This window comes from Diceros bicornis, chromosome X (genome assembly GCF_020826845.1).
Source record: "Diceros bicornis minor isolate mBicDic1 chromosome X, mDicBic1.mat.cur, whole genome shotgun sequence".
Taxonomy (NCBI): Eukaryota; Metazoa; Chordata; class Mammalia; order Perissodactyla; family Rhinocerotidae; genus Diceros; species Diceros bicornis.
In genome coordinates, this window is record NC_080781.1 from 40,956,400 (window position 1) to 41,077,627 (window position 121,228).

The window sequence follows — 121,228 nt, forward strand, 5'->3', positions numbered from 1 at the left end:
AACAGACAGCTGAATACGTGCCCTCATGGAGCTTACATCCTGGTGGGGGTGGGTGGGGTGATGTGTTCTCTGGGCCAATGGTGAGGCATGGCTGCAACAGGCTGAGGTTTATTACAGGGAGTAGTACCTCAATATGCTCAGGAACTTGGTGGCTGGGACAACATGCCTGTCACTTCCACAGTCCCAGTAACCGCAGGCTGGAGGGTGGAGAGCGCTCCCTTTACACATTAGTATTCTCTGCTTTGGGGCCTATCCTGAGTTGGGAGACTGGCCCCACAAGGAAGCACTCAGGGAGTGACACCGCTCACTTCCAGGAAGGTTCATGTGGACATCGCACCCACCTTAGTCACATACAAATAGACTCAGGAGCTAGGGGTAGGGGCATCACCTCTGCTGGTGGGTCCAGCAGGGAGAAGGCAGAGATGCCAGGGGCATGAAGGGGAGCCCAGGCATCTGGATTTAACAGGGATCTAAGAGAGGCTCCCTGGAAAAAAAAAGACAGCCAGCCCCAGACCAAGTCCCTACTCCATCTGCCAGATCCAGATCCAGATCCAGATGCAGATCGAGAGAGAGGCTTAAAGAGTGAGCCCCGGATGCAAGCAAACAGCCTATTCCCAGAGAGAAGTGAGGGGGTGTGTGGGGAGAGACCTCCTGCTTGAGAGAAAGACACAGAAAGACAGAGAGGAGGGGGCAGAGAGAGAAACACACACGCGCACACACACACACAGGTGTGCATCTTGAGTTAGAGACCACCCAGATTTAGGGCAGAAGGAAAGAGAGGAGCATCCAGACTCACCAAGACACAGAGGCAGAAACCTCCAAGCCCAGAGAGAAACAGAAGTCAGGGAGGGAGACAAACACTCATCCTCAGCAATAGAAAGCCCTGCTCTGACCCACCACCCTCAATCCCTGGGCGCTCTGGCCTTTCTGCCAACGTAGGAGGTTCCAGTGTGGTAGCTTTTCCCTAAAGACGGCTGCTATTTCTTTTTTTTTTTTTTCATTAATAATTTTGTTTATTTTTTTTTTTGGTGAGGAAGATTGGCCTTGAGCTAACATCTGTTGCCTATCTTCCTCTTTTTGCTTGAAGAAGATTGTCCCTGAGCTAACATCTGTGCCAGTCTTCCTCTAGTTCTTTTGTACATGGGATGCTGCCACAGCGTGGCTTGATGAGCAGTGTGCAGGTCGGCACCTGGGATCCGACCCGTGAACCCCGGGCCGCTGAAGTGGAGCACATGAACTTAACCGCTACGCCACCGGGCTGGCCCCCGTCATCAATTTCTTCCTATATGCTACACCCCCATCCAGAAGAGCCCTGAACCACCATATAAAAAGCCCAAGCTATTCTGCTGGGGAGAGGGCCCTGTAGAAAACTGAAGGGCCAGACAAGTGAGTGAAGAAGCCATCTTGGACATCCAACCCAGTGGAGCCTTCAGATAACTCCGGCCCCAGCCACCATCTGACTGCAACCAGCCAAGACCCCAAGAAGAACCTAGCCAAGCCCAGTCAACCACAGGACCATGAAAGATAATACTAAATTGTTGTTTTAAGCCACTAAGTGTTAGGGTGTTTGTTGCACAGCAATAATCAGAAGACCCAGAAAAGGCTGCAGTGGCCCTTCTAAGGCCTGACACTCCCACTCCCACATCTCCCTCACAACAAAATCAACACCAGCCAGGTTTTCAATCTCTTTAATTAGGTGCTCTGAGGAGAGGGCAGAATGGTGGGCAGGGGCTGGAGAAGGTGGTGCTCCTTGAGCCCCACTAGGCAACCGGTCAGTCCTCATCCTCCGGCAGCTCGATCTTGCTGGGGTCAAAGCAGTTGGATTCCATGATGGGGAGGCCATTGGCTTCTCGGTATTTCACAAGCCTCTCAGCTTCCCGGCGGGCCCACTCCTGCATCCTGGAGGCAGCAGCGTGGGGCAGATGTGAGGGAGCCTCACTGGACACCAATCCCCATCTTAGCTCCCCATTCCCCAATGGTGCAGGAACAGGATTCCTGGCAGAGTCCCCTTCGATCTCTACCCCTGCCTCTGTTCCCACCCATCCCACTCTCTTGGATACCCCATGCACCTGTAGTCAGGCAGATAAGCCACAAAGGTGCTCCCAAGGACCAAGACAACAGAGAAGCCAAAGAAGAAGACAACCCGCATGTTCCAGAGGTCCACAGCAGGGTCCTTGTCATAACCGTGGGTGTCTGGGTTCTGTGGCAAGGAGAAGAAGAAGTCGATGAGGGCTTCTTGCTGCTCCACAAAGCCTTATGCTGGCCCTGCATAAGCTGGTCTCCAGTTTCATCTTGGACCAATCTCCCCTCCCTCCCTAAATTCCTCTCTTTCTATTCTTAGCACTTGTCAAGCTCCTTCCCACCACAGGGCCTTTGCACATGCTGTTTCCTCTGCCTGGAAAGCCTTTCCCCCAGATCTTGTCATGGCTGGATCTGTCGCCTCCATCAAAGTCTTGGCTTCATCATCACTTCCCTTAGGAGGCATTCCCTTCCTAGTCACATTGTTTATTAATTTGAACTACAGGAAACTGGTTTTCATAGGTTGAATAGGTCAAAATGGTTGAATATTGGCAATTTCCTATGGTTCAACCTAATAAAATAGCCCCCTACCCCCAAGTCACTCTCCGTGGACTTATCCTGCTTCATTTTCTTTCTAGCATTTATTAGTTTACCAAAGAAGCATCCCCTCAGATCCTGTATCATATTAACCTTATATTATTATCAATTACATACTCTATGTTACTGTTGCCAAATATTGTACTTGTTTATTTTCTGTGTTCTCCACTATAATATAAGCTATGAGAGCAAGGGCTTTATCTGATTTCCACACTGTTGAACCCCTAGGGCCCCGAACTGCACCTGGCATATACAGGCCCTCCATACTATTTACGGAATGAATGAACAAGTGAACAAGCATCCTGTACGTCCAAGCTCCTCCAGCAGAAGTTAGTATTGATGAAATACCTATTATGTGCCAGGCCTTTCACATACGCAAACTTCACAATATCTCAGTGAGGTGGAAAGTGGCAACAATAATTAACACCTTCTAATGCTGAGTACTTACTAAGTGCCAATGCTGAGCATTTTGACTCATTTAATTACATGAGGTGGTGTAATATTTTATTTTTTAGAAGCTGTCCTAATACTTTCCCCATTTTATAAAGAAACTGAGGCACCAAGAGGGTAAGCTACTTGTCCAAGTCACATAGGTGAGCAACTGTCAGTGCCTGTTTTCCAACCTAGGCCTTCTGATTTCAGAGGCTCTGCTATCAATACAGCACAGCAGACCTGGTTCCGCCACACATTCAGTTATGTGAGCTTAGGCAAGTCACTTAACATCTTTATGCTTCAGTTTTCTCATCTGTAGAATGAGTATACCAATAGCACCTACTTCGAAATAAGGTTGTTTTGAGGATTAGAAAGTTAACGTAAGTAAAGCGTTTAGAACACAGGCACTGAGCAAGCTCCATATCAATGTTTAGTATTATTGTCGTTACGCTATATTGCTTCTAATGTGTTTTGAGCACTGCCCACTTCAAGTTTGACATCTGTCTGCAAAATAAGGCCAATCTCGCCTCTGGCCCTGAACTGAAGATTATCAGGGGACAAAAGAGGAAAACAAGGTAGGCAAAATTCCCAAGTCTTTGAGGATTTCGCCAGCTGCGCAATCCTCAGCCACCTAAGAACGTCCTCTACCGCTCCCCGTCCGCTGGCCCCTGATTGACCCTTCCGGCGTCCCCTTTCCTCTCCCTCTCACCTTCTCATAGAGGTTTTCGTCCTCGAGATCTGGGTCTTCCTGCCAGCGTATAGTGGGTTCCCGCGCCCGCTTTCCCGCCACAGCGGACGGGGCGATCACAGCCCTAGAGGAGCTTGAGTCCCAGCGAACACGGGCAGCCGGGAACCCTCGCGTCGCCGCTGCTGCCAAAAGGCGGCGAGCGCACAAACCCAACAGCCCGGCCGCCATGTCAGATTGTTCTGCAGGCTCTCAGGGGCGGGGACGGAAATGCAACTCTGCGCAGCTGCAGTTGGCCCGAGCGCGATAACTGTCGCTCCGCCCCGGCCGCACTAAATATGTCCCGAGTCTGGATTTCGTTTTCAAATGAGTGAGGCGCTAAGTAGCCCTCTTTCCCTCCCTCTGTCATGGCTTCATGGTAGCAACCATTTTCTTATCCTCTCAGTCAGGCTGTGGAATTTCGGACTGAGAGGTCTGCTCATTTCCTTGCTGAGAAGAAAGCGGTGACATTTGGGTGGATTCAGTTCCCAGCCAATCGCAGAGACATTTCCCTTGCCCTCTGGGGAAAGGGGCGGGGCTTCCGCTTGTCTTTCATCTTCTAAGGAAGCCAAGCTTCTAAAAAGCGGGCCTTGCCGGATTGGCCAATAGCTGCTCCTTTTCTCGACTTCGGGCGTTCGCACCGGGAGTGGGGAGGTGGCAGACGCTTGCCAATCAGAGCAGGAAGGGGCTGGCCGACGGCGGACGGCGACCAATAGATGAGGCCGGCCAGAGCGCGCTCCCTTAGTAGGTGGATGGTGGTCGAAGCGCCGGCTCGCTTCTCGTCGTCGCCATTTTGTGCTGGTGATCGCGGCCGGCTGGGAGTTGGCGGCAGTGGGTTTCCCGGGGAGGGTAGCGCTCTTGGCGCTTCTCCCCTCCCCCCTCCTCCGCCCTTCCGCCTCCAGCCTCGAACTTGGCTGTTGCCCGGACCGGCTCCGGCTGAGCTGAGAGAGTTGGAGGAGGTGGCGGCGGGCCGAGGTGATGTCTGGGAGCCCTCCCTTGACAGCCCGGGCCGAGAAGGTGAGCGTCGACGCTGGTCGTGGGGGCGGAGGTAAGGGGCCGGGGGCGGGGGTGGGTGTAGAGGAGGTGGGAGGGCGGACTGCGGGCCCGGGCCTGGGCTACGCGTGGAACCGAGGGATGCATGCACAGTCTGAGCCCGGGAGGGGGTCTTTTTTTTTTTTCCTTTTGGGAGCAGAGGCGCGTGCGCGATCGGGACACAGGAAGGGTGCACGCGGGTTGGGGGAAGGGAGGGACGGATGGGAGTGGGCCGCTGTGGTTTACGCCGCGACACCGAACTTTATCCGTGGGGAAGCGGGTGTCTGCGACTTTGCTTTTTATCCATAGGAGAGGGGGTGTGCAGTCTGTTCTGTGTGACTTTGGTACTTATCTATCCATGGGGAAGTGTTTTGTGGCTCTGGTCCTTATTCTTGGGTGGGGGAGGAGGGAGAACGTCTGTATGACTCTAGTCTTTATCCTTGTGTCTGTAACTCTGGTCCTTATCCACGGGGAGGAGTCCTTAACCATAGGGAGTCTTCTTACGACTGGCCCTAACCCACCTACTGGGTGGGGAGGGAGTGCAAGGAATGTATGTATGACTTACTGCCCCTTCTTTTGGGGGGTTGTATCTTTGACTCTGACACTCATCCATTGAAAGAGGGTCTCAGTGTATGATTATGGCCCGGATTTATTGTGGGTTCCTGTCTGTGATTTGGGGCCGCGGTTATTCCGGGCCTGTGTATGTGACTTTGGTCCCTATCTGTTGTGGATAGCAATGTGTGACTCTGGCCCCTTTGCCGGAGTCTACTGAGGGTTTTGTATCTGGCTCTCATCCACTGGGGCCCCTGGTTGTGATTCTAACTTTTTCCCATCTGGGAGCAGGTAACTTTGGTTCCCTGTGGCTTGAGGAGGAAGAGAAAATTCGTGTGTGTGTGTGTGTGTGTGTGTGTGTGTGTTGTACATGGAGGAAAGGTGTGGTGGCAACCTAGTGTTGGGCAGGTGCTGTTACTGCCTGGATTTGCCTGATTCTTGTTCAGAGGGCGGGGCCTGAAGATTCTGGGATATTTCGTGATGACCCTGGGCGGGTCACGTGGCTCTCAGGACTTCCTAGTTCTCACCGCAGCCCTCAGGGTTGGGTGAAGTGACTGCCCTTCCATCCTAGCAGAATAGCACAGTGGTTTGGAACAGCCTCCGAAAGGACTCCTTTTTCCTCTGAATAACTTGGGCTTAGAGCCCCGGGGAGAGAGCCGCCTTGGGACCTGGCTGCACATAAGAGACGGGGCTCAGGGCTGAGCCAGTTGCCGCGTGAGGGCCAAAGCTGTGTTGGCCAGGAGCCCAGGGAGGCAGCAGCTATCTTGTTGCCAAGTTAGCCCCTTCACCCACTAAGCCTTGCAGCTATCTTGTTGCCAAGTTAGCCCCTTCACCCACTAAGCCTTTCATGCTCTCCCACCGTCTTGTAAGGGGCAGCCAGCATCTTGTTGGGAGGATGAAATACCTGAGGGCCCATGGAAGGAGCCTGGAGACTGGGACTCCCGTTGTGAAGTCTTGCCTGCATGACTAATGTGCCTGATCTCGGACAAATCATGCAGCACCAAGAGCCCCCCCGGGGGGCAGGTAGCTCCGGGCTTGAACTCATCTACCAGTCTCAAACAGCAAAGCCCTGGTCACAGAATGGGTGGCACCATGAAGTCTGTTCCCTCTCTGCTGAAGACCTTGCTGTTTCTAGGGTAGTGAGCTCTAGCCTCACATTTGTGGGGAAAGGAAGGAGCAGGTCAAGTAGGGGCTGCCTTCCCAATCTGGTCCACAGGAGCACTAGGAGTTGGAAAACAACATCCCTGGGCTAAAGGACAGTAGAGAGCCTTGACAACGAGGGTTTCTCAAGGAGGCCCTCTCTGCCCCAACTGCCTTGACCCCTTTCTTCCTTCTATTCTCCCCAGAGTCCCTGCAGGAGACATCACCCAGGCTGGCAGATCATGGTGGCAGCAGCGGGGGCAGCTGGGAAGTGAAACGGAGCCAGCGGCTGAGGAGGGGCCCCAACAGTCCCCGCAGGCCCTATCAGGACATGGAGTATGAAAGACGGTGAGTTACCCGCTCCCACCACTACCAAGCTTGTCCCCATGTGAGAATTGATCCAAGAAGGTGCTAGGAGGGGGCTTCCAGGCAGAGGAAACAGCACAGCAGATGATTGGTGTTTTCTCAGCAGACATTTATTTGGCATCTGTTGTGAGCCAGGAGCTGTGCTAGGCTCTGGGAGTGCAGTGGTGAATGAGATCGATAAGACTGCAGCCTTCTTACTCAGGGTCTCACAAGGGAGACCACACAGTTTCCAGGTGGTTCAAAACAGCTTGACGGGTGCCATGGTGCCGTGGTTGGTTGTGAGGGTGGGAATGGATCAAGAGAAAGGGAGGAATGGAGGCTAGTACCCAGGTTTCCAGTTAGGTTGACCCAGAGAGGTGTGTGGTGCCATTCACCAAGGTGTGGACAGCCACTGCAGGAGGACAGGCAGAGGTGGAGGGCAGATGGGTGGGGGGTTGTAAGTGCCCGTGGATTCTCAGGGGAGAGCTGTGGGCTGTAGCTTTGGGTTTGAGGGGTAGATGGGACTGGTGCCTTCAGAGTCAGGAATTTGTCCAAGACAAGTGTGGGGCAAGCCAGGTCAGATAGCGGGAGACTTCAGGGACAGGGTGGGCTGAAGTTGGTATGATACTTCTCTTGGAAAGGACACTCTCGTACAGTTATTTTTAAACTCTGGTACAAATGAGAAACAGTTGGGACACTTGGTAAAATACAGAGATCCTGGGCCATACCCTCACTATGCTGGTGGATCACCCCAGTTGAGTCCAATGCAGATGATCTATTTTTGACGTTTTAAGATTGCATAGGAAAGCAGACATAACTCGCCCTGAAAGCCTGTATTCAAAGTCAGTAGATTTATAAAAAGTCAGGGAGGAAATAATTTTTTAATGTCTTACAAAGAGTTTCTTCTACTGCCGCCCCTTTGAAAAATGCAGAATTATAATATTTTGTTTTCTGAAAAGTAAGCCCAAGTTTGAGATGTGGTCATCATCTGGTGTTATTCAGTCTTGACTTTGTTTAAAAACGTCTTTTGAAAGGCACTCCATTTTGGGTGGTATTCACTGGAAGTGTTCTCTGGCAGTTTCTGAGTTTGAGTAGGTGACACACTTGCTTCAGACTTGATTTACCAAATAAAGCCACTGGCTGTCTTTTGGCCTTTAGAGGACCTCAAGAGCAGAGGTTTGAGTTAATCATACTTTTCCAGTTCAAGGTAGGTTTCTATCATAGGTCACTATAGGACCTTCTCTTGCCATATTTATTTTTTCCTTTTTATTCCCAATTCCCATAGCTGTAGGCAGCTGCTCTGTTGGGTTTGAAATGTATCCTTCTGAAATATGTTGTGTTGTTTTCAGTGTCTGTGTCTTCAATTTACACAAATGGCAGAGTGCTACAGTCTTCATTCTGTTTCCTGAACTTTGTATTTCTCAGCACTGCATTTTAAAGATCTGTCTGTATGGCCCTGTGTATATTAGTGCTTTGCTTCTAATTGGACCTAAGGACACCATAGGTGTGCCTACTGCCTTTTACTTAACGATTCCCCCAAGGCTGGATACCAGTTCTTAATTTTGGTGTGCTAAAATTCATCACTTTTTTGTCTTAGAATCTGTGCTTTCAGAATCTCCTCTGTTCCTACCTCTGGATCACAGAGATTGTTTTCATTCTGTAGTTTTACCTTTTGCATTAAGGTCTTTAAATCCATCTAGAGTCCACTTTTGAATATGGTGTAAGGTAGGTTCTGGTTTTATTTTCCTCCATATAGTGGGCAGTTTTCCCAGTACCACCTCCTAAATAGTCCATTCTTTCTTTGTTGATTTGTGGAGCTCATCTCATTTCAAGTTCCCTCCTGTACCTGGATCTGTCTTGAGTGATCTGATTCGTTTTGTTGGTCTGTTTGCTTCTTCTTACACCAGAATCTTATGTTTTTATTATTATGGCTTTATAGAGTGTCTTAATAGCTCCCACTTTGCTCTTATTTTTCCAAGTTGATTTAGCCATTTGTGGAGCTTTATATAAAAAGTTTATCAAGTCCCTCAAAAACATTCAAGAATTTTGATTGAGATTGCATTGAATTTATATATTAATTTGGGGAGAATTGTCATCTTTGTAAGTAGTCGTCTCATTCAAGACCTCTATAGAGAATATTTTAAAATTCGTTTAAGGGACATAAAAATCTGAATAACTGGGGCCGGCCCCGTGGCTTAGCGGTTAAGTGCACACGCTCCACTGCTGGTGGCCCGGGTTCGGATCCCGGGTACGCACTGACGCATCACTTCTCCGGCCATGCTGAGGCCGTGTCCCACATGCAGCAACTAGAAGGATGTGCAGCTATGACATACAACTATCTACTGGGGCTTTGGGGGGAAAATAAATAAATAAATAAATAAAATAAAATAAAAAATCTCAATAACTGAAAATACAGATCTTGCGTATTCTTTGTTAAAGTGATTCCTAGGTACTTCAGTAGTTTTCATTGACATCTTATTTTCTTTTGTATTTTCCAAGCTGATATTTGCTGGGTAGAGGAAAGCTGTTGCTTTTTCTAAGTTGTCTTATCCTGCTGTAGTCTCTTGTTATTTCTGATTGTTCGTTGTTGATTCTGATGGTCACGTTGTGTGCAAATCAATTCTGTCACTTCTTTTTCCTCACTTACACCATTGTCCAGGACTTTTAGTACCTGTGTATAGGTACTATGTTATGCTGTGTACTAAAGTAAATAGTAGGGCCGGCCCCGTGGCTTAGCGGTTAAGTGCATGCGCTCCGCTGCTGGCGGCCTGGTTCGGGTCCTGGGCGCGCACCGATGGACCGCTTCTCTGGCCATGCTGAGGCCGCGTCCCACATACAGCGACTAGAAGGATGTGCAGCTATAACATACAACTATCTACTGGGGCTTTGGGGGAAAAATAAATAAATAAAAATTTAAAAATAAATAAATAAATAAATAAAAATAAAGTAAATAGTAGAGTAAATGGTTAAATAGTTTCAGTGATGCTGGGTGCACAAATTAAGATTCATTTTGGCAGGTTGTAACAGAAAATCCAAAGAATGATGGCTGAAACAATCTAGTTTATTTTCTTTCCCATAAGGGACATCTGCATATAGGCAGTCAGTCCAGGCCTGAGAGGCAGCCCCTTCTGCTTAGCCATCAAGTATGATGTGTGCTGTAGGCTTTTAGAATGTAGCCCTTAGGGCCGGCCCTGTGGCTTAGCGGTTAAGTACGTGCACTCCGCTACTGGCGGCCCGGGTTTGGATCCCGGGCGCGCACCAATGCACCGCTTCTCCAGCCATGCTGAGGCCGCGTCCCACATGCAGGACCTAGAAGGATGTGCAACTATGACATACAACTATCTACTGGGGCTTTGGGGGGAAAAAAAGGAGGAGGATTGGCAACAGATGTTAGCTCAGAGCCGGTCTTCCTCAGCAAAAAGAGGAGGATTAGCATGGATGTTAGCTCAGGGCTGATCTTCCTCACAAAAAAAAAAAAAATTAGAATGTAGCCCTTAATAAATCAAGAAAATTCTCTAATCTTAGTTTGCTAAGATTGCTCAGAAATGAGTATTGAACTTCATAATTACATGCATTTTTTCTCCTTTTATCCATTAATTTCATAAATTTGCATTAAATTACATCCTTGGCATTCTTGAGATATACCCTCCTTGATCATGGTATGTATGTGTATGTTTATAACTTCTTTTTTTTTTTTTTAAGATTTTATTTATTTATTTTTTCCCCCCAAAGCCCCAGTAGATAGTTGTATGTCATAGCTGCACATCCTTCTAGTTGTTGTATGTGGGACGTGGCCTCAGCATGGCCGGAGAAGTGGTGCGTCGGTGTGCGCCCGGGATCCGAACCCGGGCCGCCAGCAGCGGAGCACGAGCACTTAACCGCTAAGCCACGGGGCTGGCCCCTATAACTTCTTATTTTGAAAAAAAATTAAATTTACAGACAAGTTACAAGTACAATGAACTCCCATATATCCTCTACCCAGAACCACTAATTGTAAATATTTTGCCACATTTGCCTGCCCCTCCTTCCCTCCTCCCCTCCTTCCTCCCCTGCTTCCTCCTTCCCTCCCCCTCCTTCTACCTCTCCCTTTCCCTCTCCCTCTTTTCCTCTTCCCTTCCCCCTTTCCCTTCCTCCCCCCCACCTCTTCCTTTCTCTCTTCCTCTCCCCCTTCTTCCCTTCCCCCTTCTCCTCCTCCCCTCTGCCCCTCCTCCCCATATACATCACATTTTTTTTTCTGAATCATTTGAGTTAGTGGCAGACATGACCCTTAAGTATTAGAGCATATGTGTCCTAAGAACAAGGACTTACTCTTCCATAACCACAGTACACTTACCAATATCAGGGAATTTAACATTTATACAATACTTTTGTCTTATATAACATCCATATTCAGATGTCATCAGTTGTCCCAATAATGTCCTTTATACCTGTTTTTCCCTAATCCAGGATCCAATCCAAGATCATGCGTTGTATTGAGCTACTTTGTATTTTTAGTCTCCTTTAGTCTGGAACAGTTATTTAGTCTTTCTTTGTCTTTTATGACCTTGATATGTTTTAAGAGTACAGGTCAGTTGCTTTGTAGGTGTTTCTAAATTTGGGTTTCTCTAATGTTTACTCATGAATTTTTGGCAGGAAATTTATTTAAGTAATGGTATGTATATTTTTAAAACACTGTTACATGTGATTAGATATTGTATTATTTAGGATATTTGCATCTGTGTTCATTAGTGAAGTGACCCTCTAATTTCCTTTTCTGGTATTTATCTGGCATTGAATCAAGGTAGCCTCATGATATGAATTGGGCAGCTTTTGCTACTTCTCTCTTTATTGGAGAAACTTGTATAAGAATGATCTGCCCCTTGAAGGCTTGGTAAAACTCACCTTTAAAACGGCCTGGGTGGCCTGGTGGTATAGTGGTTAAGTTTGCACGCTCTGCTTCAGTGGCCTGGGGTTCGTGGGTTCGGATCCTGGGCGCGGACATACGCACCACTTATCAGGCCATGCTGTGGCAGGCGTCCCACGTATAAAGTAGAGGAAGATGGGCATGGATGTTAGCCCAGGGCCAATCTTCCTTGGCAAAAAGAGGATTGGCAACAGATGTTAGCTCAGGTCTAATTTGCCTCACACACAAAAAAGGAGGGGCCTGGGTTTTTGATTATTGTTTTGTCTACTTCTGCCAATTTTGGCATTTTATGTTTTCCAGAAATATACTCACTTTGTGGAGGTCCTCATATATTATGATTCAGTCCAGCTTCCTAGAAATGTATTATGAACGGGGTCTGCCTTTGGAAGGTGTTGAGTCAAAGTGCTCTGTGGCCACTGAAACATATCCCTTACTATCCAAATAGTTTCCCCCTGAGTTTAGACCGCAAGAGTTCAATAGCCAAATTTATTTGGTTTAGATGTGAGTATCAGAGAGTTCAGGATTTCATTGGAACATTGATTCAAATCTGTTCAGTTCTTAAATTCTGATGACTAGAGTTCAAATAGTGAGGGATACCTATAGTAAACAAACATGAAAAAACATTGTTCATATCAAAAACCTTAAAAATACTCATACCACTCATTCCAGGCACTTTTTTTTTATAATTTTATTTATTTATTTTTTTCCCCCAAAGCCCCAGTAGATAGTTGTATGTCATAGCTGCACATCCTTCTAGTTGCTCTATGTGGGACACGGCCTCAGCATGGCTGGAGAAGCGGTGCGTTGGTGCGCGCCCGGGATCCAAACCCAGGCTGCCAGCGGCGGAGCGTGCGCACTTAACCACTAAGCCACGGGCCCCCCCCAGCCACTTCTTATCTAGGCATTTATCATCAGGAAACAGTTTGGGTTTCAAGCCAAGCTCACGAGGACAGGGACTTCATTTTGTGCACAGTGGCGTACCCAGCACCTAGAATGATGCCCAGCACATGGCAAATGTTACGTTAATATTTTCTGAATGAAGAAATGAATGAGCAAACAATTATGAAACATTGGAAACCAACCAAAATGTCTGGAAACATTTTGTTTTCCCCATTTTTTTCCATAGCTATTCTTTTTTTTTTTTCAGTAATTTTATTGAGATCAGAATGGTTTATAACATTGTGTAACTTCAGGTGTACATTATTATTTATCAATTTCTGAAAAGACTGCATTGTGCTCACCATCTTAATTTTTGTCCATCACCGTACATGTGTGCCACTCTACCCCTTTCGCCCACCCCCAGCCCTCTTCCTCTCTCGTAACTACTAATCTGTTCTCTTTATCCTTGTATTTGTTTATCTTCCACGTATGAGTGAAATCATGGAGTATTTGTCTTTCTCTGTCTGGCTTATTTTGCTTAACATCATACCCTCAAGGCCCATCCATGTCGTTGCAAATGGGACGATTTCTGTCTTTGTTTATGGCTGAGTAGTATTCCATTGTATATATATACACCACATCTTCTTCATCGATTCATCTGTAGAAGGGCACTTGGGTTGCTTCCATGTCTTGGCTATTGTGAGTAATGCTGCAATGTATATAGGGATGCATAAATCTCTTTGGATCATTGATTTCAAGTTCTTTGGGTAAATACCCAGTAGTGGGGTAGCTGGATTGTACAGTATTTCTATTTTTACTATTTTGAGAAATATCTATACTGTTTTCCATAGTGGCTGCACCAGTTTGCATTACTACCAGCAGTGCATGAGGGTTCCTTTTTCTCCACATCCTCTCCAACGTTTGTTGTTTTTTGTCTTGGTGATTGTCTTTTAGCTTTATAGTGTTTTTCAAATATTTTATTTTAAAGTTTCAAGCATATAACAAAGTTGAAAGAATTTTACAGCAAACACTTCTGTACCCACCCACTGAATTCTGCCATTAATATTTTACCATACTTACTTTATCATGTTTATTTATTTATGGTATTTTTTTACACTCTAGATATTTTTAAACTTTTATGAAGCCAGATTTATCAGTGTTTTTTTTAATTTTATGACTTCTGGGTTTTGTCTTGCTTAGAAAGGCCTTCCCCATTCTTGAGATGATCAATTTTTTTCTTATGTTTTCTTTCTAATATTTTTATGGTTATATTCAGGGATTTATTTATTATTTTTTTTTTGTGAGGAGATCAGCCCTGTGCTAACCTCTGCCAATCCTCCTCTTTTTTTTTTTGCTGAGGAAGACTGGCCCTGGGCTAACATCCGTGCCCATCTTCCTCCACTCTATATGGGATGCCGCCACAGCATGGCTTGCCAAGCAGTGTGTCGGTGCGCACCTGGGATCCGAACCGGTGAACCCTGGGCCGCCGCAGCAGAGCGCCTGCACTTAACCGCTTGCGCCACCAGGTCGGCCCTCAGGAATTTAAATTTTTGATTCATCTAGAATTTACTTGGTGTAAGAAATGAGGTAGATAAACAACTTTATTTTCTTAAAGGTCAACAAACTTTTTCTGTAAAGGACCAGATAGTAAATATTTTTGGCATTGCAGATCACACGGTCTCTGTCACAACTACTCAGCTGAAAGCAGCCACAGACAATATGTAAATGAATGGGTATAGCTATGTTCAAGAAAACTTTATTTAGGTGACTAGATTGGCTGTAGTTTGTGGATCCCTGGGCCAGACAGTTATCACCACTAGTATTTATTAATCCATTTTCCCCCTGATCATTTGAAATACAACCTTTGGCTTATTCTAAATTTCCCTGTGTTTTTGTGTGCTGTGGACCCTATTTGGTTTACTGATCTGTCCATTCGTGTTTCGATTGTTCTACCTTTATAATGTGTTTTTAATATTTGGTGGGCCTCCTCTCCCCCTCATTAGTCTTTTTTTAACAGAATTTTCCTGACTCTTCCAGGTTATTTCTTGTCCTTTGCTGTTATAAACAGTGATACATTGAATAATGTTTTTGTACGTATGCAAGTATATCAGCACATTAAATTCCCAGAAGAAGAATTAGGGGTCAGAGGGTATATAGATTTTTAGTTTTGCCAGCTATTGCCAAATTTCTCTGCACAGGGCCTGTTCCATGTTCACTCCTGCCAGCAATATGAGAGTGCCTATTTCCCGTACAGCCTTGCCAACAGTTTCTTACCAAACATTTGAACTTTTGCAGATCTGTTGAGTTAAAAACGTTCTATCACAAATCTTCCTTATAGAAGAATTCCAAATAATATATGTAAATACTCCCCACTCCAGGGGGTAGAGCTTTATTCCCCTCCTCTTGAGTGTGGGCTGGTCTTAGTGACTTGCTTCTAAAGAATAGAATGTAGAAAGGGAAAAAGAGAAAGTTTACAGCGGAGAAACCTGGCAGACCCCAGCATAACCAGATGATCAAGGTCAACATCACCAGTGATAAGACATTTTGATATCATATGTCCCCTGATACGATGCAATCAGAAGGAAAGCTCACCTCTATTATGTTCTTCTCCCCAAAAAAACATAACCTCCATAACCTCAACTCTAATCACAAGAACACATCAGACAGACCCAAGTTAAGGTACATTTTACAAAATACCTGACCAGCGCTCTTCAAAACTGTCAAGATCATTAAAAAACAAGGCAAGACTGAGGAACTTACAGACCAGAGGAGACAAAGGGGAACATGATGACTAAATGCAATGTGGTATCCTGGATTTGATGCTGGAACAGAAAAAGGATAGTAGTGGAAAAACTGGTGAAATCTTAATAAAGTCTATGGTTAACTTCTTAGTTTCGGCAAATGTAGCATGGTTCTGTTAACATTAGAGGAAGCTGGGTGAAGGGTATATGAGAATTCTGTTATCTTTGAACTTTTCCATAAATCTAAAATTATTTCAAAATAAGTTTGACTTCATGAAGATTAGAAATTTTTGTACATCAAAGAACACTATTCAAGAGAGTGAAAAGACAACCCACAGAATGGGAGAACGTTATTTGCAAATCATATATCTGATAAGGGATTAACACCCAGAATCTGTAAAGAACTCCTACAACAGCAACAGAAAAACCCAATTCAAAAATGGGCAAAAAATTTGAATAGACATTTCTCCAAAGAAGATATACAAATGGCCAATAAGCATATGAAAAGATGCAGAATAACAAGTGTTGGTGAGGATGTGGAAAAATTGGAACCTTTTTGCGTTGCTGGTGGGAATGTAAAATGGTGCAGCCACTGTGGAACACAGCTTGGCAGTTCCTCAAAACATTAAATGTAGAATTACCATATGATCCAGCAATTCTCCGTCTGAGTATATACCCAAAAGAATTGAAAGCAGGGACTCCAGCAGATACTTGTACACCTGTATTCATAGCAGCATTATTCACAATACCCAAAACAACCAGTAGGTGGAAACAACCCAGGTGTCCATCAACAGATGAATGGATAAACAAAATGTGGTATATACCGTACATACATACCTATTCAGCTATAAAAAGGAGTGAAATTCTGATGCATTCTACAACATGAATGAACCTTAAAAACATTATGCTAAGTGAAATAAGCCAGACACAAAGGGACAAATATCATATGATTCCACTTATATGAGCTACCTAGAATAGGCAAATTCATAGAGACAGAAAGTAGAATCGAGGTTGCTGGGTGGGGTGGGGAGTTATTGTTTAATGAGTATGGAGTGTCCGTTTGGGATGATGAAAAGATTCTAGAAATAGACAGTGGTGATGGTTACACAATGTTGTGAGTGTACTTTGTGCTGCTGAATAGTACACTTAAAAATGGTTAAAATGGTAAATTTTTTGTTATTTTACCACAATAAAAATGATTTTTAAAATATACAAAAATAAATTTTAAATGCTTATTTTAAAATGGTCTATCCAGTGTAGTGTTTTTTTGTGAGGAAGATCCTCTCTGAGCTAACATCCGATGGCAGTCCTCCTCTTTTTCCCCGAGGAAGACTGGCCCTGGGCTAACATACATGCTCATCTTCCTCTACTTTATATGGGACGCCGCCACAGCATGGCTTGACAAGCGGTGCGTCGGTGCGTGCCCGGGATCCAAACCTGCGAACCCCGGGCCTCCAAAGCGGAGAGTGCGTGCTTAACCACTGCGCCACTGGGCCAGCCCCTCCAGTGTAGTTTTAATTTTCATCTTTCATTATGAGGGAGAGAGAGCATCTTGTGAAATACAAATCATTTGTTTTTCTTTTCTATGAATTCTGTTCCTTTCCTTTTTCCTTTTCCCATATTTTTTCCTGGTTTCTTTGTCTTGACTTGGCTTATGATGGTTTTTGGTTTTTTCCAAGCAGAAGTGTTTTATTTTTATATAGTGAGATTTAATAATCTTTTCTTCTGTGCCTTCTTGATTTGGGTCGTAGTTTTCTCCATTTCAAGGTTATCAAGAAATTATCTTGTGTTTTCTTCTACTTTGATGGTTTCATTTCTTCCATTTAAATCTTTGACCCATTTCAAATGTATCCTGGTTTGTATATGTGAAGTATAGTCATAAGATCTTGCACATGTCTAGGTGTTTAACCTTTTTGATGCAGTTATACTTGAGATCTTCCTATTTTCTAAACAGTGGCTCTCTGAATACAGGGAAGGTATCTGTTTCTGCATATTAATTTTGTACCCTGCATCCTTACTGATTTATTATTTGTAATCATTTTTCAGTTGACTCTCTTAGGCTTTGCAGGAATATCCTCATATCATTTACAAATAGTGGTAGTTTTACCTTCTCCTTTCCAGCTTTTAACCTCTTTTCTTCATTCTCTTGTTTAATTGTTTTAGCTAGTATCTTAGAATATCGTTAATAATAGTGTCAATAATGGACATTCTAGTGTCGTTCCTGACCAGGATTGGGATCCTGTTAGTAGTAGTCTATTGTGGTGTCTGTTTTTTCTTAAGTAAACATGTATAGGTTGCTTTTAGAATACTTTTTAAATTATTTTATCAAAAAATCATTATTAGGCATCTGCTGAGTATTAGGCACTAAGGTAAGCTTTGGGCAGTGAACCAAACAGGTACGGTCTCCTCATTTCCCGGAACTCGCAGTCTATTGATTTTTTAAATCATCAAAGAAATGCATGTTAAACCAACTTCGAGATAATTATTTTACGGTTATTGCAATAGGAGAGATTTTAACAAAATAGCTGCCAGTGCTAACAAGGTGACCGTGAAATGGGCAGGGTGGCACAGTGCACAATGAGGCGGAGGGAGAGAGGTCAGCAGGGACCTCACCCCACAGGACTCTGCAGACCTTATAGGACGTTGGTGAGCATTTTGCTGTTTTATCTTGGGAATAAGTGGGAGCTGTTGAGGGAAGTGATATGATTGGGCTTGATTGGCTTTGCTTTAGAGAACACTCACTCACATTTGGAGTGTAGAGAATGACTTGGGGGAGGCCTGGGTGGAGGTGAGGAGACCAGTCAGGAGGCCACACTAAGGGCCCAGTAAAGGAAGACAGGCTTGGACTGGAGAGGCGGGGGAGGGAAGGAGAGAAGTGGGAGCCAGCTCACCCCCTGGGGACAGGATTTAAGGACCCTTCTCGGGGAGTGGGACTGAGGGTCTAGAGGCAGGGAGTGAGTGGGGGTCACCCTTACCTCTTGCACCTTTCAGAAAGGGCTGCCCTCTAATCCCTCCCCATCCTTCTTCCCCCAGAGGTGGTCGTGGAGACAGGACTGGCCGCTATGGAGCCACCGACCGTTCGCAGGATGACGGTGGGGAGAACCGCAGCCGAGACCATGACTACCGGGACATGGACTACCGCTCATATCCCCGCGAGTACGGCAGCCAGGAGGGCAAGCACGACTATGACGACTCGTCTGAGGAGCAGAGTGCAGAGGTGAGGGCCAGGCCGGGCCTGGGTGGGCAGGCTCCTACAGGGCCTCTGTCTGGCCGCAGCACCGTGAGCAGGTAGTTCTTAGCTCCCATGCCTTCAGACTGTGCTCGGTGGCTTTGCCTCACCTGGAGGGTCTGTCCCACTCCCCTCTCTGAGGGCACCTCTCCCAAGTTGGGTCTCCCTGACTTCCACGTGCTTGGCTGTGTACTTCGGAAGGCCCCTGGCCACCACCTCTCTCCCTTCTTCCCTGTTGTTCAGTTTGGGTCCGTGGTTCACTGCATGCCCTGTACTGCCTGCTCCCAGACAATTTGGGGCCTTTGAAGAGCCTCTTACATGGGACCCAGTGTCCGGGTTGGGAGGGCAACTGGGAAACTGGATATCACTAAGCAGAGCAGCTCTGGGAGGCCAATGGTGAGCATTCCCAGTGATGGCAGAGCCCCTAGACAGAAGGGAAATACCCCCTCAGGCCTCTCCTTGGAGCTCAGGGGGTAGCCAGTTTCATGTTGGATAGTTAGCCCTAGCCTGAAGGGGGAGGCATGATGCTCGCCAGCAGGGAACCTCCATCTGGGGGAAGAAGCAGCCTTACCTTGGGGAGTCCCAGTTTGAGGGGCAGTCAGGGCCCTGGTCCAAGCAAGCAGATCTCCTCTCCAGTGGGATGGGAAGGGTACTCTTGCACCCCTAGTCCGGGGGGCCAGTGCGAAGACCCCTGTAGTGGGCAGCCTAGCTTCTCCAGCGGCAGCTGTGAACTGTGCCTAGATGTCGCCAGGGCACTAGGTGGGCTCTAGGTGGACCCGTTGGGAAGAGTGGAAGTGGAGCACTGAGTTATCTGGCCCCCGTGTGGGTGGGAAGGGTGTGGACCCAGGCCTGGCCTGCTTAGTCCTGGAAGGATGGTTTGGGCAACACCCAAGTACCCAGAGACCACACCCTCTTAGCAGGGAGCCCAGTGGTGATGGAGGACTGGCCAGGCAGAGGATCAGGGACTAAGGGGCAGTGCTGTGGCCCTTACACCTTCACCAGCCCTTGCTGGCTGGCTGTGGCCGAGATCTCAAGCTATTCCTATACCCACAAATTGGTTGCAGGGCCCAGGCCCAGATGATGTGTGGCCTTCTCCGGTACAAGGAACAATTGTGCATGTACTAGCTGAGCTGGTGAGGGAGGAGGGGGGAGAAACAGAGGGCAGAGTTTAGTGTGCCACCCCCAGACCATCTCTTCCCAAGTCGGTTTAAGCGGTGTCTGGTCACCTGTCTGTGGGAGTTCCTCCCCCACACCAATACTGCCACCGGCCTCACCCCGCTCCCTACCAAGGCAGCCCCTGAAAGTGTCCCGGGGAGAATTTCCAACCCCAGAAGGGTTGCAGTCCAGAGCCTACCCACCCTGCCTGCCCCGAGCCTTTAGCCGGAGCCCGCCCACCCCTGGCTTTCAGAGCCTGCCTGCCTCAGAGAGCCAGCGGCCAGCCCCTAGGCCCGCCCCAGACTGACTGCCCGCCTGGTGTCTCTCATCTCATTCTGTCGGCCAGGATTCCTACGAGGCCTCCCCGGGCTCCGAGACTCAGCGTAGGCGGCGGCGGCGGCACAGGCACAGCCCCACCGGCCCGCCAGGCTTCCCCCGAGACGGCGACTATCGGGACCAGGACTATCGGACCGAGCAAGGGGAGGAGGAGGAGGAGGATGAGGAGGAGGAGGAGGAGGAGAAGGCCAGTAACATCGTCATGCTGAGGATGCTGCCACAGGCAGCCACTGAGGATGACGTACGTGCCCCCTATGGCCCCGGGCAGGCGGCAGAGCAGGAGGCCAGGCTGGGTCTCCTCCAGGGCCCTCAACTTCTCCCTCACCCCCGACCTCAGCACCTTTCATCCCTTTTCCCCACCGGCTCCTATTCCCCAGCACTGATCCGTCCTCTGGGCAGGCCCCCGTCGTCTCCTGATCTGGAAGGGAGAACTGTGGGATAGGCTGGCTTGGCCAAGGGCCTGCGGTGGTGGGTGTGGGAGGGAACAGAGCATTCCTGCTGCACATTCCACTGGTCATCCATCCAATCTGCATGTGTTGATCGAGAGCCAGATACTCACCAGGCCCAGTGCCAGGTATTGCTGGTGGCAGAGATGATGCAGGGGCCCTGCAGCCCTGGGGGTGAGGAGGGTCCCCGTGGGCTTTTCTGAGGTTTTATTCTCATTCCCCACCACCCGCCCTCTTTTGTCAGCAGCATCAGATCTCCTCACTGGCCTGGCCACGTGGCCTTGAGTTCTTCTCAGACTTCCTTCATTACTGCTGACAGCCCCCCCCCGCCGTTTTCCTTTATGACTTTCCTTTCCATCTTTGCCCCTTTTCTCCTGTTTCCTTCTCATACAGACTTCCCCTAACGAGCTCCAGTAAAACACCGAGAGGGCCACTAGAATAGCCTCCTCACTAGCCTCCCTGATTCTCCTCCTCCTCCTCCCACCCCGTGAAGTCTGCTCAGCACTCCCAAAATCTGCTGGCTGCCCATTTTGTCACAAAGAAAATCCCACCTCTGTGTCTGAGAGCTTCTCGAGTCTGGCCCACTGCCTTGTTCAGGGTTAGATAGTGGCTGAGTGCTGACGTTTGTTGAGGATTTATTGCAGGATTGGCCACATGCCAGGACTGATTTAATCCTCACAGCCACCCTGCAGGGAAGGTACTCTTTGTATTTCCACCCTACGGATGAGGAAGCCAGGCCCCTGGCAGTGAAGCAATTTGCCCCAGATTCCACGGCCAGCGAGTGGCAGAGAGGAGTTGGGGTCTGACCCTGGGCAGCTGGACCCCAGAGCCCACGTTCTTGCTATTTTCTGAGCCCTCCCTGAGTATTTGCAGTCCTGATAAGCTCCTCGGTGTGTCTTTCTTTTTCATCCTCGTGTGTGTGCGTGTGTGTGTGTGTGTGTGCGTGTGTGTGTGTTTACTCTCCTTCCTGTTGTTTTACCTGATGAGGAAACTGAGGCCCAGAGGCATTAAGACTACTGCCCAAGAATGCCTGGCACAGGCTTCCAGTCTTCTGCAAGAGATGCCACTGGCCTGGAGACCTTGTCTCACCTGGTCCAAATCCCAAATTACCTCTGCAGCTTCCCTCTGGCTTAACTTCATCCGGGAAGCTTTCCAAACCCCTGTGACCACTGCTTCTTGTCTCCACCCCACGTTACTGCTCCACTCACGGTCTAGGGCACATGGCTGGGGTTTGCTCAGACCCCAATCCTTCCCAGTTTGGTATTTGTGTCATAGGTTTTTTTGATGCAAGCCAGAGGGAAGTCCCTTTGTGAAGGGCCAAAATCGCATCTTAGCTTTCCTCACTTTGTGGCCACACCAAGCCTATTGTCAGACCACCCCTGCCCACCGTTCTCGAGCTGCTGGCTCGCTGCCTCTCTTATTGCTCTCTGCCCCTTAGCGTCATCACACTGCCGTGCTTCACCTTGCCCCATACCCCTGTCTTCATTTGAGTCACTCTCTTGCAAGTCTGGGGCTGAAAGCTCAAAAGCTAAGACTGGGGACTGGACCTGGGTCTGGGGCTGTGGTCACTCGGGGAAGAGCCTTGAGAGAGGGAGAGGAGATAATGTATGCACATCACCCATGACCCCTCGAGGTCCCGGAGGCCTCCAGCCGGCCCCAGATACCCAGCAGCCCCTCTTGTGCTGAGCCTGCCCCAATCTGTATCTCCCCATACAGATCCGTGGCCAGCTGCAGTCCCATGGGGTCCAAGCACGGGAGGTTCGGCTGATGAGGAACAAATCCTCAGGTGAGCTTTTGTTCCCAGTGTCCTCCCCTTCTGCTGGCCAGCCTCAGCCTCCAAGTCTCCCTCCTGCCACTGCCTTCTCCCTCACCCTCCCTACCCTGCCTTCCTGCCACAGCTGGGAATGGGCAGCTTGGGGGTACCCTCTTTTCTTCTCTCCCCCTCATCCTGCTCTCCTCAAAGCTCCGGCCAACAGCCTCTTGCACGGGACTGTCTGGGAGGGGGTGCAGCTCTGAGCTGAGCTGAGTGCTACCCGGGGGCAGGGCCAGGGCCAGGCTCCGGGGAACTTCCTCTTTGGGACTCTGAGTATCTGAGATGGTAACCCCCTCCCAGTATGTTCCCTTCCCTGTCCTTTCTTCTCCTTCCCCTGCCCCTTGCTCTCCCCCATATTTTTCTGGTAACAGCCTCTGACCAGAAAGTAGATCTGACATGGCCCCACCCATGTGTCCCAAGAGGGATGGCAGGGGATGCTCTTCTCCAAGAGTGCATCCCAAGGAGCAGCCAGGATTTCTGGCCTCACTTGTTCCCTCCCTCCCTCTTGCAGGCTGCTTGGAGCTGGCCTGAGGTTAGCAGGGTGGTGGTGGGGGAGTTGTCTCTGCAGGACCTCTGGCCCAGGCTCCCCAAGGCAGGCACAGTGGGGCCTCACTCTGCCTGGGCTTCTCTCTCCATCTCTCAGTCTCTCCTCCCCACACCTCCATCTCTCTCCCTCTCTCCCTCTCTCCCTCGCTCTCGCTCTCTCTCTCTCTCTTGCTCGCTCTCGCTCTCTCTCTCTCTCTCTCTCTTCCCCCTCCCCTCTAATTATACCATTCCATCCTCCTGTACATCCTAACGGTTGTTCTTTTGGAGATCAGGCATGCCCCCTGAAGCCCCGTCATGTCTAAGCCCTCCCTGTGTGTGCACCTCCAAAGGAGGAGCTGCTCTCCTGCGGCCTCAAGCCCTGGATCCCTTTCCCAACCCTAGCCAGGCCTGGAGTCTCTCTTTGTAGCATGTAGGTCTTGCTCTCCTTCACCCCAGCCAAACCACACACTGACAGGATTCTGGTCTCTCTCTCCCCAAGGCGGTGTCCCAGGTGCAGTCCCCTCTGTGGCCCTGGGCACTTCTCCCAGACACCCACTGATTCTTTAAGGTCTGCCTGGCTTATCCTGGCTCCCATTCTCCTGCTGTCTAGGAGGACCTGGACTGTGGGTGGCTGTAAACTTCTCAGCTTGGCCCTGAGGTGGCTCCCTGGTGAGGCCCACCCCCTCTGCACTGTGGTGAGGCTGAGGTGATGTTGTGTCCCTGACTCCCCATTGTTCCTGATGGGCCTAGAGCCCTAGCCTCACCGAGCTGCCTGGCCCAGCTTCTCTTTTGCTCCTTTGATTAAACACCTCTTACAAGGCCCCTCCTGGGCACCCCTGGCCTTGTGCTGGGCCCCACCCTTCGGTTATTTATTCTGGCCCATGTGGAGCCAGCAGTCTGCCCATCTGCCCTCATTCCTTCTCTGGAGACAGACTTCTATTTGTACCCTTTTCCTCCCAGCTCCTTCTCTCCGTCTCTGTCACCCAAGGCTGGCCAGGCAGGTCTGCCTGAGCCCCATCTCTCTGCCTTTCTTCCCAGCTGGTGCGTGTGTATCTCCCCCTCCCCCCACCTCTCACCTGTGTTTTCCTCCCTCGCCCTTCCCTCTTTCCTGCCATCTACCTTGCCTCTCACGCCCTGGTCTTTCTCTCTCTGATTGCTTCTCTCTCTCCCTTTCTTCCTTTCTCCTCTCCCCTCTTCCCTCTCTGCCCCTGGTCCTCTCCCCTCGGGTCCCGCCCCCGGGAACGCCGTGTGTCCAAAGCTGTTGACTAACCCACTGCGTCTGTATCTGAATGCTGTCTCCAGGTCAGAGCCGGGGCTTCGCCTTCGTCGAGTTTAGTCACTTGCAGGACGCTACACGATGGATGGAAGCCAATCAGGTTGCTTTGCCGCACTTGAACCCCCCCCCAAACAAATACTACTTTGTAATCGAGCGCTCCCCATCGCCTGATTCTTATGGACACAGTTCCCTGCCCTGTGGCCCTGTGTCCCATCCCCCCCGCCCCCTCTCTCTCCCCCTTCCTGACCCTCACTATCTCCTCTTCCCATCTTTCGCTACCCACTGGGCTTCCCATCAAGAACCCACACTCACCACTGGTCCCTTCCTGCCGCCAGGCACTAGCTCTGCCCCTCCACCTCTCCCAGCTGAGCTTTCAGAGAAAGGGCTGCCAGGGGGGTTCTTCCACCAGGGTTCCCACTCCCCAGGGGACCGCCGTACTCTGGGGTTAGGCAGAACCAGGACTTCGTTCTCCTCTCAGGCACTGCTGGAAATCCAGCCACTGGGGAACTTAGCTGTTGGCACAGTAACTAGTGAGTCCCGTTTTGCCAGCTCTCTCCCTGCATGTGAGTTTGGCCCTTTGATTTCCACGCAAGAGGCCAGCACTGCTCCGTTGATCTGAAGTACCAGTCGAGTGTGATAGTTTTGTTCACTGGGACTCACTTCAGTTGCCCCACCTCTCCTACTGCACCTATCCCCCATAGGAGTCCCTGCTGTCGGGAAGGGAAGGGAGCCTGCTCCCCCAGACTGGCATGGGCTCCCAACCCAGCAGCTTTGGGACCTTCAGAGACCCGAGGATCTGCTCTGTTCGCCCACCCAGAGCCCAGCTCACTGGTGTGGAGCACTGAAGGAAAGCCTCGGGAGGAAGGGACAGATGGTGGTGGAAGGAGGGCTCAACAGAGGTGGCCCTGGGGCCATCTCTGCCAGTCCATAGGCTAGTGCCTGGGCCCAGGACCCAGCCAGCCACGGGAAGCCAGCCTCACAGCAGGAACTTCCATCTTTTAAATATGGCTCTTCCTTTTTCCCCTTCTCCAGCACTAGCGCGCGTGCGCTTTCTCTCTTTTTCTCTCCCTCCTTTCCCTCCCCTCCCCGTCCCGCATCATCCCAAGGGTAGCCTGTGTAGTGCTGGCCCTGGGTGTGGCCTGGAGTGTCAGGGCCAAGTGGGGAGTTTTCCCCACTGTCTGGCAAGCGTTGGTCAGCCGAACACTGTGTGCCTGGTGGCGTGTGTTCATGTGTGCGTGCCCGAAAAGGCAGCAAACAGCTGCGCCCGAGGGCTGTGGCGCTTTCCCTCCCTCCTTCCCTTCCTTCTTCCCTCGTCCGTTCTCCGACCTCCCTCCGTTCCCTGTCCCTCATCCATCCAGCTGAAGGGCTCGCTCACTCTCTTCTCCTGTGCTGAAACGGTGCGTGGGGCACTGCTGCCTGGGCCTCACGGTGCTCTGCTTTTTCCCACAGCATTCCCTCAACATCCTGGGCCAGAAGGTGTCCATGCACTACAGCGACCCCAAGCCCAAGATCAATGAGGACTGGCTATGTAATAAGGTACAGGGGCGGTGGGCAGTGGTTGCCATGGATAGAGACAGCAGCAGCAGTGGTGGCAACGTCTCTGTCTCCCTGGGGTCTTTGAGGTGGCATGGGCGTTGAGGACTGGCTGAGCTCAAGTAGCCACTGATCCTTGCCATGCCCTCTCAACCCCCACCAATGTGTACTGAGCTTTCACTCGGCGCCAGGCTCTGCCCTCATGAAGTACAATCTTGCCTGAAGTCCCAGGAGACTTTCAACAAGTATTTACATAAGACTAACTAGTGACAGTGGAGGCATAATGTGGTGTGTAAAATGTGGACTTCAGAGCCAGACTGGCTGAAATTAGACTCTCTTAGATCTGCCTTGATTTTGGTCAGGGGGCTTAACCTCTCTTTGCCTCACTTGCCCCATCTCTAAAGTGCAAATAGTAATGCCACCTCTTCCCAAAGGTGGTTGGGAGGATTAAAATCTGGTGACAAGAGAGTAACACTTGAAACAACACCTGGCCCACTGTTAGCACCATTTAATGTCAACCGTTATCCTGAAGGAAAGCACAGGGCGTTCTGAGAGCCTGTGTCAGGTGACCCAACCTTGAATGCCACTCTGACAAAGCCACCTGAGGCTGAGGGCACAAGCACTAGGTTTTGCAGTCATATTCCCTAAGAGGAACCTGAGGCTCAGAGAGATGGAACCGTGGGTGGGCCTTGAGCCATTGTGGATGCCACTGTGGGTTCAGGTCTCCCCTGGGGCCAGCCTCACAAGGAGCCCTGAGGCAGGCTTGTGACTCCACAGCCCCACCTCTCGCAGCTGGCTGGCAGTCCTGAGAGTTTGTGGAGGCCCCAACCCTCTCCCCAAGAAGGATGCTGCCTAGTGAGGGGAGTGGCGCCTGTTTGTTTAAAAAAAAAATTAATATCAGAAGGTGGGTGTCAAATGTCTCTGGAAAGATAGGGACAAAGTGACAGTGGAACTCCATCCCTCCTATATTTTCAGATATTCCTTGAAACCAAGGAATTCTCTTCTTTCCCCTCCTTTATCCCCCACATCCTGTAGGTCACCAGGACCTGTCACTTCCATCACAAAGTCCCCTCCCTTGCCATTCCCACTGCCCAGGACAGTCCTCCCTCCCTCCCCTAGACGGTCGCCACAAACCCCTCTCTGGTGTACTGGCCTCTTGCCTCTTTCTCCCTCCCTCACCTGTAACATTCCTCAAAACCACCTCTGACCACGTCCCTCCTTCTCTACTTAAAACCCCTACGACTCTGAGCTTAAGCATGACGGTCCTCCATAATCTAGCATCACCTTCCCTCTCCAGCCTCGGCTTTTGCCTTTCTCCTCACCCTCCTATACCAGCTACGGAAAACCTCTTATTCTCTCTGCTAGCAGTCACTTCCCAACAAAACCAAACCAAACCAAACTTCTGGGCCTCCCAGATCAAACATCCCTGCTAACTCTCCCCAGCCCAGTGAGCCGTGCCTGTCTTGGCCCGTTCCCCTCCCTGAGCCCCTGTTGGTGACTGTCCCTACAGACTAACCTGCCTGTCTGTGCTACATCTGCTCCCTGCTTTTAGGCCATGAGGGCAGAGGCCACATCCTGGGCATGCGGGGCAGAGCCTGGCACAGGAGCAGTGCTCGGTACCTGACTGTGGAACAGAGCTAGAAATGTGGTGGAAGCTGGGGTCTCTGGAGGCTGGACTGTCCAAGGCAGATTTCTCAAAAGTGGCAGGATCCGACCCAGCCCTCAAGATAAAGGAGGGGTGGGAGTCTGGCAAGAGAGGGGCTACTGCCTTTTAGGGATAGAAATGTTGAAGGTTTCTGAACAGGAAAGCAAGTTTTGGGAAGAGGAACCTACTAAAAGGACGTGGTGGTGGGGACAGTCCTAGGAGTTGGTACCTCAGAGGAGATGGCAGTTCTAACAGGAGGGAGGGAGTTGTTGATTCCTGAGTTGAGGGGGTGGCACTGAGGACAAATTTGAGACCATGTAAAGGGAAGATTCACAGAACTGAGAATGACAGCCAGAGCCCTAGAGCCCCCTGCCACCCTCACCCTGGGACCTTCCTTCCTGGGGCATTGCGGGGTTCCCTGGGGAATTTCCGGATCCAAGTTTGGAGGGCGCAATGGAAAACTCCACCCCCTCTGACGGCCTGGCCTGTGCCTCACAGTGTGGTGTCCAGAACTTCAAACGCCGCGAGAAGTGCTTCAAATGTGGCGTTCCCAAGTCAGGTGAGGCCCTCCTACTACCCTCTCCCTGGGACACTGGTGGCTATGGGGAGAAGGGTGAGGGGCCAGTGCTCTGGGAGGAGGGTGACCAGCCTTGGAGCCTCCCCCTTTGTCACCAGCCTGTCTTCTGCCACCCCTGACAGAGGCAGAACAGAAGCTGCCCCTGGGCGCAAGGCTGGATCAGCAGACGCTGCCACTGGGTGGACGGGAGCTAAGCCAGGGCCTGCTCCCCCTGCCACAGCCCTACCAGGCCCAGGGAGTGCTGGCCTCCCAAGCCCTGTCACAGGGCTCGGAACCAAGCTCGGAGAACGCCAACGACAGTGAGTCAGTTGTTCCTTCCTTCTTCCTCCCTGCCCTAGGGTGTCTGGGCTGGGCTCTCCAAGGCCAGAGAGGTGGTGATGACCAGGACTTATTACTCCCAGGGGTCTCCACCTGGTGGGGAGACAAACATGTAATAAGGAGAGCAGGGGAGGATCATTGCCCGACTCGACTTTAGGGGTGTGTTAGGAAGGTTCTCGGCAGGTAAGTGACCGAGCTGGGACTTGGACTGACAAGCAGAGTTTATCCAGGAGGAAGAGGAGAGAGGAAGCAGCAGGTGCAAAGATGTGAGGCCAGAGGAGATGGAGCAGTGGGGAGCCACCAGAGGGTAGGGCTGGAGCAGAATATCAGAGGTGCCTCCTAATGCTAGGCCCCTTCCTGCAGCCATCATTTTGCGCAACCTGAACCCACACAGCACCATGGACTCCATCCTGGGAGCCCTGGCACCCTACGCGGTGCTGTCTTCCTCCAATGTACGCGTCATCAAGGACAAGCAGACCCAACTGAACCGTGGCTTCGCTTTCATCCAGCTCTCCACCATCGTGGTGAGGGCGGCACAGGGGGGGGCCGGGCAGCCAGGGTCCCGGCCCCCGGGGCGGGGAGGAGGGACCCTGACTCTAGCTCCCCATCGCGGCCCCAAGCCTGGAAATGGGGCAATGGAGCCGGGGGCCTCCCCGGGCCTGACCCTTCTGCCCCTGCCTCCCCTCCTCCCCCAGGAGGCAGCCCAGCTACTGCAGATCCTGCAGGCCCTGCACCCGCCGCTCACCATTGACGGCAAGACCATCAACGTTGAGTTTGCCAAGGGCTCCAAGAGGTCAGGGCCCCACCTGTGTCCCTTCCTAGCTTGCCCCCCAGCTTGGGGCCTCCCATCTCACTCCCAGTCTCTGACATCCTCCCCAGGGACATGGCCTCCAACGAAGGCAGTCGCATCAATGCTGCCTCTGTGGCCAGCACTGCCATTGCCGCGGCCCAGTGGGCCATCTCGCAGGTACTCAAAGACCCCCCTACGCCCCAGCGTCCCGATACTTGGGCTGCCACGACCCTCCCGTGCCCTCTCTGCCAACAGGGGGTCTGGCTTGCTGTTTTGGCTCTCTGTGGAACCAAACCCTCTCTCAGTGGCTGCTACGGGCTTTGGGGGCCTTGCTGCAGCTCCCTTCCCACTTACCTCCTCCCAGGCTTTCATTGTGGCTGCTTTTCTCTTCTTTTTTTGTGGTTATTTTATCATCCTGAATTATTACAACTTTTTTAATAAAAAGGAATTTGTAAGTGGCTGAAAGAAAATTGGGAGATGAGAATAAAGAAGGGGAGGATGGTATTTTTCTTGGTCTAACACCTGGCACACATACCACACACACACATACCAGCGTCAGCCCTGGGAGCGTTTGGGCACGCGTCTTTGTTCCCGGTCTGGTTTTTGCCACTGCCCCTGCTCTGCGTGGGCGGCTCTCGAGTTTCGCTTGTCTGAGGGCTGCATGCTTTCTGTCAGCAGGCAGGCACTAGCCTCACCTGTGGGTAGATGCTTCTTAGCAGAGTCTTTTCGCCCTGTACCCCCTCCTCTGCTAATGAGCCCCTCCCACCTGCCCCTTAGGCCTCCCAGGGTGGGGAGGGTGCCTGGGCCACCCCCGAGGAGCCGCCGGTCGACTACGGCTACTACCAACAGGATGAGGGCTATGGCAGCAGCCAGGGCACAGAGTCCACCCTCTATGCCCATGGCTACCTCAAAGGCACCAAGGGCCCCGGCATGACTGGAACCAAAGGGGACCCAGCCGGAGCAGGTGAGCCCCAGCATCTCTCCCTGAGCCCAGGGTGGAGGCCAGCAGGCATAGGGTCCTGGGCCTTGCCATTCACACGCATTCTCCTCCCTCCCTGTCTCTCTTTATAGGTCCCGAGGCCTCCCTGGAGCCTGGGGCAGACTCTGTGTCGCTGCAGGCTTTCTCCCGTGCCCAGCCTGGTGCCGCCCCTGGTATCTACCAGCAGTCAGCAGCCGAGGCGAGCGGCAGCCAGGGTGCTGCTGCCAACAGCCAGGTGAGGGAGCTCAGGGGGGATCCTGCAGGGGACAGGTGGAGGGATCCTAGGGGGCACAGGAGGCATTGACAGACACTGAGCCCTGTTCCCCTGTCTGGCCCCATGACCAGTCATACACCATCATGTCACCCGCTGTGCTCAAATCTGAGCTCCAGAGCCCCACCCATCCCAGCTCTGCTCTGCCACCGGCCGCCAGCCCCACTGCCCAGGAGTCCTACAGCCAGTACCGTGAGTAGCCACAGCCTGTGGGTGGGTTTTGGGCAGTTCCTTAACAAAGCAGAGAGGAGTGTGACGCCCCCCTCCTCTCCCCCTAGCTGTTCCTGACGTCTCTACCTACCAGTACGATGAGACATCTGGCTACTACTATGACCCCCAGACCGGCCTCTACTATGACCCCAACTCCCAGGTGATAGAGCAGCCCAGGGAGTGGGTGAGTTCTGCAGTTCCTCTTCTCGAAGTCTTCCCTCATGTCCCTTCTCCCCTCCCCCTCCGCCAGTATTACTACAACGCTCAGAGCCAGCAGTACCTGTACTGGGATGGGGAAAGGCGCACCTATGTTCCTGCTCTAGAGCAGTCGGCTGATGGGCATAAGGAGACGGGGGCACCCTCAAAGGAGGGCAAAGAGAAGAAGGAGAAGCACAAGACCAAGACGGCCCAACAGGTGAACACTGGGGTCCAGCAGTCGCTGGCTGGCTGTTTGGTGTCTCCCGATGAATGCATTTCTGTCATTTGTTACCCTCCACTGCTGAGGGAGGGGTGTAGGGGTGGATGTATACATGGGCAGTAATTGTGCTGAAGCGAGACCAGGCTCCTGATTCAGCTCTGCCCTTTGCTATGTGACTTTGAGCCAGAGCGGTCTCCTCGGTATGTGGCAGGGCTACCCACGTCCCTGAGGTGGCCAGTGCCATCCAAGTGAGCCCTGTCAGCTCTCCTGTCCCCTGGTTGGAACCCTCACACTGCTGATGGGAGGATGAGCTGGTATGGGCATCCTGAAGCCAGGCTGGCCCTGTGTGTGGAAACGAACGGGTGTACATACTCCTCTGGGCCCCGAACCCCACTCATGGGTGTGTGTCTATGTCTGTATGTGTATATGTCCCAGAGAACTGCACACAGGCTCTTCAGGGTGGGCAGGAAAACAGCCATTGCAGTGTTGAGGAGCAGTGGGCAGTTGGAGGGAACCTCAGTGTCTGTGGAGGAAGAGTATGACAGTCTGGGTGCAGCACTTAGAAGCAAGAACTAAGTGTTCCCTTGGCAACCTGGTACATTCTAAAAAGGGTGTTGTGCCGAGGGAAAAGCAGAACATGGAATGTGGCGTAGTATCACACATGTAAAGAAAAATCATGCAGAGAGAAAGCTGTTGTATGCATTTTAGAATGGTAAAATAAGAATACACATAATAGTGTGGGTGCCTATCAGGAGCATCGGGGCACAGCTGGAGAGGGGCTTGATGAGGAGCACCGATGACAGAGAAATGGGAGCTCTCACTGCTGCCTCTGTCACCATCTGCCGGAGGCTGCAGGGCAGGGAGGGGTGAGCTGCTGCAGGGGCAGTGGATGGAGTTGGTGGCCCAGCAGTTGGAGGGTTCCTGAGAGCCTCACCCCCATCCTTGCCTCTAGATTGCCAAGGACATGGAACGCTGGGCCCGCAGCCTCAACAAGCAAAAAGAAAACTTCAAAAACAGCTTCCAGCCCATCAGCTCCCTGCGAGATGACGAAAGGCGAGAGTCTGCCACCGCAGATGCGGGCTATGCCATCCTGGAGAAGAAGGTGTGTTGTGGCCACCCGTCCGCATGACCCCCCCCCCAATTCTTGTCATCCCTCCAGTCCTTCTGTGGAGTCCCTGAATTTCTGTGTCTCTCTACCCCAGGGAGCACTAGCTGAGCGACAGCACACCAGCATGGACCTCCCGAAACTGGCCAGTGATGACCGCCCAGTGAGTGCCCAGGGCTGAAAAGGGGGCATGAGGCTCTGACCTAGCCAAGCCTGATCTCCCACCCTCACCATCACCTTCTGCAGAGCCCACCACGGGGTCTGGTGGCAGCCTACAGCGGGGAGAGTGACAGTGAGGAGGAGCAGGAACGTGGGGGCCCCGAGCGGGAGGAGAAGCTCACTGACTGGCAGAAGCTGGCCTGTCTGCTCTGCCGGCGCCAGTTCCCCAGCAAGGAGGCACTCATCCGGCATCAGCAGCTCTCTGGGCTCCACAAGGTGATTGAGGGAGGCTTGACAGGGAACCCTGGTCCCTGGCCCAGCCCCGCCCAGCCAGCCACTTCATTCCTCCTCCTGTCTCCCTTGCAGCAAAACCTGGAGATTCACCGGCGAGCCCACCTGTCAGAAAATGAGCTGGAAGCCCTTGAGAAGAACGACATGGAGGTGAGGCGTGACCCACTCCCGGGCTCCATCCCTTCTGTCCCTTGCCAAGTCCCTGTCCCCTCAGGTAGCTGGCACTCAAGTTCCTCAGCTGGCTACAGCCTGGCTGCCATCAGCGATCTCACATCCTGTTCCTGCAAGGCTTCTTCCCAACTCCCCTGCACTGGTTGCTCGCATCCACGCTGTCCTGCCCGCAGGACCTCAAATCTGTTAGCCAGATCCAGCTCCCCGTGGGGCCCCCCAGACCTGTGCCCATGTTTCCTGCAAATACTGACCAGCTCCCCTACTCTCATATACACACACTTTCAGCAAATGAAGTACCGGGACCGCGCAGCTGAACGCAGAGAGAAGTATGGCATCCCGGAGCCGCCGGAGCCCAAGAGGAGGAAGTACGGCGGCATGTCTGCGGCCTCCGTGTGAGTGCCCAGGGCCAGGTGAGGGGGCCCGGGGCCGGCAGGCTGGTCATTCATGCTGTACCACTGTCCCCTGCAGGGACTTTGAGCAGCCCACGCGGGACGGGCTGGGCAGTGACAACATTGGCAGTCGCATGCTCCAGGCCATGGGCTGGAAAGAGGGCAGTGGCCTGGGCCGCAAGAAGCAAGGCATTGTCACGCCCATTGAGGTGAGTCTCCTGTGATCCCTTCCCTGCCCTCCAGTCCTGTCTGCTGTAGCCCCGCCTCGCCCCCATCCCCCAGCCTCTCTGACAGAGCCTGCCTCCCTTACACAGGCCCAGACACGGGTGCGGGGCTCTGGCTTGGGCGCCCGAGGCAGCTCCTATGGGGTCACCTCCACCGAGTCCTACAAGGAGACACTGCACAAGACAATGGTGACCCGCTTCAACGAGGCCCAGTGAGCAGCTACGAGAGCTACTTCTATATATGTTGGGTGTCCAGCCCAGGGCAGGGGAGGATGAAGTGTTGAGTGGCCTGAGCAGAGCCCTGCACCTGTCTACCAGCCCACTCCCCAGCCAGAGAGGCCCTGACCAAGTCAGACTTTGAGTTGGTGACTTTTGTTGGCGAACTGGGCTTGGGATCACGTTCTTCTTTTTGTAATAAAAGCTGAAAAGTCCGCAGCTTGCATGTCTCTTTCTTGTGTCTCAGTATGGTTTGTGGCCCACAGACACAGAAACATAAACACAGATGGGCAAGGGGCCTCATGAGGCCAAGGTGGGTGGCAGTGGTGGCATTCAAAGTGTCTGGTGCATGGCGGCTACCAGCTTACTGGGGCGGGGGGTGGTGCAGAACATAGGGTTTTGGCTGTACCCCAACCCAAAAGATCCTGGTCACAGCCCCTCACCATTGTCTGGCCAAGCAGGTCATGCTGTACCAGGAAATCCAGCACCACCAGGGCACTGTCGGGCTTGAAGTCCCCCTTGTTCAGAGCCAGGACTGGGAATTCCGCATTCCTGGCCTCGCCACCCCACAGCTGCAGTTGCTCTACAGTCACAAGGCTAAACTGTACTTGGGCCTCCCTGGGTCTGGAGACAATGCCCAAGGGCATCTCCAAGTAGACAACGATGGGCACTCTGGCGCCTGTCAGCCTTGTTGCCTAAATGGCCTGATGACCCCAGAAGGGTGGAGATAGAGAAGCTCGGCCTGCCAATCTCAGGTCCCAAGGCTGCCCCACCAGGACCATTTGGGTCCACCCTTGTCCCCATCCTCTCCACGGCTGTTAGCACCCCACCCCACCGGTCACTGCCAACCAGTCTACATCCTGTGATTCCCAAGTATGTGTGTGTGTTGTGAGTGCTGGGGCTGCCCTCTCCGGGCCAGGAACTCCCCCTCCCCAGACAGACAGGCATGCCTCGCTTCATTGCGCTTCTATTTATTATGCTTTGCAGATACTGCATTTTTTGCAAAACCCTCCACCAGCAAAAAGATTGGGGACTCATTGAAGGCTCAGATGATGGTTAGCATTTTTTAGCAATAAAGTATTTTTAATTAAGGTATGTACATTGCTTTTTTAGACATAATGCTATGGCACATTTAATAGACTGCAGTATGTTGTCAACATAACTTTTATGTGCACTGGGAAACCAAAACATTTGTGTGACTCGCTTTATTGCGGCGGTCTGGAACCAAACCCACAGTATCTCCGAGGTATGCCTGTACGTGTTTATGCAACAAGAAGGTGGAAGGGAGGTGGTGTAGGAAGAGCAATTGTCGCAAAGCCTTGTCCCTCATTTACTAGTTTGCATTGTGACATTGCCCTGAACCAGTTGTAGGAGGCGAGGTTAGAAAGAAGGGGGCCTCTAGAGGTGGAATGGTGCTGATCTGGGGTTTGGGGTGTTGCCCAGTGAGAGAGGGAGGGGATGTAGGAGAGGAATAGAAAGAGACCACGTGAAAGAACCTCAGTGAGGATGGGTGGCCTTTAGTGTGCGGGCACCCCTGCATTCCCTTCCTTCTTCCCATTCCCCAGAGGATGGTTCCTGGAACCCCACAACAAGGAGCCCTCACACATGGCTGGCACTAGTAAATGGTATAGCCACTCCGGAAAACTCTTTGGCTGTTTCATATAAAGCTTATGCTTACCCTGTAACCCAATAATTCCATTCTTAGCTATTTACCCCAAATAAATGCAAACATATGTCTACCAGAAGACATATGTATATTCATAGAAGCTGTATTCATAAAAGCCAAAAACTGGGAACAACCCAAACGTTCAAGAGGAGAATGGATAAATTATAGTAGATTTGTACAATGGAATACAACTCAGCAATAAAAAGGAACAAAATACTTATACAAACATCAACATGAATGACTCTCACAAACGTTGAGTGAAGCAAGTCAGACACAAAAGAGTATATACTGTATGATTCCATTTATGTGAAGTTCTCAGGCGAAACATATTTAGTAGAGTGCGGTGGAGGGGGGGAGGGTGTTATTCACAGGAAAGGGTTGCAAGGTAGCTTTCTGGAATAATGAAAATGTTCTATATCTTGACTAGGATGCTGGTCACACAGGTGTATACTTAGCTAAAAATTCAACAAGCTGAATAATTAAAATCTGAGCATTTTATTATATGTAAATTATACAAGAAATTGGAAAAAGATCACCAGAGCAAACCTCAATAAGAAGGAAGGAAATAATGAAGAGAACAGAAATAGATGAAATAGGGAGGGAAAAACAACAGATTAACAAAATCAAAAGCAGAATCTTAATTTTTGTTAAGAGGAAAATTAAGAGGAAAAACAGATCTCTAGCAAGACTGATCAGTTAAAGATAGAAGATGCAAACAAATCAAATACAAAATTAAATTTGTAGTTTAATTTTGTAGTAAATCTAGTACAGATGCGGGCCGGCCCCGTGGCTTAGCGGTTAAGTGCGCGCGCTCCGCCGCTGGCAGCCCAGGTTCGGATCCCGGGCGCGCACCAACACACCGCTTCTCCGGCCATGCTGAGGCCACATCCCACATACATCAACTAGAAGGATGTGCAACTACGACATACAACTATCTACTGGGGCTTTGGGGGGGAAAAAAGGAGGATTGGCAACAGATGTTAGCTCAGAGCTGGTCTTCCTCAGCAAAAAGAGGAGGATTAGCATGGATGTTAGCTCAGGGCTGATCTTCCTCACAAAAAAAAAAATCTTAGCTAAATGTAGCCACTAGTATATTTAGCAAATATATTTTGATCAGATAGAGTTTGTCCCAGGAATGCAAAATTGGGTCAACAGAAAAGCAATGTATGTAGTTCCCTACTAACAGACCAAAAGTAAACAATCTCAACCACAGAAAAAGCATTTGATAAGGTTCAAGAATCTGTGAATTCATACTTATATATATAAATTAATGGATAAAAGAATAAATGGAGGAGAAAAGAAATATCTACTTTACAATAGAATGTCAACTAACTACGGAACAGTGATAGAGTTAGAAAATCTATGGATGCTAAAACTAGTGGTGACACTTTGATGAGGAACAGGATATTTACATAGATCCAAAGTATCTCTCCACGAAATGCATGTTAGTTAATTCGAAAAGGAAAAACATTAATGTGGAGAAACCTGGCAGACACCATCCTAATGAAGGGAACAAAGTGAAAATTATCCATATTAAAATCATGAGCCCCCTGATAGGATGAAACAAAGAGACAGCATATCCAAGATGCAGAACCTGAAGCTAACCATGAAGAAACATCAGACAATGCCAAACTGAGGGACAGTCTACAAAATTCCAGGCTTATATTCTTCAAAAGCATCAAGGTCATAAAGGTCAAGGGAAGATTGAAGAACTGTTCCAGACTGAAGGAGACATGCCATTTGAGTGTTCAGATGTCACCTCCTTAATGAAGCCTGCCCCAGCTACCCCGTTTAAAATTCCAAACCCTCCCCCACCACCTTGTGACCCCTTCCTTGCATTACTTTTCTCCATAACACTTCTCAACGTCTAACGTACTATATATTTTCTTACTTTTCTATATTGTTTGTCTCCTTCACTAGAATGAAAGCTCCACGAGGGAAGGGACGTCTGTCTGCCTTGCTCACCACTGTGTCACCAATGCCTAGAATAGGGTTTGGCGCGTAGCAGACCTTGCAAGCATGAATAAATACACACACCACAGCTGTTCAAATTACTCTCATCCTCAAGACTCCATTTTTAAAAAAGGCTAATATATAAAGAGTTCCTAAAAATCCATAAGAAATACAACAACCCATTAGATAATGGATAAAGGACACGAACAGAAAATCCCCAGAAAGCAAGAACTGTAATACCTTTAACTCTATGAAGAGATGCCCAAGCTTACTCCTAATAAGAGAAACGCAAATTATAATTACACCGGATTGGCAAACAACCTAAGTCTTGACAATCTGCTCATTGAGGCTGTGAACCAGCAAGCACTCTCATACATGGCTGGAAGCAATGCAAAATGGTACAACTCTTGCCCCCACCGTCCACCTCCCTCCGCTTTTCCTGCTTCCCTACCTCCACAGGCTTTTGCTCAAGCTGTTTCCTCCAACTGGAATGCCCTTCCCTCTCACTCAGTAAAGTCCAAAGCCGGCCTCAATTACTCCCAATGATCCATTTGAAGGCAACCAATTCTTCAGAGAAGAACTTGGCCACACCTATGGCTTCAGTTGTCACCTCTGATGGTCCCCAAATCTGTATCTCCAGCCCAGACCTCCCTCCACCTCCTGAATTTTAGACCCAGTCCCCAACTGTTTACTCAACTGACACATACCAGACCTTGGACATCTAACAGGCATCTCAAATGTAATACATCCAAAACCAAATTCCCGATTTTGCCCCACATCTGCTCCTCCTGAAGTATTTCCCATGTCAGTGGATGACAACTCCATTCTTCCAGGTGCTCAGGCTAAAAATCTGGGGGTCAACTAGGACTACTCTCTATTTTTCATGCCCCATATCTGATCTCTTGGCAAATCCTGGCTTCTTTACCTTCAAAATCAACCCAAAGTCTAAACCCCCCGTCACCACTTCCACTTTCACCACCTGGGTCTGATCCTCTCATCATTTCCTGGACTCTTGCAGTGGCCTTTCCACTGGTTTTTCTGCTTCCACCTTTCCCCTTACAGTTTGTTCTCTCTCCACACAGAGCAGCCAGATTGTTCATTCTAAAATATAATTTAAGAAGGAGGGGGATAAACCCAGCACCACCGTCCATACCAGCCGCACCATGTCCTCAGCCTGCACAGCCACGGAGGCCGCAGCAGCGGGAGTTCCAGGGTCTCCCTTCCCCGCTCTAGTAAGCTGGGTCCGGGGCCTCGGTGGTGCTCCCGATGTCCCTCACCCACCCCTGAAGATCCCAGGTGGGCGAGGGAATAGTCAGAGAGATCACAATCTTTCAGCTAATTTATTTTACTCTGATAATTGGCTGAATGTAACAGAGGAACTAACGTCTAACGACAAGACGAGAATCTTGAATGTCCAGACCAGGCTCAAGGCCGCCAAGCACATCAGCTGGAGAGTGGTGCTGCAGGGGGCTCCCTCGACGTTGAGATCCGGGGCGGGGCGCTGCCCGAGGGCAGCGAGGACAGCTTCGAGGTTCTTCCCGAGTTTGCCGAGGAGCAGCCCACGCTGACCGCGTCTTCATTTGCTTCCACAAGAGCCGTGATGACAGAGCCGCCTTGCTCCGTACCTTCAGCTTTCTGGGCTTTGAGATTGTGAGGCCAGGGCATCCCCTTGTCCCCAAGAGACCCGAAGCTTGCTTCATGGCCTACACCTTCGACAGAGTCCTCCGGCGCGGAGTAGTGGAGACCTGCGTCCTCGCACCTCACCGCCCGGAGCTCGATCAACCACAGTGCCCCCTGTCGCGCTGTGCCGCTCTGTGCCACACTGTGCGGGTGGCGTGACCAGCGCTGCGCTGGGTCGGGTGTGAGGCCTGCTCCTCTGCTGGGTGTGTCTGCGTGTTGTAATTGTGCAAATAAACGCTCACTCCAAATTAGCATATATTTCTTGAAGTTTAATGTTCTGTTTGTGATACTGAAGTATTTGCTTTAATTCTAAATAAAAGTTTATATTTTACTTTTTTATTGCTGGTTTAAGATGATTCAGATTACCCTCGTCTTTTGAGGGGGAGTTTCTTATCTGAAGTCTTTTGGAAACAGTCTTAGATCTCTTAACTTGGAAAGATAGGTAATAATCGGCCCTTCTAGTGCTCTCAAAAATCCGAATAAAAGCGATTACACCGCCAAAAAAATATATATATATAATATAATTTACATAATGTGACTCCCCTGCTTAAAATCCTTTTACGGCTTCCCACAGATCTTAGAATGAAAACCAAACGTCTCAGCCTGGCTTACAATGCCTTACTTGACATGGCCTCAGATCTCATCTCCCAGTGCTCTCCCTTCCTCACTCCTCTCCAACTACACAGACTTCTGTGCTCTTCCTCAAACCTGCCAAGAACTTCCAACCTCAAGGCTTTGCACCTGATGTTCCCTCTGTCTGGAATGCTTTCCCCACTCCACGCGTGGCTCGCTTCCTCACTTTTCACATGCCTCCTCCTCAGAGAGGCATTCGCTGACTACTTTACATGGGGAATCAGGAGAGGTCTCTCTGAGGTGAGGCAAAGGATACAGAAGAAGGAAAAGACCTGAGGGAAGAGTGTTCTAGAGTACTGCAAGGATAGTTTCCTTGCTATGTTCTTTGCTATGCTCCCAGTCCCCTGCACTTAGTAGACACTCAATAAATCTTTTTCAAATGAACAGCTTTGGAGGTTGTTGACAGGATATGAGATACAGAATTTGGGATAAGGTGACAAAGGCATTTTGTGTTAAACACCTTTGCTCAAACATCACCTTCTCAGCGAGGCCTTCCTTGACCACACTATCTAAAAATGCAACCTGTCCCCACAGATTTCCCCTTACCTTGTTCTATTTTTCTCCATAGCGTTTGACAGTTATCGCATATATACAATACATATTTACGTATATATTTAATCATATATTCACATATGAATATAGAATATACACAGTGTATTTAATAAGACATTTATTATATACAGATGTAAATTATTTACATATTGACACTAGCTATCATGTTATGTAAACTATGTAGTGTTTATATGTACATTTTGTTTTATATAATTTATATTATAGAGTCACATATATTATAATACATATGTATATGTGAAACTACAATCTTTAGTTATTTGTTGTATTTATGGTCTGTCTCTCTCGCTAGAATGTCAGCTCCGTGAGGGAAAGGAAGAATCCCTAGCACCGGTCCCACAGCTTGAGCTCCACAAATGTCAAATAAATGAACTCCTTTGGCCTTCTAAGCCTCAGCCTTGCCATCTGTAGGATGGGTGTGCCTTTCCATCTGGAGGTACCCACCATGTTCCGCTCCCTTTTCCTATCCCTCCAGAGCTCAGCTCCTGGAATTCCACAGTCCAGGTTTACATTTTCCTATACCCTGGGCGCTGATGCCCACCACGTGCACCAGGCACTGGTCAGACAGGACTACCGCCCCCAGCATGCCTCGCGCGTTTGGGAAGTACCACAACCTGTAGGGGTGTCTGGGTCTGACATGGGCGCTGACGGCGCGGGAGCAGGGGCGGGCTCCCCTCTAGCTTAGCATCTGTGGTACATCCCAAACCGGGGCCCTCCAAGGCCCCGCGCTTCCGAGCTCCGCGCAAACTCTGGCGCTTCTTGTACGACGGAGGTGGTTTTCTCTTCCGTTGCCCCGTGGCTTCGGCTCATCTCCAGCAGGAAGGCGAGGCTTCCGCCCGGCGCAGGGGGTGAGCTGGAGCGCGGTGCCCCCAAACCCCTGGACAGCATTTGAGGGAGGGGGCTCAATTTCGGGGATTCCCTAATGGCCATATTTGGAGGCTCTGGGCCTGGGGTGGCATTTAGGGGTGGCTATTTTTGAGGGTACCCTTAGGAAGTGGTGTTTGGGGTCTCTGGGGTGGGATTTGGGAATCTGTTTTAGGAGATACCTCGGAGGCAGCGTTTATATACCCCTCGGAAGCAGAGTTTATACCCCTAGGAGACAGGGTTTAGGGGGATGTTCGGAGAGACCCTTAGGGTCCGTGTGTGAGTACTTTGTCCATGGGGCAGGATTCGAGATGCTCCCCAAGGGGAGAGGTGAAGTTTGGGGTTCCTGAAGCCAAGATGGAATTTTGAGAGCGCTTGTTTCATGAAAGGTCCTGGTGACAGTGGGAACGTTCAGGACCGACGTGGCATTGTGGAGGTATCTGTGGCCTTTGTGACCTCAGGTTCAGTGACGAGGTCCCCCCGCGCTTGGGTACTTGGGGCGGGAAGACTGGACACGTCTGGGCCCACACGTTTCTAGGGAGAGGAGCCGCCGGCCCAGGCTGTGGAAGGGACGCCGGAGCCCAATGTGCTAGGCTCGTCCCTAGGGGACCGGGTGCCACCCGGCCTTCTTGGGCCGCGGCTTTATTCATTATTCATGAGGAGGTGGGGCTGTTGAGGAAGCCTATTTTTGCCTCTTTCGCACCTGGTCCGCTGGAAGTGTCGGCTTGTGAATTATTCACGAGGGGGCGGATCAGCATGCTGAAAGGGTGTGCTGAGGGGCGTTCTGCATTCTGCCAGGCAAACTAGAGCTCACTGATTAATCGTAAAGGTGAGTAGCGCCCCGAGCTTTCTGTGGCTTTTCCAGGGGTGTTGTGCGTAATTCATGAGAGGTGTAGCTTTTACAGCTTCATCTGCGTGATCCGCTGTTAGTCTTCCCCTGTGGGTTCCAGGATTTAAGCCTTGCGTCTAGCAAAGGATTGAGGCCTCGTGTATTGTTCATTCCTTATGGCCCAGTAATCCCAGATTATCAACAAAGGCTCTAGATTCAAATCCCATTTATCCTTCCCAGCTGCGTGATCTTTGGCAAATCCTTCTGTGAGCCTTAAAAATGGGTATGGGCATAATGATAATCAGATTAGTTTTCACTCATTTAGCACTTTATTAGCCCATTTAATCCCCACAACAATCCTAGGAGGTAGGTTATTATTACCCATTTTATAGATGAGGAAACTGGGACACCAGGCGGCTAAATAATTTGCCTAAGGTTACTCACAGTCAGTGAGTCAGTCTAGTTCCAGAGTCTGTAGTCTTTTTAATTTTTTAATTTATTTTTGCTGAGGAAGATTCGCCCTGAGCTAACTCGGTGCCAGTCTTCCTCTGTTTTTTTATTTATGAGTCGCTGCCACAGCGTGGCTGAGGAGTGGTGTAGGTCCGTGCTGGTGATCCCAACCCGAGAACCAGGCCGCCGAAGCCGAATGCGCGGAATTTAAGCGCTACACCACAGGGCCCGCCCCCAGAGTCTGTAGTCTTAATCAAATGCCATAATGCCCCCTCCTCCCAATTTAATGGTACTACTACTAAAGTTAGTCATATAGCACTATTAGAACAGGCACTGTTCTAAGCCCTTTCTACATATTTACTCGTTTAAACTCCATCACAAGGTAAGTTACTATTGTTCTCAATTTATGGGTGGGGAAACAGTGGCCCAGAGAAGTGAAATGTCTGGCTCCAGGTCACACAGCTAGTCATCCGTGGATGGAAATGATTTTTGTGAGGGTTTAAGAACTCTCTAAGGAGATCACCTTTGAGCTGAGACCTGAAGGAAAAGAAGGAACCCATTTCCTGTTCTGCATTCCTGAGGTCAGTGGCACAATGCATGTAAAGGACACACTACAGGAGCCACGACATAGTGGTGTTAGCGATCTATTAATGTGATCTATTATTATTATTCGACAGAAATGTATTGGGCGCTTACTGTGTGCCTTGGGCTTTGATATACAGTTGTATCTCTGGTGACATGGTAGTCTACCCTACCTGTTTAATGGCCATTGGTGGCCTTAGCATTCTGTTTTCCAGTATCCTTCTGGGATGGTGTTTCAAGGCATTACTTTTAAAATAATGCCCCAAGTTGGGGGTTTCTCTAGGGGCTGGGTATACCCGCACCTATAACTAATTTTATATTAATATAAATATATATTTACATATTACCTTTATAGTAATATATAATACTTAAAAAATTTAACAGTGCCTTGTGCCAGCACTGCTCTGAGCTCATTCCATAATTCACATTCTCTGATTTTCATAACACATTTTGCCTTTACAAGGTGGATGAGTTCAATTACTATACCCATTTTACGGTTGTGGAAACAGAGGCACCTGCCAAAGGCATGTAGTGAGTCTGGATTTGGTTGGACCAAGGCAGCCTTGGTTCATGTGCAGTTAGTCAGAGGTGGGGAGGAGGCAGCTGCACTTCCCCTGGGTTTCCCCTGTGGCTCTGCAGCATCGTCTTTCATTTTTCATGAACAGGAAGGCGTGGCCATGTTGCCTTGGCTGGAGTACCATAATCCCTACTTGCTGGGCAGGGCTGCCTTGAGTGTTTCTGTCCATCCAGCCTGGTGCATAATTCATATTAACTGGGTGGGACCTTGCTTAACCTCTTTGAGTTTCCAGGTTGAGCTGCGGCAACAGTATTATTCATTATTCATGAGCCAGGGGAGTATTTTCCCTGTAGTAGCCCTATTTCCCTGCTTAGAGGGTATGAGATGCAGCAATAGGTGGACCTATCCCTTTTTTTCCAGCCCACCGAGACTTATGCATTATTCATGATAAGTGGCCTTGGTCTCCTTGGCTTCCCTGCTGCTGCAAGATTATTCATTATTTATGAGCAGTTGGGCGTGGCTTCTATGTTTTAACCTTGGCTTTCTGGTTTCGGGGTGTTAGTCTAGCAACCACCCGGCCTCATGCATAATTCATGATTAGGAATTGTGGTCTTGATGTCCTTTCTTGGTTTCCATGGCAGCTTGGCTGCAACAGTGTATTCATTATTCACGTTCCATGGGGCGTGGCCTTACGTTGTTTTATCTGTTTTCCTAGTTGCCGCTGTAGTAGCCACCAGGTGGAGCTATTCTTCTTTGAATGAGTCACAGACAGGGAGGGACCATCATACATGATTCATGAATGGGCGCGGCCTGCCTGCATCCGGGTTTCTGGGGGTGGGGCCCAAGGTTTTGTTCCGGCCCCGGGCTCAGCGGCCGCCATCTTGTGTGGCGGTGGAGGTGAAGGAGGTGGCAGGGACGAGCGCAGCCACTACGGTCGGGGGAGGAGAAGGCGGCGGAGGCGGAGGCGGCGGAGGCGGCGGAGATTCTAGGCAGCCCAGGAGGCGGGGAGGAGGAGAAGGAGGAGGGTGGCGGCCGGGCTTGGCTTCGGCTCCTAGAGGAGTTGGCGGCGGCGCGACCCGGGGAACCGGCATTGGTAACAAATGGCCTTTCTTAACGCCTTGGCCAGGGCAGGGATTTCGGGAAGCTTTGGAGGGTCCTGGGCCGGCGCTGGACCAGGCTGATGTTGGGGCGGGCCGTGGTGACTTGGACTAGGGGATCGGTGGGGGGGTGGGGAGGCAGATCTTGGGGCGGGGCCGACACTTCCCATCCGGGACCAACCTAGTCTCTCGGAAATCTGACCTTGTGGTCAGACCCCCCAGGGTCTGCTTTCAGAGACTCAGGCCCAATATCCCTAGTCAGGGACCTGACCCTGTCCTGAACCTTATATTGCAGATCAGTACTTTCCCCAGTCACTGATAGAGACTTATGGGATCGACATTTCTGGTCAAAGCCCCCCACCAATGTATGCCGTTAAAGACCTTCCCCAGACTCTCCCTTCAGACACCCCCAGTCCTTCAGTAGTTGCCCTCGCAGCTTCCAAGCGGGGCCAGACCCCCGGGAGAGTCCATGCTGTCTTCATTTCTGAAAGAGAGTCTATTCTGGCATCTTTTTTCACACACACTATCTGCCCTCAGAGCGTCCAAGGGGAGTAAACCCTGTGAAAGGCCATTTGGGCCTGGCCTCCTTGTCAGAGACCCCTTCTCCACATTTCTGAGGTCTCCCAGCCCCACCCTGGTCCTAGCATCTTCCATCAAAAATGCCTCTGGGCCCAGCGTTTCTATATAGAGGGCCTCCTCAGCATTTACCTTTAGAGACGCCTTTAATTCCTAGAATCTGTCCTTAGAGACTTCTTCTGTTTTAAGGGAATGCCCCCTTTTTCATGGTCCCAGTATTCTCTTCAGAGACTACCTTTTGCAGGTCTCAGTATCTTCCCCATCAGATACCCCTAACCCCCAGTATCTCCCCTCAGAGCCTCCCAGGGGACCAGATACCAGGGAGGAACAGTTTGGACACATAATACTCCATCAGAGATCCCCCTGCCAGCATCTGCCCTTGCAGACTCTGTTGGCTCCTAGCCTCCTCCATCAGAGACTCACCTCTCAAACCCCACCCTTCACTCAATGTCTGCCTTCAAAAGCCAGCCATGGTTCCAGCTTCTCTCACAGATCCCTTAACCTCATATCAAGTCTCAGAATCTGCCCTCAGAGCCTTTCAAGGTCCCAGCATCTTCAGTCAGAGGCCCTCAGCTTCTGTTTTCACCTTTGTAGGACTCCAACATTGTTGTCAGATGTCCCCTCCCCAAACAGGCCCTGTTGTCTTCCATCAGAGTAGAAAATCCCTCTTGTAGCATCTACTCTCAGAGCCTCCATGGGATCCCACATAATTGGTTAGAGAAATCCAACCCCAGTTGGGGACCTAGCCAGTATCTGCTTACTCAACTTTTTAGGGCCAGAACTGTCTGGGCTCAGCCTCCCCTTTCCACTCCCTCAGAGCAGGTGCGGTACCTAGCATGTACCAATCAGAGATCAACACAAGGCCTTTGTGCTCCAATAGAAATCCCTTCCCAACCCCACCCTGGGCCTCAGCATCCACTCTCATAGCCTCCTAGGACTCTGGCATCAATGTCAGAGACACCTCTCCCCCTGCAAGTCCCTATTTTTAGTCAAAGATTTCTCTCTGCCACCAGCATCTGCCCCGAGAGACCCCCAGGGCCTCAGCATCCTCCTGAGGGAGAACACTCCTCCCCCCCAGACCCCAGCATCTTCTTGCAGCCCCCTTGGTCCCCAGAATCCCCCACGCATTCTCTGTGCAGCTTCCATGGGGCCCAGCAACTGGCCTCCTACCTCTTTACAGCCTCTGGGGGCCTCTAGTATACTTTCCCTGCCCTTCCCTAAAAAATCCTTTTCCAAAGACCCAGATTTGAGTCTTAAGAACCTTTCCCGCGCCCCCCCTGGGGCTTCTGACATCCCCTTTCCCATCTCCCGCTGAACCTCCACGGGCTCAGGCAACTGCGTCTTGACTCTTCTCTTTTATGTTCTCAGGGACTTCTCAATTAATCCCTCCCAGGAGGCTTGACAGGCCCCAGCATCCTGTGCCCTAGCTTCTCCATCCTGATAACCTGGCCCTGTGCTGCCCCCTCTCAAACCTGCTCCAGGACTCCTACCTCAAACCTGCTTCTCTGGTTTGGGTGGGAGGGAATGCTCAGGCTTCAAAATCACCAGTTTGGAGACCTCAGGCAAGTTCTGAAACTCTTTCAGCCCCAGTTCAGCTTTGCTGAACAGTTGCTAGTATATGCGTCCTAATTGGGGCCTGAGCATATGTTGAGGGAGAAAGGGTATTGATTTTTGCTAGGGATGGGGAATCTTTAGCTCCTTTCTGGAGTTTCTGCCCTAGACCCCTTCTTTTTGCCTTGAGACTGGCCTGTACCAAATCTCTGCAGTTGAAATCCACTTTTGAACAATCAGCCAAGACCTGCTTAGACCCTTGCTGCCAGCACTAGGGGTCTAGAGATAAAAAGTCCAGATAGTAAAGATCTCTCTGGCCCCGGATCATCTCTGATTTAGGGAATGGGGAGACGGTGTGTCCCAAACAAGCAAATTAGTGACAAGGCAAGGAGATAACTAAGTAATGGAGGACACTGCAGGTGCCAGGGAGGAGCTTATTTACATCCTCAGGGTACTGAGTTCTGAACACAGACCTTGACTTTTTTAACCTTCCCAGCAGCCCCTTGAGGATAGTCTGTTTGTTCCTGCTTTTGGAGAAAATGGAGCTCAGAGGAAATAAGATGCCCAGAACAGAGAGTCAGTAAATGGAAAAATATGATTTGCCTTTGTCTCCCTACCAACTCACCAAGTCTTCTACCTGGGTTGGTTCTTAGCATTCCCAGCAATTCAGGGGCCCTAGCCAGCTTCCTGCCTCTTGAGTCCTCCTCCCTCACCCCTTAGTCCAGTGGGCTGGGGTCCTGAGCTGGGTCCTGACTCTTATTCCCCCAGGAAGCATTTGCCAAACAGTCCCACACCAGCTGCGTGACTCTGGGCAAGTGATTGGAGTTCTCTGAGCTGCTGTTTTCTGATTTGTGACATGGGCATAAGGTTATCTGGTTCGTGGGCATTGTTAGGATTAGACAAAGCCATTTATCCTGTGATTGATGAGCGGTAAGCTCTTGGTAGATGGTAGGGAGCGCCTTTCATCTTTCTTGGTTCTAGAGTGTAACAGGTGCCAAGATGAAATCTTAGGTACAGGGGGGATACTCAGTGTGATTGGGTGTCAGAAAAGGCTCGGGGTAGGAAAACAGAGGCTTAGAGGAGCGTTGGGGGCGAGGGGAAATGATTCAGGGTCCTGGAGTCTCCAGCATCTGGATCCAGTCACCCCAGCCCCAGATTTGACTTCCACAGCAGGCTGTATTATTCTGTCTCTGGGACCTAGTGTGTGACCCTCGGCTAGTTAACTTGACCTCGTGAGCCCAGGTTTTCCCATTTGTCTGGCAAGGCCGCTCAACCCTGCCTTGCAGGGACAGGACCATTGAGGGGATGAAATGTGATCACACCGGGAGGCAGCCTGGGCTTTGGGCTCAGCAGATCCTGGTCTGGGCCCAGCCTGGCCACTCTCTGTGGGAACCTCCGTCAAGTCAGCATACGTCCCTGAGTGAGTTTTCTTACTCCAGTGTGAGTTGGGGGATGTTATGGATAGTAGTCCGAACCCCACGGGGGTGCCCTGAGGATGAAATGAGGCAAGGCTCATAAAGGGCTTAGTCCGACCTCTGGCACAGAGAGGACTGCTAATAAATATTCATTTATGATTACTGTTAACCTGTTTAAGTGACTCCACATGCAAACAAGGCTTTGGGAAGTGTGTGTTTTCTCTTTCCCTGTGACCTCTCTTTTTGCCCTGGTTGTTTTCCCTCCCAGTGCTAGGGGGAGGGGTGAGGCTTTGTAAAACTCTCCTCCCTGACCCCCTCTGGGGACTGGCTTCTTGGCAAGGTCTCTCCTGCCATAATGCCACCCTGATGGGTGTCCAAGCTGCATTTTCCTCCTGTACCCCTCGGGGGGTCAGGGGAGAGGAGAAGGGCTGCTTGTTGTTGCCTCCCTGCCCTGGTGCCAGGCTCTATGGTCTGTGTTCTGTCTCATCACTTCAACAACTCCATGAGGTACATAAGTGGTATTGTCGCCCCCATTTTACAGGTGAGGGAACTGAACCCTTGGGGGTTAAATTATATCTGTCAAGGAGTGGCAGGGTCTGACCTGAATCTCCATCCTCCTCTGACTTCCCTGCAAGTACATGCGTCTTGTCATTCCTTTCACCCCGTGGGATTGGAGTGTCTCTCTCATTATGCTGGGCTGGGGAGAAAGGCGAATAGCCTAGTGGTCAGCAGCGTGGATCGCAAGCCAGACCACCTGGGTTCAGGTTTTAGCTCTGCCAGCTGTGTGACCCTGGGCAAGTCACCTCACCTCTCTGTACCTGTCTCCTCTTCTGTAAAATGGAGATACTAGCCCTTAAGTCTTCCCTTCCCCCACAGTTGCCACTAACCAGCAGAAACACTTACCCATGTGCCATGTACTCATGTCTGACCCTCCTTTTTCCCTCCAGATGTCCAGCTCGCCGCTGTCCAAGAAACGTCGCGTGTCCGGGCCTGATCCTAAGCCGGGTTCTAACTGTTCCCCTGCCCACTCCGTGTTGTCCGAAGTGCCCTCGGTGCCAACCAACGTGAGTGTCTTCTTCCTGGAGATTGGCAGGCAGGGTGGTGGGGGTGGTGGGTGGTAAGTCTTTTGTATCACTGGCTGTCTGTCCATGCCCTACTCCTGCAGATCTCCCTGAATCTGTTCTTCCCCTCTATCCTTAGGGAATGGCGAAGAACGGCAGTGAAGCAGACATAGATGAGGGCCTTTACTCCCGGCAGCTGTAAGTGGGGGCTGAGGTCGGGCTGAGAGGTAGGATGGGGGCACTGAGAGGATAGGGGCATGAAGGCCAGGCCCTGACCTGGAATGCCCCCTTAACCTGCCAGGTACGTGTTGGGCCATGAGGCAATGAAGCGGCTCCAGACATCCAGTGTACTGGTATCAGGCCTGCGGGGCCTGGGCGTGGAGATTGCCAAGAACATCATCCTTGGCGGGGTCAAGGCTGTCACCCTACATGACCAGGGCACTGCCCAGTGGGCTGACCTCTCCTCCCAGGTACGTCTTCCCAGCCCCCTTCTCCCTTGCTGAGGCACCAGCCCCCCTGGGCTCTGAAGCCACTTCACTTCTTCCCCTACTGCCCTTTGCAGTTCTACCTGCGGGAGGAGGACATCGGCAAAAACCGGGCTGAGGTCTCACAGCCCCGCCTCGCTGAGCTCAATAGCTACGTGCCTGTCAGCGCCTACACTGGGCCCCTGGTCGAGGACTTCCTTAGTGGCTTCCAGGTACCTTGGGCACCCCCCAGCCTCCTGCCCAATTCTCTCGGGGCTCATCTCTGGTTTGTTCATTTATTCAATATTTGATAGGCTGGCCTGTGTGCCAGGTTTCATGCTGGGGATGCGGCTAGGGGATGCAGGCAGGAGTTAGACCCTGGACCTGCCTTTTCAGGGGGGAAGATGTGAACGGACAGACAGTGCAGCATAGTGCTTATGAGTTCTACTCATATGACGCCGAGCAGGTCACTTCATCTCCTGAGCCTTACATTTTCCTGTTTGTAGACTTGGGAATGATAGTAATACTGACTTCATAGAGTGTTTGTGAGGGCTAAACACTCGGAACAGCAGCTGCCACATAAGGGCCATCTGGTTGTTTGTTAAATAAAAGCTCTGGGCCAGAAAGTGGAGCGGTGGGAACTGAGATTCTGCCCTGAGGTATCTCAGCCAGCCAAGGCATTGCTGCTGAACCCTGATGAAGGAGTAGGAGCCCACCCTGGTGGGGAAGGGTGGGCATTCAGGCAGAGAGCAAAGTTCCAAGGATCATGGCTGAGCAGGTGTTGTCTTGAGAATTGGGAGTAAGTGGGTGTGGTAGGAGTGAGCTCAGACTTTGGCTGGGGAGAGAGTTTTACTTCTCCTGTGTCTCGCAGGGCATGGCAGGGTTGTAGGCAGGCAGCAGTGGGTGGTGGCAAATAAGTGAATCAGGTGTTCTCCAAACTCTGTCCTCCCAGCTGCCTCTTTACCTTGCTTGCCTGCCTTGGTCTAGGGATTCACGTTTCCCTTTGCTGAGTGTCACGCTTGCTGAATCTGATACTGTGTATCAGAGTCTATGCTTTGTGTTTGTGAAAGAGAGCTGAACCAGCAAAGCCTTAAGGAGTCCCGGAGCCTTGGCACTAGCCTTCCTCCGTTATTCTCTCCCTTTGCCTGAGTGCTGGGCCCTGACCCTGAGCCTCCACCTCTCCACAGGTGGTGGTCCTCACCAACACCCCCCTGGAGGACCAGCTGCGGGTGGGTGAGTTCTGTCATAGCCATGGCATCAAGCTGGTGGTGGCAGACACGCGGGGCCTTTTTGGGTGAGTGCCCCCACCCTTTTCCCCCAACCCCTACCAGGACCTGACTAAGATCCCCAAACTCTCACTGTTCTCAGCCCCCCTCAGCGCCCCCCGGGTTTTGGATTCTGTGTGTTCACCTCTCCCCTTGTGGCATGAGCACCGTCTGATTCCCAGAAGTGATGGGCTGAATTGGCTCAGCAAGTATTCAGTGCATCTTGAGGGACACATGGGTCCCTGTGTGCATGGGACTCGGGCATCAGCCCTGTTGCCTCCCTCTACAGGCAGCTCTTCTGTGACTTTGGAGAGGAAATGATCCTCACAGATTCCAATGGGGAGCAGCCACTCAGTGCTATGGTTTCTATGGTCACCAAGGTGAGGAGACCAGCCTCAGGGGTCCTGGCAGGCAGATGGGCAGCAGCAGGCCTTCTTGTCTGCTCCTGATACCCTGAGCCTGCCTCTGAGGCTCACTCCTCCTTTAACCAGGACAGCCCCGGTGTGGTTACCTGCCTGGATGAGGCTCGACATGGGTTTGAGAGTGGCGACTTTGTCTCCTTTTCAGAAGTACAGGGCATGATTGAACTCAACGGAAGTCAGCCCATGGAGATCAAAGTCCTGGGTGAGCTAGGGCCATGGGTGAATCAGAGGGGAGATAGGAGGTATGTCCCTGGGCTCTGGCCAGGGGGTTGAAAGGAGGAGACATATCCCTGGGTTCTGAGTGAGGGAAGACACATCCTGGGTGTCTGAGATGAACCAGAGACAGAGGCCCCTGAGGTCCATCCAGAGCTGGTGGGCATGGGGGAGAGGTGCTATCTCATGTTTTAGCTGTTCCTAGAAGAATAGGTCTCTGGTATCTGTGCTGAGGGGGAAAAGGTCTCTGGTGTTTGAACAGAGCAGATCAGAGAATCCACTCATGTCTGAGCTGATTTGGACAGGGAAGAGAGAATGTCTTCCAGTGTAGACTTGGGACCAGGGACACAGGGTCTCATGGGCTCTGAGCTGGTTCTGGAGCAGAGAGGAGATGGTTTCTAATGTCCAAGTGGAACTTGGGGTGGAGAGGAGATGGCTTCTGATGTCTGAGCTGTGTCAGGCATGGATTTTTCCTTATCTTGTGGGTGTCGTGGGTTTTAGTGAGGGTGGGTAGCCTGACAGCTTTCCCATTTATCCTAGGTCCTTACACCTTTAGCATCTGTGACACCTCCAACTTTTCCGACTACATCCGTGGAGGCATTGTCAGTCAGGTCAAAGTACCTAAGAAGATCAGCTTTGTGAGTGTGGGGGTAGTAGGCTGTGTGGGGTGGTTCTGGGCATTTCCAGGTTCTCCATTCCTCTCTTCTGGTTCTGATGTCCTGCCCCCTACAGAAATCCTTGCCGGCCTCGCTGGCAGAGCCGGACTTCGTGATGACGGACTTCGCCAAGTATTCCCGCCCTGCCCAGCTGCACATTGGCTTCCAGGCCCTACACCAGTTCTGTGCTCAGCACGGTCGGCCCCCTCGGCCTCGCAATGAGGTGGGTGGGTGGGTGAGCCAGCCAGGGCAGATGGCCTTGACACTGAAGGCTCACCATGGCCTGTCTACCTGTCCACTCTCCCTCTCCCTCTCCCTCCGTTCTTCTCCCCCTCGCTCCGTATTCCCACAGTGGCCTGACAGGTGTGCTCTTGCTTCCTTCTGCCCCACCAGGAGGATGCAACAGAGCTGGTGACCCTAGCACAGGCTGTGAATGCTCGAGCCCTGCCAGCAGTGCAGCAGGACAACCTGGATGAGGACCTCATCCGGAAGCTGGCATATGTGGCTGCTGGGGATCTGGCGCCCATAAATGCCTTCATTGGGGGCCTGGCTGCCCAGGAGGTCATGAAGGTCAGCATGGGTGGAGAAGGGCAGGGTTGGAGGTGGGCCAGGCACCTCCCTGACTCCATCACTTGCTGTCCATCTGTGTCAGGCCCCAATTAGCCACTGACCACTTCCTCTCTCCTTCTCGATCCCCAGGCCTGCTCTGGGAAGTTCATGCCCATCATGCAGTGGCTGTACTTTGATGCCCTGGAGTGTCTCCCTGAGGACAAAGATGCCCTCACAGAGGACAAGTGTCTCCCGGTGTGTGAGTGGGGCCCATGGGGAAGGCGTCATTGGGGGAATTTTTGGCGAGGCCTCTCTCTGACCCTCCTCCCTTTGCGTTCCTCAGCGTCAGAACCGTTACGATGGGCAGGTGGCTGTATTTGGTTCAGACCTGCAAGAAAAGTTGGGCAAGCAGAAATACTTCCTGGTGAGTGATCCCCTTGGACACCTGCTACCTTCATCTCCCCTGGCCTCTGGCCACTTCTGGGGTCTCTTTCTGCCTCCCAACAGAAGGTATTTTGGTTTTTGTATTTCTGTCGCATGCCTTTTGCCATTTTCTTGATCTTGAGGGAAAGCCTGATGTGTCCTGTTTCCTCCCCTCTGGTACCTCCTCCCTCTGATGACTGGGGATTATTTCTTACAGCCCTGGGACTGGAGGATGTGGCACTAGATCCTCTTCCCCTCTCCTGCTGTCTTCAGAGGGAGTGAGAAGTGATGGGTGGCTTTACACTAACTTGCATCACCCTGACCAACCTCTGTGTCTCTTCTGGGCTGCCTCTTAGGTGGGTGCAGGGGCCATTGGCTGTGAACTGCTCAAGAACTTTGCCATGATTGGGCTGGGCTGCAGGGAGGGTGGAGAAGTTGTCGTCACAGACATGGACACCATTGAGAAGTCAAATCTGAACCGACAGTTTCTGTTCCGGCCCTGGGACGTCACGGTGAGTGGGGTGTGGGGAGGGGCGGGGACTTTGTCACCTCACATTCCTCTTGACGCCTGTTCCCATTCTTTCTGGAAAGGAGGCTTTCTGCCTTTTTCTTTCTTTCAGCTTTTCTCTGACACTCATTCAACAAACATTTATTGAGTACCCTTTTATTGAATCTCATTTTTCGTCTCCTTTTTTTTTTTTTCTTTTTCCTTGATCTCTTAGTAGTGCTGGCTAGGACAGTATGTTGGGGGTTCCCCAAACCACCCCCAAGTTTGATGATTCACTAGGAGGACTCTCAGTCTCAGCATCTAGTCGTACTCACGCAGAGCACAGTCAGTGAAGGGAAAAGGCACACAGGGCGGAGTCCAGGGAGACCAGGCACGAGCTCCCAAGGGTCCTCTTCCAGTAGAGTCACACAGGATATGCTCAGTTCCCCCAGTAGCCAGTTGCAACAACACGTGTGAAATGTTGCCAACCAGGGAAGCTTGTTAGAGACTCAGGGCCCAGGGTATTTACTGGGGGTGGGTCACATAGGCACCCTCTGCTGCACATGTCCCCAAATTCCATACTCCCAGAAGGAAAGTGGGAGTTTAGCATAAACCACATCGTTTGCATAAGCAGTCTAGGCACAGTGAGCCACCCTTATCAGGTAAGGAACGGTGAGAACCCTCTTGAAAATCCATGTTCCCAGGTGCCAGCCAAGGGCCAACCTTACAAGCAGGCCTTTCCTAGGAGAGCACTTTAGGCCTGCTAGGTTCACTCTCCTCTGCACAGATGGAACCTGGGTTATATAGGGATCTAGCTGGGAAGCCCTCTGTAGGGGACAGTGTCTTTTTTGCCTGCCCAGGATCTGTTCCCCTTTCATTCATTCATTTATCCACAAAGTAGTTACTGAGGTAGGTACTATTCTAGGCACTTGGGGTACACCAAGGAAATAAAGATGCTAGTGGGGGAGGACAGATAGTAGACAATAAACACAGTACAATAGTGAAGTGAATGGTTAATGTCGATGATAAGTGTTATGCAAAGGAAACGACAAAAACAAGACAAGGGCAGTCAGGCACGCCTGGGAGACTGGTTTGCGGTTTTGGTGACAGTGGTTGAGGAAGGGCTCGTTTCTGTGGACTTGGAAGGTATGAGGGAATAGAGCCTCCTCTTCTGGGGAGGAGTGCTCCAGGCCAAGATCCAGAGGTGGAGGAGATGAGCTGGAGGAAATGGGGGCCAACTCATTTTACTCTTAGTGGAGGTGGGAGCCAGGGGAGGGCTTTGAGCAGAGGAGGGACATGACCTGACTTGGGCTTTGAAAGGATCCTGCTTGTCTGTGTGCTAAGATGCTGTTTTGTTTGGGGGTATGTACCCCAGCCCTGGGTGCTGAAAGAACAATAGATGTTGGGTAGGCAAAGGAACAGATGGCTGGCCTATTTTCTCCAGTCTGTGTCTGTCCACTGCTGCCCTTTCCACTGAGCCCCTGCCACATCCGTCACAGCCCTAGCCATGTGGCAGTGTCATGGACTGTCCCCTGCTAAACCAGGGACCCTTCTGAACTCAGGGCCTGGTTCTTCCCAGTGTTAAATAAATAGCCTTCAGGAGAGCAGCTCTGTAGAGGTTTGTTGGGTGAATGCACGAATAACTGAGCTCGGTTCCCCCATCCCTTCCCTCGCCCCTCTAGAAATTAAAGTCTGACACGGCCGTAGCAGCAGTGCGCCAGATGAATCCGCACATCCGGGTGACAAGCCACCAGAACCGTGTGGGCCCTGACACGGAGCGCATCTATGATGACGATTTTTTCCAAAACCTGGATGGTGTGGCCAATGCCCTAGACAACGTGGATGCCCGTAAGTTTGGAGGCGGGTGAGGAGGTCAAGGGCAAAGTTGTGTGTGCGTGTGTGTTGGGGGTGTCTGTCTTTCCGTCGTCTCCTGATGTTCCTTTCCCACACTCACGTTGTCCCCTCCCCGACAGGCATGTACATGGACCGCCGCTGTGTGTACTACCGTAAGCCACTGCTGGAGTCAGGCACACTGGGCACCAAGGGCAACGTGCAGGTGGTGATCCCCTTCCTGACAGAGTCGTACAGCTCTAGCCAGGACCCGCCTGAGAAGTCTATCCCCATCTGCACGCTGAAGAACTTCCCCAATGCCATCGAGCACACCCTGCAGGTGATCAGCTTTGTGGGGAGAGGGAAGGGAGCAGGCACCCTGCCTCTTGGCCACCGGACCCCTGGCCTTCAGGTGTCACAAGCCTAAGCCCAAGATGTGCTTTTTCTCCACACCTCCTCCCTCACTTCCCATCTAGCAGCCTAGGTTTCCAGAATGAGTCATTCTTGTTTTTTTTCACTTTTATTTTGAAAAATTTTCAGCGTGTAGACAAGTGTAGAGAATAGTATGGTGAACACTCACATGCCGCATACTCACCTAGATTTAACAGTTGTTAACATTTTGCCACATTCTGAAGTATGTCATGGACATCACAACACTTCACTCCCTAATAACTTCAGTATGCTTTCACCGCGAAGGGAGGTTGTGTTCCTGGATGACAGGGTCTCTCAACCTTGCCACTCTTGACATTTGGGGCTGGATATTTGTTTATCAGTGGAGAGGCGTTCTGTGCACTGTAGGATGTTTAGCGCATCCCTGGCTTCTACCCACTAGATGCCAGTAGCACTCCCCCACAGTTGTGACTACTAAAAATGGCTCCAGACATTGCCATATGTCCCCTGGGGGCAAAATCGCTCCCAGGTAAGAACTGCTGCTGTCTAACCAAACATCACTTTCATGCTGAACGAAATTAACAGTAATTTCTTACCAACTCGTCCAGTTATTTGTCTCTAATGGTCCATGTTCAGATTTCCCCACCTGTTGCTCAAAATGGGTTTAACAGCTAGTTTTCCAGAATGATTCTGTTTGTATGGTGCATATACATACAGAATATACAACAGCGCACAAATCATCTGGTTGAGTTTTTACGAAGTGGACACACCTAGGTCACGGGTGCCGGGGCCGTGAACCAGAATCTAAGGATAACCAATGTGCTGTCAGAATGATTCTTAGTGCAGTCTTTTGAGAGCAAACCATTCAGAATGTTTAGTAGGAGTATGAGGGTGGGAATAAAATAGGGAGGGGAATAAACCAGTTTGCTTTGTCACTTTCCCTTCCGACCCTGCAGTTCCAGGGTGGGCATGTTTATATAAATATATAAATATATATATATAGTGAGACCACAGTCTCACTTAGGCCATGTGTGACCTGGGACTTCACCTTTCCATGCCTCTGATTCCTCCTCTGTGTAATGGGGGTGTCAGTAGTATCTACCTCACAGAGCTACTGTAAAGCGCTTAGCATTTACTGTGTATCTGGGGCTGTTTTAAGTAAACTTTAAATACATACATACTTGCTCATTCCTTCATTGCAGCCCCTTGAGGTAGGTATTACTGTTAGAGTGTCTTTTTTAGAAAGGAGGTCGCAGAGGTGTTACCATGTATTCCAGAAGTCATAAGACTAGATACTATGTAGCAGAGCTGGGATTTGAACCTAGATCTCTAACATCTGTATCCTCCAACCCCTGTTGGCAGTGACTGCATTTACTGTCCTAGGAATCCTCAGAGGGCAGAGCCTCTGTCTTGTTTGCTGCTCAGTCCCCAGGGCCTGTAGACGGATCATTTTTGTTTTGGTCTGAATTCTTTTTTTTGTGTGTGGTAAAACATATGTAACTCAATTTTTTCTTTTTTATTGAGGCATAATATATCTCAAGTAGGATACACAGATTTTAAGAATAAATGTTTTCACCGCTTCAGTAGTGTAACCACTGCCCAGTTCAAGTTCACTGGTTTTTAAATTGAGGTGCCAGGAGTTGAGGAGTGGGAAAGATTGGGAGCAGTGGTTGGGGGGCTTCCCTTCTCCCAAAGCAGCTGGGTTCTTCCTGTTTAATTTATTCACGGATTTTTTTTTTTTTTTTTGGTGAGGGAGACTAGCCCTGAGCTAACATCCATGCCAGTCCTCCTCTTTTTACTGAGGAAGATTGGTTCTGGGCTAACATCCGTGCCCATCTTCCTCTACTTTATATGGGACGCCGCCACAGCATGGCTTGACAAGCGGTGTGTCAGTCCACGCCCAGGATCCGAACCCGTGAACCCCGGGCCGCCGCAGTGGAGCACACGCACTTAACGGCTGCACCACCGGGCCGGCCCCCACTGATGGTCTTTTTAATGCCTCTGGAAACCCATTTTGTAAGCCACTGCCCCCTGTAATCCATTTGCTCTGTCTGCAGTGGGCTCGGGATGAGTTTGAAGGTCTCTTCAAGCAGCCAGCAGAAAACGTGAACCAGTACCTCACGTGAGTAACCAAATGCCCCCTCGCCCCATCCCCTACCCGCCAGCCAAGGCGTCCTGTCTGCTTTCCTCACCATTGGAACACTCAGTACCAGGCACACTTTTCAAATGAATCAGTGAATGCTTGGGCCTCATACCGTTGCAGCTCAGGACTAGCTTTCCGTGGAGGAAGTGGGGTTGCCGTGGGGCCCACTCCTGGAGCTGCTGTGTAATCCTGCCCCTTTAACCCCTCCAATTCTTGATAGAGACCCCAAGTTTGTGGAGCGAACCCTGCGGCTGGCGGGCACCCAACCCCTGGAGGTGCTGGAGGCCGTGCAGCGCAGCCTGGTGCTGCAGCGGCCACAGACCTGGGCCGACTGTGTGACCTGGGCCTGCCACCACTGGCACACCCAGTACTCCAACAACATCCGGCAGCTGCTGCACAACTTCCCTCCCGACCAGGTAACACCCACTTGCCAGGTCCATTTGGTGGAATGCATTTTCCTGAAATAGGATCCTACTGGGGGCTCTGTGTGGCTCCTCGCAGTGGGCTCTGCGTGTGTGTGGCTCCTCGCAGTCGTTAGTCCAGCTATGGCAGGTGCCCCGAGGCACGGGGATCTCAGAAGAATGATTAAGCCTGACCTATTCTTCCCATCATTTTTCTTCTCCTTTCTGTTCTCCTTACTTGGGGTGTGGGCTGAGTCAGACCCGACTCCCAGGGCTGTAGGGATTATGGGGGAGACGTTTTTTTTTAAAGATTTTATTTATTTATTTTTCCCCCCCAAAGCCCCAGTAGATAGTTGCATGTCATAGCTGCACATCCTTCTAGTTGCTGTATGTGGGACGCGGCCTCAGCATGGCCGGAGAAGCGGTGCATCGGTGCACGCCCGGGATCCGAACCCAGGCCGCCAGCAGCGGAGCGTGCGCACTTAACCGCTAAGCCACAGGGCCAGCCCTGGGGGAGACATTTTGGAGTTCAGAGCACAGGACTCAGTGTAGGTTCAAATCCCAGCTCCATTTGCACTTGGGCATACATAACTTCTCTCTGCACCTCAGTTTCCTCATTTGTGAAGTAGAGATAACAGTAATCTACCTCACGGGGGTTTTTGTGAGGATTTATTGGTATCTACTAACATTAAGCTAGTGCAGTGCCTGGCAGTCCATAAGAGTTTGTTAAATGGCTGTGTGTGCGCCTCGTACAGTGAGTGTCCAGGAATTGGTAGTTGTTTTCTCAGCAAGGTCTCGGGTTCAACCTGGCATTGGAACTTCCATCTACAGCACCCTAGAGTCTGGGTCTTTCATGATTGACTCCAGCTCCCTGCGCATGCCCAGCCAGGGATAGTGAGTCAGGGCACATCCAGGGCCAGGATGAGGAGTTAGGATTGTTAGAGAGGCCTCCACTCTCAGGTCCTGCTCCTCAAAAATCTCTCTACTCCTTTAGCTCACAAGCTCAGGAGCTCCGTTCTGGTCTGGGCCCAAACGCTGTCCACACCCGCTCACCTTCGATGTCAACAACGTAAGTCTCCTCCCTGGGGTCTGGTGGAGGGTGGGTGGGTGGGAGAGCTGATGTGCTCACCCTTCTGGACCTGCCTTCTCCCAGCCCCTGCACCTGGACTACGTGATGGCTGCTGCCAACCTGTTTGCCCAGACCTACGGGCTGACGGGCTCTCGAGACCGAGCTGCTGTGGCCACGCTCCTACAGTCTGTGCAGGTCCCCGAGTTCACCCCCAAGTCTGGCGTCAAGATCCACGTCTCTGACCAGGAGCTGCAGAGCGCCAATGCCTCTGTTGGTGAGGGTGTTTGGCCAGTTGGCCAGAAGTCACCACCCCTGCTTGTCCCCTGCCCAGTTCAGTCTCCCTACCAGTCCTCTGCCCCTGGCTCTGCTCTGTGACCCAGGCCTGAGGCTTCCCCACACCTTCCTCCCAGCCTCCCTTCCTGTGAAATGAAGAGGTTTGGTTGAGGCAGATTCTCTCCCTCACTCCCTCCTTCTCCTTCCCACTTTCTGGCCCTCAGGAGAAATAGCTGTTTGTTTCTCCTGCTCTGTGTGCCTTTGCCTCGGAAAGAACTTTTCTCTGTTTCTTCTTGATCTGTTTATCTGGGGGGTATGATGTCTACCAGTGGTCTCTCTCCTTTGATATCTGCCCCCGTCTGCCCACCCCCACGTTCCTCTGTACATGTCTTCGCCCTAGTATTGCCCTCTGTATATCTTGCCTCATCTCCCTCTCAACACTCCTTCCTCATCTCCCTCTCAACACTCCTTCCCCATCTCCCTCTCCATATCTCCCTCTCAGCTCCCCCATCTCTCTCCATCTCTTTCCCCCAGCTCATGCTGTATATCAGGGGTGAAAGGGCCATATCGTAATTCTTTTAGGCTTTGCAGGCCACATAGTGTCTGCAGCCAATCACCTCTGCAGGTGAAGCACAAAAGCAACCATATACAACATGTAAATGAATGGATGTGGCTGTTTTCCTATAAAACTTTATTTATAAAAACAGATGGCAGGCTGCAATTTGGCTCATGGGGCCGTAGTTTGCTGACCCCTGGTCTATGTATTTATCCACCCACCTATCTTTCCTTCCATATCTCTCTTCCTCCATAGATAATGCATCTGTAGCTATGTACCTCCCCCTGCATTTACCTTCCATCTCTCTCCCCCCATTTTCCTCTCCCATCTCCCTTGTCATGTCCCCATCTTCCTTCCCAAATATCTACCCCCTCATATTCCTGTCGGTATATTCCTTCCCATCTTCCCTTCCACATCTCCCTTCACTTCATCCTCATGTTCCTGTCTGTATATTCCTTCCCATCTTCCCTTCTACATCTCCCTTCACTTCATCCACATTTCCTCCACTTTTTTCCTTCTATGTATAATTGTATAAGTGTATCTAAAAATGTATCTATAATGTATATAAAATCTCCTACCTGTCTCACCCTTTGTATAGGCCCCATCCTCCCCTTTTCATATCTCCTGTCTCCTTCATATCTTTCCTCTATATCCACGTCTATATATTTCCTCCCAGCTTCCCCTCCTTGTATATCTTTTTCATCCTTCCTGGCTCCCCCGCGTATCCTCTTCCATGTCTCCCCACCTCTTTCTACATCATTCTCCCCAAGATCTACAGCTCTCTCATCTTGATCTCTCCATCTCCACTTGCTCCTAATGTCTTCATTTTGGTTCCTTAGTGTCTCTAGAGACCTCTCTTTTGCTATCCCCCCACCCCTTTCTGTTGTCTTCAGATTTGTACTCTGTTGTCCTGCTCTACCTCCCCACCTTGCCCCGCCTCTCTCCCAGAATGTCTTTCCTTTTCAAATCCTTAATCTACCTGAATACCTTTTACCCCACCCTGGGTTCCTGCTTCCAACTCAGAACCTGGCCTGGGATCTAAAGGCCTGATGGTGTCCCTCTCTTCCTGCAGATGACAGCCGTCTAGAGGAGCTCAAGGCCACATTGCCCAGTCCAGAAAAGCTCCCTGGGTTCAAGATGTACCCCATCGATTTTGAGAAGGTGCTGGTTGGGGGCCCTGGGCAGGCAGGGGAGTGGGCTAAGCACAGACGGGCTAGACAGAACAGGTCTCTGAGGATCTGGAGGCAGCCCCAAGCCTGTGTGGGGATTAGATCATAGGCCTGCCATGTGGCCCTGAACTAATAGATGTTACCTGCCATGCCTTTGTGATCTGAGAGAGCCAGGCAGGTAATGACAGTGGAGGATACTTGTGTCCCCGGAGGCCAGGAATCCTTTTCCTCCTCTGACCCTCTCTGCATTGTCTCCCTACTCTCCCCCTTTATCCCCCTACTCAGGATGATGACAGCAACTTCCATATGGATTTCATTGTGGCTGCATCCAATCTACGGGCAGAGAACTATGACATTCCCCCTGCAGACCGGCACAAGGTGAGGGGAATCTAGACCTGATGTTCCACCCCCTCCCAGGCTTGAGTTCCCCATGTTCCATCCCTTCTGTAGATTCTGAGCCTTTTCCACCTTAACTACCACCTTCCTTGATCCCTTCCTGCCTCACAGAGCAAGCTGATTGCAGGGAAGATCATCCCAGCCATTGCCACAACCACAGCAGCCGTGGTTGGCCTTGTGTGTCTGGAGCTCTACAAGGTGGTGCAGGGGCACCGACAGCTTGACTCCTACAAGAATGGTTTCCTCAACTTGGCCCTGCCCTTTTTCGGCTTCTCTGAACCCCTTGCTGCACCCCGTCACCAGGTGAGGGCCTGCATCAGGGGAGGTGGGTTTGTGGGTGGGGTGTTTTTCCATAGAGCTGGCTCTAATTTGCTTCATAGCCTGTTACCAGGTGAGGGTTTCTGTCAGTGTGTCCCCTACTCCTTTTGTGCATTCCTTGTTCATTTATTCATTTATCATATTTTTCAAGTACATTCTGTGTGCTAAGCACTGGTCTGATTCTGTCTGTGGAAGCCCTCAAAAAAGATGGGATATTTGAATTGTGCCCTAGGAGATTATTAATAACTACACAGTAATAGCAACCAACATTTACTGGGTGCTTACTAGGCTAAGTGCTTTTACTTGCTTCATTCATTAATTCACTCAAATATTTATTGAGCACCCACTGTGTGCCAGGTACTCTTATAGCTGCTAAGCTTATATTCGTGAAATAGATTATATAAATAAAATGATAAATGATTTTGGAATCCAAAAAAGCAGGATAAGGAGGACTTGAGAGTACCAGGTGGCAAGGGGATGGGTTTGGGATTTTAAATGTGGGATGGTCAGGAAAGGCCTTGCTGAAAAGATGACATTTGAGTCCATACTTGGAGGAGGTGAGGAGACAGGCCATGCAGGCTTCTGGGGCGAGGGCAGAGTGAGTGAGAGGATGAGAGGGTAGGAGATGAGGAGAAGAGAATAGGATTGCAATGATGTAGGGCCTTGTCGGTCACCTTAAGGGTTTCAGTGTTTCCTCATGGTGAGACAGAAGCCACGAGAGAGTTTTGGACAAAAGAGGCTTGGGATCTGACTTAGCCCATCTGCATGAGTGGAGGGGGAGACTGATGGAGCTAGCCCCTCGGGTGGCCCCCATCCCACTGGCCTGCTCTTTGTCCCGCAGTACTATAACCAAGAGTGGACGTTGTGGGATCGCTTTGAGGTACAGGGGCTGCAGCCTAACGGTGAGGAGATGACCCTCAAACAGTTCCTTGACTACTTTAAGGTGAGGCCCCTTCCTCACTCCCACTCCTGGGGGCGGAGTGTGCAGGTGACTCGCTGGCCTGTCCACTCCTATGACACTGCTATCCCCTTTCCCTCCTCCAGACAGAGCATAAATTGGAGATCACCATGCTATCCCAGGGTGTGTCTATGCTCTACTCCTTCTTCATGCCAGCCGCCAAGCTCAAGGAACGGTTGGATCAGCCGTGAGTTGGGTGGTGGGGAGCCCCAGCTTGCAGCTGTCCCACTCCTGTTCATTGCCCTTCACCTCCTTGGCCCCCACCTCCCTGCCCTTCCTCTCTCTTGCTTTTTGCCTTCCTGACCCTCTGCTCCCCCTCCCCCAGGATGACAGAGATTGTAAGCCGTGTGTCGAAGCGAAAGCTGGGCCGCCATGTGCGGGCGCTGGTGCTTGAGCTGTGCTGCAACGACGAGAGCGGCGAGGACGTCGAGGTCCCCTATGTACGATACACCATCCGCTGACCACCATCCACTCCTGTAGACTGGCCCCAGCCCCCCCTCCCCACTCCAGACCCCTTCTAGCCCAGGGCTCCCATTTGGCCTCTGGCAGTGGCCCAACTAGCCAAGCCTGGTGTTCCCTCCTCATCCCCTACCTGAACTCCTCTGGCCACTGCTTTCTACCTTGTTTGGAGCCTGAATCCTAATAAAGAATTATTAACCCAGACGTGGCATGCCCTGCTGGTTCCAGAGAAGGAAGGGACTTGCTGGAGCTGTCTAGTTCAGGTGGTAACCCAAAGGGCTCAGCCCCACCCTAGCTGCCAGTTTCCTGGGCAGAGAAAATGTGGAAATTGCCACCTCTTCCTCCTGCCCTCCGTGCTTAGGAAGAAATGGAGGCACCAGTGAGGCCGTAGAGAGCAGGTACCTGGGTCCATGTGACTTACTTTCTTTTTTTTTTTTTTTTTTTAAAGTTTTTTTTTAATTTATTTATTTATCCCCCCAAAGCCCCAGTAGATAGTTGTACGTCATAGTTGCACACCCTTCTAGTTGCTGTATGTGGGACTCGGCCTCAGCATGGCTGGAGAAGTGGTGCGTCGGTGCGCGCCTGGGATCCGAACCCAGGCCGCCAGCATCAGAGCGCGTGCACTTAACCGCTAAGCCACGGGGCCGGCCCCATGTGACTTTCTTTCTTTGAACTGGGTCCAAATTCCATCTTCTCCATCTCCACCTCCTAACTCCCTTCCATATTGATTTTGAGAGGTAGTAAAGAGTAGTGTTTGAGCAAGTCCTTTAACTTCTCTAACCTTGTTCCCCCTCTGTGAAGAGGAAAGTTATGGCGACCAGTCAGTCAGGGCTTGGTCAACGTGGCTTATGTCCTTGGTGCAGATCCCTTCCTACCTGGCTCAAAGAACTCAGACCCTGGACAAGCCTTTACCATCATGGTTCCCAGTGCCAGGAATGCCTGTGGTGCCCTTAGTTCAACTTCTCTGCTGCAGGGGGCCCTAAACGGCTCTGCTGGACTGAGGAATGCCAGTGCCTGTGCATATACTTTGCAGTTTTTGTGAAAAATTTGGATGAGAACATCTGTAGAAGAAAAGCCTCTTTCCCACCCTCACCCTGTCCCCCTCAGGCCTGGTCTGCCTTTCCTGAGGCCTCCTACCTTTGAGAAGAGAGCCGGCTGTGGGGGCTGTGGGTTGTTGACTGGTTAGAGCAGGAGGCTCACAACAGGCCCCACTAGGACTGCAGAGCTGCCCATGCTCCATCCTTGGTCTTGGCTGAGCACTCCAGACAGTTGAAAGCACCAATCTGACTGGCCACGTGGTGCCTGAGAATGACACTCATACCTCTGTCCCTCACCCAGCCAGAGTCCAACTTCTCTCTCCCACTTAGACCCCTCATTCCTTCACTCAAACCTGGGTATTGGGAACAGCACAACCTGTCCCTGACCCTGGCCTGACACCCATCACAGCCTATCTCCATATCTGCTGTCTCCTGGGCCAGCTCCAGAGCCCAGGCACAGTGTACGCTCTTGCCCACCTCCCTTTCATGACTCTTTTTTCTTGGCCTACTCTGTCTGGCTCACCTCATCCTTCCATCCTTTTGATTCCCTACCAGGACATTGGGACTGAAGTGCTTTACCTCTGGCATGTATTTAGTGGTGATGCTAGCTGTCTAGGTCAAGTGGAGAGGTTTTCCCACCACAGGCACTTTTTCCATTATTGCTGCTCTAGAGTACCCCAGGTGCTCCCACCTCTGTCCACTGTCTTCCACGGTTACAGCATTTGAGGCTTGCACACAAACTTTGTTCCTCTGCCCCTTTCTCCACTATCCCAGCTCCTTCATGGGTACTCGAGACACCTTGTTGCTGTATCTCCCCATTACAGCTCCTAATTCTCCAGACACTTCTGTCCCTTTCTTCACCACCACAGCTCCTGGATCCCCTTGCTACCTTTTTGACACCTGACACCCTTCATCAAGAACCCAAGAAACTTGGTTGCATCTTAGTTCCCCCACACATGCTGCTTTACTTCTGTCATGTTTGTCTACCATTATAATACCAGCAAGATAGGAGACCAGGGCTCAGTGGGCAGGGGTTGGGTCACTGCACTGAGCCCCCTGTGCCCAGCATGCACAAAGCACAGGGTGGGACAATGCTGTCTTCTCTTATCTCTGCCTAGAACTATTTGCCATCAGGCATTCAACAAACATTTGTTGAGTGCTTAGTCTGTGCCAGGCACTGTTTTAGGCATTGGAGACAGCAATCGATAAAAAAGATCCCTGTCTTTTTTGGGGGGAGGGGGGCCTTATGTTCTGCTAGGGTGAGACCCAGAATAGACAGTAAACACAATAAATTCTATGTTAGAAGTTGATCGGTGCTATTGGAAAGGTCTATAGAGCCAGGTCTGGGGATCTGGAATGATAGGGGTGCAGGCAGGCATTTTAAAATAGGGTAATCAGGGAAGGCTTCACGAATAAGGTGACACTGAAGCAAGGACTTGGAAGTAGTGAGGGTATCAGGCATGTGGATATCTGGGAGAAAGCATTCTAGGCAAAGGGAACAGCAAGTGCAAACTCCCTGAGGCTGGACTGTGCCTGCTTTATTCAGGAACAGCTAGGAGACGGGAGTGGAGTGAGAGGAGGAAGGGTAGGAGATAAGATCAGAGAAGTGATGGACCTGATCATCTAGCCCGCGGTGGACTTTTCTTTGTCAAATATTTCCATTCCCATCATGGTCCGGTAAATCCTCGCTAGTATGAATCGTACTGAAAACTCTGGTGTGACCAAGGCCTCTATAAAGGGAAGCCCAGAAGAGGCGGGGAAGCTGGCTTTGGACTGGGGTGCAGTGTAAAGATGCCCCCGAATGCTGCCGCCATTTGTGCTGGGCTTGGTGTAAGCAGAGAGGGGTGAAGGATTAGGTCTGCCTGGCAGTGTTGACACACAACAGGCGCCCAATAAATAAAATAGAAAACCGCAGGGCCGGGGGAGCCACGGGCGGGGCTCTGGCGGGCAAGGAAAGGTAGTTGAGAAGTGGCAGGAAAACCCAATTCAGGGTGCTTACGCAAACGCTCGCGTGAGGCGGAGAAAAGCCACCCTCCCAACCCAAAGTCCCAAGCATGCGCAGTAATGCACTCGCCCCTTTAAAGGTCCGCCTTTCCTCTCTTCTCAGCCTAGGCTCTGCCCCGTGAGCCTCGCTGAGGGAGATGGGAGGGGGTTAAAGGCGGGACGAAAGGCGATTGAACGCTCTTTTGACCAATCATCTTGCGGGATATTTGGCCTATAGCGACAGAGGAGCTCAGAACAAAAAGGAGGGCCCGTGCCCCACGACGGTGAAAACCCATGAAAACCCGGCAGAGGCGTGGTAGGGGGCAGCGAAGTCACGCCTCTTCAGCCCAGCCACGCCCTTCATTCTTGCTCTGCCTCACCCAGGGTGCAAATCCGATTGGCTGGGCGACAACCTCAAAGGGCGGGGCCGCACACGTTCACAGTGGGAACCAGCTAGCGGCGGGGGCGGGGGAGAGGCAGCTGGGCGGGGCTAGATTCTGTCCTATCTAAGGTGGTAAAGGCCAATGATTCTCCAGGCCACCTCTCCTAGAAAAGTCATCTTCTCGCGAACCTTTAAAATTCCTGCCTCCCGAGGCACCTCAGGAGACTGGGACTGACTGCCTCATCTGTCTTTTTCCTCCTTGCAAAAGTCCCGTTTGCCACCATGGGGATGTACCAATTGAGACCTAGTAGGGGGAGCGAGTGGTGACTGGCACGCTGGTTCCCGGCTGCTGCCCACTTCGGCGCTAGCAAACTTCTAGCAAGATCGAAACTGAGTAGTAAATAACCTCTACACTCCCTCCTGGTGCCGTTCCAGGGCCAGCGCCACATTCCCGGGTGTGCGCGCAATGGCCGCGCCCCCTCCCGCTGCGGCCGGGTCTTTTGGTACATGCAGTCCGAGGTGAGTCCCCTCCTTCCCACTTCACCCTTTCCAGCGTGTGCGTGCGCATGCGTGGAGCGCGACGCGCGCGGTGGTTGGGCTGTTGGCTGTTCGGCCCTGGGATCCGCCGCGTCTCCGCGAGCAGTCGGCTCTGAGCCGCGAGCCGCCGTGAGCTCTCGGATTCGAGCCGGCGCCAGCGAGCCCGGGGGCATCGACCGCAGCGGCCAAGCTCATGGCCGGCTGAGCGGGACGCCGCCTCCGCCTCAGCCACCGCCGCCGCCGCCGCCGCCTCCTCCTCCTCAGCCGGCGGCGGCCCGGGCCCAGCAGCCATGGCCGAAGACTACTGGGACGGGCGCCTGCGGCGAACAGGAGGAGAAGGAGGTCGCGCGGCCTCAACCCAGGCCGCCGCCCCAGGCGCCGCCGCGCCGGTCTCGCGGCGCTGAGGTTGCTCGCGCGCCCCCGCCGGTGAGCGCGTCCCCGAGACGTGGGGTGGGGGCTGCTTTTCCTCTTACAGAAACAACTCAGACACCGGGCGGTGCCCAGGGCTCTGGACTGCACCGCTGGCATGTGCCCCTTCCTCCAGCGAATTTCCCAGAATGCACTGGGGCGGGGGGTCATTCGGGGCCTCCCTGACCTTGGCCCCGCCCTGGGCCCGGTCTGGGAGCTGGGGATGGGCAGTACCGTGGGAGCTAATGGGGAGCAGGGTGATCGAAGGACCAGAGGGTGTGAAAATGGGTGGCACAGTGGTAAAAGACTCCAGGTTTGCTAATGGGAGTCGGAGCATGTGGTAATAAGTCTTACCGCTGTGTAAGGTTTGAGGCCCAGTGTGTTCTAGTGGGGGTGCAGTGCAGGGCGGTGGAGGGACCCGAGGGAGAGGATGTCAGAGGAGTGCTGAGACATGCAAATGGAGTTATAGCTGTAGAGAGGCCCTGTGTGTGTTAATGGGGGATAGGGTGGTAGAGGTACCAGAAGGTGTGCTACTAGGATCAGAACTCTGAGGCCCTGTGTGTGTGATAATGAGGGTCAGGATGGTGTTAATACTGTGTATTTGTCCATGAGGTACTGCAGCGTGTGAGGGTCCAGAGTGTGTTCACGAAGGGCAGGATAGTGGAAGAACTCATGTGTTGAGAATGTGCTAATGAGGGGTCATAGTTGTAGAGGGTAGGCGCATTTGGTAATAAAGGTCTGGGTAGTATGAGGCCCAGTATATGCGAATGAGGACAGTGGTGGAAGGCCTGAGCCTGTGCTGATGGATATCAGAGTTGTGGATATATTGGGGGACGGGGCAATGGAAGAGAAGTGTCTTAGCACTGTAAGAGGTTCAATGTATTAAGGATCAAGATGGTATGAGATCAGTGTGTGTGTGTGTCCATGAGGACAGAGGATGTGAGATTCAAGAACGCGCTAAGAAGGGGTGGGGTGATATATGTAGTTCTAGTGACTGCTAATGTTGGTTTAGAGCCATGGAGGTGCTTAAGTGTGTGCCAATGGGAGGAGAGTCAGCAGTATGAGACCTGGAATATGCTAATGAGCGTCAGAACATTGTGAAGACGGGTGTGTGTGCTTGTGTCTATGGGGGACTGGGGTGTGTTGAGGTTCCAGGGAGTGTTAATGGGTAGAGCTGTGGAGGGAATCTAGTGTGCAATAAGGAGGATCAGGGCTGGGAAGGGGTCCAAGTGTGAACCAACGGGGGTTATAGCTGTGGAGGAGTTGAAGCAAAGAGAAATGAAAGACAGGAATATGTGAAGGTCTAGGTGTGCTCAGGTGGATTAGAGCCATGGAGGGCTGACGTGTGTGCTAAGGGGAGTCTGGGCTGAATCAAGACCTTTGTTCACTAATGAGGGTCAGGCCATTATAGAACAGTGTGTTTGTGTGTCCCCGGGGAATAGGGCTGAGTAAGGGTTCAGGGTGTGCTAATGGGGAAGGCACTGTGTGAGGCCCAGTGTGTGATAATAGGGGTCAGGGTGAAGTGAAGGTCCAGCTTGTGCTGAGGGGAGGCGGTGTGGGGTGGGGGCAGGAATAGGGTAGTGAGGAGACCAGAATACATGTTAATGATAGTTATAGCTGTGGAGGGGTCTGAGTGTGGGCAAAAAACAGGTCAGGGATCTTCAAGGTTCACTTTGTGTTAATGGGATTCAAGGCAGTGTGAAGGTCCAGTGAGTGCTAATGTGGGTCAGCTGTAGAGGGTCCCAAGTGCATATTAATAGGGGTCAGAATCATGTAGGGGGAACAGTGTGTTGATGGGGGGGTGAGTGCTGTGGAGAAGCTAACAGGCGGCTGGACCTGGGAGGTGCCCACAAATGGTGGTAAGAGTTAACTTAGAGGGGCCTGAGTGTATGCTAATGAGTTGAGTGTTCTGCTGGGGCTTTGTATGCTGATGGATGTTAGAGATAAATAGGGAAATTGCAGGTGCTGATAGCAGTTCAAATGCAGAGAGGACTTCTGAGGGCCCAGTGTGTACTGAAAGAAGCAGAACACTGTGAGGGTCCAGTGTGTGCTTATGGGAGTCCGGACAGGAGGAGGATGGTGTGTTCCTGTGGGAGTTAGTCGAGTGGGATGACTGTGGCCTCAGTGGTGAGTGTGGTGTGAGGTGGTGAGTGTCCTTGGGTGTGAGAGTATTCTAAGGGTGGTTACGTGTCCTCGGGGGTCAGGAAGCATGTGTGCCCTTTTTTGAGTGGAGTTGTATCCAGTTTCTTGCTCCCTCTTTCACTATTCTGAAATCTAAAAAGCTCAGAAAAGTGAAACGATACTATTTAAGTTTTACTGCATGTTAATGTTCAAGTGTCTCTGTTCACAGGGGCTGCCCAGCGCCCCCCTGCTGGGGGTGGTGCATGATACACAGATTTTGTACTCCATCTTCCTAAAATCCCCAAAAAACTGAACTCTGGAACGTGTCCAGCCCTTGGGGTTTCCAGTTAGAGGTCATGGACCCATGGCTCTTTCTGGCACCCTCCTCATCCTCGATCTAGCCCTACTTACAGCCCCCTCCAGATCCCCCATTCCCTGCTACAACAGGCAAAGCGACTGGGTATCCGTGCCATATGGACACAAGACAGTCTTTGGGGGCTGGCCATGTTTCACCTTAGCCTCAGGTCCAGTGTTCAGCCTCCTGGGTCAGGATTTTGTTGTTGTTATCCTGGGTTCTCTGGATGGACCTCATCCTCTTTACTGAGGTCTTGCTAGGCTGGCCCCCTACCCCTCCTGGGGGTGGTGAGGTCAGGCAGGGGGTGTGGGGACCTCTAGGGTAAGCATCTGATTTCAAGGTAACAGATGACCCACTTCTCTCCTCGAATCCAGCCCCAGCCTCATCCTCGACCTCCTATCTAGCTCCACTTCCCTTGGGCCCAGGGCCATCTTAGGCCCTGCTGTGAGTCCAGATGGTTCCTGGGCCAGGTCTTTCCCCCTCCTTGCTGGCTCAGAGCCCAGGAGGAAGCAGAAGAAGGCCGGCCTGAGCCTTTTGGTGGCCGTGTTCCCTCTAGCAGCCCCATCTAGGTCATCTGCTGATGCTAGTGTCCCTGGGCCACCTTGTCTGGGGTTGTTCATGAGTAGCAGGGACTCAACCCTGCTCACTTTGGTAGAGGTTAGTCCTAGGCCTTTAGCCCCCTGATTCATTAATTTCTGCCATAAGCACTTTTTGAGCATCTACTCTGTGTCAGTCACTGTTCCAGGTCCTCAGGATATAACCATGACCTAAACAGAAATCTACCTTGGCGGAGCTGATCTTCTAGTTATGGCGGTGAGGAGACAGTAAAGAATAAAGAAGCCAATAAGTAGATGGTGTTATTTCTGAGGAGGTGATGAGAGCTGGGGGGAAAATTGGCAAGGTGAGGGACCTCAGGATTGTTGAGATTTTAAATAGGGTTATTCATGGAGGGTTATCCATAGAAAAGGTGGTTTTTGAGCAATGACCTGAAAGGGGTGAGAGAGCGAGCTATTTTGAAATCTGGGGGAAGGGTATTCCAAGTACCCGGAATAGCCGGTGCAAAGGCCCTGAGGTGGGACTGCTGGGTGTGCTTGCAGAACAGCAGCTAGCAATGATCGAGGGGGAGGTGACACTAGAGAGGTAATAGGGGTGAACGGGATAAGACCTTATGGGCCACATTGAGGACTGGGATGTTTATTTGGGGTGATAAAGGAGATGTGCATTCTCAAGTAGAGGAGAAATGTGACCTGGCTTATAAAAATCTGGGTGGCCTATGGGTCCCCACCTGATTGAACTCTTCCAGCAGCCCCTCAGGACAGCTGTTGTGCATTGAGATCCCCCCACAACCCCACCCAGTGGTTGGATCTGGGCAGGACCCCCCCTCCCTGCACCCCTCACCTGGGTAGACCAGTGGAGTAGTCCACTAGTCACCGTGACGATGGTTGCTGGGGGAGGCGGGAGAGTCCTTGTGGCTGCAGGGAGCATTCTGCCTTGGCAGTTGAGGGTGACGTGGGGCTGGTGCCAGCGGGACATGCCATTCTATGGGCATGCCCGGGGCCGTGTCTGTGGTCCCTCGGTCCTGGGCGAGCCCCCCGCTCCACCCATGGCTGAGTCCATCGCTGCCGCTGCACCCAAGAATGCCTGCTGTGGAGCCCTCTGCTCCCACAGTGAGGCTGCCCCCATAGAGGCCAACACTCCACCGGTTGGGCCCTTGACCTCAGCCAGCCACCCAAGCCTCAGTACCCAGGTGGGCTACTTAGGAACAGGGTACCCAGGGGCTGGCCATAGGTGAGCAGTTACTGGCGAGGGTCCTCATCCATGCCAGGCTTCCAGGAATCCTGAGTGATTCCAGGGCTCCACAGTGGTTGGGTGGGCATTGACACAAGTTCACGTCAATGTGCCTTACTAGGTTGTCATGGGTTTTAGGAGGCCCGTGGTGGTCAGGCAAATGCTAACATGGGACCCATTCCCATCTGTACTCCCTGCTCAGGTCGCCATGGATCGGATGAAGAAGATCAAACGGCAGCTGTCCATGACACTCCGAGGGGGCCGAGGTGTAGACAAGACCAATGGTGCCCCGGAACAGATAGGCCTGGATGAGAGTGGCGGTGGTGGTGGCAGTGACCTTGGAGAGGCCCCTACACGTGTCGCCCCTGGGGAACCTCGCTCTGCACGGGGCCCGCTCAGCTCTGCACCAGGTGGGTCCACTGACCACTCCCACCCCCAGACTGGTCCCCAGGTGCTGCCTCCCAGCTGAGTTCCTCTTAGACTTGTGTTATTTTCATTTTCCTTTCTCCATTTTCTCCCCCTTCCCTGCCATCCTCTCTCAACACCGTCTCTTTATCTGTCCATCTGTGCCCCTTTCCTTGGCTTTGTGCCCAGGCCTCAGCAGGAGGAAGGGTGCCTTGCCTGCCGCAGCTGCCCCAAGCCTCCCTTTGCCCTTCTCCTGTGCTCTGCGATGGCCCTCTTAGGTCTCCTGGCTCCTGCCTACCCTAGGCCTGCCTTCCCAGGGCCTTTGACTACCTCTGCTGCTGCCTAGCCCCTGGCTCCGGGCCAGCCACAGTCTCAGCTTGCCCCTGGAACAGGGTGCTCCACTAGGTGACTGTTGCTCCCCCCCCATTCAACCTGTCCTGACCTGTCAACCTCTCTGGGCCTTGCCACCCTCTCCCTGAGGGTCTCCAGGCTGCTCCAGGGGCCCTGTGCATACATGTGTGATGAGGGAATGTGTTCTGTGGGAGACGGGGTGTCCTGGGGCTCCTGACCCTGCCTGGCCTGCCCTCCCCCTGTCCCCACTACCAGAGATTGTACACGAGGACTTGAAGATGGGTTCTGACGGGGAAAGTGACCAGGCTTCAGCCACGTCCTCGGATGAGGTGCAGTCGCCAGTGAGGGTGCGCATGCGCAACCATCCCCCACGCAAGATCTCCACTGAGGTGCTTAACCCCCTGTCTGGATGGTGGTGGGGCTGGAAAAGAGTTGGACCTGGGGAGGTGGAGCTCATGGTCCCGTTTCTTCCCCATCTTGCCTGCTAGGACATCAACAAGCGCCTATCTTTACCAGCCGACATCCGGCTGCCCGAGGGCTACCTTGAGAAGTTGACCCTCAATAGCCCCATCTTCGACAAGCCCCTCAGCCGCCGTCTCCGCCGTGTCAGCCTGGTGAGCATCTGTTATTCCTGTCCTCTCCTCCTCCTCCTCCCCACCCCCACCCCCACCCAGTCCCCTCCCCTGAGCCTGCTTCAACCAGCCTCCTTTACCCCACAGTCCGAGATTGGCTTTGGGAAACTGGAGACCTACATCAAGCTGGACAAGCTGGGCGAGGTGAGGAACAGCCAGGAGGCCCATGGTGGGGATGGGGGCCAGGGGGAACTCCCTGTAGCCTCAAGCTCCTCTCCTGTCACTCTTCTTCACACCCCAGGGTACCTATGCCACCGTCTACAAAGGCAAAAGCAAGCTCACAGACAACCTTGTGGCACTGAAAGAGATCAGACTGGAACACGAAGAGGGGGCACCCTGCACCGCCATCCGGGAAGGTACAGACATCCGGGAAAATCTGCCCCAGGCTTCCCAGGCTCTCTCCGTGGCACAAGCACTCACCCCCCATAGTGAGAACAGAGACTCGAGGGTTCTGGGACTTCCCGACACTCTGAGCTTCGTGAGAAAGTGCCCATCACCCACATATGTAGGTAATAATCAAGGTAACCAGGAATCTCTTCCTGTTTGGAGAAGAGGCAGATGAATTGGAAAGCAGTGTGCTTGCTTTGGTTCTAAGAGCACCCCTGAAAGTGCTCACCAATTTACTGACACAACAGTTTCTAGTTAGACTGTCACATGGAGTGAATTTGAATTGCATAAAAATTGAGTGTGCAAACTCAGTTTCACATGAAGCTGCAGGCTTATGTACTGAGGGTTGGAGCAAGGCCCCTTTCCAAAAACCAAAAACGGATTGTGACAATCTAGTGTCACATAAACCTGGGGCTGCAGTCCCAGGTTCTTGCTCTGTACTCTTCTCTGAGCTTTAGTTTTCACATATGGAACATGGGGACACACCTTCCTGGCATTGGGTGGGTTAGAGCTGGTGGCTGTGAGCCGCCACCCCAAACTGCACTGGGAAAGAAGGAAACCCTGGGCTCATCCCTGTCTGGTCCTCGTCCTCGCCTCTATCCTGAGGGTGGGGCGCTGACTCTTCCCCTGTCCCACCCCCATGTTTCCTGCAGTGTCCCTGCTCAAGGACCTCAAACACGCCAACATCGTCACTCTACACGACATTATCCACACAGAGAAGTCACTCACCCTTGTCTTTGAGTACCTGGTAAGGTTGGGTGGCAGTGGGTCCCAGGGGGAGGTGGGGAGATGGCCAGGAGCCACAGGATGTGACCCTCTTTCCTCTACCTGCTCTTCTCTCCTTAGGACAAGGACCTGAAGCAGTACCTGGATGACTGTGGGAATGTCATCAACATGCACAACGTGAAAGTGGGTGTGGGGCAGGAAGCAGGGGCACAAGGGGGCCCCCACTCACCCACTCTACCCCACAAATCTCCCAGAAACGGTCTTTTCCCGTTTGGCTTTTTTGCTGGGAGCCCTTGGAGGGCATTGGGACCCTGCCCTCTTTTGTGAGACAAGGCCCTGGGCTCAGTGTCTGTGTTGGGAGGGGGAGCAGTGCCTGTTGGGTGTCAGGCTGCTGGATACTCTTTGACCTCTGCCTGCATTCCTGGGTCCCCAGCTGTTCCTGTTCCAGCTGCTCCGTGGCCTGGCCTACTGCCACCGGCAGAAGGTGCTACACCGAGACCTCAAGCCCCAGAACCTGCTCATCAATGAGAGAGGAGAGCTCAAGCTGGCCGACTTTGGTACCCCTGGTCTCCCCCTTTCCCATGACCACCTAGTCTAAGTCCCCTTCAGCCTCTCCAGGATTTGCTTAGGACGCCCTCAGTACCAACTGCACTCTCCCCCAGACTTCCCAGGACCTCCTCAATTCCAGCTGCCCCTTCTCTCCACCTACCAGGCCTGGCCCGGGCCAAGTCAATTCCAACAAAGACCTACTCCAATGAGGTGGTGACACTGTGGTACCGGCCCCCTGACATCCTGCTTGGGTCCACGGACTACTCCACCCAGATTGACATGTGGTGAGGACAGGTGGAAGTGTGGCAGGGGCCATGTGGTAAAGGGGGTGGCTCAGTCACAACAGCCAGCCAGCCGACTGCCTCCCTCTTCACTGTGCCCTCCCTGCCCAGGGGTGTGGGCTGCATCTTCTATGAGATGGCCACAGGCCGGCCGCTCTTCCCGGGCTCCACAGTGGAGGAACAGCTGCACTTCATCTTCCGCATATTGGGTGAGGAAACACAAGCCCTAGGAGCTGTGGAGACATGCATGGAGACCCTGTGAGATGCTTAGGGTAACTCCTCTTCCCTTCCAGGAACCCCAACTGAGGAGACATGGCCGGGCATCCTGTCCAATGAAGAGTTCAAGACATACAACTACCCCAAGTACCGAGCCGAGGCCCTTTTGAGCCATGCACCCCGGTGAGGCTGGTGGGTAGGTGGGTGTTAGGGGCCAGAGTGCCCAAACTCAATTTAAAGCAGGTCCCCTTGTTCTTGTGGTAGACTTGACAGCGATGGGGCTGATCTCCTCACCAAGTTGCTGCAGGTGAGACCATCTTCCTGGGCCAGCCTTGGGGGCTAAGGGATTCCAGGTGTAGGGAAACGGAGTTCCAGGGGCAGGGTCTGGAGTGGGGAGGAAGAGAGGCCTACTCATTGGAGGTGTCAGTATTCCACACATACACCCCCGCCCCCCACTCAGTTTGAAGGTCGCAATCGGATCTCCGCAGAGGACGCCATGAAACATCTATTCTTCCTCAGTCTGGGGGAGCGGATCCACAAACTTCCTGACAGTGAGTGGATCTGGGGAATGGAGCTGCCGGTGGGGGGCCTGTGGGAAACAGGACAGCTGCAGACAGCTTGGGCAGGTCGTGTAGGGCTCTGGCTACGCCACCTCTAAGAGGGTACACCCTTGTTCACACGTGTGATGTGTTTATTACAAAAAAAGTTATTTTCGTTTTTAGTTCCTGTCACCTTTCATAGAAATTTTCAAACATACATAAAAAAATAGATGCAACATCACTTTACCTGGTGTGCGTGTGTGTGTGTGTGTGTGTGTGTGTGTGTGTAAGATCGGTCCTGAGCTAACATCTGCCAATCCTCCTCTTTTTTGCTGAGGAAGACTGGCCCTGGGCTAACATCCATGCCCATCTTCCTCCACTTTATATGGGACACCGCCAACAGCATGGCTTGACAAGCGGTGCGTTGGTGCGTGCCCAGGATCCAAACTGGCAAATCCCAGGCCCCGCAGTGGAATGCGCACACTTAACCGCTTGCGCCACCGGGGCGGCCCCTACTTTACCTTTTTTTTTAAGTAAATGTTTCCTTGTAAAATATATACTGAGAAATGCACAGATCGTAAGTATACAGCACAATGAATTTTCACAAACTAGACACACCCATGTAATGGCATCCAGGTCAAAAACCAGGATGGGAGAAGCTCCCCCAGCGTGCCCCCATTTCCTTCACTTACTCCCGGTCCCCTTCCCAAGGGTCACTGCAAATTGGACTTATAACCACATAGATAAGGTTTCCCTGTCTTGTACTTTACAGAAATGGAATCACACGGGGTATTCTCTTTTTATTTTTTTATTTTTATTTTTTTATTTTTATTTTATTTTTTTTGGTGAGGGAGATCAGCCCTGAGATAACATCCGTGCTAATCCTCCTCTTTTTGCTGAGGAAGACCGGCTCTGAGCTAACATCTATTGCCAATCCTCCTCCTTTTTTTTTTTTTTCCCCCAAAGCCCCAGTAGATAGTTGTATGTCGTAGTTGCACATCCTTCTAGTTGCTGTATGTGGGACTCGGCCTCAGCATGGCCGGAGAAGCGGTGCGTTGGTGCGCGCCCGGGATCTGAACCCGGGCCGCCAGTAGTGGAGCGTGAGCACTTAACCGCTAAGCCACGGGGCCGGCCCTGGTATTCTCTTTTTATATCTGACTTGTAAAAACTTTTTAATATGGATATTTTAAAATTAGCTATATTTATATACTAGACCAAATAATAGGTTGAGTCCCCAAGTATTCCAATAGATCATCAACTTGTGGCCAATCTGGTTTTATCTGTATTCCTTCTGATTATTTTGACTCACATCCCAGACATATCGTTCATCTATAAATAATTTCAGCATGTATCTCCAAAATATTCTTTTAAACGTAATGATATTATCACAGCTAAAAAAATTGGCCCACTTCTCATGTCTCCCCACTGGATTAATCTAAATCAAATCCCAGATACCATCCATCACCTAGACTTAACAGGTGGTAATTGTAGTACCATCGTCACACTTGACAGAATTAATAATGATTTCTTGGTGTCATGTAATAGTCTATATTCCACTTCTAGTGTATTTGGTTTGTGTGTGGGATTATTTAACAGACGAAAGTCAGGTCTCTCAAAGAAAAGGCAAATTTTTCTAGTTTGCCCTGTGGGGCCATATGGGAGGTGGTCCTGCATGGCCCCATGGGTCATTCCCCACTTCTGTCTCTCCTCCACGCACAGCTACTTCCATATTTGCACTAAAGGAGATCCAGCTACAAAAGGAGGCCAGCCTTCGATCTTCATCAATGCCTGACTCAGGTAGATGTGGCCCTCGCCCTCTTCCCTGCCTCTTCCACCTACCTGCTTGCCTACCAACAGCCATCCGCTCTGCTTTCCCCCCGCAGGCAGGCCAGCTTTCCGTGTGGTGGACACCGAGTTCTAAGCTGAGTTCTAAGCCACAGATCAAGGCCCCAGCAGGCAGCGGCTGGAGGGATGCCACACCCCTCACAGGGCAGCCCCCCAACTGCATTCTCCCTGCTTGCTGCCTGCCTACCTGCCTGACTCATGCTCGCCTGCCCACGTGTCCCCTGCTGCCTGTCTGGACACCCGACCATTGGCCTGTCAACCCACCTATTGGCCTGTCTGCTGGGTGCTAACAAAGCTCTCATTGCTCCTTCGCCTGGTCTCTCTGTCTGTCTCTCTCTCTGTCTTGGTAGTTGCCAGCGGACAGCATGGCCATGCCAGCCTCCCACACTGAGGCCGGGCCTGTACCCCTCCCCATCAAACCCTCCCCCAGGACCACTACCCCGTGGCCAGCCAAGGGGCCGGAGCTAGCCCAGGCTGGGGATCTCGAGTCAGACAAGATGTGGTGATGCCTTGGGTCTGAGGCTTCCCCTGCCTGCTTTCCTGCCTGCCCCACCTGCCTCATGTTGTGTGGGCTTTTTTTTTTTGTTTCATTCATTGTTGTTTTTTAATTATTTTAAATGAGGTTTTCATTTTTTAAATGCAATATCTCTGTATACAGACTGGCTGGGCTCCACCCCCTGCGTGTGGCCCTCCCACAGTATTTTGTGCAATGAAGCCCCACTCCCAGCCTTTCTAAGGCAGGGACACAGCCCCTATTCGGAACCTTGACCATCACCAGACCCTGGGGTCAGCTAAGGGAAAGCATGCCTCGACCAGTCGCCTTCCTACCCCCGCCTGCCATCCCCAGCCACAGGGGGAACTGGGGACTACCGGAGACTCTCTGGGAGATGGGCGAGGTGGGGGGCCCCCACTCTTTCCCTCCTGCAGTCCCATAGCTGGGGCCTTCTTCCTTCTCAGGGTCTCCCTAGCCCAGCCCTCCTGCCCCCGTCCCACTTGGTGCTGTTGAGTAGGGGCCCTGCCAGGAACTGACCAACTCAATGAGGAGCCATAGTGTGTATATGTGCACAAGCAGGGGCAAAGGGGAGCATGGGGGGTTGTGCCCAGGCATTACCCTCTAACTCCTGGGGAGGGTGAGGCAGGGCAGGGACAGTCTCTGGGGTCAGTCCCAGATGGGTGGTTACCTCCCCTTCCTCCACTCTAAACCCTGGGGCCCTCAGATGGGGTGGGAGGGCAGCAGTGGGGGCCCTCCTAGTGGGGTTTGGGGGGTTGGGTTCCTGAATGCACCATAATTGCTGTATGAAATATTAAAGTCTAAAGTGAAAAACCTGATTGCAAATCCCTGCAGGGGTGGGGGTGGGCTTGACCCAGGGTTAGTACTGGGACCTTGGCGAATTCATACCTGGTCCCCAATGTCTAGGAGAGCACTGAGAGTGGGCCAGGGGCACATCACGACTGTGAAAAAGGCATCTGAGGGGTTGTACACGCAACAGTGGAACATTGAGTTGAAGCAGGTAGGGCAGGCCGAATAGAGGGGCTCAGAAGCAGAGAGAGGAGTTAGATTTACCCAAGAATATGAGGAAGCCAGATAGAGGGTAGAGATAGGTGAGTGTGGAGAGGTTGTTTGAAAGACACTTGGAAGGCCCAATAAAACCAGGAGGTGGGGAGATGAGGCAGAGAGATCCAGTATGACCACTATATGTCTGACCAGGACACCATGAGTTGGGCCAGTTGGAGAGGGAATATGAGAGGAGGGTAGATTTTGGATCACTGAGTAGGTAGGGGAATCCTTTAATACATGGGTCAAATTGAGGAGTTGGGCCATCGATGGAACTGGAAGTTTGGATCATTGGTGTCTAGGAAGTAATGGAAACCATGGGCATGGGTAAGGTGATGCTGGGAAGGATGCAATGGTTTGTGAGAATCCAGAGGTTAAATGGTGCAGCCTGGAACTTGGCCTCAGGTGTGAGGATAGCTGAGGCTTTGGGGGCTGGCATCACAGTAATAAAGACACAATCTTTGCCCCGTGGAGGTTAACTGAAAATAGAGGTAAATTATGAGATTGTGTGTATGGGTGTATGTGTGTGTGGAGGGTGTTAAATTGTGCAGGGAGAGGGTATTCTGGACACTCAAGGCCCAGGGACCTGTGTGCATGGGCCTAGAGGCATGGAAAGGCAAGGTGTGTTCTTGCCTGTGGGAATGGGTGGTGACAGTGAAGGAAGTCACTGAAACATCTGGAATCATGAACCTGTCTTGGGGAATTTGTGGGACGGTCAGGTGAGGACAGCGAATAGGCAGGTAGATGCAGGGAGCCAGAGAGGGAAATGACGTTATCACCAACAGGCAGGGCTGGGAGCCCTAGAAGAGAAAAGGATGGCATAGCCTAGTGCAGTGGTTCTCAACCGGAGAATCCCCACCACCACCACCACCACTAGGGGATGTTTGGCAATGTCTAGAGACACTTTTGGTTGTCCCAATTGGGAGGTGCTACTGGTGTCTTGTGGGTAGAGGCCAGGGATGCAGCTAAACATCCTACAATGCTTCCCACAACAGAAATATCAATGTTGTCTTGGTTGAGAAACCCTGGCCTAGTGCAATAGTTCTCAAACGGTCTCAGGATCCCTTTATATTCTTAAAAATTGAGGACATCCAAAGAGCTTTTGCTTATGTCATGTAGCCCCTGGAAAATTACACCGCACATGCAAGAAAGAATGGCAATGGAAAAGTATTGTGAAAATAGTTTTGACTTTGTAAACCCCCTTAGAGGGTCTCCTGAACCAGTAGAAAGCCTAGGACCACAGTTTGAGAATCCTTGGCCTGGTGTTTAAGATCACAGCTCTAGAACTGGAATTCCTGAGTTCGAACCACAGCTCAGCCATTTACTAGCTGGAGCAAAGTGAATTAATGTTTCTGGACCTCAGCTTGCCTCATTGTTGCCCATGGACCACAGTGATATTATCTGCTGCCTAAGGCTACTATTTACATGCAATAAAGCACTTAAGCAGGGCCGACTATTATTAGTTATTGCTGTAACTCCAACAAATACACAGGGCCTAGGGCTAACTTGCCTTCAACACGTTTGTCTAGAGAATAAATCTGGGCAGGCAGGGAAGCGGCCCGCAGGCCTGGGTGGCGCTTTAGAGGTGGTGACCTTTTTCGCATTGGGTTTTTATGGATCAGAAGGGTAGTGCAATGAAAGAAAGGCATTCTGGTCAGGCTAACAAAGACGCTGCTCGCAGGGTAGAGGCCCCCAGCAGAGCATGGGACCCGTAAGACCAGAACCTGTGTGTGTGTGTCCCTGAGCACTCCTGAATATGTCTTCGTCCACCTCGGGGACCTCTGCCTCCACCTTCCACATTACCGTCTGCCCTGGCTCAACATGGTGTCAGAATCCCACAGGGTACCTTTGTCTTTCTTAGTTCCCAACTGGAGGTTTTACCCCGCCTATTGGTCGCAGTGATCACCGCCCACAGCCCGACGCCTGCCTAGCCCTTCCACGCGTCCAAGCGTGGGGTCCATTTCCAAGATGGAAGTAGCCCCCCGGCGTTTGGGGGGCTCTGTTTCCGCTTCCGGGACCAGAATCCGGAAGTGGCAGTTGAGGGGCCTCTTCCTATCACCAGCTGCGGCGGTTGTGAGAAGAGGGTGAACGGCCATGGCGGCAGTCGCAGCGGATCCGGCGGCTGCGGATGCGGCCGAGGACCGAGAGCCACAGCGCGAAGCCATGCCGGGCCTGGAGAGCCAGCGGCGCCAGATCAAAAACAGCGAGAGTGGGCGAGAGCGTCCACTGCGGACCGGCGAAAGCTGGTGAGGCAGGGCGGCAAGCGGAGCCTCGGCTGAGCGGACGGTGGGGGCGTCGGCTACGGGGCGGCCGTGGTCCACAGGAGAATCGCCGTGGGGGCGGGGGCACTGGCCTGTGGGACGGAGGACGAGAGGGGCGGGGAAGTGCCTGTGAGTGGATCGCCTCCTCTGGGAAAGAGGCGGGGCCTGTGTGGTGGAGCCTGACGCCTGAGAACAAGATGTGGTTTGTTGTGGAAAGGCAGGGGGCAGGGCCTGAGAAGAACGGCCCTGGGGGTGGGGCCAGGCGTGTGTTGGAACTCGGAACCTGGGAAGGAGGCGGTCTCTGCAACAGAGCCCGGGGGCGGGGTCTGTGTGGCGAAACGGGGGCGGTGCCGGGTACCCCGCGGCGCCTGAGCGAGGCCGGGCGGGTGACGTCGGGCAGAAGAGCGGGATCTGAGCCTTACGGCTGTGGGCAGGAGGAGGGAGCTGGCGCCTGGGAACGAGGCTTGTGACGTGGTCCGAGGGGCGTGTCCTGAGCCGGAGGAGAGACTGCAGAGGGGAGGTGGTGTCTGTGAAGCAGAAAATGGCGCCTGCGAATGAGCAAAGTTTGTGACGCGGTGAGGTTTTTGCCTCTGGCCGAGGCCTTCTTCCCGGGACAGGAGAAAGTGCAGGTGATTGGCATGGGAGGGGCCTTCGATGTTACGTTTGTTTTCTGTTTTGGTACTGTTTTGTTTTTGTAATCAGGAAAAAATAGTAATTTAAAAAAAAAGTCCATGCCTATCTTGATAAATCGGCTTGTTCTACTGATTTCTTTGCTAACCAGTGCTTGAAATGAACTGTTTATGGGTTCATTTTATTTCTCGCTAAGTTGCATCCCGTTTTTTAAATTGTGAAATTCGTGAGACCTAAAAAGATGATAGAAAACGTTTACGTAGCGCAGATTGATGGACATTCCATAAAAATAAACGGCCTTTGCTCTTCAAAAATTTCAAGGTCGTGAAAGACAAAGGATGAAGAACTGTTCCAGACTGAAGGAATTAATGGGATTTAACGAGTCATGATAACTAAATGCAACGTGTGATCCTAGATTGGATCCCGGAGGAGAAAAAATAAATTATTTAAAAGTCAGGTTTTTTTCTCATAAAATTAATTTTCTCTCTTTTACTATAAAAGATATTAATGAGAAAATTGGTAAAATTTGACTAAGGTCTGTAGATTAGATATTAATACTGCTAATTTCTTGCTTTTGATAATTGTATTGTGGTTATGAAAGAATATCTTTATTTTTTTGGAAATACATGCTGAAATATTTAGGAGTAAAGAGCCATCGTGTAAGCAGCTTACTCTCAAATGCTTGAAAAAAAAGAGCATATATAAAAATGTATTGAGGGGGCGGGCCCAGTGGTGGCGTAGTGGTTAAGTTCGCGCGCTCTGCTTCGGCGGCCCGGGGTTCGCAGGTTCGGATCCCGGATGCGGACCTCCGTACCGCTCATCGAGCCATGCTGTGGTGGCATCCCATATACAAAATAGAGGAAGATGGGCACAGATGTTGGCTCAGGACTAACCTTCCTCAGCAAATAAGGGGAGGGTTGGCAACGGATGTTAGCTCAGGGCCAGTCTTCCTCACCAAAAAAAAAAAAGTATTTAAAGAAACAACGATGGAGCAAATGGGTTAAATGTTAAATTTGGGGAATTTGGATGAAGGGCATATGGAAATTCGTTGTATTATTTTGCAATTTTTCTGAGTCTATTTCAAGGTAAAAAAAATTAAAGAATAGTAAAACAAAAATTTGTGAGTACACTACCCAGGTTAAAATTCAGACCATTACCTTAGGAAATCCTTCTCTGCCCCTCCCAGGTGAAAATCCCCCTCCCTGCGCCACGGGAAACTATGATCCTGAATTTTTAATTTCTTTAACGTTTTTCCACCACTGTATGCATCCCTAAGTAGTATTTGTGGTCTAAGCTTTCATTTTGTGGAGGATACATATGAAATCATGCTGGATGCATACCGTGTGCCCTTCGCTTCATAATCAGGTGGTACATGGTATCCACGTGATGTCATTTTGGTGACGTTAGTCTTGATCTCTTGGTGAAGGTGGTATCTGCCCGGTTTCTCCACTGTAGAGGTACCACTTTCCTCTTTCTGCACACAGTAATTCTTTTAAAAACATAATTTATGTCCATCCATTCCTCGAAACGTTTTAACAGCTTCCCATTTCATGCAGTGTTAATGCTAAAATTCTTAAAGTGACTAGTGAGGCTTTACGATTGCAAGGCTGGTGCCCGGCTGTGATTTCTTCTCAGATCGCTCTGATTACCCTCACTCTCTCCATCCGGCCATATTGGAGTCTTGCTGTTCCTCACGCGCCTCGAGCATGCTCTCACCTGAGGGCCTTTAGAAGTGCGATTTGCTCATTTTACAGAGTTCTTTCATCAGGTACTAGTGAAATATCTATTCCTGTTCCTGGAGAGACAAGTTGAGATTCCCCAAATCGGGAATACGAAACCAAGCAATTTTTTTTTTTTTACCCTTAGGCTGTAGCTCTCCAGCAAGGAAAAGCCTCAGTCCATCCTGAGAATAAACAACAATAACCAGAAGGTTTTTATAGCCAATTTGGAGGTGTTCAGAAGGGCCTGGGAGCTTTGGTTCCCTCTACAGCCTTGTGACGACAATACCCTTTAAAATTACCCCACTGGTCCCAGGTTTCCTTTTGGGGTGTTGAAAATGTTTTGGAACTAGATAGAGGTTGTGGTTGCTCAACATTGTGAATGTACTAAATGCCATTGAATTGTTCACTTTTAAAATGGTTAATTTTATGTTATGTGAATAAAAAAATTATGTTCTGTCAATAAAAAAAAAATTACCCCATTGATGTTGGTTCAGTATTGAAGCCAGTTTATTTCTGCTATTCTGGGTAATATCCTGAAACATTGTTGCTTAACTCTATTTTTTTAATACTTATCTATTTAGGTAAGAGCAAAGCATCTCAAGGTTCTTTAATTTGCTGTCTGTTTTATAGGAGTTTGCTGCAGTGGTCAGGAAATTTGTGTTTATAAAGCATTTCGAAGTCATGGACTAACCCCAAATCATATACCTAATATTAATATTTGCACCTTCTATCTCTTGTCAGTGGACAGATCTGGGTGAAGGCAATTAAGTAATTTGGCCATCTGAACTGATTTAATTTCTAGGAGAAGCTTGTATTTTAAGAGTAAATTCAGGGCCGGCCCCGTGGCTTAGCGGTTAAGTGTGCGTGCTCTGGAAGCCCAGGTTCGGATCCCGGGCACGCACCAATGCACCGCTTCTCCGGCCATGCTGAGGCCGCGTCCCACATACAGCAACTAGGAGGATGTGCAGCTGTGACATACAACTATCTACTGGGGCTTTGGGGAAAAAGAAAAAAAGGAGGAGGATTGGCAATAGATGTTAGCTCAGGGCTGATCTTCCTCACACACACAAAAAAGAGTAAATTCAAATCTATGATAGTATAGCCTCCATAGCAAATTTTAGTTTTTCTTTTTGAGGATGAACCATCTACAAGCAGAATTAAATCAGGGATAGCCGAGGGAGTCTCTAGAAGGTCTGTGCAGGGTGTGGATAGTTCCCTATCAGAGGTAAGCAAGCAAGGGGTTCTTTGTTCAGGTAAAGGAAGGCAGATGGCCAGAGTTCAGTGTTGCAGCAATGGGTACTGATGTGTGAAGGGAAAGCAACAACGTTTCATTGAAGGTTAAGGACTAGCCTAGAAGTGTTCAGGGTTTTCTGCCAACAGAGAAATCTGCACAGCTTGGGGAACCATTAAGTTTAATGAAGACCCTAGAACTAAATCAACTGAAATTTTCACCTTTGGTTGGCGATTGCTGCTCTAGCCCTCACACAAGGTAGATATGCCTTGGCTACTGGATCTAATGAAAGACTGAAATAAACAATAGGCCTTTGATAACTCTCTTGTAATTGAGTCCGTACACTTAGTGCTTGTTCAGACTTTTCATGAACCAAGAGGGAAAACGTTTGTGGATCTAGAATCATAGGGGGGAATCTTCTGGTATACAGTTATTGTACCAGTTTTTGTTGCTTGACTATGAGTATGCTTTTTAGCTTGAAAAGTATGCAGTTATTGAAAGATGTTAGTATATCTAATTATATATCATTCACTATAATTAACCTAGGAAGATAAACTTTGATTTGTCTATTTTTTTAAATGTTAAGTTTGAAAAATGAAACAGCTTTCATAAACATTTTAAGTTAATTAAAATTTGGAGACTTTTAGATAAACCTGATTATGCCTATTGTCATTCCTTTTATAAAACGAAGGAACAAATCTTGGTATTATTTCCCAGAGACACTTTAGGCATAAAAGAACATTTTAACAGTGTTATTATTCTGAATTCGGGAAAGACAAATCAAGAATAATTGTTAGAAGAGACAAGATGTAAGTTGAAGACAAGAAATATTTATAATAAACTTTGTAAAAAGACAGTGATAAACAGATTATTAGGAGCTTAACTTTTTTAAAGGAGGAATCTGTTCAAAAGTGAGTTAAGATATTTTTTTAAATGGATTAAGAGGATGTCAAAAAGCACCAAGAGTTAATTTGGTGATAAAAAAGGAACTTCTAATCTGGGCATAAATTAATGTGGTCATTTTACAGAAAAAGGCCCAAATTCTAATTTTCCTCCTTTGGTACATTATTCATGTAACAATTTACAGTAAAGGATTTATAAATATGTCTTTATATGTATGTATTTAGGCTTATACAGATACATAAATAACAAATTTAGTAGAACAATGTATGTTACTGTATGTTACATTTACCATCTGAATAAACTAATAACCTTGTAATAAACAGGTAGGAAGTCATATCTCAACTTATATCCATATTTCTATTTCTCTGTAATTGTACCTAGTATAATTAACCAGTTATGTAAATAATTATCTTAACCAGTTTTCTTTTCTCCAGACACACGATAAAACTAGAGGACAGAAAATATTGTTTAATAAGTTTTTTCCATAAGCACATATTTCATATCATTTTAACAAATTTGAGGAAGCACAAATAAACATAAGTGACTTTAGCAGATCAATTGTATTTCTATACACTAGCAGCAAGAAATTAGAAAATTAAATTTTAAAAGATACCATTTATGATAGCACCCCAAAAAATTGAATACCTAAGAGTAAATATAACAGTATGGGTGCTTTTTGTTCAGACAGTGACAACTCTGTCATGACTGCCACCTGGGCTGACAGATTATGAGACATTCTGATTTCAGAGATGTTAATTTTTTTGTGTGTGTGTGAGAAAGATTAGCCCTGAGCCAACATCTCCTCTTTTTGCTGAGGAAGATCGGCCCTGGGCTAATATCCGTGCCCATCTTCCTCTACTTTATATGGAATGCCGCCACAGCTTGGCCTGATAAGCTGTGCGTTGGTGTGTGCCTGGGATCCGAACCTGCGAACCCCAGGCTGCCGCAGTGCAGCACGTGAACCTAACTACCATGCCACCAGGCCGGCCCCCCAAAGTTTTTTTTTTTTTTTTTTTTTTTTTGTGAGGAGGACCAGCCCTGAGCTAACATCCAATGCCAATCCTCCTCTTTTTTTGCTGAGGAAGACTGGCCCTGGGCTAACATCCATGCCCATCCTCCTCCACTTTATATGGGACGCTGCCACAGCATGGCTTAACAAGCGGTGCGTCGGTTCACACCCGGGATCCGAACCGGCGAACCCCGGGCCGCCACAGTGGAACGTGTGCACTCAACCGCTTGCGCCACCGGGCCGCCCCCCCCCCCAAAGTTTTTTAATGTCTTTGAATTGAAGAAATATGGTAGTAATATTTTGTGAAAATTTGTGTAAAACTTTAGTTTTCTATGAGGCCTTTAGAAATTCAGGTTGTAGCCAGGTTTGGAGGTTTTGCTTACCACTATAAAGAGTGATTTTAATGTTAATTTTCCGTAAAAATCAGCTTTTAAAAAAAAGTTGAGGGGCCGGCCCTGTGGCTTAGTGGTTGAGTGCACGCGCTCTGCTGCGGGCAGCCCGGGTTCGGACCCCGGGTGCGCACCAGCACACCGCTTCTCCGGCCATGCTGAGGCCGCGTCCCACATACAGCAACTAGAAGGATGTGTACCTATGACATACAACCATCTGCTGGGCAAAAGATAGTTGGGGGAAAAAAAATAAATAAAATTATTAAAAAAAAAAAAGTTGAGCAGTGCCTCCCTTTTCATTGAAGGTCTCATTAATGATAAATTTGCTTTACTGAATAAATTAACCTCAGACAGTCAGTGGAGGCAGTTTTAAAGCCTTGAAGGTGGGGGTGAAGGTGTATGTGGTGGAGGGTAGGGTCGGTGATGGGGTCTTCTAGATGAGTGATAAGTCTGTGGCATGAGCCACCAGGGCGGGAAGGGTGTGTGTCCCTGGCATGACTGAAGTGCAGGGTCTGTGGGGGTCAGTGCAGCCACAAAACCCCATAGAAACGTTTGCCTATTCAGGTGACTTGTGACTATTCAGAGTTTTTCTATCCTTCCATCTCCCCACCTCTCTGATCCTTTTTTTTTTTTGTGAGGAGATTAGCCCTGTGCTAACATCTGCCAATCCTCCTCTTTTTTTGCTGAGGAAGACTGGCCCTGGGCTAACATCTGTGCCCATCTTCCTCCACTTTATATGGGACGCCGCCACAGCATGGCTTGCCAAGCAGTGCGTCGGTGTGCACCCGGGATCCGAACGAGTGAACCCCAGCCTGCTGCAGCGGAACGCGCGCACTTACCCACTTGCGCCACCGGGCTGGCCCCTCTCTGTTCCTTTATGAACAAAGGAAAGTTGCCATTTTAAAGAATCCTGTATATAGGGTTAAACTGCTGGAAAAGTAACCGATACAATGTTACATATTTTTCATCAATTTGGTAATTTTTAAACAAGTATTTATTTGAGGCTGTTAAGTATTTGCACAGCCTTTTATGTGTCAAAAACTCCATAGCAGAGCAGGTTTGTGTGTGGGGGGAGGACGGCTTGTGTGTCTGTGTCTGTGTGTACGTGAACTTTTATGTCTGAGCCCTGGGATCAGAACCAGAACAGCTGACATTCATTTAGCACTTACTATATGTCAAGGGTTTTCCAGATTTGAGAGTTTCTCATGACATTTTACAAAGGCAGATTTCAATAGTCTTAAATGTTTGTCCTAGTAGTGCATATAAAAGTTTCTCCTTTGGAAGAGAGCTGGTCGAGCTGTACGCTTAAAAATGGTTCCGATGGTAAATTTTGTATGTGTTTTTTTACCACAATTTTTTTTAAAAAAGAGCGAGCTAGTCACCATAAGCTCAGAAATTTATTATAAAGCTGAAATAAATCCTAAATACAAAAATGGTGAAAAATGGCAATGTGCAATGAAGGAAAGCGTTGATTCTTTTAGCATTTTGAGTTCTTTTCAGTTTCTGAGATTTTCAGAATTTAATAATCCATTTCTTAGCTGAAGATTTTTGCCTCCAATTATACATCCTTTACAAACACTGCACACTGAACAAACGGCTAAAGCCTTATAGCATTAGCTGCAAATAACAGATATTTTGAGCCTAATTATTTATTCTATAATAAAACCTCATGTTTCCCAGCACTATGGGTGTGGGTTTTTTCTTTGTTTTTTGCTGTTATTGAGCACATTTTCTATTTTTAATCAAATCTCTTTTAGTATCCTGAGAAGTTAGGTAATTTATCCAAATCTGAGTTTCACTGAATAAATTTTGCTTCTAATTTATTTTTATATGATGCTGAAACTTTTTTTAATGTTGAATTCTGGGAGGAATTTCTCTTTTTTTATTGAGATGTAATTGACATGTAACATTGTATTAGTTTTAGGTGTCCATGAAACTTGACATCTTGATTTACAGTGTGTTGATACTTTTCGTCTAATGACCATGGGAAGTGGTACCACTAACCCCCAGATAACCATGAGATACCCTTGTTGCCTGTCTGGTCCAGGTTCCTCGTGGAGCAGCACTGGTACAAACAGTGGGAATTGTACGTGCAGGGAGGAGACCAGGACTCTAGCACCTTCCCTGGCTGCATCAACAATGCTAAGCTCTTTGAAGGTACCAGGCCTCTGCCTTCCCACATCAGCCTAGCCCTGGAGTTCTTGTCCCCACAGATGATCATAAGCCCCTTCTCTGTGCTAGGTCATTGATGAGATGGCCAGAGTGGCTCATCACTTTCCTCCCCTGATTCTTCCTCTGCCACCTCCCCCCGCCCCCTGCAGACCAGGTAAACTGGCGCCTCAAGAAGGGACTGGTGGAAGGTGAGGATTATGTGCTGCTCCCAGAGGCTGCTTGGCATTACCTGGTCAGCTGGTATGGTCTAGAGCATGGCCAGCCACCAATTGAGCGCAAGGTATAGTGGGCCGGGAGGGTGCTGGGGGGTGGGGTAGGGGGAAGGCCTTGTAGGCCCAGGATGGGTCCAGACTTGTGTGTACGTGTGTCTCCATGTATGCTGTGTATATACACCTGTGTGTGCTCTCCTCTCCCCTCATAGGTCATCATACAGGGGTCTTGGTATGTTCACATGTGTGTGCTCCCCTTGCAGATCCTTGTGCATGTGTCTGTGTGTGGGTACACCATGTGTGTTCACTCCTCGGATCTCAGGTGGTTGTGCCTGCGTCTGTGTGTGGGTACACTTGTGTATGGACCCTTCCAGGTCGTGGAGCTGCCCGGCATCCAGAAGGTCGAAGTATACCCAGTAGAACTGCTGCTTGTCCAGCACAGTGATATGGACACACCCTTCACTGCTCAATTCAGCCACACAGCTTCTATTGGTGAGTCTAAGGGTCATGGAATGAGTTGGCGTCCCAGCTCGGTGACCTAAGAATGGACGAGGTTAGGCTGTGGCAGACTGAGAGCGCACTGGTCAGACTTGGAGGACCCAAGAAGGTGTTGGTCAAGTTGGGCAGAGGCCCTGAGGGCGTCCCCTAGAGTCCCGAGGGCATGTGAGCTGCATTCCAGTGGCTTAGCTGCTGTGGCAGAGGATATTTGCTGGGGCTCTCAAGTCCTGAGTGTGGATCAGTCATTTGGAGATTGATCAGGGACACAAGGTATTGACCAAGTGTGCAAAGTCCGTGGGGATGAGTCAGGGGTCTGATGCTGAGATGGGTCAGTCATTCAGGGTCCCAGGAAGACCTTGAGTGTGCCCCATCACCCTGTACAGACCTAGTTTTGCGTACTGCTCGAGAGCAGTTTCTGGTGAGCCCCCAGGAAGAGGCACGGCTGTGGATCAAGAACGCGAAGGGCTCTTTTGAGAGATTGTGCAACACACGCGTCACGGTGTTCGACGCCGCCCTCAAGACTGGGCAGGTGAGGGTGGGGGTCTTTTCTGCTCACCGGCCGTGCTCAGGGTGGGGGATGTGAGGGCTAGGTGCCCAGGGGCCCTCCATGAATGCCTTTCTTACTTTTCTTTCTCTTCCTCCAACCCAGCTGATCATCATGGAGACCCGAAACAAGGATGGCACTTGGCCCAGTGCACAGCCGCACGCCACGTAAGCCGTTAGGGAGTCTGGTCCAGAGTGGGGTCTCACAGTTGGCACAGCAGCTGAGCCCATGAGCTCATTTCACCCACATGTAGTAGGCCCTCAGCTGATCGAGTTTCTCATCCACCCCAGGAAAAGTGCATCGGAGGAGGATAAGAACTTCCAGGGCCAGCCAGGCATCTGTGGTCTCACCAACCTGGGCAACACGTGCTTCATGAACTCGGCCCTGCAGGTTGGGCCCTTAGGGCTACGTCTGGCACAGCCACAGGGGTGGGCTTCAAGCAAGGGGGATTGGGGACAGGGCTAGGGGGTTCTGCAGGGCAAGGGGTCACTTGGAAGCTAGGGCCCCATAAGTCCGACTTGACACGCCCATGTTCCTTCTTGAAACATCAGTACCTTCTCCTTCGCTCACCTCCTGCTTTCCCTTTTCTTCTGTCCTTGGTTGCCACATTCTTCCTTCTCCTGAAATGCTGCTGTCTTCTCTCCCCCATCCCCCTGCTCCTTCTCTCTTCGTTCCCCCCTCCTCCTCGCTTCCTTTTCTCCGTCCTCACCTTGATCACCCTCTCTCCTCTTCTCTGTTTCATTCACCTGCCCCTGACAGTGCCTCAGCAATGTGCCACAGCTCACCGAGTACTTCCTCAAAAACCGCTACCTGGAGGAGCTCAACTTCTGCAACCCACTGGGCATGAAGGGTGAGATCGCAGAGGCCTATGCAGACCTGGTGAAGCAGGCATGGTCTGGCCACCACCGCTCCATCGTGCCCCATATGTTCAAGGTGTGACTCAGCCCTGGGCTGCCCCCTACTCTGCCCCCACCACTTCTCTTGACTCTCCTAACTCCCTCTTGCACTGACGGCCTTGCCCATCTTCTCAGACCAAGGTCGGCCACTTTGCGTCCCAGTTTCTGGGCTTCCAGCAACATGACTCGCAGGAGCTGCTGTCGTTCCTCCTGGATGGGCTGCATGAGGACCTCAATCGTGTCAAGAAGAAGGAATATGTGGAGCTGTGCGATGCGGCTGGGCGACCAGATCAAGTAGGCGCTCCTGAAAGACCCCCACCCCAAGGGCCCCATTAAAGTCACTCAGGCCTCTACCTCAGGGATGACCTGACCTCAGCTCCAACCTCAGTCCCAGCTTTGGCTCCAACACCACATCTGCCCCCACACCCAACCCAGAGTTAACCCTCACCCAGTCTCCTACCCAAAAATAACCCCCAGCCCTGAGTGAACACAGACTCCAGATAGCCCTAGCTGTAACTCTACCTCTGGACTTCACCAGTGGCCGCAACCTTAACTTTAACTCCATGCTCATCCACCCTCAACCATGGTTTCCCCCTGCCCTGGGCAAGCCCCGCCACCTACCGTGACACTGTCAACAGGAGGTCGCTCAGGAGGCCTGGCAGAACCACAAACGGCGGAACGATTCTGTGATTGTGGACACTTTTCACGGCCTCTTCAAGTCCACGCTGGTGTGCCCCGGTTGTGGCAACGTGTCTGTGACCTTTGACCCCTTCTGCTACCTCAGTGTCCCACTGCCTGTCAGCTACAAGAGGGTCATGGAGGTCTTCTTTGTCTCCATGGACCCCCGCCGCAAGCCAGAGCAGGTATGGGGAAATGGGGACGGAATGAGGGACATGTAGTCAGAGTTTGTTAGATTATTTTGCCGTACCTCAAGGCTTCCTGCACTAACTCACCACACGCCCTTCTGCTCTTTTGTGGCTACCGTTTCTCCCTCAGCACCGCCTCGTGGTCCCCAAGAAAGGCAAGATCTCGGATCTGTGTGTGGCTTTGGCCAAACACACTGGTGTCTCGCCAGAAAGGGTGAGGCTCTGCAGACAGGGGGAGGGTGGGGTTTAGGGGCAGGGAGGCAGAAGGGCCTGGGGAGATCTGGCAGACTGACCAGCCCCCTCTCGCCACCCTATTCCCAGATGATGGTGGCCGATGTCTTCAGTCACCGCTTCTATAAGATCTACCAGCTGGAAGAGTCTCTGAGCAGCATCTTGGACCGAGATGATATCTTCATGTGAGTGAGCAGACCAGGGGAGATGGGGGTTCCTCAGGAGCCTCCTCCACTTAACCACCTTCCCTCTCCCCTCCTTGGCCTGATTCACAGGGCTTTGGCCGTGTGCCTTAGCAGGGCAGGGGGCTTGGCGCTGTCAGTGGGGTGGGGCGACAGATCCTCATACAGGGCATCCTTGCGTGTTTTCTTGTTATGTGAGGGAGGCTCCTGTTTCTTCTTTATTTTATTCAGCACTCACTGACCGCCTCCTGTGTACCAGATGCTGACCTGCACTCCTTACTCATATTGCAGTCCTCAGAAACTAAAAGTGATCTTTGAAATAGGGAACACTAAGACGCTTTCTGTATACATAAGCATTCAGAACAAATTTGAAATGTTTGGGTAACTAGAATAGTGCTTCATGAGTGGAAAAGTTCTTTGTAAACTAAGCAATGTTTTCCAAAAAGAAAATGGTTTTAAATCCCTTTGTTACTAAAAATTTTTGTTAACCCCCTCAGCGCTCTGATCACACCAAAGTACTTTATAAAACCTCCCATAAACAAAGTGCTGTGTAAATCATGGAACACTGTACAAAGCACAAAACACTGGGTGACTCTTCAGACCCTTTTAAAAATATTTTCAGGCTGTGAGAAGTGAATGGGTGGAGCAACTAGGGCAGAGTTCGAGAGTTCCTCTTGGGTGTCCTGATCAGGCATGACCGGATGTCCACCCCCACAGATATGAGGTGTCAGGCAGGTCTGCTATTGGCGAGAACTCCAGAGAGGATGTTGTGCTTCCTATCTACCTGCGGGAGCGCACCCCAGCCCGGGACTACAACAACTCCTACTATGGCCTCATGCTCTTTGGGCACCCGCTGCTGGTGTCAGTGCCCCGGGACCGGCTCTCCTGGGATGCCCTGTATCACATCCTCCTGTACCGCCTCTCGTGAGTCTATCCTTCGGGGGGGGAAGGGGGAAGATGAGGTCTGAACTCAGAGCTGGCTGTCTAGCTGCTTAGTTGCTACCTCCCTTCCACGTACAGAAGACAGCTCAAACTTAACATGGCCGGAGACGAACTTGTAGGATTTTTCTTTCTCTAAACCTCTGGCTTCACCACTGCCTCTCCTAGGTACTGGGGAAACAGAGGTGAACAAAACGGACAAAATACAAACAGCTTCGTCTTGTACTTAATTGTCTCCTCAGAGAGACTTGGTGATTTGTGTTTTTACTGATAGATTTTCATTGTGCTTAAAATCCAGAGTCCTTACTGAGGCACATAGAGCAATGCGCTCTCTGCCGTCACCTCTGCCTCATGGTGCACTTACAGGTCTGCTCCCCAGAGGCCTTCCCTAACCGAAACTGACAGCGACTGTGTGTATATGTATCAGGGGCTTACCATACTTCAGATCCACACTCCGTAATTGTGGCACACAAGGTCCTACATTGTCAGGCCACCTCTTCATGCGTTTCTGTGTCATCTCCTGAGACCTTCCGGGCTCATCATTAACAACTGTTGTGGGTTTACCAGTGGCCTCCCATCATAAGCAAAGTAGAATCCCAGGGTCTGCACCCCCTGCCCTTGTGCCCCTCCTCAAGAGTCTCCTCTGCTCTCTTTCCACAGACGCTATGTGACCAGACCCAACTCAGATGACGAGGATGATGGGGATGAGAAAGGTGAGGAAGAGGAAGGATGAGGGTCTGTACAAGCAGTCCCATGGCCTGAAGGGGAGTCAGTGGGTCGGGGGGTCTGGGGTAGGTCTGACCCACACAGGGTCCACCTGGATGTGCGCTGCAGCTCGGCCCCCTGGGGCTCACACAGACCCATCTCTGACATCCTCTCCTGTCCTAGCAGACATGGAGGATAAGGACAACATCCCCAAGCCTGGACACGTGGCTGTGGGCAGCTCCCAAGACTCTGGGCCAGAGCAGGCTGGGCCCAGCTCTGGAGTTGCAGGCAGGAGCCGGGCCCCCGTGGACAACTCCCCTGGCCCATCTCACTGGCCACAGAGGGCGCGGCGCAAGCACCTGTTCACCCTGCAGACCGTGAATTCCAATGGGACCAGTGACCGCTCAACCTTCAACGAGGATACCCATGGTGTCTCCTTCAGCTGTGAGCCAGGGTTGGGGAGGCGGGAGGGGGGTTTCCTTGGCAGCAGGGCCCATGACCACCTCCCCTCGCCCCCAGCCCAGCCGTACATTGCCATCGACTGGGAGCCAGAGATGAAGAAACGTTACTATGACGAGGTGGAGGCTGAGGTAAACAAGATCCCAGGGATGGGGGGCACTTTCAGCTTGCGCCCCTTCAGCTCTTCACACATCCCTTCCCCAGCTCCTCCAAGCCTTGACCACAGAGCTCCCAGGGCCTCAGATTCCTAGCTTCAAAGTCTGTGCTCTTAACCACTCGGTGTGTGTCTTCTACCCCCATTCCCTTTTATCCACCTGTCCTCACATCTGGCCATCCGCTCCCCTGACCTAGGGCTACGTGAAGCATGACTGTGTCGGGTATGTGCTGAAGAAGGCTCCGGTGCGGCTGCAGGAGTGCATTGAGCTCTTCACCACTGTTGAAACTCTGGAGAAGGAAAACCCCTGGTGAGGGACCAGAATGGGGCCTTTGGGAGTGTAGTTGAGTGGGACCACCTGTCCAGGTCCCTGTTACCACTAAATATACCTCCTCTCCCCCACTCATTCAAACCCTCCACTGACCACGAGCACTCTGAACCTATCCCCACCTCAGAGCCTTTGCCCGGGTTGTTCCTTCTCTCAGGAGCGCTCTTGCTCCAGCTATCTGTAATATGGAACTCCTTCATTTTGCTCAGGTCTCCCATCACATGTCACCTTATCAGAGAGACCTTCTCTTACTAGCCTGTTAAAAGCCACTCCTCCCCCAGCCATCAGCTCTCCATTCCCTCCTCATGCTCTTTACTCCCTAGCTGAGCATTACTTTCTAACTCAGTGACACCACTGGGTGTCACGTCCTAGATCCCCTTTTGTATCATTATTTGCCTTCTCCATTAGAGTAAGCCCCTTGAGGGTGAAGACTTTTCACTGTGTGTCTCTTCTCACTGATCATAATGGTGTGGGGTGTGCAGGAGACGCTCAATAGATCCTTGCAGAATAAACAAACAAAACGTGAAGAGAGAACCAAAAAGATAAGCCAGTCTCAAAAATAAGAGCAGCATCTCCATGGAGCAGAAAAGGAGAAGACATAACAAGTAGTGCCCAAGGATTCAGCAGTAGGCAGGCGGTAAATACTTGGTGAGCGTGCGAATGACTGAGTGAATCAAATAGGAAGAGAGAAAACTAGAGGGACAGAGGCAGGCTCTACAGACTAGCGTCTCATTGACCAGAAACCAAACAAAAGTACACACTGGTACAGAAGCAAATACAAAAGGCAATCAGTAAGTCCTTGATGAATGAATGACAGGATTTTCACATGTGAAGAGAGCAAACTAGAGTAACAGGCGGTAGAAGTAAGAGCAGCGTCTCTGGACCAGACATGAAGGCCACATGGTACAAAGAGCATGAGGTAGGTGCTCAGAAAGTGTCTGTGTACTGACTCAGGCTCTGTCTGTAGGTACTGCCCCTCCTGCAAGCAGCACCAGCTGGCCACCAAGAAGCTGGACCTGTGGATGCTGCCTGAGACGCTCATTATCCACCTGAAGCGCTTCTCCTACACCAAGTTCTCCCGCGAGAAGCTGGACACCCTTGTGGAGTTTCCTATCCGGTCCGGGGCCGGGGGAGGCCGGCTGGGGGGGAGGGAGGGAGTGGTGAGGGGTGCACCCATGTTAACCCTCTCCGCATCCACAGAGACCTGGACTTCTCCGAGTTCGTCATCAAGCCGCAGAGCGAGTCGGCCCCAGAGCTGTACAAATACGATCTCATCGCCGTTTCCAACCATTATGGGGGCCTGCGTGATGGACACTGTATGTGCCAGGCTGTGGCAGGGGCATGCCCCGGGGGATCAGGCTGTCCCCAGTGGGTGACTCGATATGTGAGCCAGTGGCGAGGCCGTCAGGGGGGGAGGAGTGAGAGAGTGAACCTGGACCCCTCTTAGGGGCAGGAGGGTGAGTGAGGACAGCTCCCCTTCTCTTACAGACACAACATTTGCTTGCAACAAGGACAGTGGCCAGTGGCACTACTTTGATGACAGCAGTGTCTCGCCTGTGACTGAGAATCAGATTGAGGTATGACTTCTGTCCTCCTTTCTCCCCTTCCCCCAACCCCCCTCCCTAATGCACGCTGACTCCTATCCTCTCCCTGCAGTCCAAGGCAGCCTATGTCCTCTTCTACCAACGCCAGGACGTGGCGCGTCGCCTGCAGCCCCAGACTGGCTCATCTGACCCCCCGGCAACCCCTGGCTGCAGTTCCCCACCCAACTCTGAGTTCATGGATGTAAACTGACGAGCCCTGGCTCTGCCGCAGGGGAGCAAGCCATCTCTGCTCTCCCCGCCCTCCCGCCCCGCCGTATCCACCCCTGTCCTCTTACCGCGTTAGGTTCCTCGTGCAGGCATCACAGGCTTAGTTGTGGCTACTGTTCTCCTGTGCTGCTATATTGCTCCCTCCTGGAGAAGAACAGGTTGTGTCTCCTCCCGGCAGTGTGTTCCCTGCCTGTGTTTGCCCCTTAGAGCTTTCACCTTCCCTTCTATTCTCTATTTATGGTTGTCCCCTTCCCTCTGTCCTCAACCTGGGGTGTTCTGAGCAGGGTGTGGTGGGTGCACCTGAACACAGAGTGTATTTTCTTATCAAGACCTGTACCTTCTGCTGTGTATATATAAAGTGCCAGTGTGTTCCTTGGCAGTGTGGGGTATGTTTTCACATACTTAGTAAGCACCAGTTTTCTGCCTGTGTGCTTATTGAATGCCAGGTGTGTGATGGATGCTGCTCTGAGTGCGTATTGAGCACCAGCTGCATGCCCGGTGTTTTCCAAAGCGTTTTGCACACATTGACTCATAATTCTCACAACAGTCTCATGTAGGAGTTGTCACCTCCAGTTTCAGATGGGGAAACTGAGGTATAGAGGTCAGGTAATTGCTCAAGTTCTGTCAGAAGTTCCGCACACCTCGTCACTTACACTGGTGTTGGTGTCTGGAGGGGGCATTTGACCTCTCTGGACCCAGGACAGAAATCTTTCTGTGGACATGACCTGCACTACAGCTGATGTGGAAAAGGTGCCTCTGGAACAAATAGACATCCATATGGGCAAATGTGTGGTTTCTGGACTAGATACTGACCAGACCACTTCACAGGCTCCCCGTAGTGCCCTCTGAGGAGAGCTCCCGCAGAGGTGGTACACTTGGCCCAAACCAGCCAACCTGAGAGCACAAATGTACTGTGTCTGTGTTGCCCCTCTACTTAGCCTCCCCCTCCCCCATCCCACCATGACCCCCACTCCCCCACCAGGCAGGGTCCCTCCAGCCTCATCCCAGAGAAGAGCAAGATGGAGCACCTACCACAAAATGGCTACAGCAGAGTGTATCTGAGAATAAGATGCCTTTTAAGCACTGAACATCTCCCACCTGACCCCTTCCATGGGCGCCAACTATTACCTTTGAGAAAGAGGGCTCCTGGGGGAGCAGCTGTGGGGTGGAGTGGACTGGACAAATGTGTGGCTTCTGGGCATAAACAAGCTCTCCAACCTTTCACACTGAGGAAGGGAACCCTGATCAGTGACGGTTGAGGGACCATTCCCACAGTAAGGGCTTCAACAGTCCCTCTAGCCTGCTGCCGTAGCAGTGGACCTCGTGAGACCCCCTCTGAGGGCCACTCAGGCCCAGCGTTACCACCCACAAACCTCCCAGTTGCGCCATTGACACGGGCAAGAATTGAGGTAGTTGGTGTCGGGAACCCAGCTCAAACTGACTTAAGCAAAAATAACAAATACTAGTTTCAGTTATGACTGAACCAGGAACTCAAAAGCTGTTATTTAATCCTCATGAAGACCATATGCTTTAAGCACTGTTACCCCATTTTGCAGATGAGGCAGCAGGCAGAAAGAGCTGGTTCAGAATAGGCTTTAAGTACAGGAAGATCTCATTACCTATGGGTGACCCGTCCTGGACGAAGCCTCCTAAAGTGAATCCCTGTAAAGTACTGCGGTATTGTGATTTGTAAGAAATATGTATTTGGTCATTAAGATGACCAAAATGTATTTCTCATATATATGTGATCTTCATCCGTAGTTCCTGGCTCACATCTCCCCCAACTCTGGGAATTTCCTGAGCGATAAGAGCAGTGGGAGCATCTTCTGTGGTAATATTTGGTCTCCTGTTCCTTTGTTCCTAAAAAACGTTTCAGGGCCATTTAGACCCCACCCAAGGGTGGGGGCTGGTTGCCAGGGCAACCAGCCATGTGATCAGAGGATTGGAACTTTCAGCCACCCCCTGATTTCTGGGGAGGGAAGGGGGGCTTGGGGTTGAATCAGTTGCCAAAGGGCCAAGGACTTAGTCACTTATGACTACTTAATGAAGCCTCCATACAACCCCAAAAGGACAGCTCCTCGCCCTTTGCAGAAAGCTTCCACGTGCCACAAGCTCCACGAGGACAGAAGCTCCTTTTCTTGGGACCTCACACTATGTTATCTCTTCATCCGGCTGTTGATTCATATCCTTTGTAATACATCAGTAGTCTAGTGAGTAAATGGATTTTCTTGGGTTCTAGCAAATTAATTGAATCCGAGGAGCGGGTCAGGGGAACCTCTGATTTAGGGCCAGTCTGTCAGAAGTACAGATAACAACCTGGACTTGCAATTGGCATCCTGAGTTGGGGGGCCGGTCATTGGAACCTCCAGTTTGTAGCTGGTCCGTCAGAAGCATAGGTAACAACCTGGACTTGAGACTGGTGCCTGAAGTGGAGGGTGATCTTGTAGGACTGAGCCCTTTCCTTGTGGAATCTGATTCTATCTCTGGGTAGATAGTGTCAGAATTGAGCTGAACTCTCAGGCACCCTGCTGGGGTCTGAGAACTGCTTGTTGGTGTGGAGAAGCGTCCACGCACACATGTTGGAATTGGGTCCAGGAATCCTTTGCAAGTAACTTTCCCCCCAAAATAAAGTAAGTTCCCTGATTTAACCAAAGACATCTTGACAACATACATAAGAATCAGGAGAAATAAGAGACAACAGACACAGTTAAACAGAGACTCCTCATACTAGAATTCTCAGACATCAATATAAAACAGTTATGCTTACACTGGTCATGGAAATAAAAATGATTACAAGTGAACAAGAAATTTAAAACTTTTAAAAATGAAAATGAGTTGAGGGGCCGGCCCAGTGGCGCAAGCAGTTAAGTGTGCACACTCCGCTGCAGCGGCCTGGGGTTCGCTGGTTCGGATCCTGGGAGCACACCAACGCGCTGCTTGGCAAGCCATGCTGTGGCGGCGTCCCGTATAAAGTGGAGGAAGATGGGCACGGATGTTAGCCCAGGGCCAGTCTTCCTCAGCAAAAAAAGAGGATTGGCAGGTGTTAGCACAGGGCTGATCTTCCTCTCACACACACAAAAAAATTTAAAAAATTTAAAAAAAAATGACTTGAAAAAGAGCCAATTAGAAGTGATAGACCTGAAATAGATAACAAAATTTAAGAAGTCAATGAATGAGTTTAACAACACATTAGACATAGCTGAGGATGGAATTTGTGAATTGGATGTGAGTTAAAGTGTACTAAAGAATGCATCTTCTGGAAGATTTCAAGTTAGACTAATATTATATTTTGATAAATTAAGGGTATCAAACTAAAGAATTGGAAAAGTATAAATTTCAAACAACTAGAGGGAGGGAAATAGAATAATGAATAATCAATCCAGAAGGCAAGAAGAAAGGAGCATAGGACAGAGTGGATGGATAGAGAGCACATACACAATCATTTGCAAATAATGTCTGCTCTGACTCCTCAGTTCAAGGGAGAGAACTGGAAACTGGGCTACTGCTTTGAGACCACGACTGCCATTGTGCCAGGGAGAGGGTGGGGCAAGGATGAGTAAGAATACCACAAAACTTTCCTACAACTTGAAGATGGCTTTTTCTCCCCCTCCCCCCCCCGGGGCCAAAGCTTTATTTAAAAATAATTTTTCTCTGCTTTATTGAGGAATAATAGACAAATAAAATTGTAATATATTTATAGTGTGGAACATGGTGTTTTTTTTTTTTTTAATAATTTTATTTATTTATTTTTCCCCCAAAGCCCCAGTAGATAGTTGTATGTCATAGCTGCACATCCTTCCATTTGCTGTATGTGGGACGCGGCCCCAACATGGCCGGAGAAGCAGCGCGTCGGTGCGCGCCCGGGATCCGAACCTGGGCCGCCAGCAGCAGAGCGCGCGCACTTAACCGCCAAGCCACAGGACCGGCCCTAGAACATGGTGTTTTGATATATGTATACATTGTGGAATTATTACCACAATCAGCTTAATTAACACATCCATCATTTCACATAGTTAATTTTTTTTGTTTTAATTTTTGCTGAGGAAGATTTGCTCTGAGCTAACATCTGTTGCCAGTCTTCCTCTATTTTGTATGCGGGTTGCCACCACAGCATGGCTGATGAGTTGTGTAGGTCTGCACCCGGGAACCTAACCCGAGAACCTGGGGCTGCCGAAGCAGAGGGCAGTGAACTTAACCACTACACCACAGGGCCAGCCCCTGTGTTTTTTTTTTTGTGTGTGTGTGGTGAGAACAATTATGATTTACTCTTAGCAAATTTTAAGTATACAATACAGTATCATTAACCATAGTCACCATGTTACACGTTAGATCCTCAGACCTTATTCATCTTCTAACTGGAAGTTTGTACCCTTTTACCAAGCTCTCCCCATTTCCCCCACCCCCCAGCCCTTGGTAACCACCATTCTACTCTGTTTTTCTGAGTTTGGCTTTTTTAGATTCCACATATAAGTGAGATCACACAATATTTGTCTTTGTCTGTCTGACTTATTTCACTTAGCATAATGCCCTCAAGGTCCATGCCTGTTGTTGCAAATGGCAGGATTTCATATTTTTCATGGCCGAATAATATTCCTTTGTGTATATATACTACATCTTCTTTATCCATTCATCCACTGTCAGACACTTGGTTTCCATGTCTTGGCTGTTGTGAATAATGCTGCAATGATCATGGGAGTGCAGGTATCTCTGCAGTGGAGTGATTTTATTTCCTTTGGGTATATACCCAGAAGAAGGATTGCTGAATCATGTGGTAGTTCTAGTTTTAACTTTTTGAGGAACCTCCATACTGTTTTCCACAGTGGCTGCGCGAATTTACATTCTTACCAACAGTGCACAAGTGTTCACTTTCAGGCCAAGGATTTTGAGAAGTGGGGATTCTCCACTCTCTCATCTTCTGAAAGATGGCTTTTTTTTTAATTGGACGCTTGCTCCATTGCTATAAACCTCTGACTGTTTTCCAGAGCTCTGACACAGTTGGTTCTGACAAGTCTGCTTGTTTTTTTGATGTTTCTGTTGGGGAACAAGAGCTTGGAGCTTCCTAGTCTGCCATTTTATTGATGTCACCGGCCTTGCGCATTATGTTTTAAGTGTATTTCTTAACACACTTAGGTAGCATGTAGTTGCATCTTTTTATATAATCAAATCTGATGATATCTGTTTTAATTGGGGTGCTTAGATCATTTAGTGAATGTGATTATTGATATATTTAAGTTTGAGTCTTTCATCTAGCTATTTGTTTGCTATTTGTCCTATGCACCCTTTTCATTCTTTTTCTGCTTTATTTTGGATTAACTTTTTTTTTTCTTTTATTTATTTATTTTTTGAGGAAGATTAGCCCTGAGCTAACATCCGTTACCAATCCTCCTCTTTTTGCTGAGGAAGACTGGCCCTGGGCTAACATCTGTGCCCATCTTCCTCTACTTTATATGGGACGCTGCCACAGCATGGCTTGATAAGTGGTGCGTAGTTCTGTGCCCAGGATCTGAAACTGCGAACCCCGGGCTGCCGAAGTGGAGCGCTCGAACGTAACCACTGTGCCACCAAGCCGGCCCCTGGATTAACTATTTTTTTATGATTCCGCTTTATCTCTTTTGTTGGCTTATTAGCTATAACTCTTGGTTTTATTTACTGATTGCTTTAGGGTTTATAATACACGTCGTTAATTTATCAAAGTCTACCTCCAAGCGATATATACCACTTAACATATAGTATAAGAACTTTACAGTAGTGTGCTTCCATTTCTCCCTGCTCAGCCTTTATGCTGTTGTTATTGTGCATTTTACTTTTACATATGTTATAACCCCAAATACGTTATTTTTCTTTGAACAGTCAATTACTTTAAAGAGATTTAAATAATGAGAAAAGGAATCGTATATGTTTACCCATGTAGTTACCACTTCCAGTACTCTTCATTCCCTTGTGTAAGTCCTGATTTCCATCTGGTATCATTTGCCTTCTGCCTGAAGGACTTCCTTTAACATTCCTTGTGGTACAGGTCTGGTGGTGAGGAATTCTCTCAGTTTTTGTATGTCTGAAAAAGTCTTTATGTCACCTTATTTTTTGAAAGATATTTTCATGGTCAGAGAATTGTACGTTGACAGTTTCTATTTCTTTTAATACTTTAAAGATGTTACTTCACTGTCTTCTTGCTTGTGTCGTTTCCAGTGAGAAATCTGCCATCATCCTATCTTTGTGCCCATGTACGCAATGTGTCCTTTTTCCCCTCTGGCTGCTTTGAAGATTTTCTCTTTAGCACTGGTTTTGAGCAATTTGATTATGATATGCCTTGGTGTAGTTTGCGTCATGTTTCTTGTGCTTGGACTTCTTTGAGCTTCTTGGATTGTGGGTTTCTAGTGTTAATCAAATTTGGAAAAATTTTGGCCGGTATTTCTTCAAATTTTTTCTGAAGCTCCCCTCTCTTTTGTCCTTCGTGGACTCCAATTACTCATATATTAGGCTACTTGAAGTTGTCCCACAGCTCTCTGATGCTCTTTTCATTTTTTTGGATTCTTTTTTCTATGTTTCATTTTCAATAGTTTCTGTTGCTGTGCCTTCAAGTCGACTAATATTTTTTTCTGCAATGTCTAATGTGCTGTTAATCCCATCTAGTGTATTTTTCAAGCAGAACATTGCAGCTGTTCAATTTGGGTCTTTTTTATATCTTCAATCTCTCTACTTAACTTTTTGAACATGTGGCATACAATCATACTAATAACTGTGTTAATGTCCTTCTCTGCTAATTCTAACACCAGTGTCAGTTCTAATTGGTTTTGATTGATTGATTATTCTCCTTATTATGGGTCGTGTTTCCCTGCAAAGGTATTTCTGGTAATCTTTGGTTGGATCCTAGACATTGTGAATTTTACTTTGCTGGTTGTTGGATATTTTTGTATTCTTGTAAATCTCCTGGAGCTTTGTTCTGGGATGCATCTAATTTTCTTAGAAACAGTTTGATCCTTTCAGGTTTTGCTTTTCTGGTTTGTTGAGCTGTTCCAAAGAAGTGTTTATTCTAGGGTTAATTATTCCCCACTACTGAGGCAAGACCTTCCTGAGTTCTCTACCCAATGACCTGTGAATTATGAGTGTTTCCAGTCTTGCTGGTCGGCTCAGCCACCGTTCCCCACCCTGTGTGAATGCCAGGCATTACTCTCTATAATTCTTTTGGGTGACTCTTTCCCTAGCCTTGGGCAGTTTCTTCACAAGCGTGCACTGATTGATACTCCGCTGACAGCTCAAGGAGGACCCTCTGCAGATCTCTAGAGTCCTCTCGGCAGCTCTCTCCTCTCTGGTACTCTGTCCTCTGGACTCAAGCCATCCTGGTCTCCATGGACTCCCAGCTTTCTCCTCAAGTTGAGGGCTCTTCCAGGCTCTGCCTGGGTTCCCCTCCCTGAGCTGTGGCCTGGAAAATCTCTCCAGGCAGTAAGCTGGGAATCCGTAGGGCTCACCTCATCTGTTTCCTGCCTCTCAGGGATCACTGTCCTTCATTTCCTGATGTCCATTATTTTGAAAACGATTGTTTCATGTATTTTGTCTGGTTCTATTGTTGTCTCAAACAGGAAGGTAAGTCTTGTCTCTGTTGCTCCATCTTGGCTGGAAGCAGAAGTGCTTTCCCTCAACTTTGTAAAATTCACTTAGCTGGTTTTTTTCTCCCTTCTTGAGTTGGAGGCTTAGCTCATTAATTATTCCAACTTTTTGCCTTGATGTGTTTGTAATCTTAGATACTAAAAGACAGAAATATGGATTGTAAAAACCCCATGTACAAAGATTTATTACTTTTAACACTATTGGATTCTTTAAATTCTTTAAATAAAAAAAGTAATACATTTGTGAAATGCTTTCAGTTTTTTTAATGTTTTTTATTGAGGTAACATTGGTTTATAGCATTATATAAATTTCAGGTGTACATCATTATATTCTGATTTCTGTGTGGACTATGTCATGTTCACCACCCAAAGTCTGGTTTCCATTCATCACTGTACACAAGCGCCCTTTTACCCCTTTCACCCTCTCCCCACCCCCCTTCCCCTCTGGTAACCACCAATCTATTCTCTGTGTCTATGTGTTTGTTTGTTGTTGTTTTTATCTTCCACATATGAGTGAAATCGTAAGGTGTTTTTCTTTCTCCATCTGACTTATTTCACTTAGCATAATACCCTCTAGGTCCATCCATATTGTCGCAAATGGCAAGATTTCATCTTTTTTATGGCTGAGTAGTATTGCATTGTATATATATACCACATCTTCTTTATTCATTCATCCATTGATGGGCACTTGGGTTGCTTCCAATTCTTGGTTATTGTGAATAATGCTGCAATGAACATAGGGGTGCATATATCTTTTCGAGTTAGTGTTTTCATGTTCTTTGGATAAATACCCAGAAGTGGAATAACTGGATCATAAGGTATTTCTATTTTTAATTTTTCAAGGAATTCCATACTGTGTTCCATAGTGACTGCACCAGTTTACATTCCTACCAGCAGAGTACAAGGGTTCCCTTTTCTCCACATCCTCTGCAACACTTATTTCTTGTCTTAATAAATACAGCCATTCTAATGGGTGTGAGATGATATCTCATTGTGGTTTTGATTTGCATTTCCCTAATAATTAGTGATGTTGAACATCTTTTCATATGCCTGTTGGTCATCTGTATATCTTCTTTGGAGAAATGTCTGTTCAGATCCTCTGCCAATTTTTTAATTGGGTTGTTTGTTTTTTTGTTGTTAAGTTGTATGAGTTCTTTATATATTTTGGATATTAACCCCTCGTCGGATGTGTGATTTGCAAATATCTTCTCCCAATTGGTAGGTTATCTTTTCGTTTTGTTAAGGGTTTCCTTTGCTGTGCAGAAGCTTTTTAGTTTGATGTAGTCCCATTTGTTTATTTTTTCTTTTGTTCCCTTGCCTGAGGAGACATATTCAAAAAGATACTGCTAAGACTGATGTCTTATAGTTTTTTTTTTCTTTAAAGATTTTATTTATTTATTTTTCCCCCAAAGCCCCAGTAGATAGTTGTCTGTCACAGCTGCACATCCTTCCAGTTGCTGTATGTGGGATGCAGCCTCAGCATGGCCGGAGAAGCGGTGCGTCGGTGCGATCCCGGGATCCGAACCTGGGCCGCCAGCAGCGGAGCGCACGCACTTAACCACTAAGCCACGGGGCCGGCCCTGATGTCTTATAGTTTTGGGTGCCATCATAGCCCGCATCTTGAAAAAAGTTTCCTTAACAACTGGACAAAAATGAATGTAAACATGGGTATCTATATATTTTAAAAACTTATTGTACCTTTAAAAAATTGTACATTCTTTCAGTGTAGTAAGGAGATAGGAGGGAGAGCAATCTGGAAGTTAAAAAGAAATATGGAAGGCAGAAGAAAGCAAAGAGAAGGGGGAACAGGAAAGTATGAAAAATGAATAACACATGGACAAGTTTACAGAAATGGCAGGTAACCCTCACTGTTTCTGGATCTTCAGTTACATTTTCTGTAGAATGCAATGCATGGCTGGTCACGGTCCATTTGCATTTGCCAGCCACCCCTTTGAGCTGGTCACTGCCTGTGTTAGCTACTCTATAAAATGGTAAAAACTATATGCAAAAACACTATAGAAGAAAACTTAATTGTGAATATAGCTTTTGGTATTGTTAAGAATTAACAATATCTGAAACCAGATTTTTTTTTTTTTTTTTTTTGCAGGGAAAGGTTCACCATGAGCTGACATCTGTTGCCAATCTTCTTCGTTTTCCTCCCCAAAGCCCCAGTGCGTGGCTGTATATTCTAGTTGTAAGTCCTTCTAGTTCTTCTATGTGAGCTGTTGCCACAGCATGGCTACTAACAAACGGGTGGTGTGGTTCCACGATCAGGAAATGAACCCGGGCCACCGAAGCGGTGAGAGTGCCGAACTTGAACCACTAGGCCATCAGGGCTGGCTCTTTTTTTTTTCCCTATTGCCATATCCCTGCCGTAAGCTCTAGAATATTGTTTCTTTCCATTCTAGAACCTAACAAAATCTTGGTTTTGGCTTGCTCCCACAGTTACACTCGCTGAGGGGCTTCTCTCTCTCTCCTTCCCTCAGTCAATAGGCTTTCCTGTGCCCAGTTGGAAATGGGGCAGGGGTGGAGAGGACCTTTCCTCTTTCCAAAAGGAGACTTTGCTGAAAGCAGCAGATTTTGTGTCCATTTGATAACACAACTGCCTCTTCCCAAGCTCCTGTCCCTGTCTCCAGCTTTCAGCTGACCCTTTCTTTTTGTGATATATGGGCTATGAGTTTCAGTGAAGGTAAAGTATGTGTTTTCAAATAAAATCTCTTTCAAATATATCGTGGGAACAAAAATACTTTAATAATTATTAAAAACTGTGTACTGCTCTAATGTCATAAAAGCAATAATATATATGGGAGTTCAGAAATTACAAAAAGCGTCCAGATAGATTTTCATTTGCCCTCTGTGATGACACTGGAATGTGGTGCTACCGTTACCAGGTTGCAGAGGCTGGAGCTGCTGCTGAGGAGGTTAGGCAGTTTGCCCTTGCCCAAGGTCATGTAGCAAATAAGTGATATCTTTTAGCCGGCTCTTCTCTCCAAAGTCCCGCTCCTTCTCCAACTCTATTCCCTCCAAAATGTGCCAAAAAGCAATTTTATTTGTTTAAAGAAAAAGTACTTTTCAGTCCTCCTAATGAATTTGATCATGTGTAAGCTTTAAAAAAAAGAGATGTATTCCTATAATTTGAAGGAGTGAGCCATGTTGGTAGGGCCAACTCTTTACAGATCAGTTCATTATTTTAGATCATCTCATTCCTTAGCTTTCCCTCTTTGCCCTCCCCCCCCACCCCCCACCATGGTGGGGTACTGCCATCCTTGTTTGTGAAGGGCTCTCCATCATAGGATGGGCAAGGGAAGGGTGTCTCAGGTTCATCAGGATTGCTACTTTCTTAGTGGTTCTGGCATGAGATTTGAAAGTAAACTGTTTAACAAAGCTGGCTTTCTCTAGGAATTTTCTTCCCCAAATTTCAGCTGTTTGTGGTAGCTCTTTGTTTTAACCCAGAATCAAAAAAGAGGAGGTGGTTATTTTGTTGCCTAAGCAGAGACTGAACATGACCTGCTTTGACTGCTACAGTGTAATTCACCCGTGCCTCCACCCCCATCTTTGGCATGTTCTAAGGACTCCCATAATGGAACAGCACAGGGCTGCTTCTCCATCTTTACAGGACACAGAAATACCGGAAACCACCGATTGTGCTGTTGTGTTCAGGTGAAGTAATTTTATTTACAAGAAAACAAATGAAAAAAGAGTATTTTGTGTTTTTGGAGAATGAAAAGAGTTTATAATAATCATAGCCCAAAGCTTACATCCTTTCAGAAATTATTTTGTTGGAGATAGGCCAGGGACCCACTCCACAGAGTTAGACACATCAAGTAGGCCCCTTTTACTGGGTTTACTGAAATAATAGATGACAAGGAAATGTATCAAGTGCATGTGTTACTTGTCATTGACTACATCTGAAGCCCTAAATCTCTTAGCAAAGAGGTCTGAGCATGCAGGGAAAGTGAGTACTGAACCCATAGCTAGTGTGTGTTCTCCTGAGACCTTTATTTTATTTTGTTTGTTTAATTGTATTTATTTTTTTCCAGTTTTATTGAGATATAATTGACATACAACATTGTATGAGTTTTAGGTGTACAACACGATGATTATATATATATATATATATATATATATATATATATATATATATATATATATTGCAAAATGATCACCACAGGAAGTTCAGTTAACACCTATCACCTCACATACCAAGATCTTTTGGAAGGAAGAATAGACATCTTTGAATTTCTTGTTGGAATGCTGGGCTGTTTCTTATTTTTCCCATGGTATCCTTCTCACACCCCTCCTTATCCCCTCCCCCACTTTTCCTCTAACAGTCTCCTAAAGTAGAATTTGTGGAAAACCTGTTTTGTTTTTTAAGTTGGAATTTTATGAGCCAGCCCCTATGTGATAGTATTCCCAAGAAATCAGGAGTTATGTGTCTACTTTGGAGGTACAATTTTAAAACTGCAGCAGTCACTTATGAATTTCAGTGAAAGTACAGCATCAAAAAGTGATGTTTGGGGGCCAGCCCAGTGGCATAGTGGTTAAGTTTGTGCACTCTGCTTTGGTGGCCCAGGGTTCACAGGTTCAGATCCCGGGCACGGACCTACGCACCACTCATCAAGCCATGCTGTGGTCGCGTCCCATATACAAAATAGAGGAAGATGGGCACAGATCTTAGCTCAGGGCTAATCTTCCTCAGCAAAAAGAGGAAGATTGGCAATGGATCTTTCAGGGCCGATCTTCCTCACCAAAAAAAAAAAATGATGTTTGCACTTTTAAAGCATTATTAGATGATAAAATTTGAGATAAAGGAATAATTCACACTCCAGAGGTCGGTAATGTCCTCAAAATAGTGCTTTATGTATGATAGACATCATTCTCCCAAAGGATGTTGAAGGGTGCCTCCTTCATCTGAAATTAGCACTTTCCAGGGGGCTCTTCCATGCCATCTTACTCTAGGGAGAAGGAACGCACTCGGGGGCTAGTCAGAAGCCTGCTGCTAACTCCCATCTTGAGCTTTGACCTCATTTTCTACATCTGCACACGTAGTGTGTTGGATGATGCTCTGAGCACAGCTCTTGCTGCTCTGAGTTTCCATGGTTCCAAGAGCACAAATGAAATAACAGCATATCCTAAATTTTGTAGGAATGTGTTGCTTGACTGTGTTTAGCCCGTGTGTGTGTGTGTGTGTGTGTGTGTGTGTGTGTGTGTTAGTATTCTAGGAAGAATGTAATTATGGTGGATGCGTTCCCAAGCAATGATAAACAATAAAACCTGGAACAATATGGCTGATTGTCTCTTTGGTAACCTCCGTTAACTATGTGTATGCATATTTTACTCATTTTGGTAATTCATATTTTAAAATATAAATGATTTTATGTTCATGGTCATGTATTTGTGACCATCAATTACTTGTGACTGCAGTGATCATGGGCTATTGTTTCTGCTCTGGAATCATAAGAGCTGCCGAGGAGGTGGGTGGAGGAGACACAGGGAGAGAGATGACTCATTTTAACCTCTTCTGGAACAAATAGGTAATTACTTCAGAAAAAGATGATTTCAGTATCTACTCCCCCTCACCTCCAAACACCTTTCCCAGTGATGTATAAATGCCTTTCTGCATTGGCTTTGTCCTTTGACCACTGCCGGCAGGCTGGGGCTTCTTTTCAAGTGCTGTGTAGACAGGAGAGCACTTTGCATTTAAGTGAGTCTGGGGGAGTCTTTTTGGCAGAGATGCTCAGTTGACTCATGCTTTTTGGGGACAGCTCTTTGAGGTCCTCATTTGCTAAAGTCTCATCGTGAGAATTTAAGAACTGCTATAGAGCATCTTCATTAGCTCGTTAAACCAGATGGTTGAACAAACCGTAATGCTGCAAACCTGAGGCTTCTCAGGGTTCTAAGATAGTCAGTTATGTCTTCAGGCCATGATGTCTTCAAGGCACACGCCGTTGATAAATCACTTCTTTCCATGGCCTTCCAATAGTTTTCATCACAGTGCTAGAAATGTACCAATATTCCCTGATGAATTGGCCAGCTTCACTGTCATCTCCCTTGTGACCTGTGAAAATGCATATCATAAGAAGGACCCGCAGAAGGTGGGAGTCCCTCTGTGATCCATGTTGGCCCCGGAAAGTATGATTTTATTTTGTTTGTGCATTGTTGAGGACCAGGGGTTGAGTTGACAGTTGAGTGGTCCCAACTGTTGTCACAAAAGATGGTGCTTTCTTAGAAGTTCTTTTCTTATAACACCTGAACAACCATGCAGAAAATGCTAATTGGCTGCTCTCCAAAAATATTTTGAAAAAATGATACTTTGGGGTTGAATGCCCCATCACAGATTTCTTCTCATCACGAAACCTTAGGCTTTTCCATTTTAAACCTCTCATACTGGGCCAGCTGCCCGTGGCATAGTGGTTAAGTTCCACGTGCTCTGCTTTGGCAGCCCAGGTTCAGATCCCAGGTGCAGACCTACACTACTGATCAGCCATGCTGTGGCAGTGACCCACATACAAAACAGAGGAAGATTGGCACAGATGTTAGCTCAGAGTGAATCATCCTTAGAAAAAACAAACAAAAAAAAACCCAGGGGCCGGCCCCGTGGCTTAGCAGTTGAGTGTGCGCACACCGCTACTGGCAGCCCGGGTTCGGATCCCAGGCGTGCACCGACGCGCTGCTTGTCCAGCCATGCTGAGGCGGTGTCCCACATATAGCAACTAGAAGGATGTGCAACTATGACATACAACTATCTACTGGGGCATTGGGGAGTAAAAGGGGGGAAAAAAGGAGGAGGATTGGCAATAGATGTTAGCTTAGGGCTGGTCTTCCTCAGCAAAAAAAGAGGAGGATTGGCATGGATGTTAGCTCAGGGCTCCTCTTCCTCACAAAAACAACAACAACAACAAAAAACAAAAAAACACCTTCCATATTGCCCAAAGCAGGGCAGCAGGACAACCAGTCTTGTCTTATCAGTCTCAAAGGCTAGCAGAGCTTTTCCCCACAGACAGACAGCTATGGCCGCTAAAGTGTGCGAAAGCAATTATAGCATATTCAAAACTCTTCCTTATGGGTTGAGGCTTCCAGCAAACATCTCTGCCATCTGTCTGCCTGCTTTTTCTGTCTCTCCTGAAATTCTGACACCATGCCCGTGGTCAAAGCCACTCTGGGGGCTATTTGAATTTGCTCCCTGCTTCTCTCATTCCCTTTCTGTTTTTCCTGCTGCTGTCAAACTCGGCTTCCCATTCACAATAATTCTCCTAGTGAGAAGCAATAGGAGATTTTGATTCTCAAGACATATAACCTGATTTTTTTGCTTGTTCTGACATATTTTTCCTTGTCCTTGTTACTGTTCTTAGACCCAGAGTAGTAACATTTCCTTCTGCATTTGTAAAAATGTCTACTTTCCCCCGCAAAGATATTTCACCACAGTTAGCTATTTTAACAGATAACATGGAACATGTACCATGCATTCCTTTCTCTGGTCCTTGAAAATAATGTTCAGCTTTTGTTCTGCTATATTGTTATTCCTAGCTACTTCTTTGGAAGTACAGTGCAATGACCTTCTACTCTTTTAAAGGCTATAGTGATTTTAAAAATGCAAAACTTTCTTTTTATCACTCAAAAAGTCCTAATGCATCCAACAAAGATTTTGAAATGGCCAGGGAACACTCTGTGATACAGAAAGGATATCTTTGTTTCTTAGCAAAGTGATAAAACATGGACACCTGCAGCTCAACAGGATTGTGACATACTTTCTTGTGAAAATGAAGTTTAAATTATATTCACATTTAGTGTTAATTTTTTTGTATTCAAATTCTTTGAGAAATTAATAATCCAAGTGTGGTATGAAGGGTATCATTTTATTCATCAGATTAGTGGGCTGCCAGATCCCAACATTCCCTACTTCACCAGATACAAGAGCTTTCTGTAGAATTTGCCAGACCAACACAGGCCTTTCTTGTGAGCAACAGTGATAAAATCAACTAAATATGTGAATTGCAGTGTTTCTGTTTTCTTCAAGTAAAAAGTTAAAAGATGAGTTGAAGGATTTTGTGAGCATACTTTTTGTTTCTTAAAGAAAGGGACATTGTCAGTCCCAACTCCATGCTTGAGATTTTGGACAAGTCACCTCACAGTCAGTATCTCCATTTCCTGACCTGTAGGACAGGTACAATAATGTGCACCCATTTGATCTAGGCTGTTGTTGGCCTAACTAAGCTCCAAATACCCTTTTCACTGTCAAATGTCTGTGATCTGTGTTCTTAGTTACACAGATGAACTAATTTCCTTTCATTGGGATTTTTTCCTAGGAAAATTACAGTTATGGTTTCCTGTCTTCCCTTTTAGAATCTGTTAAGTAACACTCCACATCCAAGTTCCCAGTGGGCTCACAACAGCTAACGTGCTGCCTTGTTCTGTGCTCCTTCACAGGTGGCTATGCATCAGGGCAATGTGACTCCGGCAGCTGATGTGGGCAAGGTGACATTGGGATGATGTTTCATCAAAATGGCAAAGTGTGAGAAAGCATATCCTCCCTCGCATTTCAGCACATTTATGTCACTCGGGCAAGCTGTTCTTAAGCAGCAGCGCAGTGGCAGCTGCTAGGCTGGCTTGTCACATGTCCGCGGATTCAGCCAGAAAAGAAATAGTGAGCCCAAATGCATTCAGACAGTTGGTTACATACAGAGACAGCAAAAGTATGACCAACATGATGTCAGCTCCCACGTCCCTAGTCCCACAAGATGACACTGAATCAGAGAGGCCAGATGACAGGCAGCACAGGTGGGGGGTCACTCTGCCATTGAAGAGCCAACTCTCAACCACAGACAAGCAGTTTTGTAGACTTACACAGGAGCCTGCAGCTGTACCCTAAGTGTGGTCAAGGTGGGAAGTCCCAGTTGCACCAGAGCCGGGGAGGCAGATGGGAAACTGCCTCATGGTGGCTCCTCACCAGGCTGCTTATCTTGCCATGTCCTTTCATGTATCCAGCTAAGAATTCTTTTTAGAAGCACAGGCCGCCCCATAAGATGCCCCAAGTAATTGTACTGATAGAGGCTTGGACAAAATCCTTTCTATTTGTCTTAGGTGACATCAGATGAGAACGACCATACCTACGACTCCCAGTAGAAGGATCAGACCCACCTGGAAGCCAGACCACTGCCAGGCTCCTGGTCCAGAGCCAAGCCAGCTAAATATGTCATGAATCCAGGTGCAGCAAGAGGTGTTGGCAACCACACACGTCCTGCCTTGGGTGGCCAGCAGGAAATCCAGGGCAATGGGATTGTCCATCCCCAGTCATGTTAGCGAGTTTAGACTGGTTTGTGTGTGGAAGGCAAGTATAAACCTGATGTCCATGTTAGAAGTGGTACCCAACTGGGGCATAAACTGCGGCAGGAGTGGAATCACTTATTATATTTATCACAACAGGAATAAACCGATTTTGTATCCCTTATGGTAGACAAACTTTTTGAGTGGAGTTAAACAGTTCCCGCAAAGCAGGCTGAAGTGTTTCTGAAGAGAACGATTAGACTGGCCCAGCCAGCACAGCCCCCTGCCTGCTCAGGGGGAGCTGGATTCTGCTAATAGGTTTGTGGTGACCTCAGCAGCAGCATTTTGTTGACTTGGGGTCTAGGACAAGGTTACCACAGCATTCTGATATGACAGGTCAGATGTCCTGCAGGCAAGAGCCAAGAGAGCCTAATGATTGCCCCCACGCCAAACCCCTGGGTCTAAGGTGTTCCTTCCCCACCAGCCCAGGTTGTCACTCTCTTTTCGCAGCCACGTGATGGGTATGCTGGGTTTCTGAAGCACCCACATCTTCTAATCTCCCTCATATCTGCCCCACACCGTGTGTCTAGATTCATGCTGAGGTGGCCCAGTGGTTTCTTCTTTGCATACCTTCTAGACCATCTCCCACCTCCGGACATGCGCACCCTCTGGGACCAACTTGGAAGTTGTCACCTCATACCTATGATCATTGTCATCAGTCTCCATGATCCTCCAGGCCAGCTGCCTAACCAGGTGGAAAGAGAAACCCCAGGTTAGCATCTCCTACCTCCCATCTCTTCTCGGCCAGTCACCAAGTCCAGTCCCCTGGCTTCCTGCAGGTGAGCATGGAAGGGGAAAAGGTAGAGCAAAAAGTCTTCTTGTGTGGTTGGGGTTTCTTACAGCCAGTTTGGGCCTCTTCCCAACCCCCAATTCCATAATTAAACATTTCCTCCAAATAGGAGGTTCTCTTGTGAAGAGTTGCCACATCTAGAGCCCATACTTACTGCCTGTTTTAAATGTGTGTTCTACCAGGAGCTGAGCCCTGGTGACCCACTTGTCTTTTTTGTGTGTGTGTGTGTGAGGAAGATCAGCCCTGAGCTAACATCCATGCCAATCCTCCTCTTTTTGCTGAGGAAGACCGGCCCTGAGCTAACATCTATTGCCAATCCTCCTCCTTTTTTTTCCCCCCCAAAGCCCCAGTAGATATTTGTATGTCATAGTTGCACATCCTTCTAGTTGCTGTATGTGGGACGCCACCTCAGCATGGCCGGACAAGCAGTGCATCGGTGCGCGCCCGGGATCTGAACCCGGGCCACCAGCAGCGGAGCGCACGCACTTAACTGCTAAGCCACGGGGCCGGTCCCACGCACTTATCTTTTATTTTAGTTTTTTCTTTCACAAGTCCATTTTATTTCTTAATGGCATTCGCACCTGGAGGTGATACAGGGCATGAGATTCTCAGTGAAGGGCCCCCTGCCCGGGCATTTTTGTGATAGGCAGTGCCATTTGGTGGTGATGGGATGTGTTTGGGGGAATCCAAAATGTAGCACAGTCTATCTAGGAGTCCTTGGATAGTATGTCCCCACCTGCTGTACAGGCAGGGGTGGCAGTGCCATGCCCTGAAAAGGCGCCTACTGCAGTCAGTGCCTGTCAACCTCAACAGGCAGAGAAGGAAGGGGCCTAGAGGGTCTGTTGTCAGGACTGGCCAGGTCCAGTGTCCTGAGGTACGTGCCCTGAAGCTTTCTTTGTCACGCAACCGTGTAACTGGCAGTCTCAGCACATTTGCCAGGTTTCCTTGGCTTCACGTGCTGGAATCACCAGGCCTTGTTCTGGGGCCCAGTCCTGAATTGTAGCCGGGTTACCATACCTGTGCGGCACTGTGTCCAGGTGCCAGGTCTTTACTCAAGTAGTGCAGGGCTAACCAGCTTGTTGATCCACTGATGTGTATCCTGAAAGGGTCCTGTTCCACAGGGGTCAGTCCACATGGGTCAAAAACAAGGGTGTGGGTCTTGTGTCATCTGCTGCCACAATGTTTGCTCCCCCATGGGGGCTGACACTAGATCATCCAGTCGCCTTGCTGCCAGGCTACTATCCATGAGTCCAGGGCAAGTTCCACAGCCTGCAGCTCTGCCCATTGAGCACAGTTCCCTTCTCCACACCAAGTTCTTATTTTTAACTCTTAATTTTAAAATAATAATAGTAAATTAACAGGAAGTTGTCAAAAAATAATAGAAAGAGATTCCATGCATCCTTTATCCAGCTTTTGCATAACTATAGAACAATATCAAAATGAGGAAATTGACATTGGTACAGTCCACCAACTTGATTCAGATTTCACCAGCTCTACATGCACTCGTGTGTGTGTGTGTATGTGTGTGTGTATAGTGCTGTGCAATTCTATCACGTGTAGATTCAGGTAACAACCACTGTAGTCAAGACACAGAACTGTTCCATCAGCACCAAGAGCCCTGTGCTCTACCGTTATAGTCCCCCTCCCCCATCCCTGTCCCCATGCCAACCACTAATCTGTTCTCCATCTCTATAACTGTGTTATTTAAAGAATGTTACATAAATGGAATCATACAATATGAAACCTTTTGAGATTGGCTTTTTTCACTCAGAATAATTCCTTTGAGATCCAACTAAATTGTTGCCTTTATCAATAGTTATTCCTTTTTATCACTGAGTGTATTCCATCATATGGATATACCATTGTTTGTTTAACTGTTCACTCACTGAAGGATATGTGAGCTAATTCCAGTTTTTGGCTATTGTGAGTAAAGCTGCTAAGACCATTTGTGTACAGATTTTTGTGTGAACATAAGTTTTCATTTCTCTGGGATAAATGCCCAGGAGTGCAATGCTGGGTCATATGGCAGTTACATGTTTAGTTGTATAAGAAACTGACAAGCTATTTTCCAGGGTAGCTGGACCATCTTAAATTCTCACTAGCAATGGATAGGTGATCCAATTTCTCTGCATCCTCTTGAGTATTTAGTGTTAACACTATTTTTTTTCTTTTTTCATATCTTTTTAAAATTTTATTGAGGTCATAATAGTTTATAACATTGTGAAACATCAGTTGTATATTATTATTTGTCAGTCACCATATATATGTACCCCTTTACCCCTTATGCCCATACCCCAACCCTCCTCCCCTCTGGTAACCACTGTTGGGGAAGAGGGAGAATCCCCCTCCACCCTTTCCCTTAAGGTTCTTCTGGCTGGCCGAATAATTAAAAGACAGGTTAGCAGGAGAAAATAATACCAAGTTTAATAACATGTATACATGGGAGAAACCAGGGAAACTGACTTTCTCAACACAATAGCGGCGATTCTCATCTTAAATACCATCTTCAACTAAAGACAAAGGAGGATGTTGGTGGTAGGGGGCTTGGGATTTCAGAGGGGAAGAAGACAATTCACATGGAGAGGGAAATGTAAATGTTTGTCAGACAATTTTTTGCAGGGCCACCTATAGAGAATGTGGCTGGAGAGACAGGAATTATAGTAGTCAAGAGTATGTAGATTTAATTCCTCTCTTTCCGTACTGATAAGAATTTCCATAGATAAGGCCACCCCCCCTTCCCATTACAGAGAGGGAGATACCTTTACGAATGTAAATATTTGGTAAACAGAACTTTGAAAAGAATGGGCTTAGCAAGGACCCTGACAGTCTGTCCATACCCAGAGTTAAATTTCTTTAGGCAGTTAGTGGGGGAGGTCAAATATCCATCAGAGAAAATAATCAAGGTAAAGAGACATATTTCAGGTACTTTGATCCCCCACACTGCTAATGTGTTCTCTTTGCCCATGTGTTTGTTTATCTTCCACACGTGTGAAATCATACAGTGTTTGTCTTTCTCTATCTGGCTTATTTCGCTTAATGTCATACCCTCAAGGTCCATCCATGTTGTTGCAAATGGGACAATTTTGTCTTTTTTATGGCCGAGTAGTATTCCATTGTATATATATACCATATCTTCTTTATCCATTAATCCATGGATGGACACTTGGGTTGTTTCCATGTCTTGGCTATTGAGGTGTTGTCACTGTTTTTTATTTTAGCCATTTTGATAGGTGTGTAGGAATATCTCATTGTGGTTTTCATTTGCATTTCCCCGATGGCTAATGAATTTGAACATGATGGTTTGCCCTCTGTACATCCTCTTTGGTGAAATGTCTCTTCATGTCTTTTGCTCATTTTCTGATTGGATTGTTTGCTTTTTGCTGTTGAGTTTTGAGAGTTCCTTATATATTTTAGATTCAAGTCCATTGTTGGATACTTGTCTTGCAAAAATTTTCTCCCGGTCTACAGCTCATCTTTTCAGTCTCTTAGTGGAGCCTCTCCCAGGGCAAACATTTTTAGTTTTGATGAAGCCCAATTAGTTACTTTTCCCTTTTAGGGATTGTGCTTTTCATGTCATATCTAAGGACTCTTGAGCCAGCCCCGGTGGCCTAGTGGTTAAGTTCAGCATGCTCCACTTTGGTGGCCTGGGTTTGGTTCCCAGGTGCTGAACCACACTACCCGTCTGTCAGTAGCCATGCTGTGGCACTGGCTCACATAGAAGAACTAGAAGGACTTGTGACTAGAATATACAACTATGTACTGGGGCTTTGGGGAGGGAAAAAAAAAGAGAGGAAGATTGGCAACAGATGTTAGCTCAGGGTGAATCTTTCCCAGTGGGGAAAAAAAAAAAAGAACTCTTCATTTAGCCTGATGTCTTGAAGATTTTCTCTTGTTTTCTTTTAAAAATTTTAAAGTTTTACGTTTTACATTGAAGTCTGTGATCCATTTCGAGTTAATTTTGTGTAAGGTGTGAGATTTGGTCCAGGCTCACATTTTTTTCCCATTGACATCCTCTTGCTCTAGCACCATTTGTTGAGGAAGCTGTCCTTCCATTGAATTGCTCTTGCTCCCTTGACAAATATCAGTTGGGCTATTTGTGTGGGTCTATGTCTCAGTTCTCTGTTCTGTTCCATTGTTTGATGTGTTTATCCCTCTGCCAATGCCACACTCTCTTGATTCCTGTAGCTGTAGAATAAGCCTTAACATCAGATAGAGTGGTTCCTCTTGCTTTTTTCTTTTTTTCAAAATTGTTTGAGCTACTTTAGTCTTTGCTTTTCCATATCAATTTTAGAAAAAGTTTATCAATATCTATGAAAAACTTGGTTGGTATTTTCATAGTAATTACATTAACCTTATAGATCAGTTTGGGGAGAATTGACATTTTTACCATGTTGAGTCTTCCAATCCATACCATGATATATCTCTCCATTTATTTAGATCTCCTCTGATTTCCTTCATCACCATTTTGTAATTTTTAGCATACAGACCCTGTACATGTTTTGTTAACTGTATACCTAAGTATTTCATTTTCTTTGGAGCAATTGTATATGGTATTGTGTTTTTACCTTTGATAAGTATAGTTAGTATATAGAAACGCTATTGTTATTTTGTGTGTGTTTCAATAAAATTCTATTTACAAAAAGAGACAATGGTCCATATTTGGTCACAGGCCATAGTTTGCTGGCCTCTACTCTAAGAGAACACAAAAATAACTTAAAGAAGATATATTTAGAGTTTCTTCTGTAAGACAGATTTCCATTGTTACTAAATAAACAACAAAAGAAACAATCGTCTTTTCCATTAAAAAAAAGTCTAATGTATAATTCTCATTAGTAATATTACGGTTACTTTTAGGCCACAAAGACTTAGGTGAATGCATGTCTCCATGGCTAAGCCACATAAATTCTTTTTTAAATAATTTTATTTATTTATTTTCCCCCCAAAGCCCCAGTAGATAGTTGTATGTCATAGTTGCACATCCTTCTAGTTGCTGTATGTGGGACGCGGCCTCAGCATGGCCGGAGAAGCGGTGTGTCGGTGCGCGCCCGGGATCCGAACCTGGGCCGCCAGCAGCGGAGCACGCGCACTTAACCGCTAAGCCACGGGGCCGGCCCTAGCAACAAGTTGTTTTAGTTTTACTTTATCTAAGAATGTCTTTATTTCCCTTTCCCTGAAGGATAATTTTGCCCAATATAGAATTCCCAATTGACAGTTCTTTTCTTTCAGTACTTGAAAAATGTTGTGTTGCTTCCTTTTAATCTCCATGGTTTCAGATGGGAAATCCACTGTTATTCTAATCAGTGTTCCCCTATACATAATATGTTACTTTCCTCTAGCTGCTTTCAAGGTTTTTTCTTTGTTTTTAGTTTTCATAAGTTTAATTATGATGTATTGGCATGGATTTCTTTTGTTTTATTCTACTGGGGTTTTCTCAGCTTCTTTAATCTGTATGTTTGTCTTTTGCCAAATTTGATCCATTATTTCTTCAAATACTTTTTCATCACCACTCTCTTTCTCCTCTGCTTCTGGTAGTCCAATGATATGAATCTTAGCTCTCTGTTATTGTCATATAGGTCCCTGAGACTCTGTTCATCTTTTTTTTTTTTTTTTGGTGTATTTTCTCTCTATTCTTCAGATTGGGTAATTTCTTTCTTTTTTATTTTCCCAGAAGAAGATTTTCCCTGAGCTAACATCTGTTGCCACTTTTCCTCTATTTTGTACGAGGACTGCTGCCACAGCATGGCCACTGATAGATGAGTGGTGTAGGTCCGTGCCTGGGAACTGAACCCAGGCCGCTGGAGTGGAGTGTGCCGAACTTAACCACTAGGGCACCAGGGCTGGCCCCAGATTGGGTAATTTCTATTGTGCTATCTTCAAGATCACTTCTCCTCTGTCATATTCATTCTGCCATTGATTCTTTTGCATGAGTTTTAAATTTCATTTATATTTT

The 121,228-nt window shown here is 49.4% G+C and overlaps 5 protein-coding genes and 1 pseudogene across 19 annotated transcripts; 5 read left to right on the forward strand and 1 right to left on the reverse strand.

Moving 5' to 3' along the window:
* Window positions 1–1,672: 1,672 nt before the first annotated feature.
* Window positions 1,673–4,257, reverse strand: NDUFB11 (NADH:ubiquinone oxidoreductase subunit B11). The gene is made up of 3 exons (XM_058535746.1): window positions 3,758–4,257; window positions 2,070–2,200; window positions 1,673–1,899 (listed from the first exon to the last, which is right to left on the reverse strand). The coding sequence occupies exons 1-3, from the start codon at window positions 3,962–3,964 to the stop codon at window positions 1,773–1,775; spliced, it is 465 nt and encodes a 154-aa protein (XP_058391729.1). The 5' UTR covers window positions 3,965–4,257; the 3' UTR covers window positions 1,673–1,772.
* A 252-nt stretch (window positions 4,258–4,509) lies between these two features.
* On the forward strand, window positions 4,510–33,659 carry RBM10 (RNA binding motif protein 10). 6 transcript variants are annotated; one of them, XM_058535709.1, is made up of 24 exons: window positions 4,510–4,789; window positions 6,703–6,844; window positions 18,398–18,581; window positions 20,095–20,325; window positions 22,247–22,316; window positions 24,171–24,244; window positions 25,594–25,680; window positions 27,821–27,881; window positions 28,022–28,198; window positions 28,581–28,741; window positions 28,913–29,010; window positions 29,097–29,184; window positions 29,785–29,971; window positions 30,079–30,221; window positions 30,332–30,449; window positions 30,536–30,627; window positions 30,718–30,882; window positions 31,838–31,987; window positions 32,088–32,153; window positions 32,237–32,425; window positions 32,516–32,590; window positions 32,897–33,003; window positions 33,080–33,209; window positions 33,315–33,659. In XM_058535709.1, exons 1-24 carry the CDS (start codon window positions 4,525–4,527, stop codon window positions 33,438–33,440), a joined length of 3,186 nt encoding a protein of 1,061 aa, XP_058391692.1. In that variant the 5' UTR covers window positions 4,510–4,524; the 3' UTR covers window positions 33,441–33,659. The 6 variants fall into 6 exon arrangements, with proteins under 6 accessions (XP_058391692.1, XP_058391693.1, XP_058391697.1 ...); XM_058535710.1 differs by having other exon boundaries at window positions 28,581–28,738; XM_058535712.1 differs by having other exon boundaries at window positions 4,663–4,820.
* A 67-nt stretch (window positions 33,660–33,726) lies between these two features.
* On the forward strand, window positions 33,727–38,898 carry LOC131400263 (ornithine decarboxylase antizyme 1-like; annotated as a pseudogene).
* Window positions 38,899–40,692: 1,794 nt separating this feature from the next.
* Window positions 40,693–63,527, forward strand: UBA1 (ubiquitin like modifier activating enzyme 1). Of its 3 annotated transcripts, XM_058535717.1 has the most exons (27): window positions 44,107–44,277; window positions 46,226–46,419; window positions 48,771–48,887; window positions 49,024–49,082; window positions 49,186–49,354; window positions 49,447–49,581; window positions 50,536–50,642; window positions 50,903–50,993; window positions 51,105–51,237; window positions 51,789–51,886; window positions 51,981–52,127; window positions 52,298–52,474; window positions 52,604–52,708; window positions 52,797–52,877; window positions 53,233–53,388; window positions 55,046–55,211; window positions 55,337–55,533; window positions 57,641–57,705; window positions 57,947–58,142; window positions 59,122–59,196; window positions 59,281–59,470; window positions 61,098–61,186; window positions 61,480–61,572; window positions 61,702–61,893; window positions 62,750–62,851; window positions 62,953–63,053; window positions 63,192–63,527. In XM_058535717.1, the coding sequence occupies exons 3-27, from the start codon at window positions 48,771–48,773 to the stop codon at window positions 63,325–63,327; spliced, it is 3,177 nt and encodes a 1,058-aa protein (XP_058391700.1). In that variant the 5' UTR covers window positions 44,107–44,277; window positions 46,226–46,419; the 3' UTR covers window positions 63,328–63,527. The 3 variants fall into 3 exon arrangements, with proteins under 3 accessions (XP_058391701.1, XP_058391700.1, XP_058391699.1); XM_058535718.1 differs by lacking the exons at window positions 44,107–44,277; window positions 46,226–46,419 and adding an exon at window positions 40,693–40,790; XM_058535716.1 differs by lacking the exon at window positions 46,226–46,419.
* A 3,381-nt stretch (window positions 63,528–66,908) lies between these two features.
* CDK16 (cyclin dependent kinase 16) lies at window positions 66,909–78,178 on the forward strand. 6 transcript variants are annotated; one of them, XM_058535731.1, is made up of 17 exons: window positions 66,909–67,246; window positions 70,882–70,961; window positions 72,139–72,346; window positions 72,948–73,081; window positions 73,181–73,306; window positions 73,412–73,468; window positions 73,566–73,680; window positions 74,365–74,459; window positions 74,558–74,620; window positions 74,871–74,994; window positions 75,150–75,270; window positions 75,379–75,476; window positions 75,561–75,666; window positions 75,727–75,790; window positions 75,944–76,034; window positions 77,742–77,819; window positions 77,906–78,178. In XM_058535731.1, exons 2-17 carry the CDS (start codon window positions 70,956–70,958, stop codon window positions 77,941–77,943), a joined length of 1,524 nt encoding a protein of 507 aa, XP_058391714.1. In that variant the 5' UTR covers window positions 66,909–67,246; window positions 70,882–70,955; the 3' UTR covers window positions 77,944–78,178. The 6 variants fall into 6 exon arrangements, with proteins under 6 accessions (XP_058391714.1, XP_058391712.1, XP_058391715.1 ...); XM_058535730.1 differs by lacking the exon at window positions 66,909–67,246 and adding an exon at window positions 69,582–69,799; XM_058535729.1 differs by lacking the exon at window positions 70,882–70,961.
* A 1,862-nt stretch (window positions 78,179–80,040) lies between these two features.
* USP11 (ubiquitin specific peptidase 11) lies at window positions 80,041–97,939 on the forward strand. 3 transcript variants are annotated; one of them, XM_058535719.1, is made up of 21 exons: window positions 80,042–81,668; window positions 89,614–89,723; window positions 89,888–90,018; window positions 90,322–90,439; window positions 90,829–90,974; window positions 91,095–91,156; window positions 91,280–91,379; window positions 91,749–91,922; window positions 92,021–92,179; window positions 92,524–92,748; window positions 92,882–92,965; window positions 93,073–93,167; window positions 93,882–94,088; window positions 94,764–94,816; window positions 94,995–95,252; window positions 95,328–95,398; window positions 95,619–95,731; window positions 96,717–96,866; window positions 96,950–97,065; window positions 97,238–97,326; window positions 97,406–97,939. In XM_058535719.1, the coding sequence occupies exons 1-21, from the start codon at window positions 81,517–81,519 to the stop codon at window positions 97,541–97,543; spliced, it is 2,751 nt and encodes a 916-aa protein (XP_058391702.1). In that variant the 5' UTR covers window positions 80,042–81,516; the 3' UTR covers window positions 97,544–97,939. The 3 variants fall into 3 exon arrangements, with proteins under 3 accessions (XP_058391704.1, XP_058391702.1, XP_058391703.1); XM_058535720.1 differs by having other exon boundaries at window positions 94,995–95,237; XM_058535721.1 differs by lacking the exon at window positions 93,882–94,088 and having other exon boundaries at window positions 80,041–81,668.
* The last annotated feature ends 23,289 nt before the right edge of the window (window positions 97,940–121,228 follow it).

Coding starts and splice junctions, on each gene's coding strand:
- USP11 (XM_058535719.1), top strand. CDS start 81,517: ATGGCGGCAGTCGCAGCGGATCCGGCGGCTGCGGATGCGGCCGAGGAC. Junction 81,669..89,613: donor CTGCGGACCGGCGAAAGCTG/GTGAGGCAGGGC, acceptor TGTCTGGTCCAG/GTTCCTCGTGGAGCAGCACT. Junction 90,019..90,321: donor AGCCACCAATTGAGCGCAAG/GTATAGTGGGCC, acceptor GGACCCTTCCAG/GTCGTGGAGCTGCCCGGCAT.
- UBA1 (XM_058535718.1), top strand. CDS start 48,771: ATGTCCAGCTCGCCGCTGTCCAAGAAACGTCGCGTGTCCGGGCCTGAT. Junction 49,582..50,535: donor ACTTCCTTAGTGGCTTCCAG/GTACCTTGGGCA, acceptor ACCTCTCCACAG/GTGGTGGTCCTCACCAACAC. Junction 61,573..61,701: donor CCCCTGCAGACCGGCACAAG/GTGAGGGGAATC, acceptor CCTGCCTCACAG/AGCAAGCTGATTGCAGGGAA.
- CDK16 (XM_058535733.1), top strand. CDS start 71,680: ATGCCATTCTATGGGCATGCCCGGGGCCGTGTCTGTGGTCCCTCGGTC. Junction 74,621..74,870: donor TCAACATGCACAACGTGAAA/GTGGGTGTGGGG, acceptor CTGGGTCCCCAG/CTGTTCCTGTTCCAGCTGCT. Junction 75,791..75,943: donor TCCTCACCAAGTTGCTGCAG/GTGAGACCATCT, acceptor CCCCCCACTCAG/TTTGAAGGTCGCAATCGGAT.
- NDUFB11 (XM_058535746.1), bottom strand. CDS start 3,964: ATGGCGGCCGGGCTGTTGGGTTTGTGCGCTCGCCGCCTTTTGGCAGCA. Junction 2,201..3,757: donor ACGAAAACCTCTATGAGAAG/GTGAGAGGGAGA, acceptor TCCTTGCCACAG/AACCCAGACACCCACGGTTA. Junction 1,900..2,069: donor GCTTATCTGCCTGACTACAG/GTGCATGGGGTA, acceptor TGCTGCCTCCAG/GATGCAGGAGTGGGCCCGCC.
- RBM10 (XM_058535709.1), top strand. CDS start 4,525: ATGGTGGTCGAAGCGCCGGCTCGCTTCTCGTCGTCGCCATTTTGTGCT. Junction 29,972..30,078: donor AGGGGACCCAGCCGGAGCAG/GTGAGCCCCAGC, acceptor CTCTCTTTATAG/GTCCCGAGGCCTCCCTGGAG. Junction 32,154..32,236: donor TGGCCAGTGATGACCGCCCA/GTGAGTGCCCAG, acceptor CACCTTCTGCAG/AGCCCACCACGGGGTCTGGT.